The sequence below is a fragment of the Haliotis cracherodii genome, unplaced genomic scaffold, assembly GCF_022045235.1.
Source record: "Haliotis cracherodii isolate W230 unplaced genomic scaffold, xgHalCrac1.p SCAF_23, whole genome shotgun sequence".
NCBI lineage: Eukaryota > Metazoa > Mollusca > Gastropoda > Lepetellida > Haliotidae > Haliotis > Haliotis cracherodii.
The window spans coordinates 2,094,329-2,238,507 of record NW_027266279.1 but is presented as its reverse complement, the minus strand read 5'-3'; the positions used below and the strand labels follow the sequence as shown (position 1 = coordinate 2,238,507).

Genomic DNA, 144,179 nt, shown 5'->3' with positions numbered 1-144,179 from the left:
TAGTCATTTCAGTGATCGGTCAAAGTTTGTGAAAGGTCGTTCTGACGTGACCCATAATGGGATATTCTCAGATCTTTGTTTAGCTGCAGCAAGAACTTAGATCTGATTTGAATGAGATTGGACCTCACTACTTTCCTGACAACCATCAATGATGTGAGAGTGAGTGAGTGACTTTGGTTTATACCGCTTTGAACTGTATTTGGTCAGAGAAGTTTACCACTTTGGTGAAACCCACAAGCACAGGTACTGTGCTGAGAAACCCAGGAACACTCAGGGCGAACCAGGATTTGAATATTGTAATAGGTGTCTGGCACATCATAGAGTGAGTGAGTTAGGGTTAACACCGCTTTAAACAATATTCCAGATATATCATGGCGTGACCAACGTGATGCAGGTCTCAGACATTTACCACTTTGGTGTAACCCAATAGCAAGGGTATGGTGCTGACAAACCTGGAAAGATATTGGAGTGAACCGAATTTGAATATCATAGGTGTTTTGGCACGTCTGAGAGACACAAATGTGCACAACGATGTAAATAGCATTACAGACAAAATAGGCATTTACAATTTAAATAAAATGCTGCAAAAGCATACAAATCCTGCAGTGCACAGTCCTACAGTCGGACCTTGTTGTCTTGAACACCTGGTACACTCGAAATAAGTTGGCTCAACTAGAGTTCGACACATTCAACTCAACCTTATTACTGCCTGACAAGGCATTAGACAACAGAAAGCAATCGTATCACATTGTGCATATAATGTACAAATCATTTGAATAATAATGACAATCATGTGACCGCTAAAAGTTGGGGTAACGTAAATTCTTGTGGTTTTAGAAACAATTGAGTTCGACCCATAATATGTATAAAAGTCTGTTAAATTTATTTTAACCCTTGGGTAGACTCAAGGCAGACATATTCGGGTTGAAATAGTGATTTGACGCATTTGACGTAAAAAGCGCCCAGGGCGCTCTCAAAATTAGAAATAGGGGGCTCTTATTAGAATATTATTTTGGTGTAAAAAAAACAGAGTTGAAAGATAAATTTCATGGTTTATGCTGACAGCCTGAAATGTTTATGTACGACAAATTTATTTTTCCAGAATATAATTGCCCATAATTAAGGGTGCATATAACACACGAGTGCGTATAATACATGAATAAATAAGTCTTGTGTACATTGATCCATCGGAAGGGGTGCCAATTGGGATTTTTCATAAGCCAATATATCAGCAAATATTGCCGTGGGCCTTATTAAAGCGGGACGCTTATGACGTTGAATACGGTAAATACAGTTAGAGTTTAACCTGGACAGGATTCAACTCATCCGAGTTCGGGACAACAAGGTTGGACTGTAGGTCTTTGTAACAGTTCTACAAGCAAACATCCGACAGTGGGACATTGAGTAATATATCATAGGAATGTAGGCATGGTAGGAAATGTGATCACATTTTGGAGAGAGAAATGTACATACAATAATACCATGACACAAATGAGACGGCCCGAACATGCTGGTCAGGACCTGCTGACAACACAGCAATACCGAAGACACACAAGTCTTTCACCTGGGACAAACCTTGTATATTTGGGCAGATTGTCACAATCTCAGCCGCCCACATCGGGATAAATACCACCAGCTCTGGAGCGTAACTAACACTTTGTCTCTATATCTTGATAGTAAGGCCTGTTAAAACATATTCATGTTTCTCACCACCTTTTTCAAAACTGACAGGGTAGAGGGGGATGATTTTTTCTTTTTATATCAAAGTTACAAATCTACAAAAATAAACTTAATTCTTATTTACCATGTGGCCTCTTCAGGGCTTCCTGCAACTCAAAGAATGAACATGAGACAGGCTGTGACCATGGTTACCACTGCTACAATCCCCTGCAAGTCTGGCACACTAACAATGTCATGGTGTGTGCAATAGATGGAATCCTAACACGGAATTTGAGTATCACAAGTTATTTCAGTTGATAAAAGTGGTTAAAATTAATTTAAAATGGAGTCAGAGATTGTATTAGGGGTCAGCGGTAGTGATAGGGGACATGGGTCAGCGGTAGTATTAGGGGACATGGGTCAGCGGTAGTATCAGGGGTCAGCGGTAGTATTAGGGGTCAGCGGTAGTATTTGGGGTCAGGGGTCAGCGGTAGTATTAGGGGTCAGGGGTCAGCGGTAGTATTAGGGGTATGTGGAAAAGAGAAACAAGAAACTTACTTAACAAGCCTGTGATCGCGATACGAAACATGATGCCGCTCAAACCCAAAGCATCTCAATGCATAGATTCTTCAGTTTTACGTCATTAATCCTGACCTCCAGTAGGACACCTACTTCAATTATGTGATGACCTTGAAGTATGTGATGATTGATTATCGGTGAGTGAGTGAATGAAAATTTAACATTGCATCAGCATTATTTTGGCCATATAGCGACTAATCATCAAGATTAGTGCCGATCACTTAAGACATTCTACTTTGGCAAAACATTGTCCTTGCTCTGTATTTGATAAGGCCATCACTGATGTTTCCTCTGCGTGATTCAAGTGGCATTACTGAGAGACTGAGGACATACTTCAGGACATTTTTAAGAGACAATATTCACAACACAGAACAAAATGAACTTTCTATACATATCACTCGTCTTTACATCCTGGCGTTCAAATGGCTGACAGACTTCTTAAGCATCTCAAATAGATAGAGCTAACAATACTAAACTATTGTAGGTAGTGAGTATGGACTGCCTTTCTCCAGCCACTTGAAACTGTGGATTTCAATGTCCGGCTACAAGGAACATAAACTGATGTTTAGTCCTTGCTGACGCATCATATAACTACATGCCTGAGACCAGAGTGTTAGAACCACTGTAATCAAACCTGAAGTGTTGACTACACTACAATATTGCACATCTGTCAAACATTTATCAAGTTTCTTCAAATACAAATCATGAAAATGAGGAAGCACTGGCAAATAGGACAAGAATATCCATGTCCTGTAGACACAAGGGTCATACTAGGAGAAGAATATCCATGTCCTACAGACACAGGGACACAAGGGTCATACTAGGAGAAGAATATCCATGTCCTACAGACACAAGGGTCATACTAGGATTAGAATATCCATGTCCTACAGACACAAGGGTCATACTCGGATTAGAATATCCATGTCCTACAGACACAAGGGTCATACTAGGACAAGAATAGCCATGTCCTACAGACACAAGGGTCATACTAGGAGAAGAATATCCATGTCCTGTAGACACAAGGGTCATACTAGGAGAAGAATATCCATGTCCTACAGACACAAGGGTCATACTAGGAGAAGAATATCCATGTCCTGTAGACACAAGGGCACAAGGGTCACCTTAGGACTAGGACAAGGTTGTTTCTCTCCACTTCCACTACAAGCGTAACAACTGGCTGTGAAATGAAGGGAGATCTAGTAGTTCACTCTCAAAGAACACACTGCACATCTCTTGAAACAAGCATAACAACATAATCAGATAATACTTAATAATCTGAGCTTACACATATTACATTGCATTAAAGATTATGTCATGTGGATTGTCTATTAAGGAATCTGCAAACAATAGCTCAAACAAATTAATCCATCACATTTTATACATTTTATGGAATGCCAAATAAACGTTTAAGAAAGTTTCATCAATACGGTGAATTCACAGCCTAGGTAACTCGGTCTCCCTTTTTCCATGAAGAGAGATTACTTTCAAATTTCAGTGAGCCAAAAAAACACTTCTAATTTAGAAAGTTTCTTCCTTCCCTTCTGTTGAGATCTATAATATCCTTTTCATTTTCTGACTACCAGGTTACATTTGTGAATCACACTGTGCTTAAGTATGTTCATAAATTTCCTTGTGTTTGTCCAATTTAATTGTACATTTATCACTGACTTCAAGCCTTAAATATCATCACAAGCATGATTGCCAAATGTGATCTGCAGGCACCAGCTTGTCTTCACAGTGCCATTTCAATATTAACTATATTTACAATAAAAATACTTAACCCTGATCTAGAAAAAATCTGTTTATATTTTCGTCTTAAAGAGCAGAAAAAATGTTTAAAGAAATATGAAAAGGAAAATAAATGAGGTAAATAACTACTCATCTGTAATGAGCAAGTATGTGTAAATGCTTGTTCACATAAATAAATAGCATATACGAGTACACATCACAAACATCATGAGCACATCTCAGGCCAGTAATCTAGTCGAACCTTAACAGCCGAGCCATCAAATATACGATCCATCCACATGGCCAACCCACTGAGATATTTCTTACTGAAGTCCATATTGTCCTGTTCCTTGTCGGAATCGGAGTCGTCGTCAAGGAAACCGATGGCCCTTGAGAGATTATTGTGTTCCTTCATCCACTGCCGCGCCTTCTTCGGGTGGAAGATGTAGTAGTATTTGCGGTAGCCGTTGATGGCGAGGACGGTGCCGACACAGCTGTTGATGTTGATGTTGTTGAGCTTGACCTTGAAGTTGAGGCTGAGCTCCAGAAGGTGCTGGTACCAGCTGATGTAGTACTCCAGCTGAAGGTACGCGAAGGTCAGGGCACTGTACCTGCAGAACACGAGGTAGCAGTCAGTACACGGTCAGAAATGCTTTTGTGAAAGGAAGTTTCATCAACACAGTGAAGCGAACTCTAACTTCTTAAACAACATCTTTATCAATGAAGAAAAGGATGACATTCAGATTTCAGTGTGCCACTAATAAAAAGATGAGCCCTTTGGAACTTTTGTACGCTACCTGTGCCAAACAGGAAAGATATTTTGTGAGTCCTACTGTACATTTAGCATGTTCCTATGCTAATTTACTGTGTATTGTTCCAGTTTACTGATTTGCAAGTCCCCCTGTCTGTACGAGTTTTTCTTTTCTTTTAATGTGTGCCCATTAACATGATTAAACACAAGGAATTTATTTCAACTGTGTAATAAGAATTGTCAAAGTGCCATTATATCTTTAACCATTGCCACACTAATACAAGGAATCTTGAGCCCTCGAGTGAGTTCGGAGTGTTCAGTACATAGACAAATAAAACAAAGATCATCATCAGGAGGAATCTGGAGTACAACCCACTCAAATTGAATCCTGGCAATTCTAAGGGACACAACTGGCTGTGGTTCTGACAAAAGGGTTGCTTGATCCTCCAAGCTGATCATAACCACAACCTACCTGGAATATGGCTGCATGATCTGGGCAAAGCGTGTCAACATTTGCTCTTTTGATGTCTCGTTGACGAAGATTACAATGGTGAGGCCTGTGTCTGCCTCAGCCACCAGATTCTTGTAAGTCTCGAACCTCAGGTCGTACAGATGGATTGTTTGGTTGTCGGGCGTGCTTGAATAACAGATAATTGTTTGATGTACGTTTCATCCACATGACAGTAAGTAAATCTCTGTTAATAGGGCCGTGTATTGGTAAAATATTTGTACGGCACAAAATATTGTGTTACAGGTATTGGTATTATGATATAGTTATATATATTCCAGCAACATTACAGCGGATATTCTAATATGAATCAACAGAGTTATCTCCCCATTGGAGTATTTCTTCCCATATTACAGAGTGAATCCACAGAGTTGTCTCCCCATTGGAGTATATCTGTCGATACTATAGTGTGAATCCACAGAGTTGTCTCCCCATTTGAGTATTTTTGCCGATATTGCAGTGTGAATCCATGGAATATTTCTGCCTATATTCCAGTGTAAATCAACAGAGTAGTCTCCCCATTTGAGTATTACTGCCCATATACCAGTTTGAATCAACAGAGTTGTCTCCCCCTTGGAGTATTACTCCCTTTATTCCAGTGTAAATGGACAGAGTTGTCCCCCCATTGGAGTATAACTTCATTTTTCCAGTGAGAGTTATCTGCCCACCTGGAAGGCGGGCGCATGTTCCTCTTCTTGGCATCCATCTGCCTCTTGACCTTGTCGTGTTCCACACTGGCCAACTTCTGCATGGAGTAGCCGGCCAGGATGACGAACAAGACAGCGAACATGACGGTCATCAGCGTCATCCCGTCATAGCTGGAAGCACACGCGATGTCATCTAATCATACTTGGACTAAAATACTTATACACTAACAACCTTCAACATTTGTCAAAGGGATGTTTCTACTCTGTCATTTTTCATCAAACTGACAAGTCGACTTCATCATGTTTATACACTTATATTTTGTACCAGCACAGTGAGTGAGTATGGTTTTACGCCACTTTTAGCAATATTCCAGCAATATCACGGCGGGGGGGGACACCAGAAATGGGCTTCACACATTGTACCCATGTCGGGAATCGAACCCGGGTCTTCGGCGTGACGAGCGAACGCTTTAACCGCTAGGCTACCCGACCGCCCCTGTACCAGCACAGCTGTCCCATTATGTCATGATAACTAAAACTGATATCTCAGACATATTTATCTTGGCTTAGGTTGTGTACATGTACCTCACAAGACCACACCGCACTGCACTGCACCGCACAGCACCACACCAGACCGCACCACACCACACCAGAATGCCCTCTTTCACCATATTCCTACTTTGAATCTGACCAGTACTATCAGTATCTTATATCATAGTATAATATATTATCAGGTATGGAGCTGACAAACCTTGAAACATAATCAGGGGGAATCTTTGATTCAAACCCATGATCCTAGGTTCCTGGCACACTGGACAGTGACTTGCAGCACCCATGCCCCTGAATCAAGAACTTGCAGGAGATACAGGGGAATGCCTTGGATCACCAGCAGGCAGGAAACAAGCCAGAGACAAGCCGCAGTGAAGTCTGCCAGAGACAAGCTGCAGTGAAGTCTAAGTCAAGCCAGCAGTACAGGGGACACATATTGTTCCTGAGGGGGGCATGGATGGCCCAGTCGTCTAAGGCGCCGTAATTTGCTGTGCAGAGTTGCGTCCCTTGGGCATGCCAGAAACCTATGATTGTGGGTTCGAATCTCGGTTTGCCCCGATTATGTTTCTAGGTTTGTCAGGACCATACCAGTGCTCGTGGGTTTCACAGAAGTGGTAAAAGTCTGAGACCTGGATTACTTTGGGCTTTCCTCTAATATTTAGCTGACACCCCGTGATATAACTGGAATACTCTTAAAAGCGGCATTAAACCCAACTAACTCACTCACTATTGCTCCTGAACTACCAACAGGGAGAAGCATGGGAAACTTGAGATTTCTCTGTTCCGGGAATACCCAGCATGTACATCATTGTACAAGTTACCATGGTTACCAGCACTTACCTAAAAGCAAAAAAGAAGAGTCTGTCTGCCCAGTCAAAGAGCTTGTGAAATATCCTTGTCAGCAAACTCTGAAATCACAATGAAAGTGTTAAAGTTTTATGCAAGATGCTATTCTGTCAGCCCAAGACTAGTAAATCTATTCAGACTGTTGGAGACAGACCTAAAGCAGAGACTGAAGCAGAGACGGATGTCCTCACCAGTGCATGTTCGTTGTAGAGCTCTGTGAAGATAGCCTTGTAGGGTAGAAGTCGGTCTGAGGTGAGGAGGGTGTGGAGCCGCGCCTCCAGCTGTTCCCGTGATGCCCCCACACGCTCACTGTTGATGCTCCAGCCGGACTCCAGGAACTCATAGTTCAGCTTCTGGCTGTCCATCCTCCACATGATGGCCACCTGCACAGTAGATAGTAACATTATACCACATGATGGCCACCTGCACAGTAGATAGTAACATTATACCACATGATGGCCACCTGCACAGTAGATAGTAACATTATACCACATGATGGCCACCTGCACAGTAGATAGTAACATTATACCACATGACGGCCACCTGCACAGTAGATAGTAACATTATACCACATGATGGCCACCTGCACAGTATATAGTAACATTATACCATATGATGGCCACCTGCACAGTAGATAGTAACATTATACCACATGATGGTCACCTGCACAGTAGATAGTAACATTATACCACATGATGGCCACCTGCACAGTAGATAGTAACATTATACCACATGATGGCCACCTGCACAGTAGATAGTAACATTATACCACATGATGGCCACCTGCACAGTAGATAGTAACATTATACCACATGACGGCCACCTGCACAGTAGATAGTAACATTATACCACATGATGGCCACCTGCACAGTATATAGTAACATTATACCACATGATGGCCACCTGCACAGTAGATAGTAACATACCACATGATGGCCACCTGCACAGTAGATAGTAACATTATACCAAATGATGGCCACCTGCACAGTAGATAGTAACATTATACCAAATGATGGCCACCTGCACAGTAGATAGTAACATTATACCACATGATGGCCACCTGCACAGGAGATAGTAACATTATACCACATGATGGTCACCTGCACAGTAGATGGTAACATTATACCACATGATGGCCACCTGCACAGTAGATGGTAACATTATACCATAAGATGGCCACCTGCACAGTAGATAGTAACATACCACATAATGGCCACCTGCACAGTAGATAATAACATTATTCCACATGATGGCCACCTGCACAGTAGATAGTAACATACCACATAATGGCCACCTGCACAGTAGATAGTAACATTATACCACATGATGGCCACCTGCACAGTAGATAGTAACATTATACCACATGATGGCCACCTGCACAGTATATAGTAACATTATACCACATGATGGCCACCTGCACAGTAGATAGTAACATTATACCACGTGATGGCCACCTGCACAGTAGATAGTAACATTATACCACATGATGGCCACCTGCACAGTAGATAGTAACATTATACCATGTGATGGCCACCTGCACAGTTTATGGCAACATTATAGCACATAAATAATGGCCACCTGCACTGTAGATGACAACATTACACCACATGATGGCCACCTGCACTTTAGATGGCAACATTATAGCACATAATGGCCCCTCGCACAGTTTATGGCAACATTATAGCACATAAATAATGGCCACCTGCACAGTAGATAGTAACATTATACCACATGATGGCCACCTGCACAGTAGATAGTAACATTATACCACATGATGGCCACCTGCACAGTAGATAGTAACATTATACCACATGATGGCCACCTGCAGAGTAGATAGCAACATTATACCACATGATGGCCACCTGCACAGTAGATAGTAACATTATACCATACGATAGCTATCTGCATAGTATATGGCAACATTATAGCACATAAATAATGGCCACCTGCACTGTAGATGACAACATTATAGCACATAATGGCCCCTCACACAGTTTATGGCAACATTATAGCACTTAAATAATGGCCACCTGCACTGTAGATGACAACATTATAGCACATAATGGCCACTCGCACTGAATATGGCAACATTATAGCACATAAATAATAGTCACCTGAACTGCAGATGGCAACATTATAGCACATAATGGCCACTCGCACAGAATATGGCAACATTATAGCACATAAATAATGGTCACCTGCACTGTAGATAGCAACATCATAGCACATAATGGCCACTCGCACTGAACATGGCAACATTATAGCACATAAATAATGGTCACCTGCACTGTAGATAGCAACATTATAGCACATAATGGCCACTCGCACAATATATGGCAACATTATAGCACATAAATAATGGTCACCTATACTGTAGATAGCAACATTATAGCACATAATGGCCACTCGCACAATATACGGCAACATTATAGCACATAAATAATGGCCACCTGCACTGTAGATGACAACATTATAGCACATAATGGCCACTAAAATAATTGCACATAAAAGAATAATAGATGTGAAAGATATTAGAAAAGAGATGGCAGAGATTGTATGGCAGTACTTATCATGGGCTATGGAAAGTTTCAAAAGTTCATCCCATTGAAGCAGGAGATAGACTATGAGCCTGTAACTGTTGTTTGGAATACCATGTTTAAAGTTGCAAAAGTAAAAAACACTTTCCGACTGATCTGATGAAAGGTTGTTCAGACGTGACCTAATGGGATGTCCTCAAGATTTCAGTAAGACTATATGTATTCATGGGTGAGGGAGGAACATATTGTAAACAAATTACAAGTCTGTGATATGTTGACAATAGAAATCCCCGAAAGTTACCTCAACTGTGCTTTCCTTCCTGGTGACATTGCCCTTGGTGAGAGTGCTGATAAACTTGTGCTGGGTGTCCTCGTAAATGTACACAAATTTAACCTTGTCATCAGAGAACTTCTTGGACTGTGCAAAATTCCTGAAGGATACCCTATGGGGGTCATGGTCAACCGACTGTTTGGTTACCAAGACAACACAAAATCTGAAAACAGGAATAATTTCTTAAGTTGGCGTAACTTAATAAGTACATCATCATCTGAAAACATGAAGACTGAATTATTAATTTGGTACAAAATTTCTAGAATTTTTATGTTTATATCCAAATTAAAGATAAACTCGGGGGACATTTCAGATGATGTATGGATCTCAAAATGAGTTCCTGTTTGGTGACCTCAGATGGTGGTACCAAGTTCATCAGACAGGTTTATTGGAAGATAAAGTAGTTCTTACTTCCTTCTTTTCAGTTTGGGTTCTGCTGGGCAAAGCGTGTCCAGGAACTTCTGTGACGACAGTCGTGGCAGCAGCAGAAACTTGTTGGACTCGATGACTTCATCCAATGTCTTCCTCGGCAGCTGCTGCATCTGTCAGAAACAAACACATCATATAAGTATCGGAAAACAGAAACAAACACATCATATAAGTATCGGAAAACAGAAACAAACACATCACATAAGTATCGGAAAACAGAAACAAACACATCATATAAGTACTGTAAATCTGAAATTAACGCGACTGTGAATAAAATGCGAAAAATGCGAGTGGTCTTTGCTCACATTGATTAACTTCGCATTTATGTCTCCAAAATGACTATGGACAATAAGATGGCCTCACTGCACACTTGCGGAAATACCAACTTGAATAATAACACAAACACAGTATATTGAGCCGTTGTTGTAACAAGTTTATAACAATGTCATTCAAACAATAGGAACTACACAATATGCATCCAGTGAGTTATCACTGCTTGGGTCAAGAGTTCTACCCACTTGTGTCAAGCTTGTTGACACCTTCTCCGCATACCAATCAGTGAATTATTATTATTGGTTCAATTATCTTTTTGCCTTGGAACATCCTTAATGCCCGTCAACAGAGTAAACATTGGAGGAAAACATTGTTTTTTGTTTTTACGGAAGTGCTATTTCCACTGGGGGTGGGGTGGGGGGAGTCGCATTGATATCGAGTCGCATTTCCGGCAAGGGGTCAGCGGTCGTATAACTTTGGAGACACATTAATTGCAGATTTACAGTATCAGGGAAAACAGAAACAAACACATCTTTGAAATAAGCGAGCAGTACATGTGTAAAAGTGCCGTGAGCAACGTAAGGGATGTTATACATTTCAATATACAACATACTCAACTGTCAACAATATGTGATTGATAAGACAATACTGACTGAAGATACATGTTGACAAAATTAACTAGGTAGCCCGCATGAGAAATTGTGCATGACAGAAGGAGCAGCTGGCCAAGTAGACAGGTGCACACCGGTGTCCAACAATGACCATCAATATTGGGTTTTGTGGACTAACATTTAACCAACATTAAATTCACCTGCATTGACAGAATTATGGAAGTTTTACCTCAATTAAATCATAGCCATAAATTCCTGTTTTGGCGGTCATCACACTATGAAATATAAATTATATGTTTCTACAAGGGGCGATTTACCTGCTGGCTTGTTGGCCCGTGGCCAGTTTGAATTACAAAGGCCTTGCTGAATTGTAAAGAAGATGGCCCGTCTGGCTAGTCAAAAGTTCACCCCTTCTCCGTGTATACTTAATTTGTTTCATTGGATCATCTCGGTAGAAAGACAACTGGACGCCATCTTGTCATGTTGTGTGCAACAACTTCTTTATTTGCTCATAAATCCCCATGAAAAGAGGCAAATGGACGCCAAGATTTAATCTCAGAGTGCAGGAAATAACGTCGCGGAGGTGAGGAACTCTATCATTTTCAGAGTCATTTAGTTGTAGGCCAGCTAGCTTCGAAAAGGGCCAATCCCTTTCAAGAGAAGCAATCCCTGCTGGCTACATACAAATTTGTTGTTAAATCTATCCCTGTTCTACCGTAGTCTGTACAGTATCATGTTGCTACAGCTGGTTGGTTTGTTGTTTAACGCCGCACTCAGCAATATTTCAGCAATATTCCAGCTATATGACGGCGGTCTGGACCAGACAATCCAGTGATTAATATCATGAGCATCAATCAACAGAATGTGTATCCACTGTTATACATTTTTACAGCAACAATGACACCTAAAGTAATACTTACAGCAACAGAGGCCACAGGAGAAGAAACCTCCTCGTTGAACATGAGGAGTGTTTCTCGGTTGTGATTGACGCCGAACATCTTCATGATCCGAGCTGCCCCCGGTGAGTGGGTGTTGACGTAGCCACTCTTCACGTACTCCCGGTAGTAGTACGCCGGCGCCAGGAACCGGGCAGATGGCTGATCTTTCTGGGAGAAGAATATAGCTCGCACCCTGTTGTCCGCCCAGCCGCTCAGGAACTCATCGTAGTTTTTGTCATTAACCTGCACAATACAATGTTGTGATCCAGTTCTGTAGATTCAGTTTTTTTACAACAGAGCTTGTTATCACGGTTATATTCCAGCTACTTGTATATCAAAGCAACTGAGAAATAATCAAGGTGAGGTGAAATGGGGTTTAACGTTGCGTCCAAGATTATTGCACTTATATAGCGACGTGCATGTACGTGTGTGTGTGTTTGTGTGGCTGCTTGTACTAATCCAGACTGATGCTGATTTATAGTGCTAGCACACTGAGATACCATGCCGCAGTTTAACATGAATACCCCATTCAGACACAGTATACTGACTCTGAGCCGACCAGTCCTTGTTTTAGCCCCTTAATGCCGAGCGCCAGACAGGGTAACAACAAGTACCATCTTTTAACGTCTTTTGGTATGACGGGCCGGGGATCGAACTCCGGACCTTCCACTCTCCGGGCGGATGCTCTACCACTAGACCACGGAGGCGGTCAGAAATAATCAAGCCTAGGTCAGACAAACCAGTTTTGATAATGTGAGCATCATGTCAAACTGTTGGGGTACGATGATACACAATCAACCAAGTTATCCAGTATGACCATCCAATAGACCTATTCTGACACCGAATTCCCCCGTCTCCCCCCAAGCAAAAACATCCCTTCAGTTGACTGGACTACCAGTGGCACCTTTCTTTGAATGGAAATAGATGAAACACACCTGACTGAAAAATAGAACTCCTTCAGCCTCAAATGACTTACCGTATGGAGAGTGTTCTTGGGGAACCAGCCTCGGACAAACTCTCGCAGCATGTTCATGCTGATCCCGCCTTTATAGTGCACTGGTCGGCCATTGACAATGCCAAGGATGGCAGGGGCGTGGCTGATCCGGAGGTGACTGACCACACCCTGACTGTGCATGTCATGAACTGCTCCAACACACAGACCTGTGGGTGGAAGGGGAAGACGTAGAGTGAGGAGTGTAAGACGCAAAATGAGAGGGTTGAAGACGCAGAGTGAGGGGGGTGAAGACACAGAGTGAGAGGGTTGAAGACGCAGTGAGAGGGTTGAAGACGCAGTGAGAGGGTTGAAGACACAGAGTGAGGGGGTGAAGACACAGAGTGAGGGGGGTGAAGACACAGAGTGAGGATTGGAAGACGCAGAGTGAGGGGGGTGAAGACGCAGAGTGAGGGGGTGGAAGACGCAGATTCTGGGAGCGGAGGACGTAGAGTGTGGGGGTTAAACTAACATTGAACATGTTGAAACCTCTTTCTCTGTATAGTTTTGGTGATCCTTCACCCTGACCATGCTGACTGGTCATAAAGACATTTTTTCAATCAAGAAAGAACAGTGAATTTGATCGGACAATTATTTTCCGTGATGTTGGACTCAAGATAACACTATAGTGGGATCCATGTTGTTTATCATAATAGGAATGGAGATGCAGTTCACTGAAACATCAAGGATGATCAGCCGAGGGTCAGATGTGGGTCGGCATCCGGAGGAGGTCACGTGAAATTGGGTTTAACATTGCGTCCAAGATTATTGCACTTATATAGCGAGGTGCATGCATGTGTATGTGTGTGCGTGGCGGCTTGTACTAGCCTGGACTGATGCCAAATTATAGTGCCAGCTCACTGAGATACCATGCAGCAGTTTAACATGAATACTCAGACACAGTATACTGACTCCGAGACGACTATCTCTTATTTCAGCCCCTTGCCGAGCGTCAGACAGGGTAACAACAAGTACCATCTTTTAACGTCTTTTGGAATGAAGCAGTCGGGGATCGAACCCCGGACCTTCCATTCTACCACAAGACCACGGAGGCGGTCTCATCGGGAGGAGAGCCAGTTATACCAGTCTTAAATGACTACTTCTTACGTTAAACCCCAATCTGACCAAATTCAGACAGTTTACGCCAATACGACATTTGAACGTCTGACAACTCCACCTTGGAATGTCACATTAGGTGACCCGAGTGACCTTTGACCGATTAACATGATTAATATACTTTAAGAATGTGCTGAGCCAATCAGATGTCAGCTTCCTGAAATGATTGGGCAAATTTTGCACTGAAAGCGGAACATGACCCCGAGATACTCACCCACGCTCTGTAGCTCCATGATGATCTTCTCAATGTACGGCTCAATCCGCAGACAGTCGAAGCAGAAACTGGTGTAGACGTACATAAAACAGGGCCGAGTGAAACTCTCCGGCACCACCTTCGTCTCAAAGTTGCTGAAATAGAGTAAATTATCGTTACCGTGGTTACAAACTGAGGAAGACAACAATCATGACAGCGATAATCTCATTACATTTGAATGGACACTGTTGTTCATGTTATTTGCCTTCCCATTGTTTTGTTCTACACCTGGCTTGAAGACACACATGGCATCATCTCCAGCAACGCAACCGTAACTATGCCTTCCACCATGTCTACAGAAAAACCCATGCATAATCAAAAAAATATTAACATATGGTATAAGATATGGGCCAACAGATAAACCAGGGGCCTGTTCTCTACAAAGCGTAACTTCCCAACTTTAACATAGGCTTGTGATAGTCATAGCTCAAAGATGATCGTAACTCCCAAAATATAACATAGGCTTACGACAGCCAAAGGGCTTAAGATCGCTGTGTGGAACGGTGCCCTGGACATCACCAACAGCCCAGAAACTCACCGAAGTGTAATGCGATGTTTTTCAATGATGGAATCGCCACCAAAAGAAAATCGGAATCCTCCACCACCTCCTCCCCCTCCAAAGAAGTTGTCAAAGGGAGCGAACCCCTGTTGGCGGAAATTGTGGTTGCGACCCTCGTTGTTACTGGCCGAAGTATAGCCATAGTTGTCATAGGTGCTTCTCTTCTCTGGGTCACTCAAAGTCTGAAACACAATCAAAAGAAAGTATTTGTTTGTTTGTTGTTAAATGCCGCACTCAGCAATATTCCAGCTGTATGACGGCGGTCTGTCAATAATTGAGTCTGGGCCAGACAATCCAGTGATTGACAACATGAGCATTGATCCATGCAACTGGGATCGATGACATGCATCAACCAAGTCAGCGAGTCTGACCTCCCGATCCTGTTAGTCGCCTCTAACGACAAGTATTGTCGCCTTTTACAGCAAGTATGGGTTGCTGAAGACCTATTCTACCCCGGAATCTTCACAGGCCCTCATTGTTCTGCGTCACTGGGAAGACCTTGTGGACATACACTGTGATGTAGCAGGAATTGTTCAGTATTCGTAAAGCTAAGCGCATTCACGTATTGGCATAGGTCTACAAAAACTGATCATGATAAATACATGTCTCTTCAATAAAGAGGCTAACTTACCATTTCTGCAGAGTCAGATTTTTTTGTTTTAGCCCTAAGACTGCGGAATTTAATTTGAAGAGTGTCATCATGGTCATGTGAAATGAAAAGAGTAAAAACTGCAATGGTCAAACAAAGAACAAAAAGTACAACACGAAAATGGCACAAATCTAGACATGCTAGAGCCCCACTACATATACCAAATTGTATTACATTCTGAAAGAAGATAGCTGACTAATGGCCATGAGAAGTTTCAGCTTCCAGTAAACACTGTAATGCAAAGGACTAATCCACATGAGTGAGTGAGTGAGTTTGGTTTTACGCCGCTTTTAGCAATATTCCAGCAATATCACAGCGGGGGACACCAGAAATGGGCTTCACACATTGTGCCCATGTCGGGAATTGAACCCGGGTCTTCGGCGTGACGAGCAAACGCTTTAACCACTAGGCTACCCGACCAACCCAAATCCACATAAACATACCAAATTTCATTCCATTTTGAACTAATATGACCGAGTATTGGCCATAAATAGTGTTTTCAATATGGCTGTCTTGGTGGCCATATTGAAAATCAGATTCAAACCTCTTGAACAAATTAGTAGAACAGGTTGGAACAGGTCTCAACTTCATTGGTTCAATGGTTTATGAAGAGACGCCTGACATGACCTCAACTTACTTTCAGTCGGGTGAGCTAAAAAACAATGTTTTAAGTAAACAAATTGCATCAAAAGAAAACCCTGGTATCTAAAAACGTTTTCTGTAAGGACGACATGCATTCCATCAGCTGACACCTTCAAGGATGATATGTTGTAATTATCTTTGCTGATCACTTCGTCAGGAACTCACCTCATAAGCCTCATTTATCTTCGTAAATACGTCAGCAGCATTTGGGGCGTCATTCTTGTCTGGATGCCTGAAAACAGTGTGGATCAATGTGACATACATGTAAAATGTTGAAAAATATATAAAAATCACTGCCATAAATGCTAACTCTCACCATGCTGACAAACATCAATTGACAGAAATCCGAAACATAAAAACAAGTAAACAGTGTTATAACTATCCCCCGATATGGGGCACATTACAATACAGGGAGAAAGGGGTGGGGCACACCAAAGAAAAGATAACTTACGGCATCAATAGTTTCTGACACATCTTATCCCCATTTCAACCACTCTTCACTCAGTAAAACAACGAGAATTAAGGGGCCTTACTTTGCAAAAATTGTTTTACGGCATCTATCTTTTATCTCAGCATCTTTTGTAACAAAACTGCCAAACAGGTCTTAAATTCACCATAAAACCTCCTAGCACGCCTTACAATTCAAATGGAAAAAAACACACACTTGAAAGTTGTACCTTCACACAAGATTTCTATGATCAAAAGTGACGGTAAGTTCAAATAAAATATGTTATCATGGTTATCTACTGGAAGCAAAACAATGAGTCATATACACAGGAATGTTCACAGAATTGAGCAAGGACACAAATAATTTGCAATCCGAGTCCAAACAGATGGGTGTTTGAATCATTAATTAAAATTGTACATCACATGGGACAAATATCTGACATTTCCTTTCTTATTAGACATAAACTCAAACATTTCTGTTTGAGCGTTTGATTCTCTTCAATCTGCCATGGAAGTCCCCATCTTCACCATGCATACCGTAATAGACTTGAGGCTCCTGAACAAGTGCAATCACCTTACATCAACACCATGATCACTGTATCAGTCAAGTTCTTGGAGTGAGTGAGTCTGTGAGTGTGGTTTTATGCCGCTTTTAGCAATATTCCAGCAATATCAAAGCTGGGGACACCAGAAATGGGCTTGCCACATTGTACGCATGTCGGGAATCAAACCCGGGTCTTTGGCTTTACGAGCGAACGTTTTAACCACTAGGCTACCCGACAGCCCCTGAAATTCTTGGAAACCAACATGATCAAGTGAAGCCTGCCACCAGCCTGGTGGACCCCCCAAACATTATTACCCAGAGTCCCATAGACTCGAAAATAGATATACCCACGTCAATATCGGCGTACATGTTCTCCATTTTATTATGTTAATCATATTAATTCAATTTTTTTAGTTGGATTATGGGTAGGCCAGAGCAATCGAATATATTTTGCAAATTTATTTAAAAAATTATTAAAAATGCATTTTAATCTGTTGATTGAAATGAATTGATTTTTTTCAATTTCCTTTTCTTTTAAAGTTTTATTGAAACAAATATTTCAAAATTGGTTTGCGGTAATAACACGGATTGACATGATCAATGAGGACTAGGCTTGCATGGTTCAACCAGTGTACTGGTATACTCCAATACACTTACATATGTATTGTTTAAGCTTAAATGTACATCAAATTTCTGTGTACATCAGAACGGGATTTTTCTGTCAAGCGTTAACTCCCTAAAATCATTGTATATGCATGACTTCAAAATAGTCAGTGATATTTACTTAGCGTGTAGAAAAAGTACAATTAGCAGCGATTAGCGTCAATCACTGCCAAACACTTTAGCTCCCAATATTTCACAATGCGTAACACAATACACATACCTGTAGCACAATATATTGCAACACACATTTTTCGAAATACAAAACCCTAATGTCGATTAAGGAAATTAATCTTTAAAAAAGTGAAACAAAACTATTTTCCTCTTTGCAAGGACGTGTTATAACAAGGAAATATAAACCAGAACTCTGACACTGAATCAACTCCAGGTACCATGGTTACTGTATATTTCATGTGCTACACTGTTAGTGTAACTATGGTAACTGTTCTTGTTAAAGGAATTTTCATCATGTTCATGACTACAACAGTACATTAGTCATTAGTAATAATCTGATTGAACAAATAACCAGACCATGACAAGACAAGAAATAATTACTGTGGCTGATTTCCAAATTAGAGCTTGTCATGAGGCAACTATTTTCATTAATGGATACAAATGTCAATCATTCAAATTAAATAAAAAGTTTGGCAAGAGAAGCCTTTTCATACACTTTAACTGCTGGGTATCAATCTATCTAAAATTATACGACTGTACACTTCTTGCTAACATGATCAAGGAATACGACTCATTTCCACAATTAGACTCGTTCCAACATTCTGTATTCGACGTAATAAGCGCCCCGCTCTAATAAGCGCCCATGGCGATATATGCTAAGATATTGGCTTGTGAACAATCTCAATTAGCACCTCTTCCGATTGATCAAGGTACACAAGACTTATTTATTCGCGTATAATACGCACTCGTGTCTTATATGCACCCTTAATTATGGGCAGTTAAATTCTGGAAAAAATTATCTGTCGTACATAAACATTTCAGGATGTCCGCACAAACCACGAATTATCTTTCAACTTTGTTTTTCTTCACCAAAATAATATTCTAATAACAGCCCCCTATTTCTAATTTTGAGAGCGCCCTGGGCACTTATTATGTCAAATATGGTAACCGCGATACTGGTGGAGACACCCAATCCAGACAGTGTGGAAAATAGCTGCCTGCCCAATAGCCTGTGGCTTACAGTAAAGATTCTGAAATATCTTAAAATGTCCCTCGCTCGACTGGCCACTGAAATATTAACGGTGACCTTTTTACACATCTTGAAAAAATTCTCCTGTTTCTGTACATCAATACAACCATCCAAACACGAAGAAATATCAATAATCGAGGTCGTGAGATTAAATTCACCCCTTCTTCTTTTTTGAGTGATGGTAACACTGCATATAAAAAACATGTTTTGATTTGCAGTTTAACCAATCAGAAGCCGTGTTACCAACTTTTATTACCCACGTCAATATTGCGCGGACAATGAATGGTTTCACTTCTATTTTGACAATTGAACTGTGACCCTGAATCTGTAACATGTTCAAAATGTCACAACAGCACACCTTGTGACTGGTCCATATCTTAAGTGCAAACTGAGAGATGAAGAGAAACGGAAGCAAATACGGGAGCATGAACAAATAAAATGGTCAGTGCAGTTTCCACGGTTAGTGAAATTTGAAACTGGTATGTAACTTTTAAGGTTAGCTAGCCAAACTGGCCAGGAATATTTTGAGAGAATTCCAGAAACTGAATCCAGAGATGTCGATCCCAAACTGAAACAGTTAGGAATACTGTATATCGTGAAATTAATGTGACTCCAAAAGAATGCAACCGCGGCCCATAGCCTAAAATGCAACTCAATATGAATGCGACACCCCCTCCTTTCAATCATCAGTGGATTTATATCTAAACAAAATGTCTTCTGTTAGGTTTACAGGAGAATCCTCACCTTAATCCAACCTTACATTAATCCAATAACACACCAAATAACAGCACTCATTGGGACAGGCCAGAAAAAAGACACTGTGTTGTTTGGGTGGCGTCTGTCTCGACTTACAGGTGTGATCAGTGATGACATAAGTGAGTAGAACTCTTGTCTTGACCCCAGCAGTGACAATTCACAAGAAGTAACTAGTGTTTGAATGATATTGTCAATATACTTGTTAACAGTTGTGAGGAATACATAGTTGTTTGTTTTCAGCGTATGTTTAAGTTGGTATTTCTGCTATCAAAAATGTCTTATCGTTGATATGAATGCGATGTTTAATAATTTTTTTCATTTAATTCACGTTCGCGTTAATTCCAAGATTTCAAGATTTACAGTATCTGGGACGACTGCATGCTGGCCAGACTGCATGAATGGTTGCTAATGCTTATAACATGTTTAATGTCCATGTGAGAACCATCTACAGGTAACCAAAAGCATGCAGTCTTTTTAAAGCCTGGTTACTCTGATTCTTCTTAAGTCTTGGCATGGCGCTAGTATCGATACAAGAATGTTTGATCCATGTATTTGGGCACCGTTTATCAGAAAAGGCACAAGGAAACTCAAGTGAATTTTGAATTTCATGGAAAGCATTCGGGACTTTGTACCATGGTCCTTTGTACAGGTGCATTTTGACGACCCAATATATTGGTTAATCATTTGAACGATGATTTTTGCAACTCAACTGACCATTCCTCTCTTGTTGCGCTGCCACATAACATTACATAACATGTAATATATTCACCACATCAGACCTGGATTTATAACCCAATCTTAGATTTAATAACTCCCCCAGACAACAAGAAATGGCTAATGCGAACCACTGATTGCAATATATCCTTGACACCCTCAGAGGCACGGTGAACTTTTTTTGAGTTATCACGGTTATTTTGCATAGTCCTTGTCAGGTAATCTGAGTGGTTCACCCACTTATTATACCTGTAATAAATTTGTTAACTGAGCATCAAGCTTACGACGACATATACATGATATACACAGGTGTATCTTTATAACATGAAACATGGAAAGCAAGATGGGGGCAGTAATTATTGTATGGGTCCTTGCTGTTTTGAGTATATGAACTGAACATGCTGAACTTCTTTGTTGCAAAAATAATCATGATAATATGTACACGTATTTGATGTATACTAAACTACATAATTGAACATACACATCTACACCCGCAGACATATTTTGCACTGTGAAAGGTTCCAAAAAGCATCATCCAATCAAATGTGAGGACTCAAGGGATATTCCCCTTCGCTGTCAACAAGCCCCAGGGTTTCCCCTGACGCAGGATTCTTGCGTATATGACTCTCAATTAACATTATTAAGGAAAAATACGTACAGAAATAAATGACTGCGCCATGACTGTCGCAATTTCAAAATATCTATGTTGTTTACCAGCTTTGGAATGAAAATATTACAATTACTCACCTGAACTTAATTCATAAACATTATCTGAAGACAATATATGCAAACATCTTAAAATTTACGTCTAGTTTTTCATTAATCATACAATAAAACATTCGACTCTCAAAAAATATTTTTGAATCCCAAAAATTCATAGGCTGAGTCAAGGTGACTCTCAGATATTGGAGTCTAGGGGGAACCCTGAAGCCCCCTCCAGTTGCCCCCTCGCTAGTCCGAACCCCAGTTTTTTGGGTAGTTGATGCTCACTGGCATCAGGTGATTATGCGGGCTAATTAAAATGTTATCGGGGAAACGGGTACGAGCTGGAGCATTTTGACATGGGCCTAACACTTAGTATTATTAAATTTACACATATATGTTACACCGTCAATGATGTTATTCACACAGTAACATGGATACAATTTATTCAAAAGCGTAATCTAAATTGGTAGTGAATTTTTTTGCCAGTGGGATCTTGAGATGTTGCAATTAGTAGGATTATGATTAATATGAGAAAATGAATAAGATTTCAACAAAAAATACAAGGAGATTTGGATTTTTCTCGCATCACGAGAAATTCCTTGCTTTTCACCTCGCTCACGCAATCGAATGTTACATCGCGATAGGCTAATGGAAAACATTGGATAATATGACGATAATGCTATCACGAACTTACCATTCCCTGGCCATCTTTTTGTACGCTTTCCTGATTTCCTGACTGCTGGCGCCTTTTCCCACTCCAAGTGTTTCGTACAAATCATGACAATATGTAACGACAATGAAACAAGCAATCACTGATAGCACAACCACAGAATTCATCGTCACACTCTTCATTTCTGTGATAACATGCAAAATAACACCGGCACTCAGCATGCACCTGCCATAATAGTATACTTCCGGTTGTGGTTCGAAGAAAAGTTGGAATTGAATTCTGAAACGATTTTTGAATTTGTTATAAAAATAGACATCCTTCAGAGATCATTCTTGGTTCTATCAGAGACCATATGATAGATTTATTTATTATTTATAGATATTATATGGTCTCTGGTTCTATGTATTTGCACAGCTGACTCAAGATTATTTATGAATATTTAATCTTGGAAAAACAATGCCCTCTCCCTTTCACAAACACACCAGTTATCAATTACAAAATCCACTCTGAATGATTAATTAATTTCGTGTTCATACCAAGGAGCCAACGGTGGCACAGACGTCTGGTCTTATAATATTATGCCCCGATGATTGCAGGTTTTAATTACAAATTTCATGATATTTTTCTTGTTATGCATGTCTACGCCACATGTTGTTGCGTTCAGTAGAACCCTTCACAGTGAGGTGACAGACATATAAACATGTTTATTCAGTATTATGGGCCATAGTAAGTATGGTCCTCACGATGCTACAACATAATATATTGTCACGTGAATATACAGAATATAAACACATACTCAATCACTCATTCGGATACCGAGTTATGTTTATCATCCAACTGCTTTAAGAATTTATGACACATATAATATTGCTGAAAAGACTGTTATTGCATGGCGCCAGGCGCCGTGCTTTATTTGTTATGGGTTTGAGAAAATTACGTGGGCCATGAGGATGAGTAATCGTTGGAAAAATGTAAGCAAACTTTTAGAAGAACCTTATGTTTGGCTCAAATGTGTATAATGATACGCGTACATAGGAAATAAATATATAATTATGAAAATATGTGTTCCTCACTGTAAATTCCTACACTAAACATGCTGATGTTATTCGGCAACAATCAACAGGAAGCCATGATTTAAACTAATAATCTTTTGCCTTAGAGACTTGTGCAAGTCTACAAACCGCTATGCTGGAAACGTTAACCTAGTTTCCGTGCAGCGAGATATTAGCACTTTTGGACAGCGTGAATAATTGCCGTGTCAGGCAAGAGGAGTAAACATATTAGGGAGGTAACTCTCACAGAGAAGTAGGGTTCATGGTTAAAAATAACAAACGCACTCACTACGTTCTGGGTTTCAATTTTACAACATCTGCATGTCTCCACGTGCAGATCAACTTCATTACCAAATAATATTAGAACATTGTAGCTATTACTTTGGAAAGATTAATTATGGACCACATTGTCATAATAATCGTTCATGCAACGTGGGAGGTAGGCCAATGCATATCCGAGGTTCGATATTTATATATAAGTTATTGTCATGATGCATGCACATCAATAAATGCGATAATTCAGGGTGGTGTGTTTGTTTGTTTGTTTGTTCGTTGTTTAACGCCGCACTCAGGATTATTCCAGCTATATGACGGTGGTCTGTAAATAATCGAGTCTGAACCAGACAATCCAGTGATTGACACCATGAGCATCGACCCACACAATTGGGATACGACAACATGCATCAACCAAGTCAGCGAGCCTGACCACCCGTTCCCGTTAGTCGCCTCTTACAACTGCCAGGTCAACCCCGTTTGTATGTTAATGGTCTCGTTCCACAAAGCGATTTTGGTGTTAACTGTGTTAAGGATCGTCTTGGCCCCAAACTACATGGGGTATGAACTCCTTTTCTAGAAGCTGGCATAATATTCACACTTCCTAGTTGTTCCCAATGTAAATAATCGATGTGTATTTTTTCTTGGCTTTGATCTCGTTGCTTTTAACTTTTTGTTTTGGGAGACCCCAAGTGTTTCCACTCAATGGATCCTTGTTTGCTTTTGGGATCATATGGATGGATCCAGGTTTCGTCATCTGTCAGAGTGAGTGAGTTTGATTTTACGCCGCTTTTAGTAATATTATTCACACATTGTACCCATGTCGGGAATCGAACCCGGGTCTTCGGCGTGACGAGCGAACGCTTTAACCACTAGGCTACCCGACCGCCTCTCCCCTGTCAGCAGGCCTTATGTGAAAATATTCTCGATTGCTGTTATATCTGGTTAACAAGTGACAGATGGTGGCCCGCGTTAGCTTCATTTCAGCCGATAGCATTCGAGGAGCCCATCGCGCACAAACCTGTGGCACATGTAGATTTTCATGAAGGATTTTAACTAGAAATGAAAGAGGCCCGTGAAAACACCTCATCTGTTTCATATTTAGATCTGTGCATAAAGATCAAGAGTGACAACAACAAAAATTCTCCATGAAACAAAATGACATGACGGATGAGGGAGGACATTTCCAAATTGGACGCATCAGTGATAAAAATGACGTCTTATCTTATAACATATAATTGCAGACAAGGTTTTGTCGCTCTTATTCCAGTGACCCATATGATATGCCTTTGGTCTCCTCTAACTCTGTGAGTGTTATGCGTCTTCTTATCAGTACCGGGGGCCACGGGTGGCCAAGCCGTCTAAGGCGCCGCGATTCGCTGTGCAGAGTTGCGTCCCTTGGGCACGCAAGAAACCTATGATTGTGGTTCGAATCTCGGTTCGCCCCAATTATGTTTCTAGGTTTGTCAGCACCATACCCGTGCTCGTGGGTTTTACCGAAGTGGTAAACGTCTGAGACCTGCATCACTTCGGGCTTTCCTCCCACGATATAACTGAAATACTGTTAAAAGCGGCAATAAACCCAACTCACTCACTCACTCTTATCAGTACCAGGTTGTGGCAGGTATCAATGTTTTCTTTTGTGGTGCTGGTGGTGTAACTCTACCCCTCTCTCTCCCATTTCACACAACCCTCCCACTTCGTCCTACAATGAATAACCCAAGCCCAAAATGGTACATATACGTTTCACGATAAGTAGCTTCACTCAGATCAGTTCGATGTGCTTTATGTGATGTGATTGTGATTGGCTTGACAATTGTTTCTACTAGCTTCAGTATTAGAACTAACACAGAAACAACTTCAAAGTAATTAAGAAGCCAACAAACTCTGGTAATGAAAACAGGATTGACAGTGTTTCCTTTATCTTTGTTTGATCCATTTATCTTTTACTCTTAAGCTCGAGACGAAGCGGAAATACAGCATGTTCCCTTCAGTAAACGAGAGATAAAAATCAAAAGCAAAGCCTACATCGCCCTAAATCCTGGATCCACCCCTGAACAGTTTGTGAGAAGTTATCTGTGGCGGGGTACTTTTGTATAAAGGTTCTTTGATTACTGAATAAGCGTTAGTACTGTTCATATTTTGGATATAATATCACTCACTTCAGATAGTTTCAAATAGTGACGATACCAGGTTTTCGCGAAAAGGTGTGCGTATCCTGTCCCAAAGGTGGCACATATCAGAAATACATGCAAAGGCATGTCAACGGTTCATTTGAAAAAAAATAACACGGGGAGATGCAAGTCAAAATAGGTAATTGCATCGGGAATCATACAATAACAATCTAGAAATAAATCAACCCTACACAATGGAGGAGCTCCTCTACGTAATCCAAAACAGGAAAAAGGGCACAGCCCCAGGATTAGACCTAACCTCTTACCAAATAATTAAAAAACTCCCCCTAAAACTACTCCAGGCACTACTCAAACTATACAATCTCATCTACCTAAACGGACAGGTTCCTACTCCCTGGAAACAGGCCCTAGTCATACCAATCCCTAAACCTAATAAACCAGCTAATCAAGCTAACTCATATAGACCAATATCCCTAACTTCAAACTTATGTAAAGTAATGGAATCAATGGCTAAAAATAGATTACAACATTACCTAACCCAAAATAACATCATAAACCCAGATCAAAGCGGTTTCACTCCTGGCCGCTCAACCCTAGATAACCTCGCCCGACTAGAACAAGATATTAAGACAGGACAACTAAATAAACAATATACCACAGGCATCTTCTTAGACTTCTCTAAAGCTTTCGACATGGTATGGCACGATGGGCTAATACAAAAACTTAAAAAAATAGGACTCAAAGGTCAGATAATAAACTACATCCAGGACTTCTTAAACAATCATAAAATAACCGTGGGTATAGACCAAACTCTATCGGACCAATGTCCCCTAGAAAATGGCACTCCACAGGGCAGTATCCTCAGCCCCACCCTCTTCAATATAATGATAAACGATCTATTCGAGGGTCTATCCCCTAAAGTAAACACATCAAAATTCGCGGATGATGGAGCCATCTGGATCCGCACTAAAAGCATGAAAATGGCCAAAAATCTACTCCAAAAATCTCTTAATAAAATACAACAATGGGCTGACAAATGGGGCTTCTCCCTTAACTCAGAAAAAACAACAGGAATAGTATTCAAACATAAAAACATGAAACCCGCCTCCCCAATCCTCCAGCTAAACAATCAAACAATCAAATTTCAAAAACAAACCAAATTCTTAGGACTTATTTTCGATGAACATCTCACCTGGGATGCTCACATCCAAAACCTAACAACTAAATGCAGTAAAGACCTAAACACCCTAAGATGCCTAACTGGCTCTAACTGGGGAGCCTCCAAAGATACTCTCCTCTCTCTCTACATATCCCTAATTAGATCAAAACTAGACTACGGCTGCGCCATATACAACACCCTAAACAACTCTCTATCTAAAAAACTTGACTCAATACAATATCAGGCTCTCAAACTCATTACACGCACCCAACATGGCACCTCCTACACCTCACTTCAGGCCTTAACAGGAGAAATGCCACTAAGTCTACGCAGGGAACAGCTAAGCTTAAATTTCTGGGCCGCGTCCCAATCAAACCCTCTCATCCAAAACTTAATAAACCAAAACATCAGCCCTAAAAACCAAGCTCTAGCTCGTAAACACCCCTTACTTACCCCAATATCCCAAAGAATAACAAACTACCTAAATGAACACCAAATTAAAAATCTTAAACAAAACTGCAAACAATCAAATATCTTCACCCCTAAACTTAAAATACCCAAAATAGACACAACACTAGCTAGCCAAATAAATAAACAAACCGACCCAAACATAGCTAAAACTACCACACTAGCAAACATACACAAAAATTGGCCAAATTGGTGTCACATTTACACGGACGGATCCTCAGATCCGACCTCCAAACACACAGGTTTTGGAGTCCATACCACACAACCAACTAAAACCACACAATCCTTCCGACTCCCAAATAACCAATCAATATTCACGGCAGAACTAATGGGCATGGCCTCAGCCCTCCACAATCAAGAATCCAAAAACCACCAAAAAATCCTAATACTTACTGACTCCCTAAGTGGACTACAAGCCCTCCAAAACAAAAATACCAAAAACCGACCTAAATTAATAAATCAAATACTTAAAAGCTCCAACGACCTAACAAAAGCAGGCAAACAAATAACCTTCTTGTGGATACCCGCCCACGTAGGAATATACGGTAATGAAAACGCCGATAAAGCAGCTAAACTATCCCTCAAAATCCCAGAAATAAGCTTAAACTTACCCATCTCAAAATCAGAAATTAAAAGTGTAAACAAACAAAAAATCACAAAAAAATGGCATAACCTATATCTAAACTCAAATAGCCAAATCAAAAGAGTGCTCAGCAAACCACTAACCAAACCAAAAATTCTCCATCCATCAAAAAAAATCGACAGAGTAATCACTAAACTCCAAACAGGACACACCAACCTAAATAACCACCTAAAATTTTTTAAAAAACACACTACAGGTAACTGCCCACACTGCAAACAACCAGAAACCCCAGAACACGCACTCATCCACTGCACACACTACCTAACACATCGAACCGCATTACAAACCACCCTCAATCAAAACAAGGCTCTCACTCTAGAAGCAATACTAAACCCACAAAATAAACTAGAAAACTTCAAGGCCTTAGGCGTATTCTTAATAAAAACAGAACTAATAAAACGCATCTAAAACCATAATAACCTACCAAATCAAAATCACATAAACAAACAATCATCCACCATACCCAGCTCCCTTAGTTCTCCTCCCCAACCCCATCGGCATCTATTCCAAATCTCAAAATTCCCAAATTCTATATAAGCAACCCCTAAAGCCCCCACTTGGGTTGCACAGACCACCCTCGCCCCTTTCGGAAACACATTAAATGGCCTGGCCGGGCCCGTGTGCGAAATACGCATCAGTCGGAAAGCGCACGTTAAATCTCCAAAGTAAGTAAGTAAGTAAGTAAGGGAATCATACTTGTCACTGATGCATCGGATTTTGAAATTTCCTCTACATGTCTCCCACAAAACATTTTGAAAGTTTCACTGGGGCCTTGAATGCTGTAACCTTGATAAAAAAAAATAAAAGCTTCTGAAAAAGAGCTGAATGACGCTCTTTGAAATCTTGGTAGAAAGAGCAGCTCGATTGCACCTCAACGGCAGGGAAATGAAGACACCGAGGCATGGAGTTGCATTGTTTGTTTCTTGTTTAACGCTGCACTCAGCAATATTCCCGCAATATGACGGCGGTCTGTCAATAATCGAATATTGACCAGACAATCCTGTGAGCGAGTCTCGATTTATGGGGATACGATTACATACATCATTTTTGTCATGACGTTATCCCATATATCTTAATGCAGTTCCGATGGCTTCAGTAAATAAGATTCTAACGTGTATGTAATGTGTATCTATCTGTATCTTCTTCTAACATGTAGTTACAGAAGCGCAAGAGAAACGAACCGGTATACTTGATATAATACACACCTCGACTGCAAATTCGGATTTGCACCAACCTTGCCTTTTTGAAGGTTTGTCTCGTCTCTTGTCCAAAGCTAACCTGACAAAGAATATAAACAATAGTATACAGAGTGAATGTTCTTAATCCGTTGAACTTGGGTTAGAGGTCTTCCGATCAGCATCTATTACATCCATATCAAATTAAAACGAACATGAGTCATTATTTCCCATGTACCATGTCCGTGTATTCTTGTTCTGAATCAGAAAGGTTTGGTGACCAAGTTGTACCTGAAGCTGCAGTTCAGGTTATAGTGACCTTGAGGCACATAAAGGTGAAAGGCAAGTTGTATTCTCTGACTTGCATGCTCAAAGGGATACAAAGGCTAGGACTAATAATATTTTGTGAGAGTAAATGTTTGTCCGAGGGAGCACATCCTATTCGGGAGGGCACTTGTGGCTGTGTCACGTGAGCCACTGCAATTCACTGTGCAGAGCTGCATCCCTTCCAGCATGATCATTGGTTCCAATCCCGGTACCCCGATTATGTTTCAAGGTACAAAGGGTGAAAGCAACAAAGAAGAGTCATCAGAAGATGACAAATACCTAAGGCCCCCACAAATTCAAAAGAACAAATCTGACTGTTACTTGTCCAACTTGATGAGAGAATTTCTATCTAATCTGTCTGTCCATAAACAAGAGTGAGTGAGTTAAAATTTAAGTCAGCATTATTACAGTCAAAAAGCGATGATCCATATACAAAAGTAGTTATTGAGCTATCAAAATAATAGCATGGAATTGGGATTCTGAACTTTGTTTTTCCAAGTCAGGTACACACCAATATGAGCATAGTCAAAGTCAAACTTGTTGCCATGGAATAGCCAAAAATTCTAAAAATCTCTTAATAGCAAAGAGCACCAGTTGATAACCTGGTCACTGTGTGCGCACAATTTCATGAAAGAATACCAATTAGTTTTCGAGATGTGGTCTGGACAAACACACCACTATCAACAGAGTCAAAGTCAAACTTGTTGCCATAGAAACAGGAAAAATGAAATGTCTGATTTAAAAAAAATTGTTGCTTTGACAACAAAGTATGGACAGACGAATGGATGGACACACAGCCCAGACGATGACTGTATCCCCCCACATTATATGCCAGGGGAGAGATTAAAAAAATGAAACAGATGTAATTAAATTAATCTTTATTTATGTAAACTGCACATCTTGGTCAAAGTGCATAACAAACTATCACAGCATGCAGGGACAAACAGCAGATAATCAACAAACATCCATCCCAGAAAACTGGCACCTTGTTAATCAGAACTGTCCCATTTTGTGGGAAATCATCCAATAAACTAACTTCCTGACAGGCGATTCATGATCATGGAGTCATATCCCAACGTGTGTACACCTTCCTCTCCGTAAGGTGAGGTGAGATGGAGTGTCATGTCGCATTCAAGAGTTTTGTTTGCAGTTTAATGCTGCACTCAGCAATATTCCAGCAATATGACAGTATTGCACTTATTTCACTGTGCTTGCTGCTTGTACTTGTCTGGACTAATGATGGTTTTATAGTGCCATCCCATGGACAAACCATGTCACAGTTCAAAATGGATTCCCCTCTAATACAGTTTGCTGACTCTGAGCCGAACAGGCCTCGTTTTGTCTCCTTTGGGGACCGACCATCTTTAAACGTGTTTTGGTTTGACTGGCTGAGGATGGAACCACCGACATTCCGCTCGCCAGGCAGACGCTCTGTACACAAGACTCGGGGGCGGTTCCACTCAATAAGGGAACCGCCCACTGGGTGTCCTGGCTGGGTTTCTCTGTACTGGCAATACCTAGTATGATCGATATAACGATGCTTTTATCATTATTCAAGGAAACTGCAGAGCCTTAGACGACTGTGTCACCTGTGTCATGGATAGGTATGATAGTAAATAGAATGCAACCCCATTAATCTGGAAAACATGATTCCTTACTCCCAATGTAAGGGTGACCGCCTCCATGGTCTAGTGGTAGAGCGTTCGCCCGGAGAGCGGGAAGTCCGGGGTTCATTCCCCGACCGCGTCATGCCAAAATACTTGTTGTTACCCTGTCTGGCGCTTGGCATTAAGGGGCTAAAACAAGGACTGGTCGGCTCGGTGTCAGTATACTGTGTCTGAGTGGGGTATCCATGTTAAACTGCGGCATGGTGAGCTCAGTGAGCTAGCACTATAAATCGGCATCAGTCCGGACTAGTACAAGCAGCCACACAAACACACACACGTACATGCACATCGCTATATGAGTGCAATAATCTTGGACGCTATGTTAAACCCCATTTCACCTCACCTCACCTCACCTAAATGAGGGACATCACCATCGTCAACACATCACAGTTCGTCACGACCCTATTGCTAAATGTAAGAGGCGACTAAATTGGGAACCCCTTGGTTTGCAGGTTAGAACTGTTCCCAAGCAACCTATGCTGGTCATGATTGGTGGTGATTTACTGGATTTAATGGATTGGTGATTTACTAAGATTTGATTACTTACAGATCGTCAAAAGAAAAGCTGGACTATTGCTGAATTACATTCTGCCAGTGATTCAGCAACCCGAAAATGTGTTCAATTTGAGATGAATTCCCTGTAAATGTCTCTGTCGGGTATACCGGGTAACTATATTCTAGTGTCCCTGTATTCCATCTTTATACATCACACCAATACAATACCAAAACTAGTTAGAGCACTAGATGTACTAAGCTCACCTTCAATGACAGATAAAACACTGCATAAACAAGGACACATGAAACTGAGACATAATTACATTTTAAAGACATGTTGATCTATTTCATAAGTATCAGGGTACAGAACCTGGGTATTTTGAAGACAATCTCATTTGATTTGATCCCTTTAGACAAATATGACTTCATGACGACTAACTCCATCAAGCAAAAGTCCACATACTTCATTTCACTTTGTATTAATCATCTCTATGTACATAAAACCTTCACTTAGAATTATAACTTTAAGAAAATAAGACACAGAGAGTATTTAATTAAAGTTAAACCCCATATCAAGAACTGACCATTTATCATCACTAAAAAATACCATTGTTCCAGAAAAACAGGAACTCAAGTATTTCTCCTCAGTTGTTATGAAATAATTAACTGTTTGACGGACATGCTTATTGTCCTGAAAAGGAAATGTGCAAAAAAAACATAAATATTATTCTTCTCAACAGAAAATAGTCAGTGTTTTGAAGCAGTGACCAACCACTTTTCCTGTCCTAAACCTGCATCCCTGATGTCCTTGGTTGGTCCCTGTGTCCAGAACATGCTATTCCAGAAATGTCAACCTCAGAACTGATGGGATGTTCTATGTGTAATGAACAGTATATGACTGCGGATAAGCCGACCCCGTAGATAAGCCGAGGTGTTAACTTGACCATTGAAATACGAAAGTAATTGATATTACTTCACACCAATCATTTAAAGATCCAAACTTTCAGTCAGGTGAGCTAAAATCTTGGGTTTAACCTAAGTGGTAAACATCTGAGACCTGCATCACTTCGGGCTTTCCTCCCACATTAAGCTGACACGCCGTGATATAACTTGAATAGGTTAAAAGCGGCGTTAAACCCAACTCACTCACTCACTCAAATCAACTACATTTATTTTAATTTTATATATTCTACCTGCTGCAGTTTTGGATACTTTACCAAATAAATCCTCAAGACAAGACACACATTTGTCTGGTCCGAACAACATGGAGGTTATTGAAGCAAGTTTTATCTGACCATGTTTTTCAACCACTGAATCTTCACGTTCATGTTATATACAAATGAAAAAAAGCAACTAAATAAGTTGTGCAACTCAAAATGGTTCACAAAGCAAAAATATCAATTAAACAACTGTTAACAAAACTAAAAAACAACATGTCATAGTCAAACACGAATACAAAGAGGCCATTCTTGTTTTATGAGTTGGTTAACAGACATGATTTTCAAAACCTACTGTGTAGGTCAAATAAAATTAAAACTAACATAGATTCTTGAATTTCTTTCTTCTGTTTTTGTATAAGGCTTTAGTTGGATGAGAGAAATCTTAAATGCAAATGATCTATTATCCTTTTGGCATTTTTGGCAAGGTGACAGAAATGTTAATAGTGTTACACATTATTTAAAGTACCAGTGAAGGTACAAACAAAATAGGAAAAAAACAACAATTATGAATCATAATGCAGCATTCATAACAAAGCTTCAAAGTTAGATTTTTTTTTCATATTCTTGATTTTTAAGGTCAATGAATCTGTTGAGTAAATAATAATAGAGTCTCTGTCATACTTATATGTTGTCAATGGATAGAATATGATGCTAGTGTGTGCGGTACCAGTATCACATACCAACACAGCAGATAATTATTTGAAAGGTTTAACAAGTATTGCAACCTCAGAAGGAATACCATTTCCATTTAATGATTATCCGTTACATCCGAACGCCATGAACAGAATGCAATAAAAACACCTTGACCCTGTTTTTATCAACACCAGCCTCACAGCGAGACCTCTCTGTGCTAAACCATAGGCTATGTCATGTAAACCCTCAGAAAACTTTGATCACCAAACCAAATGAAGGATCCATGAGTCAAACACCATGTCAGCTTTCTAAAACAATTCTGTACCTAGATTTGGATCTTAAAATCAGAACACAAATAAATCATTGCCATTACAGCCTTGTGGGTGTAGATACCAAAGTACTCACAAATGCTTGCCGTGAAAAGCAACTATGCTTGTCGTAAGAGGCGACTAATAGTATCGGGTGGTCAGGCTCGACTTGGTTGATGCATGTCATCAATCCCAAATGTGTGGATCGATGCTCATGATATTAATCACTGGATTGTCTGGTCCAGACTCGATTAATTACCAACCACTGTTGTTAAATATCAACCATGCTATACCAGCACAGCCTTTATTATTTTGCATTTAGAGCTGCCTGTTTATGTTCATTTTGAAATACAGATAGGAGATATGCTGCTCTGAATGCTTCACTTGCTCGTAATAGGAATTGAAAAGCCTCCATGTAGAATTGGTTATTAGAATGGTCACCTGACCTGGCCTATGGAGATTGTGAAACATCTTCTTGCAGACAGGTATCATATTGAAGTAATATATCTGGTTTTCATGGGTAGTGAGTAAAACAAGTAGAACACTCCCTTGCACAGTCATCAGTTCTTCTCAATAATTCTCTATCACTGTAAATAATTAATGTCAGTTTCAATTTGTAACATTGAAATGATTGTGACATTCATGGTGACAAGAAATAATTTGTACATGTGTTACACATAATAATGTGCATCACAATTATGAAACAATTGTGAATTAAACATGAACTGGTATAAATTCACATTACCTGAGTAATTGCTCATCAGAACATCACTTAGCCATTATTGCCATATTAGTTGGATCACATATTTGTTGGATTTTCTGCAAAAGATCGATGAAAGGCTGAAAATGAAAAAAAATGTCACCAGCTTCAACCAAGATGTGTTTGATTTTCAAACTCTATAAATGTGTTTAAATGTTGTTTTTCTCGGAAGACAGTTTCATGTTTCAAGAACAAGGGGACAGAACTCTAGATCTGATACCTGGAATCAGCACTGATTGACCCATTTCATGAAATATCGATGTCAAATGTATTGAGCTTTGAAGATGTCTTTTTGATTATCACAAAATACTTGTATGATACATCAATAAAAAATATTCTCATTTTTTAAATGAAAACAGAATCAGTGGCCCTTGTTTCAACAATAAAACAACAATGGCCCTTGTCAGCAGACTCCCAACATACAGCAGGCTGTACAAGCTTGCCATTCCAAAGCAGCACAAAGTACATGTGATCCTTTCCTAAGAAGCACTTTCAGCAAAGAATATTGTAATACTGTGACGGTTAACAAGAAAAAGGTGTTGATATCTGTTAACTGCAAGAAAACCTCACTTCACAGCAGTTACCAAACACAAAACACTTTAAAGCAATTTGAGTAAACAAAACAATTTCTTTTTTTAGATTAAAAGTTTAAAAAATTTAAATCAACAAAACTGTGATACCTACTCTTGAGTAGTCATAAGGATAACATTATATTGTTCGGTCATGTGCAGTGAAGCATCCGGAACTGAACATCCAGTGATAGCACATGGCAATGGTCACACATGCAAAATGTGGAATAAACGCATCAAATTATCTTTTCAATGTTGTGTCGTGACTGGGACAAAGTCACGTAAATACCTACAATAAAACATAATTTAATGCCCCAAAAGCATAAATATCAAACAAATAAAACAACTACATTTTCAGTATCGAGAAGAAAAGTGCTACATGTAGTAATAAAACACTGGTAACATGTAAGAAAAACTCATAGTAAAAAAGACACACACACTTGTTCACACTTCATAATGAGGCATCGAAATAATCTTGCCATATATGCATTCTATATATGCAGTGATAGAATAAGATAATCATACGTCAGATCAAGTGACCTTGACAGTGATAACAACATCCGATTCAGGTCATGCCATCACATCACACCATCTACCCTGTAGCATCATCCACCCTGTATTGGGATTCTTCAAGTGTTCATTCATCTCCATATTGCTTCTATCAAGATGACACTTGGAAATGAATTGATCTATACCAGTGTTAGAAATTGGCACTAGTCCTGTAGTCCTTACCAAACTGCCCAAAAGTAAAGGTATCCTAAGGACTAGTAGAAATTGGCCCATTTTTAGGGTTTTGCTATATGTTATCATTATAAGGAATAGTGGACAAAAACTGTTAGTTTCTAACCCTATCTATACACTCAACTCTCAGCAATGAATTGATATATGCCCTCAACAATGAGGAATGATTCAGTCTATTTAAAATCAGATCTTGCTACCACTAAACAAAGATCTGAAGACATCCCATTACAGTAACAAATGTTATATTTGGGATACCGTATTTGACGTAATAAACGCCCAGGGCGCTCTCAAAATTAGAAATAGGGGCGCTTACTAGAATATTATTTTGAGTTGATCTAGACAACCAGTTGTCTGACTTTCATTTTGTGGAAGCCTCGGTGGCTGAGTGGGTTAGATTGCTGACTTTGTGTGCTGGCGATTAGGTGCCTCACTCTGGCAGGTGTGGGTTTGAATCCCGGACGGGACTCAACCTAAAAGAAATTCGAGAATCTGTACTTTACTAAGAAAGTGTTATCCCAAATATAACATTTGTTACATTTGACCACCTTCTAAATGGCATTATGTATTCATCCCATTACAGGTAATGTCAAAACATCACATCACAATCAGAAAGCCTTTAGCCAATCAGAAAGCAGCTTTCTTGACCTTTACAGAACAAGTTTCAAACAGCCAACTTCTATTGCAGTCTACACTTCAAAATATTTTGACAGAGTTCTCTATTCAAGTTATGAAAACTGAACAAAAGATATATCTGGAAAGTGTAACAGATGGCTGAAATAGTACAGTAAACATCCCATGGAGTATGGATAGTCTTCCATTTCAAATGTTTATCCCATTGAAATGTGAGACAGAACATGATTTGGATGTAAATTTCATTTGGAATACCCCAAGTTAACCTTTTCAAGGTCGCATGATTAGAAAATACATTCCGACTGTATTTTTCCCAATCTGGTTGGCGACATTCTGATTGGTGGGTTGAATAGTTGTTCTGATTGGTGGGTTGAAAGGTCGTTCTGATAGGTGGGTTGAAAGGACGTTCTGACATGAACCATAATGGGATGTCCTCAGTGTTAGCGAGAACAGCAACATTTGCTCTAATTGAGCCCTCTGTGTGTCTTTGATTGCAAAAGCTTTTAATGAGACAAGATCGATTCTATTATCTATTCTTAACCAACAACCATGCAGGGGTTGTCCTTTTGTGGAAGATCTGATTCTGTACACAGTGCAGTGTTGAATTGCTTTCCAATCAATAAAAACATTAAAAAATATTAAATCTGCAGTCATGGGAACTATCACAAATCCAATAAACTGTCTCCCCTATTCAAAACACTTGTCTCCTTTGAGTGCATAAAACTATACACATCTTTCAAGCACAGCCCTATTTTTCCTCGAAGTAGAGAACCGTCTTGTCCAGCAGTTCCACATCCTGGATCTGTACGGTCAAGCTGGAGAACACTTTCCTTGGTGCGTTACACGCCAATACGTACTGTGACAAGTTCTGTTGTGTGATGTTTTCTGCAAAATGGTGTATATCTTGCAGATAGTCCGATGGACTGAAATAGCGCTGACATCGTTTGCCAGTTGGCAGTTTGACTGCAAGCAGCAACCGCTTTTCCTGTTCCGATGGTTCTGGGGGTAATGGATGTTCTGGGGGTAATGGATGTTCTGGGGGTAATGGATCTAATCCAGAGGGGGGTTGGAATGGCACAGAGTCGGGCTCATTCTGACCTCTTTGAGTTTCTGCTTTGTCACATTTGTCTACTGTCACACTACTAGGCTGTCTGGTGGACTGGGACTTGGAGTCGCCGGTCTCACCAAGGTGAAGGCTGGCCATGTTGGAGGGGAGAGAGGTTGTATCCCCTTGTTGAAGGTTGGGATCACCAATGGAGGGCAGACGGCGGAATTTGTTAAACGATGATGGAGGTCTCATAACAGTCACATTTGGTAAATCTGTGAAAAATAAACCAAGGTGAAAAATGTATTGACCATAATTTTGCCGAATGTGCAGAAATAATTAAATTGTGAATGAAAATGTTCATGCACTGTTTCATTCATACAAAGCATGTATGTTCCAAATGCATATTCACAATAAATAGAGTGAGTGAGTGAGTAAGTGAGTGAGTTGCGTTTAACACTGCTTTTAACAGCGAACAGAGATGGAGTGAACAAACGTAGTTCAAACGTTGATGAAACAAGACCTCTTTTGCTAATAGCTACTTCGCAATTATATTTTTTTGTTTCTGAGAAATATATAAATATAATTATTGATGCAAGGCACTTAATATGGTGAATCGTCACTCTAACTAATTGAAAGACAATGGAGCCCATCTTCCCGAGGCAAGAGAGTTTACTGACTTTTAAAGTCCAGTTTCCACCCTTGCCAAACTAGGCTGTTATTATGGAGTTAGATTTTGGCTGGACTAACAAGTCTATGCATAGTCCAATCAAAATTGCGCAATGAAATCGAAATCCGGTTCGTAAACTGTCATGCAGATTTCGGTCGATTGCAGGATTTGCATAACATGTGCATCGTCAACTCATTGTCAACAGATATTTTCCAAATCTTTTCATGTTTTGAATGAAGGTGCCCACCTGATTTGGTGCACTTCACGATGTAAGACCTTTTTTATCAAAATATAGATCTTGATTACCGGTATCGATCAGATTGTCTTGACTGGGTGCCGCCATTTTGTTTGAAGCACATGCAAGTGCTATGAGAGGTGGAATCTGATTGGTCCATAGGAGAGGCTCAGAAGGGACATAACTCATAATAGCCACTGGTGGCGCTACGATTGAGCCCAGGAATTCCAGCCCAGTTCGGCAAGGGTGGAAACTTGACTTTTAAAGTCAGTTAACTCTCTTGCCTCAGGAAGATGAATGGTTAAGTGACATTAAAATATTAAAATCAGTTTGCTGTATGATGATGTCTGTTTAAAGAAAATATCATCAATGTCAACAATGTGATCAATGTTTTAGCAAACAAAGATAATTAATCATTGAAATTGCTGGAAGATCTGAAAATACCACAAACTAATCTTCATTAACAATATATTGCATAATAATTGTTGCATTTTAACACAAAGGAATAGTATCAGAGTACCTTCTTCCACCGGTGAGGGTCGAGTTCTCCGAGAGCTCGTGGGTCGTTGCCTTGATGACATGGGGCGCCCTCTTTGTGTGGATGGCGGACGAGGGGGTGGAGAAGGGACATAACCTTCATCAGAACCACTTGACATTGGTCGGGGACTCTCCATATCATCTCTGTGCATCACAATATACAAAGGGTCACACATATACCACTCAACATGTGATAGGGATAGATTTTCACTTATGTTAATGACAGGGGTGCAACAGTACGCAAGGCCATGATACAATATGTATCTCGATACACTTGTCACAATACCAGACATATCTTGATAACATCATAAAGGCCATGAGTGAGTGAGGGAGTATGGTTTTATGCCACTTTCAGCAATATTTCAGCAATATCACATTAGGGGACACCAGAAATGGGTTTCACACATTGTACTTGTGGGGAATCGAACCCCGGTCTTTGGCTTGATGAGCAAATGCTTTAACCAATAGATTACCCAACGGCCCCACAAAGATCATGATATTGGAATACTGACAGACTGTTTCTCTCATGTTAGCCATGTTAACTGTGTCCATCACAAATTGTAACAGAGACCAAAATGACTCCAACAAGATGGATGTGCATGTTCACATTCAGAAAGTTAAAAATATGTACTTTTTATTGTCATGTATCATGCATCTTCCCAAGGCAAGAGAGTTAACTGACTGTAAAAGTCCAGTTTCCACCCTTGCAGAAAGATTTGGAAAATATGTGTCCACGCCAAGTTGACGGTACACAACTGTTGCAAATCCGGCAGTCTACCGAAATCTGCATGTTGAAATCCATGTTGTTTAAGAACCGGATGTCGATTTCGTAATGAGATTTTGGTAGGACTATGCACAGACTCGTTAGTCCAGCCAGTAACTCCATAATTGCAGCCTAGTTCGGCTGGGGTGAAAACTGGACTTTTAGTCAGTAAACTCCCTTGCCTCGGGAAGATGTGTATCGTGATACAGGTCCGAATGTGTCATGGTGCATCAGAATTTTGGTGCATTTTTTCATTCTAATCACAATTAACAAATATGCATGACAACTCCAACAACTATAACCAACACTGGGTGTAATTATTCATGTAGCCTTTCCAGATTGACTGCCTGTATTTCTCCACAGATCTGCAGTGAATAATGCAACTAATGAGAATATAGCTGATGTGAACTGATGTGACACACTTTGGGCAGCACATGAACAGATGAAACTTAGATGTCAGCATTTTAAGCACCCCTACTCATTGGTTGCAAAATACTCAACAGACTCACACGGTACCAGGGGAGTAAAGCTATATTGAAAATATCCAAAAGAAAACCATCAACACTCAATGGATCCAAAACTATTTGAGCTCTGTTATCATTTGAATCAACTATTTGAGATAAATATGAAAAAAAGTCTGAATATCTGAATATCTGAAAAATACCTATATTGTGTGAAATATATCATGTGGCTGTTTGTATAGTCCAGACATATGATGGTTTTGTCGCACAAGGCCACCAAGATACCATGCCGCAGTTGAACATGGATACCCAACAGAGACGGTGAGCTGATTTTGAGCCAGTAGTCCTTGTTTTATCCCTGTAATGCCGAGCGCCAGGCAGGGTAACAACAATAACCATATTTTACCATGGTACGTTTGGCATGACACTTTTGGTACGGGGATCAAACCACCAACCGTCAGCTCTCAGCGCAGATGCTGTCCACCAGACCATGGAAGCCTTCCAGAAATTGGCTAATTCTCTAACAACAGCTAGTCAGTTTGTGTGTTACTTGAGTCCAATGCCGAACATTTAATAGTTCTTGTTGTCATTTTCTCTTTTCAAGTTACTTCAGAGTTACAATGGTGAAAGGTCTTTCAACCTTGTCATGGAGTATTACTGTCATGACTGATGTGAACTGTGTTGGCGACCTGTCGCACCATGCTCTCACAATATGAACATCAAGAATGTTCCGACAGAAATAGTTCATACGTTTGCAGAAAAACATGAACCATCTTTCATAATCTTGGACTTTCAATTCTATCCATAACTGCATTTTTTTTAAATTCCAGATTGTTTCACCTGAACCAATTTCTTTTCTTTTTTTCTCCACCTGCTTCTAAAAATTACACTTTAAACAAGTAATTAATCTGGCCTTATAGTAAACAAGAGAGCTTTGACCAGGCTCCATTTGAAAACAGCATCTCCAAAGACCAATGCCAGGGTCATACGAGAGAAGACATCTGCATCAAGACTGTTTTTTTACTAAGATGTACATCCTACTGGTGTTGCCAGGGGCACGTTGAAGATGTCACACCAGGATTTTACACAATGCAGAAATGTGTATCCAGTACTCACAAATGTAGAGAATAAACTCAGAAAAAGAATGTTACACAATGGATGTACAAAAATATTCATTGTACCACACTTAACGACACAGACCGCTGTCATAAAGCTGGAATATTGCTATGTGCAGGGTCAAACAACAAACAAACAAACAAACAAACAAACAAACAGCTGCTTTGAGATGTGTTAACCATGTAGGTGAACTTGGTGTTAGAAGTTGTATCAGAGGGAAATGCATCATGTTCGTTTATTGTTATACCTCCAACCGTATTCGATGTAACAAGCGCCTAGGGCGCTCTCAAAATTAGAAATAGATGGCTCTTATTAGAATAATATTTTGGTGGAAAAAACAGAATTGAAAGATACATTTTGTGGTTTATGCTGACAGCCGGAAATGTTTATATATGACATATATATTTTTCCAGAATTTAATTGCCCATAATTAAGGTTGCATATAACACGTGAGTGCGTATTATACGCGAAAAAGTCTTGTGTACATTGATCAATCGGAAGGGGTGCTAATTGGGATTGTTCACTAGCCAATATATTAGCAACTATTGGCATGGGCGGTTATTAGAACGGGGTGCTTATTACGCCGACAACTAAAACACACGCACATGCAAATCTCCACGCACACACACACAAGCATAAAACACGAGTGACTGACAGAATGACCAACATTTAACACATCAGATAACCATGTCACACATTCAGACAGGTCACAATGTGAGTTTGGACCGGTGAAACAAGTGGTTGATAGCATACTAACATTCATCCAGGTCACAGATTCTAACCACTCGATCCTCATTACAAGACTTTTATCAGCACTGATGACATCGTCTAATCCTACGTTGATGCAGATCAACATACGTACAGACTTGATTTGTTTATTTCTTTGTTTCTGTTTAACGCTGCACTCAGCAATATTACAGCTATATGACGGTGGTCTGTAAATACTTCAGTCTGGACCAAACAATCCAGTGATTGATATCATGAGCATCGATCCATGCAGTTGGGATACAATGACATGCATCAACCATGTCAGCGAGCCTGACCACCCGATCCTGTTAGTCACCTCTTACGACAAGCATAGTCACCTTTTACAGCAAGCATGGGTTGCTGAAGACATATTCTAAACCGGATCTTCGCGGGTATAAAGTAATTATCAAATCTTATAGTGCAGTACAGCATTTCATTTCTTTACAAAACCCTTGAAATTATTTTTTGGGGGTTCCCTGGACCTCTAGTTGTGAAGTTACATGTAAACCCTGGGATACTGATACTGTCAGTTGTCTTGGTAAACATGGTAAAGAAGAGTATGTACAGATAGATGGATGGATGGATGGGCATAAACAATTATATAAGCTTACAACCAAGTTGTCACAGATTATTTTCATTTAAGAAAGCAACTCAGAAAATAATGGGGGTGGGGTCAGGTGTCAGGTGTCAGGGGTCAGTCTCAAGCTACTTCATAAACAACATACAATGGTACACTGTTTTGTCGGACTTGCATCCTCCTCCGAGATGATGTGTGTGACCTTTCCCCCCTTTGCAGTGAGGGGTCCCCAAATGTGGGTGAGGAAGTAGGGGTATGATAGGCACCCGCTGCGCTGGAACGTCTCCCTTGTCTCCCTGCCTGTGGATGACTCATGGCTGTCTCCTCATATCTCCCTGCTGCTCCTGTAATGGAGATAATCTCATTCCATCTCCATCATCTCAACCAGAGAGGTTTTTGATGCACTGAAAGTAATGACCCTCCCCCAATCTTTGTCATATTTTCAGTTGACCCTCCCTGTGTCCTTGTACATTTTTTTCACAACCTTCCCTGAAATGATAAAATACAAAAGCACTTTATATTTTCTTTTCATCAATCCTTCCCAAAATTGTGTATTTTTTTATAACCCTCCCCTGAGGACTGTGATATTTTTTGGTGACCTTTTGATTCCCACTGACCCAATAGTAAATGACCGGTCCCTTAATCCCCCAAAAGATGTTTACTGGATATGAAGGGTTTTTTTTCGTGCCACGGGAACATATATAGTCCCTCACTATACAAGCCCTAAAGTGTGATGGGGGCATATATAGTCCCTCACTATACAACCCCTAAAGTGTGACGGGGGCATATATAGTCCCTCACTATACAACCCCTAAAGTGTGATGGGGGCATATATGGTCCCTCACTATACAACCCCTAAAGTGTGACGGAGGCATAGATGGTCCCTCACTATACAACCCCTAAAGTCTGATGGGGGCATATATAGTCCCTCACTATACAACCCCTAAAGTGTGATGGGGCCATATATAGTCCCTCACTATACAACCCCTAAAGTGTGATGGGGGCATATATAGTCCCTCACTATACAACCCCTAAAGTCTGATGGGGGCATATATAGTCCCTCACTATACAACCCCTAAAGTGTGATGGGGGCATATATAGTCTCGAGAAAACATCACTTTTTAACTGTGACCATCATCACCTCAGCTTAAACATCGTGACATTCATAAATTAAAATAAGCTACAGATAGAAAAATATACTGAGATTAGTAAAGTGGTTACCACGCTTCTCAACCATTTGCTGCCATATTTGAAATTAAAGCAAATGATGTGAATACACACATATTCTAGTATCAGGCAGCAAATTTGATCAAATGTTTCTGACCAGGGTCCCGTTCCACAAAGTGATCGTAGCACTAAGGCTATTTAAACTCCCCTACTTCAGCATAGAATTAAGACAGTCGTAGCGCTACAAACGCTTTGTGGAAAGGGGCCCAGAGAGACTTTATGTGTTAGTCCACTGTGAAATGGATTTTGTCTAGAATTGTGTATTTTTTTAGGGATGGCGACTTAGCATGGCGGTAGCGACAACCGACATTGCATATTCAATTTCATTAAGTATGATGCTGATGGACAGAAAATTTCAAATCGAAGATATGGAAAGACATCGATTTTTTAAAAAAAATTGGTGTTTTTGTTGACATGTGCTTTTTGATGAGACAAACATGATATTCCACAACAAAAATTTGCATATAGTCGGGTGCTTTAATTGTGATGTTTTAAAAATTATTGATAAGAATTTTTTAGAGGTTTTTTTCACATCAAATTCTTTTGGTTTTTTCTCACATTCTGTACCTCAAATGACACATACAGTATGGATCCTTACAGAGAACAATTGGAAGGATTCACCATATTTTCACTGTGTCAAACAAGATAAAGCATTTATCCCAGATGTTTATTCAAGGCAGGGGGTCGTTTATCTGACTTTTATTCAGGGCGGACATTTTTTCAAAGATTAACGGTACAAGACGCCAAACGGCCGGCCTCCATAAGGGTTAAGATTATAATAATGTATTTATATAAACGTCAACAATAACATTGGATATTTCTGCAATATTTCGAGGATATAGAATCTATATGAGTCACGAGTCTGTAAGCCAGCTGAAATGTCGCTGCTCTTAGTGCAGGGATATAATAAAGCGGGTAATAGCTGTTGTTCCATTGCCAAAACCACCAAAGATGGATGAATTTTGAGATTTATCTAAACAAGACTCGACAGCTGTGCGGGGGCCAAATTCTCGGCTGGATTTATTGCCATGATTCTAAGTCCTGACAGTCTACAAAGCAACAGGAGAGTGACAGTTCAGCTGCTTTACACGAAACTACAAAGCAAACCTTGTGTATGTCTGCACTTAACTGCCGAAGAATGAAAACCACTAGTATCCGCTAATGTATTACAAATCTTAGCATCATATCTACCATGGCGACTGGCAGGTCGCGCCATCTTTACAACACGGAGCAAACAATGAGTGACTGATATGATTGGTCAATTTAGTTTGCTAAATATAATTTCCTTATAATTATATACTACAACATACATACTGATACCCTTCTTTGAGGTCAAAACGTTTATAAGAATATATTTTTGATTAGGGAGTCGCGCACATTTATTTACATTTCAAAAGTAGGATTACCTAGATCGAATAAGGATTATTTTGGTGATAAATATAATCAGGTTGTAATCAACGTTTTGTGAAGGCCACATCACTTGTCTTTACGAAAAACGTGAAAAACAAATTTCACTCCAAAATTTAAATAAGCTGTGCTCCACCGCTGTGTGGAGGACAACCTTCAGTGATATTTTACGACCACTTCTATGAGATTCTCGTATAATTATTAATTATAAGTATATAATCTGCGACAGTTTCTGATACAGTAACATTTACAAACTGCAAACATTAATATCTATATCATACACAATCACTGTATGATTCCGAGTATATCACAAGCTTCTGCATATGACTCTGGATGAGCTTTAAGTTTATTTGCTGTTCTCCTACCAGGTAAGAAGTTACTAGGGGGTAGATGAAATTTGGTTTAACCCTTCCCATAAACAAAAGCAACAAAACCCTTTCCAAATATTCATAAGAAACGTATTATGAAATTAAGAAAAAAGCAGAGTCGATTGTACGATTCCGACTACATGTATATCATGAGAATGTGTTTATGAATCACTTTCAGCTCGTCAGGTTTTCGCGAAAAGGTGAGCGTGTCGTGCACAACCGGTGGTACCCGTCAAAAACACATGCAAAGGCAAGTCAAGTCAAGTGTTATCTGAACAAACAAGGGAGCATAATGGTACAAGTCAAAATAAGAAATTGCGTCGGACATAATTTTTGATCATCGAAGCGTCAAATTTGAAAATGTCCTCCACATGTCTCCAATAATTATTTTTGAAAGCCTTACTATGGTCTTGCATTTTGAGCAAACGTCGTGTAACGCTGTTTCATTGGTTGGTTGGTTTTGTTTCACGCCGCACTCGGCATTATTCCAGCTATATGACGGCGGTCTGTAAATAATCGAGTCTGGACCAGACAATCCAGTGATTAATATCATGAGCATCGATCCACTCAATTGGGATCGATGACATGCTTCAACCAAGTCAGCGAGCCTGACCACCCGATCCCATTAGTCGCCTCTTACGACAAGCATAGTCGCCTTTTACGACAAGCATGGGTTGCTGAAGACCTTTTCTATCCCGGATCTTCACGGGTCGTAACGCTGTTTAAAACTTTTGTGAAAAGAGACACCTCGATTGTTCCTCAAATGCTGTGAAATGTAGACACTAAAGGTTGGAGCTACCGGGAGGGGAAACTTGATGTCATCACTCCTGTTACACAATCTTGTTGAAGCTCTATTGTCAGTCTGAATCATTTAGTATATCACTGGTCTCTTTTATTTCTAGTTTAGGTGGGTAAATCAGTGGAATGGTGTTGGCTATTTAACAATTATTGAACAATATCGGATCACAGTTGGCCAAATTCCCGTGTTTGGATTTTGAAGAGATTCCGATACATAACTTGTGCAGAACTTGTGCCTAAATGTCTCATCCCCTTTTTTCACATAGATGTCACATCTATAAGGTTTGGTTTGGGTTTTTCTTTTGTTATTGTTGTTTTACGCCGAACTCTGCATTTTTCCAGCTATATGACGGCGGTCTGTAAATAATCGAGTCTGAACCAGACAATCCCGCCTCTTACGACAAGCATAGTCGCCTTTTAGGGCAAGCATGGGTTGCTGAAGTCCTATTCTACCCCGGATCTTCACGGGTCCATGTATAAGTCCAGCATTTCACGTAGTGTTTTCTCAGTAAAGATTTGTTTTCCTTTCATTTTTTACAAATTCTCCTGAACCTTTGAAGACAATGATGCACATATTTCTATTGTCACCACGTTTAGGAACCAGTGACCCCTGTTCCAAGGAATTACGTTTCCCCTCAAGTTTGGCGGGGGTTGCACGCAATATCAAGCAAATTCTGAGTTTTTGTGAATCCACAGGAATTAATTCTCAAATACTTTCTGTGAATACATAGAAGTTCTTCCTAAGGATTATGGTTAATCTTTGAGGCAGGGATTTGGTGGTGCATTTGCTGGACCCTGCGCTGTATGTCTCTATGTTTGAATGTGTATGGAGCTTTGGCATCCAGTACAAGAAGTCACTTACACCTTGTGCTTGTACGTTGTTTGATCAAACACTTTATATAGTGATGCCTACATATACGGTTATGATATTTGAGGCCCTGTTCGTGGGAAACTATTCACGAAGGTCAGGCATTCCTCGGATGAAAGCTAAATGGTGATGTGAGGTGAAATGGAGTTTAACGTCGCGTTCAAGATTATTGCATTAATATAGCGACGTGCCTGTGCGTGTGCTTGATCTAGTCAGGCCCACAGGCCAGTGAGTTTATCTATAAGGCTGAGCCGCCCGTGCTCCCGGCTCAAGATGACTGTACAGGTAATTAGCAGAAATTAATCACGTGTCGCGATCTCGCGTTTTAAAAAGTATTGACATACAATTGACACAAAGGCACGAGAACGCGAGATCGCGTTTTATAAATAGCTATATAATTTTATTATATAACAGTGTTGGCAATTGACACAAAAGCACGATATCGCGACATTGATCAAGTGTCGCGATCTCGCGCTTTCTTCAAAATTGTCTTTAAAGCTATTCATAAAACGCGACACTTGACCAATGTCACGATCTCGCGATCTCGCGTATTTAAAAATTGTTACATATAACTGTATAGGCAAGTGTCACAAAAGCACAAGAGTGCGACATTGGTCAAGTGTCGCGATCTCGCGCTTTCTTCCAAATCGCCTTAATAGTTATAAAAAAAACTTTTTCTAAAAATGAGTTACACTGTGGTGCGTCCTTTTCACTGAAATATATCCCTGTCAACCCCGCAGGTACAAATACATGTGCCAGTTCTGTGATGATACCACGTACAACTGTAAATACATGTGACAATGCTCTATGTAATACATGTATAAATAATATTGTCAACCCGTTTTAGGAAAAAACTATTTAACTACTGATAATATATATATGTATATATATAAGCATTCGTCGATGTATACTTAAACCACAAGAAGCGGCTGTATTGTGTTTTTATTTATTTTAGTAAGGCCTCTGATACGGTTTGGCGTTGTGGCCTATGGAACAAAATGATTCAAAGTGATATCACTGGTAAATGCTTTAATGTTATCAATAACATGTACAAACACATAAAATCATTTGTTTCTCATAATGGCAGTGTCACTGAATTATTTCCTTGTAACATTGGAGTAAGGCAAGGTGAAGACGTATCCCTATTTCTCTTTGCCCTTTATCCTAAATGATCCTGAGTCATTATTGTCAGATAATGACGTTATTGGTCTTGAAAAAGTAAATGATTGTGCTCTAACAGAAATTGGAAGTTTTATCAAGCTATTGGTAATTCTTTGTGCGGTTGATACAGTCCTAATGTCTGAGATACCTTCCGACCTGAACTATGCTTAAACGTATTTGAAAATTATTGCAATCATTGGAAACTCAAGGTGAACACTGCTTAAACAATAACTGTAGCTTTTGCTAAAATATCTGTTAAAATTGCCTGAACATTTAGACTTCAAAATAACGATTCCCCTAATTGAAAAACAATACAGCATGTCTTTCTGGGTATTTTATTTTCAAGTAACGGTCGACTTTGTAAAGCCACTAAACGGTTATCTGACCAATCTTCTTGAACAATGTTTGCTATTTTTAGAAAAATACGAGTACCAGAAGTACCAACTGACTGTCAACTTAAACCGTTTGACTATCTTGTTCAACCTTTATTGTTGTACGGATCTGAAGTCCGGGGCTTTATACTGCAACGTGTTTTTTTAAGATATTGTAAATATATTTTGAAGGTTAAGCAAACTACCCCTGATTTCATGATGTACGGAGAATTAGGGAGAAACCCATAAAACATCATGTTAATTTAAGAATGGTATCATTTTGGTGTAAATTAGTTTTAGCAGAAACCAAATTATCAGGTATAATGTGCAAACTTATGGGGAAACTCCAAATTTCCCACCCAGAGTTTAAGTTTCCGCTTGTAAATGAAATCCAACGTATTTTACACAGAACAGGTCTGAATCAAATTTGGCTGTCTCGGGAATTCTCCAGTGTAGTTCAGTGGATAAAGGCTAACGTCAAAACTGTCCTTATAGGCCAATTTTTACAAAGTTGGAGGAAAAACAAAGTTAATTCCCCAAAAGGACACTATTATAATTTGTATAAAGATATCCCCTCAATATTGTATTTACCTCATAATTTACGCATTTGGTTTACTAAAATCAGAACCACCGACTACCAATTGAAACTGGGGGATGAAATAACCCCAACAGGGAGGTTTGCTCTCTCTGTCAGTTTAAAATTGGTGATGAATTTCATTTCATACTAGAGTGCCATGAACTGGACCATTTAAGAAATAAATATCTCCCATTACATTATTGTAAATATCCAAATACTGAAAAAATTGTTTCTCTCGTGACTTGTTCTTATAAACCTCTTCTCTTACGCCTAGCCCAGTATGTAAAATATATGGACTGCGTATGCAAACTGTTGACTCATTTTTTTTGTATATATGTCTCTTTTGTCATCTTCTTTATGTCACCATGGTGATTCATGAGAAATAAACCACTTCTGCAAGCCTTTGTCTTGTCTTGCCTTCACGTTTGTTGACACCTTCTCCGCATACCAATCAGAGAACGGTTCTTGGTTTAATTAGTTTATTGTCTTTGAACGTCCTCAATGCCAGTCGGCAGAATAAACATATACCTTATTGTTTTTACGGGAGTGTTCTACTCAGCGCTAATAAGCGGTGCGAGTTGTGTTTGATTGGATTAAGTAAAGGGGCAAAGATCTAAAGCAATTCCCCGGGACTGGTTGTTGCCTTTGTTATCGGTTTTTTTTCCCGTGAGTACCCGAATGATACCCAACGCAACTGAGCGTGACAAGAGACTAGGCTACCGTCTGCAAGGACAGCAAAATGAACTTGGAGGCAATATTTGTTTTACCCATTTTTGAACACAGATTGGTTAACCCTGATCTATAAAGATTTCGACAAAGGGCGCATGTTGATTAATTTCTTCAGCCTAAACAAACAGACAAAAAGAACGGCGGAGCTCATCGGTGGCATTGCCTGGAAGTCGGGCCGGGCCGGGCCGGGCCAAGACGGGTCAAAGTATTATTGGCAAAGTACTTCATTATCTACATACCTACATATTATTGATGCAACATACACACATGACATTAATGCACAATCACCAACCAAAAACGTGAAACATAATTAGGTATTTCGAAGTAAATCGCTTGAAATCCAGAAAGTGGAGCTGTGTGTAAGCGTCGCTGATCTAGGTAACATGTAAAAGAGCAATCGTTAAACGAAATAAGATCTGAAACGTATCAAATACTTTTAGCTATCGCGATACAAATTTCCATCTGTCGGCATAACGTTTATATTTATAGGATAGTGCTATATCTATGTAAATACCACTTAATAATGTCACTGTTCATCGTGTATAAAGCAGACACGTTGGTTAAAGTAGACCTCTTCTCCCCCTACTCTCAACAGTCTCACAAGTGTTCGGTCCGACTTGGCCCGGGCTGTCAAAATCAACTTAAACCTCACAGATGTAACATGAAATGAATTCACACCTATAGATTAGTATTATATCTACCTAAATATCTGTTTATAGTGTCTCAGATCGCGTTTTTTTTAAGAAAACAAGGTGCTCAAAGTGAAGCCCTTTTCCCTCTACATTCTCAACATAGTCTCTATCAGAAGTGTTGGGCTTGTGGTGGGTCCGACTTGTCCCGGGCTGTCAAAATCAATCATACACGCAAATGTATCATCAAATGTGTTAATATCTGTAGCTTAGTATTGTATCTACCTATAAAACACTTTATAATGTCACAGTACATCGTATTTAAAGAAAACAAGGTGCTCAAAGTGAAGCCCTTTCGCCTCTACATTCTCAACATAGTCTCTATCAAAAGCATTTGGCTTGTGGTGGGTCCGACTTGGCCCGGGCTGTCAAAATCAACTTTAAACACACAAATGTATCATCAATGTAGAGGGAAAAGGGCTTCACTTTGAGCACCAAGTTTTCTTTACATACCGCGATCTGAGACACTATAAAGTGGTATACAGGTAGATATTATATCATTTTCTCTTGGAACATCTATAAGATGTACAGCTACATGTATTTACCAAAAGAAAGAATCTACGTTTTTACTTCATTAAATAAACATTCACTCATTGAACATCTCCAACAGTTTTGTCCATGTTGAGATCCTCTGAAATGGTTAGTTCACTTGTTACATTAATATAGAACAGAACGATATTTGTGATTAAATATGATTGTGGATACATTTACCTTGGCTATATTTCAAAATTCAACAATAGCTTGCGTATGGTTTGTTTGGAAGCATAAAATCAACTATTTTTTGTAAAAACCATTTGTGTGTGTTAATATATATGTTTTTTAAAGGAAGAGGTGTTCGAATAAATAATTATTTGTGTGTTCACAAACCCCTATCATGTAATCATATTTTCCTGAATAACATGTTGTTTGCATGTAAAATAAATGTCCCTGTTCACTTATGTAGAAAGTCAATAAGCGACATAAAAGTAACAGACTGTGTATTATAGATCCATAGAAATACGATTGCATTAGACGATCAATTCAGAATACAACAGGTGTAAGGTGTAACTAATTGAAATGTATCTCGATGACTAATTGAAATGTATTTCGCAGGTAATAATCAATAAACATTGTTACAGAAAAACAAGTGAAGGATTGAGTTGAATTTTAGTTTTGCGAAAAAGGTCCGTGGTTTCTGTGGATGAAACTATGTTTGACAATGTTGCAAATGATCACTTTCTTTGACTTCATTACGGATACTCAACCTGTATCGAGGAGAATTGTTTACAGTTAAGTAAAATTCTAATTAAGATTTCTTAAAGCTGTCACGGTGGCAAATTCAAGCTTCGATATCATGGTACACAGTTCTATTGTAAAGTCAGATTGGGAATTCGAGATGGCGCCATGTATTTTTATCTCGAATTTGAAATAAGCGGTTATATTTATATGTTTTTTTGTTTAACGCCACACTCAGCAATATGCCAGCTATATGATGGAGGTCACGCAAATAATCAAGTCTGGACCTGACAATCCAGTGACTGACATCACGAGCATCAATCCACACAATTGGGATAAGATGACATGTATCAAATCAACCAAGTCAGCGATCCTGACAACCAACCCGATCCCGTTAGTCGCCTCTAACGACAACCACAGTCACCTTTTAATACAAGCATTGGTTGCTGAAGATCTGTTCTAACCCTGATCTTCACAGGTCCAAATCTATATGTATTTTTATGGTTAGCCGGTCGTGATCGGAGAATAGGTTCGAGAGTTCGGTACACACATTCGTGGTAAATATCTCTCATGTTGTGGATGATAGGGATTTCGTCATGTTTTGAAGAAATGTCATCACTGTCATGCTTTTGATGGTACACAAAACGTAAGCTTTACCTCGAACATGCTAGTTCCGGTCACAAAAGATATACTTTACCTTTTACTGATTTTGGATTAATAACATTACAACGTTTCTAAAGGTTACAGACTCCAAGGATTCATTAAAGTGCATTTTGGTTTAAACATATTTTTATCACTGAAATTAGTTGGGATTGGTGAACAAGCTTTACAGCTTATGTTAACACCGCTCCCATACAACATATATTACATATTGAAATGAAGGATGTGACGTCATCGATATAGACATTATTTAAATAATATGTTTGTACATATTACATCAAATACAAATACAAAGTGAACATAAATAGAAAGTTACAGCTTGTCTGTGTCTAACAAGTCGTTTGTAACAAAAGTAATAGTCAATCATGAGGTTATTGTCCGGTTAATTTAATTATTAATTAAAAAAAGTGCATTTTAAGCACCTAAAATTGACAACTAACACCCTGATCGTAAAACTCCTAACGGTTTTTACTAAAAATAGATACGAAAACTTTTGCTGAACCCGAGATTTGAATGACTGACAAATACGTACTTTCTTGTGTTCTCATACATAAAACAGCAGTGTAAATTTCTACAACATGTCCAAACATTCCCAAACAGTCAGAATCATATGCTTTCTGAAAGTCAATCCAGCACATCATTGTTGTCGTTGTCGTTTTTGTCGTCTACGTCATCATTATCCTTCAAGGATAGTGGACGGGATGGACACTGGAATATTTCGAATATGGTTTAAACATATTTTTATTTCAAAAGAAATCTGAATCGGTAAACAAGCAAACTTTCTTATGTAAATACCTCTCCAGGTACTTTACAACAGCTGATTATATATAAGATTATATGTAAGATAGTGCTAAACATAAACATACTAAATGCACAAATGAAATATATGAAGCCAATACAAGTGGTGTCTGTGAAATAAGATATAGCAGTTTTCAATTACTACATGCATAAAATTAAGCTACTCGAATCTTTTGCTTTTGATTTGACAATGAAATCGTGAACTGATTTAAGAATAGTCATGTTTGTAGAACTGCTAACTGAACTATTGCCATGTAATATCGTTTTTAAATCATGTGTGTAGAAGTACATAGTGTTTCTGATATTATTGTATTTTTGACAGGTATAGAAAAAGTGAATTGCGTCTTCAAAGTGATACCACAAGTGCAGTCTGATATGTCTGATACATGTCGTCTAAACTTATCAGCGTTTAGGTCACTGCAGCCGAGCCTAAGGCGACAGTGGACAATTTGGCATGATCTATGACCGTATTTTAGGTCAAAATTATTAATAATTGTATCAGAACGATTAATTAAGGATTTTAATTCTTTTAATGAGCAAGAATTAGTCACTTCATATATATTTCGAATATTTGGAAATGTGTGCATTTTAATTAATATAAACACTATTTTAAGCGTCAGGAAACGGGATTTTTCTTGTCATGAATGGCGAGTATAACAACTTGGGAAGCTAGCTTGACATTTCGTTAGTACGGTCCTCATACTGTCTTTGCCTTGTTTCTCCTGAATCTCATTAGTTTCAAAAGAAACAGATAAATCGGCCATACAATGGTTTCATTGGATTTATCAAAAAGGACCATATCAGGTTTGTTCGCTTGGATACGTCTGACTCTGTGTGTGGGCGTATTCCAAAGAATTTTATATGTAATTATCATTTCCCACGACGCCCTCTGCATATTCTGGGTCGTACCATTGATGGTCTCGGAGTCAAAACCACACATTACAGTAACAAGAGGATCGAGCCATGCCAGAGATACTGTGTTTGTGTCAAGCTGGACATCAACTTTGACACAAAATCACACATTGACGTCTTCGAGTGGCAAGTGACCGGTTCTGGGTCGATTTGAGATGGCACTTCACTTGATTGACACTCATTTTTGTACCGTCCAGCATCATAAACAAAATAAACATTAACATTGATATTCAGTACTGCATCAGGGGCGGTCGGGTAGCCTTGTGGTTAAAGCGTTCGCTCGTCACGCCGAAGACCCGGGTTCGATTCCCGACATGGATACTATGTGTGAAGTCCATTTCTGGTGTCCCCCGCCGTGATATTGCTGGAATATTGCTAAAAGCGGCGTAAAACCTCACTCACTCAGTACTGCATCAATAGGTCGTTTAGGAAAATCCATTGAATGACTTGTTTTCAGTCTTGACATGCTTCACAAGAGGATCTTCAGATAAATAAATATGTGCAATAGTGCACGATTAAATTCAATAATGAAAGGCCTCCTTGTTAATCACACCATAGACGTTAAAATATGGTGATCATTCTCATCATAACACTTCCGATAGAGACTATGTTGAGAATGTAGATAGGAAAGGGCTTCACTTTGAGCACAGCGAACTGAGACACTTTAAAGTGGTGTATAGGTTGATATTATACTCGTTTATAGATGTGAATACATTTAAATATACATCTGTGAGGTTTAAGTTGATTTCGACAGCCCGGGCCAAGCCGTCCCAACCCTTCTGACAGAGATTTAATTAAGAAAATACGGTAAAAGTGTTTGACTTTAACGGACCAGTTTTCTTTACATACGATGTACTTGGATACTATAAAGTGGTATATAGGTAGATATTAAACTCGTTTATAGATGTGAACACATTTGAATATACATCTGTGAGGTTTAAGTTGATTTTGACAGCCCGGGCCAAGTCGGACCCAACACTTCTAACAGAGATTTTCTTAAGAAAATACAGGAAAAGTGTTTGACTTTAACGGACCAGTTTTGACAGCCGGGACAAAGTCGGACCCAACACAAGCCAAACACTTTTGATAGAGACTATGTTGAGAATGTAGATAGGAAAGGGCTTCACTTTGAGCACCTTGTTTTATTTAAATACAGCGAACTGAGACACTATAAAGTGGTTTATAGGTAGGTATAATGCTATTCCATAGATGTAAACACATTTGATGAAACAATTGTGTGTTTAAAATTGGTTTTGACAGCCCGGGCCAAACCGGACCCAACACTTCTGACAGAGATTATACAGTAAAAAAAAATACAGTAAAAGTGTTTGACTTTAACTTACTTACTTACTTTGGAGATTTAACATGCGCTTTCCGACTGAATGTGTTTCCGAAAGGGGCGAAAGTGGTGTGTGCAACCCAAGAGGGGGCTTTAGGGGGTGCTGGGTCTTTAACGGACCAGTTTTCTTTAAATACGATGTACTGTGACATTATAAAGTGGTATATAGGTAGATATAATACTTGCCTATGGATGTAAACACATTTGATGATGCATCTGTCTGTTTAAAGGATTGTGACATCCCGGGCCATGTCGGACCCAACACAAGCCAAACACTTTTGATAGAGACTATTTTGAGAATGTAGAGGGAAAGGCTCTTCACTTTGAGTGACTGACTAACTGATATAGAAGATTTAACGTGCGCTTTCCGACTGCAGCGTATTTCGCACACGGACCTGGCCGGACCATTTAGTGTATTCCGAGAAGGGTGAAAGCGGTGTGTGCAACCCAAGAGTGGGGTTTTAGGGGTTGCTTATATTGATTTTTTGAAATTTTTAAATGTGGAATAAATGCCGAGGTGGGTGGAGGAGGGAACTAAGGGAGCCGGGTGAGGTGGGTGTTTGTATGTTTATTGGATTTTGGATTTGTAGATTAATTAATTTTTAGATGCGCTTAATTAGGTCTGTTTTGATTAGGAATACACCTAGGGCCTTGAAGTTTTCTAGTTTATTTTGAGGGTTTAGTATTTCATCTACAGTAGGAACCTTATTTAGATTGAGGGTGGTTTGTAGTGTGGTTCTGTGTGTTTGATAGTGGGTGCAGTGGATGAGTGCGTGTTCTGTGGTTTCGGGTTGTTTGCAGTGGGGGCAGTTGCCTGTGGTGTGTCTTTTAAGTTGTTTTAGGTGGTTATTTAGGTTAGTGTGTCCTGTTTGGAGTTTTGTAATTAACCTGTCAATTTTTTTAGAGGGGTGTAGGATTTTAGGTTTGGCTAGTGGTTTCCTGAGCACTTTTTTGATTTGGCTATTTGAGTTTTGATATTGCTTATGCCATTTTTTGGTTATTTCTTGTTTGTTTACACTTTTAATTTCTGATTTTGAGATGGGTAGGTTTAGGCTTATTTCTGGTATTTTGAGAGATAATTTAGCTGCTTTGTCGGCGCTTTTGTTGCCGTAAATTCCTACGTGGGCGGGGATCCACAAGAAGGTTATTTGTTTGCCTGCTTTTGTTAGGTCGTTGGAGCTTTTAAGTATTTGGTTTATTAATTTAGGTCGTTTTTTGGTATTTTTGTTTTGGAGGGCTTGCAGTCCACTTAGGGAGTCAGTGAGGATTTTTGTTTTGTTTTTAGATTGTTGGTTATGCAGGGCTGAGGCCATGCCCATAAGTTCGGCCGTGAATATAGATTGGTTGTTAGGGAGTCGGTAAGATTGTGTGGATATAACTGGTTGTGTGGTATGGACTCCGAAGCCTGTGTGGTTGGAGATCGGGTCTGAAGATCCGTCAGTGTATATGTGACACCAAATTGGCCAATTTTCGTGTATGTATGCAAGTGTGATGGTTTTAGCTATGTTTGGGTCGGTTTGTTTATTTATTTGGTTGGCTAGCGTTGTGTCTATTTGGGGTATTTTGAGTTTAGGGGTGAAGATATTTGATTTTTTGCAGTTTTGTTTAAGATTTTGAGTTTGGTGTTCATTGAGGTAGTTAGTTATTCTTTGGGATATTGGGGTGAGTAAGGGGTGTTTACGAGCTAGAGCTTGGTTTCTTGGGCTAATAATTTGGTTAATTAGGTTTTGGATGAGAGGGTTTGTTTGGGACGCGGCCCAGAAATTAGGGCTTAGATGTTCCCTGCGTAGATTTAGTGGCATTTCCCCTGTAAGTGCCTGAAGTGAGGTGTAGGAGGTGCCATGTTGGGTGCGTGTAATTAGTTTGAGAGCCTGATATTGTATTGAGTCAAGTTTTTTAGAAAGAGAGTTGTTTAGGGTATTGTATATGGCACAGCCGTAGTCTAGTTTTGATCTAATTATCACTTTGAGCACCTTGTTTTCTTTAAATACGATGTACTATAACATTATAAAGTGGTTTACAGGTAGATATGATACTAATCTATAGCTGTAAACACATTTGATGATACATGTGTGTGTTTACAGTTGATTTTGACAGGACATGACACCCCGACACGCCAAGGTCGGTGAGAAACATTCTCATCAAAGAAAACACACAGTCAAGACACTGACTTTTCTACGAGGACTCACAGTATGTAGTCATAATTATCAGTTTATTACATTGTTGAAGATGCACTTTGATTCAAACTCAATGAAATGAGAAAAACTATACGTTTGTGGACATTTGAGATCGGCCTAGATATGCACGTTACGTTTATATTATTCTGAAATTCATTTTGAGTATTACCCGCTGGCCCGAACCGGCCCGACTTTTAGGCAATCCCAGGCAGCTGTGACGTATTAGCATTACATTCGCTGCGTTTGCAGCATATAAGATATGTAATCTGTGGAGTAACTAAAGTAATATTACGGCTGAAATCTTACTTGCATGGTTGTTTTAATTGAAAACTTACGTTTTAAAAACAATAACTGTTCTTATATAATTTTAGGTTTGGTTTATAAATACTAGAGAAGATTTTTTATACATATAAAACTGATCGAAAATACAGCTGAACAATAGAAAAAACAAAATAGGAGTTGTGAATAGTGACAAATTTTAATTACATCACTGTGTCAATAATTATTGACTGATTCCGTCAAACAACTGTCAAACCATTTATTGCCATGTACGTACATGTACACATGTACGCTGTCTGAGGCTCCAGGTAAATAAGTAGCGTGGTTTTATGACGGGAGATCAGAGAAACCGTGAACCAGGGGGGTTACAGGCCGGCAAAGCCACATTTCGAAAATAGATAGCCCAAATTGATGTGGCTCTCGCGGCAATGGTTATGGTTGCGTGATTGTATAATGTGGCTCTCGCGGCTATGCTGTCAAAACATGCTTTGTGATTCTAACAGGTTACCGTAAATAACAAAACAAGTCTTGTTTTCTCATTTATTATTCAACAAGGATAACATATTCATCAAAACTTTACATTGATGAATATGAATAGCATATGAATATCATAATGGAATTAATGTCATTACTGCAGATGAAGGAGGTTACCCACGTGGTCAGCATATTCCATCTCACTCAGGTGTGGGTTCAGGAGCTGGATCTTGATGGACGCAATACGTGCAGCGATTGCCTTGTACTTCTTTCTTCGTGAAGGTTCTGACCACTGGTGTGCAAACCCTTCCAGGTGATTGTTGGTACAGTGACCTTGGTTTTCGAAATGGTTCCAAATCTCTGGCATGAAGGCCCCTCCTTGAACCCAACTGGTTGTCACGTAGTCCATGAAGGCAGTCACTTTACCAGCAGGAGAGTCAGCAATGGCATCAAGCCACACATCATCCACTTTGTCACGAGGTACTAGAGGGAGGGCAGCAGCTCTTCTCACCAGCTTCTTCACCTCTGCACCACGCTTTGTAATTTAAATGTGGGACACTCATTTAAAGGTATCTCTAAAGAACACCAGGCTTAGTAATTTAAATGTGGGACACTCATATAAAGGTATCGGTAATCAGATTAATTAATTACCTGCTAGAATAGGTGAAATGCTCTCAGCTGAAAATGTGGCTTTACCGGGAATAGCCATTTCTGAAATGTGGCTCTCCCGGCTAGACACCACCAGGGGCATGCGACGTAATTACACCTAAAGGTGGTAGAACCAGGGTATTGTCTCTTGAACTGGCTAATTGACCGTACATATAATTGGTAAATATATTCGTTTTGACACCCGTGTTTCATGCGCATCCCGGCTCATAAGCAGAATACAGAAAAATGAGGCCCCGTGATCAGCGGAGCGTGAACAACATGGATGCCGCCTTTCGGCCGTACCGAACCGTCAAGCTGCGATCTCGGAACTGCTCGCCCGATTGAATCCAATTGCAAGCGGAGACAAGATTTACTTCCCTTACCCAAACATGATCGTTGCTCAGAAATGTTCAAATCTATCTTCAGTAAATCATGACATTTATGCGAAAAATGCGATCGTCAGTCCCTCTGATTATTGTAATATGTTTCATTTCATCATGCTAAAAAAATTAGTCACTTATAAGGTTACCACGTTGAAAGTGGAAACGATCGTTAACAAAAACAACAAAATGTATTCTCTCATCACTCAGCCTAACAGTGATATAACTGCAAATAAAACAATCAAGTGCGCTAAAGTATTACACATGGTGGGTGGAGGACCAGGGGCACTTTGAGTTTGACAGGTGTCATCAACTGGTCAAGTAACATCACGGTTTGTGTATTCACGTTGATTGGACAGTCTAGACTGGTGCCAACTAATCATGACGGCGTCTTCAGAACAGAACAGAACTTTATTTCTCCCAGGTTTAGGCTTACGAGGATAACGGAAAAATTTGTTTTAGCGATAGCACATTTTTAATTCAATCTAATATACTTTTCCTTGATTGATTTTATGACTGCAGTCGTAGATCCGGATGTATCTAAATACATGTATGCTCAGTAAATACACAGGATTTATTGTTATGCTATTAGGATTAATAGATACAATTGAGTATTTCTACCCCTGATCATAAAGTTAGTCACTACTTTTATTTTCACATGTTCGATTTGTATGATTTAGGTTATGATTGAATTGACAAAATAAGAAATCATTCCGTGTCTATGTGTATTATATATTGTACCCCAATACGTAATTAAATTGTGTATAAATAAGGACACTAGGTTAATTACTGTAATTGATTATTTGATAAATGTATTCACCTTTAGTTGCGTAATATGTCACAGAGGTAAAGCTAGTTCATAACAACTAATTGTCCCATTTATTTGGCTTCTATCTTTTATATGAAACAAATGCTATAATATGGAGTGATAAACTTCATTGGCAATAGACGTAGCATATAATTGTCCACATGAACAGTCTACTCAGTTCCAAATATGTTTATTCATTTTGTCAGCATTTAAATCGTTGCATTCCTGGCTAAATGATTCATTTGACGAAAACTTTTTCCCTGTTTTGAATTACCGTCAGATAGTTCCAGATCAGTTATAAAATGTCCAGTCCTATGTGTTGCGCATAAATCCGAGATAAATCGAAGTTCATATTCTTGTACGAACACTTATCAAAATTCATTTATACCTAGTACTATTATGTACATATGTATATTAGTTCAAATTATAATAATGAGGCTCTCTATTCTCGAAACGATCTTTGTTCTACGACAACCGTAAGTGGGTATGGGAAAACAAAATATTTGTTTAATTGTTCAAAGTTCATAGTCAATGACAAGTCGAGATTGCGAGATTTTACATCATGTCCAGATGCCGCATTGTCTCGTTTTCGACTTGCGATGTACCAAAAAGACGAGAATGCGAGATTTTGGACAAATCTCGCGTTCTCGTGTTTTTGTCACATTTAGCTCGTTTCAAAAAGTCGACATCGCGAGAATGCGAAATCGCGAGAATGTCCCTTACAGTATTCCAAAAGATAAAGACTCCGAGCCGACCAGTCCTTGTTTTAGCCCATGAATGCCGAGGGCCAGGCAGGGTAACAACAAGTACCACCTTTGGTAAGACGCGGCCGGGGATCGAACCCTCGAGCTTCCGCTCTTCGGGCAGACGCTCTGCCACTAGACCACAAAGGCAGTCGGAAGCTGAATGGGAGAGAATAGGTTTATTCCTATTAATTTTCCTCTTTTTCGGTTCGTGCATTCCACCAATGACACCAACACGCACTAACTAAATCTACTCCCAAAACAATTCAACAGGTATTCTTCGTTTTTGGGGCGACTTGGTGGCATACGCATTTACAAAAGGCAATTTACAAAACATTTTCGTTCAGTGTAAAAAACCGACCCATATCAACAAGTATACACTTATCAGAATTGAAATCATGACAACATGACAAAATCGTTTGTGATGCTCTATCTAGGATACTGGAATATGCTTTTTGGAATGTCCACTTAGTGTTTCAATCAAGTAGGTGATATTGATAAAATAACCGTTGAATCGCCTTTTCGCAGGCATAGAATCCATTAAATGCAAAGGAATAAAAGTAACATATCAAACTACTTGCGTAATGAATATCACTTAAATATACATGCAATATTTGGCTGAACAAATACATCTGACAAAATCTATCCCCGCGTCAATATTTTTGTCATATTTGTCAGATCAAAACAAGTAGAGGCTTTAAATATAGTTTATTGATTTACATTATGTAATATCTATTTACTAGTTAAGAATATATTTACCTTCTGCTTATATAGAACCCTTTTTGTCCAAAGACGAGAGGTTTCCAACGCTGGTTATGTCACGACAGTTGACAAGAGCTTATTGGGTATTGGGTATTGGCATGCGTGGGTATTGGGTATAGTCTATAGAAACCTGAGGTACTTGTCGTGAGCGCCCCCGTTGTCAAATGGTAGAGGGTCCGGCCGCGTCATACCAAAAGACGTTAAAAGATGGTACTTGTTGTTACCCAGTCTGGCGCTCGGCATTAAGGGGCTAAAACAAGGACTGGTCGGCTCGGAGTCAGTATACTGTGTCTGAGTGGGGTATTCATGTTAAACTGCGGCATGGTATCTCAGTGAGCTAGCACTATAAATCGGCATCAGTCCGGACTAGTACAAGCAGCCACACAAACACACACAGGTACAGGTCGCTATATAAGTGCGATAATCTTAATAAACCCCATTTCACCTCACCTCACCTCACTAACTACACCTACAGAAGGGGCTGAACGAAGATGCAGGCAGACACACAGATTGTTCACTTAAGTCTCATCACAATAACAATAACAAATGGTGGAGAGATTAAAACACATGGGCCACCATACGGAGTTATAGGAGACTGAAGTGAGTAAAAGTTTCACTTTCACTTTTCAGTTCTATAAAAATAAAATCCGAAAAGATGGAAACAAATTTTTTTGTTTTTATTTATAAAATGTTCGTTGGACATGATGGATGTCCTAAGACAATGCTGGGTATATTAAGAAAATGTTTGGTGCTTTGAAATCATACAGCTTGCTCCTCAACTCACATTGAGTTTTTCAATTTCCATGTGCGCGGCTCACGCCTCTTTCTCCATCGCCACAACTGGAGGCCGTTGCCGTTACATGTTTCTGTAATAAGAATCAGCTGGGTGGTGTCCACACTTAGACAGAGGCCACTGGCGGACACAACCGCACCATGTCCATCAGCAGATGGATCATAACGCCATTTTTGCTTCATCTCACCTTCGTCACATATTGCCATGGCAACAGGCCCTGTAGTCTCCTGGAAGCAATACATGAAGTTCTTGATTTCCCTGAGCTCTGTGTAGTCCCACAGTTGGTTCCCCAGCTGCCCATGGCACGTGAACAAAGCGATGGGTGACACCAACCTCTTGCTCCCATAAGTGTCGTCAATACAAAAAGTCCCTAAGCCCACATTCCGTACCTCGCCAGTATATATCCCATCTCCAACAATGTAAGACTCCGGGTTGACGTTAGCAAGGTACCACTCAAAGGAATGGCAGTGCAGATCCCGTCGTAGCTTCAACCTGTCAGAGATGTCGCCGACATCGGCCAAGGCACCGTCGTGGTTGCGGGCGAAGACGTTGTAGCTGTCCATCCAAACGTTGGCAATTCTGGCAATGTTGCGACTGAAGAAGGGAGGGTTGGAGTCGTAGTATTTATTTGGATGGTACATGTGGACAACATTGGAGCAGGGTACTAACTCCAGCCCTCCCCCACACATCCAGGTCTTGAGGGAGAGCTCCGTGTTCTCAGCACCCCACACCTCCATGCCGGGATCAAACTGACCCAGCTTCCGGAACCATCTTCGACTAATCGCAAAGGCGCATCCTACCATTGCAGGCGAACGGTAGGGGTCTGTTGGTCGTTTTCGTCTTAATTTTTCACGCTGTGGAACGTTCATCCAAGCAAATCGTAGCTCAGGGAAAGACACCCACTGTAACCGGATATCCGTTGTCATGGTAACACCAAAGTTCCAGGGGTTAACGCCGTGTATCACAGGAGTGGTAATTATTGAATCATTTTCGGCGATCCTTGTCACCAATGGTTCCAGCCAGCCAGGAAAACATTCACAATGTGCGTCCATAAACACTGCTACAGGAGCAGTAGACTGCTCAAAACCCATCATTCGTGCTCTTATCAAGCCCTGTCGGGACTCCGCGCGAACTATCTGCACTTTGCTGAATCTGGACACATACTCTTTCAATGGTTCCTTCAGAACCTCGTCTGTGGATGCATCGTCCACCAAGATGACCTCTTTGATTAGATGAGGTGGAGTGTTGTCCATGATGCTGTGGACAGTCCGTAACAGGACTGACCAATGCTCGTTGTAGAAAACAATGATCACACTGGTTTCAGGGAGGTTGGGGTCTGAGTAGAGTGTGTGACATCCCTGTAGACGGACATCAGGCAGAGATCTCTGAAGAGGTATGAGACTACTGGTATAACTGGAGTACTCCCTCTCCTCAATACTCCTCTGGAACTTCTCAGCTTCTTCTTTGGGCAACTTCTTCACATCCACTACGACAGCAGTACCATTGGCACCTGGTTGTTTTAATCCCAACACTGACTCCAAGAGCGTCATGTTCGGAATATCAGGGAAATGAATGTGGTTATAATCACTGCCAGGTTTACTGACGCAGGTCACTCGTTTCCACATTCTTCTCGCAAACCAGAAATAGTTACAGGTGAGCGTCAAAAGTAACACGAATAATAACGTAGAAATCTTCCTGTGAAAAGGTGACATGTTCAGCGCTGATATATTCAGTGTGAACTAAATCTAGAAAATGTTCAAGTGCCATGTCCTCCGGCGCAGCTGTGACCGATGTTTGTGAAGCCGGCTGTTTACAATACGCATATATTGGAATTTTGTACTGGCGGGAAAGAAATATCATATTTTATATTTATTGACATTACAATGTTTTTAAAATAATTAAAAAATAAAGTGTTCATTTGGTCCATTTTTGTCAACTCTTTAACAGATCAAATAAATATTAAAACATGAATGACTTTTGGGCCTGTAAATCCCCCAATTATAGAAAAGCATGTTTGCAAAGTTCTACTTTCCAAGAGTATACTCTTTTCATATACACTTCAAACGGAAAGAAATTAACTGATTTTTTTTCGCAGACTATCGACAGTTATTTACCCTCTACATTCAGACTTTTCTGTCGTCTACACACTTCACAACAACTGCGATGAGCGTGCACAAAGTGATTTGTAGGTCTTGTATGCAGTTGAACATTGTATGGAGTTGTTTGTGCTGTGTGCACAGGAACGACTAGATCATTAAATTATTGTAAAATACCTTCTAATAATGCTGTCTCTACATCTCTAAGTTGCACATCATCCAGACATATATGAAAATCTATCAGGTAAATAAATTTCACAACCTTACTGAAAACATGGGGAGACTCAGTTTTCTTTTCTTGTGAACAGTTATTGATTATCTGGTATGGGCGACGTCTGTCCGTGCTTCTGCAATAGATGTTGAGAGAAAAACTTAGATATATTGATTTTGTGAAACAAATGTGCAGTATCTGTCACGGCCTGCTATATAATGTGAAAACACATTTGGAACGAACAGCGACACACTTGTCTAGGCTGACATGCACAGATCACCTATGAAAATTACAGTGTGGGTGCCATTTCTGACCGCCTTGTTGGCCATTTATCACAGTTGTTGTAAATCAATGGCGTCTACATGCACAAGGCGCAGAAAACGACGAACCATCCTGTCTTGTTTATTCATAAACGTCATAGTCGTACTGATGTACAAAATAGGGACCAATCGCAACGGACTGTCTCGGGAATTGACAGATCCCCTGTTACGTCTCCACAGCCCGGGTGATCCCAATGTGAAACTCGTGTTCACCGTGATGAAGCTGATGAATCCAGGCGTCAATGGAACAGCGGTTATATTAGATTTGAAGAAACTCCCCAAAGAAGAAGCCGAGAAGCTCCAGAGGAGTTTCGAGGAGAGGGAGTACTCCAGTTATACCAGTAGTCTCATACCTCTTCAGAGATCTCTGCCTGATGTCCGTCTACAGGGATGTCACACACTCTACTCAGACCCCAACCTCCCTGAAACCAGTGTGATCATTGTTTTCTACAACGAGCATTGGTCAGTCCTGTTACGGACTGTCCACAGCATCATGGACAACACTCCACCTCATCTAATCAAAGAGGTCATCTTGGTGGACGATGCATCCACAGACGAGGTTCTGAAGGAACCATTGAAAGAGTATGTGTCCAGATTCAGCAAAGTGCAGATAGTTCGCGCGGAGTCCCGACAGGGCTTGATAAGAGCACGAATGATGGGTTTTGAGCAGTCTACTGCTCCTGTAGCAGTGTTTATGGACGCACATTGTGAATGTTTTCCTGGCTGGCTGGAACCATTGGTGACAAGGATCGCCGAAAATCAGAGCATTGTAGCTACCCCTAACATTCATGGAGTAGATCCTAAAAACTTCAAAATCAATGAATGGGGGCAGGGACGGAGACTTGGAATACCCGTTCTCACCTTCCCTAATCTTTTATTCTCCTGGTCCCTAATGTCAGAACGGGAGAGGAAAAAGAGAAGGCGTGAGACTGATCCAGTGCGGTCTCCAGCCATGGTGGGGTGTGTCATTGCCGTCAGCAGGAGTTGGTTCAAGAAACTTGGAATGTTTGATCCTGGTTTGGAAATCTGGGGTGGGGAGAATGCCGAGTTATCTATCAAGACGTGGCTATGTGGAGGTGGACTGGAGATCATTCCCTGTTCAAATGTAGCACATATGTACCACCCCCATAGACCATCAGACGAAAATAGGATCAGGTACATGAGAAATCTAGCTCGTGTGGCCAACGTGTGGTTGGACAAGTTCAAACATTTTACAGACAATTACGATGGCAGCCTTGCGGATTATGGTGACATATCTGATAGGATAGCTCTGAGAGATTCATTGAAGTGTCACCCGTTTGAGTTTTATTTGACACATGTTAATCCAGATCAAGTAATCCCAGGTGACGGTATATACACAGGGGCAGTACGTAATGCTGAGATGACTACCCTCTGCCTTGACGCGGGAGACAGAGCACAGGAGGGCTCCAACAAGGTTTTGTTGTATTCTTGTCATGGGCAGGGAAATCAACGGTGGGAGCTCACAGAACATCATGAAATTAGAGTGGGAGGAGAATGTTTAGATTCGGGATCTGAACCTGATGTTGTGTGGAAGGCTTGTCATGGTCAGAGCGGGAACCAGGAGTGGCACGTGGTCAGGTTAGACGAACATGTGTTTCTCCAGTCAAACGGATATTGTGTTGGTGTTACCAAAGATAAATCAGCACTTGTCTTGGAGAAATGTCAGAAATCTAAACTACAAATGTGGACTTGGAAGCAAAACAGGAAACCTAGGATGTCTTGACCATATTCTTTTTCTGACTTTTGAAATATTTTGTGTAATCAACCACAAAATATCTCACAATAGAAGAAGCAAAAGATAAACAAAGGAAAATAGGCAACCTAGGATTTTTTATCATGTTTAACACTGTTCTTTTGTAAATGTTGACATTCGACATATCCATCAGAAAGGGCATCTCAAATAGTTAAAAGAGCATTATAAGAGAGAAAAAAACGTTTTTCTCCACACGCTCTTTGTTTGAACAATTAAGTATATTTTGCGATATGGATCGAAATTAACTTATTTTTCTCAGTCAGTGATTTCACCCCTGTTAGATATGTTCCAAACAATTGCTTTCCCTTACGCTCATTATGAATGCTTGAATAAATGGCAATAATCAACAATATGACTGATGTCAAACCTTGAGGATCACTTCTTTGAATAACTGATTCCGTACGATATTAGTGGAAACTCCCATTGAATCATGCACCTAAATACAAGACAAAAGCCTTTACAAACTCATCAGGTATATCCACACAATATATTCGCGAAAAGGTGAGCATATCCTGACCCACTGACACTCGCCAGTAACATGGTCATGCAAGGGCAAGTCAAATGAAGGAACACGAGAACATATAGTTCAAGTCAAAATAGGGAATTGCATTGGACATAATTTTGGTCACCGAAGTGTAACATTTGGGCATAACCACTATATGTTTGCCTTACATTCTTTACAGCTTTTCTGAAGCCAATTCCTTTAGTAAGAGTCGAAAAACATCACAGAAAGAGCATGCTCCATTGTTCTCCAATTGTTGTTAAATGTAGACAGCAAAGGCTGTAGCAGATGTAACATTGCTGGCCATAAAGGGAAAGTGGAAGTTATCCCTCTTGTCATACAGACCTATGAAGAGTCTTAATGGATGGAATATCACCATATTGTCTGAATTTCTAAAATTATATCATACATTTGAAACTACAATATTGGTACGGGTCTATTATACGTTCAGGTCAATTTTACAAGCAAATAAATCTGAAGTTAACATAGAAAACAATATGTGAAATGCTGGACCCAGCTGATAACATCTATGTAATTTTTCTGGGTAAGACATTTAGGCAAGAACTAGGCACAACCATGGGCACCAATTGCCTCCCACTTCTTGCTGATCTGTTTCTTTGTGCATATGTATCAGAATGTCTGCTCGGAGTTCCGATGCAATTCCCTGTTTTGACTTGTACCATATGTTCCCGTGTTTTTTTCAGGTGACCAATTGACTTGTCTTTGCTTGTGTTTGTGACGGGTGTCACCGATGGGGCAGGATACGCTCACCTTTTTCGCGAACACCTGGTATCATCCCTATTTGATATTGATTCATAAATACGTGCTAATGATATAGTCGGAATCGTACAATCGACTATCGAATTGGCAGAGATTTCTTCTGAACATTGAAAGGTTTTGTCACTATTATTTAAGATAGGATGGTGCACCATTATTTTCTACACTGTAAAACAAACATAGCTTACGCTTTCTCCTTCGTTCTATAAACGTTTCCCGTCCTGTTAGATAATACTGATGTTTGCAGAAAGCATACTTTGGGAGCCTAGTATCTATACTGACAGCTTTTAGTTCGAGATTTTCTAATTGGGTTGATAATTTAACGTAACATCAATCCAATATTTCCCACGCATATTCGAAATGGGGTCTCATGAAAAGTGAATATGCTTTATTTGACCTTTATTTCTTTAAAATCAATTGAATTAAGTGATAATTAAACAACAAAAACACCCAACAAAAACAAAAAAACACGTGGAGGACCGGCCCGCGGCAAGTCATGACTGTTGCCCTGCTGACTGACTATTGCCGTCTCCAAAGAGATAATATTGTGTTTGTATGAGCATTAAGGATTCAAGGATTTATCTCATAAAGGACATAAGACCCAAAGTACATACATGTTTAAGGTCATGTGACTCACTGGTGGGTACAGCTAGATGGAACATTAGTAGCGGACATAGTAGGCTTGAGTATAAGCTCCCAGTTCATTTCTTATATGAAATAAACGAAAAGCATATTTTGCAATGTTCATATTTATCTACAAACATACAAACATACAAACATACTTACAATGCCACGGTTGAAACATATGTAAGAATGTTCATACTTTGAAAGGATTTACTTCCGACCTGTGAGTACAGAGAACACTGGACACCAAGTATATAATAACCAGTTCAAAATTTTAACAATGTAGTTCTAGAAATAGACATATTGATATTAACAATTTTGTTTTCACAACAGAAACTTGATTTAAATTGTGAATAAAATCCAAAAGAGGGTTTTGAGACCATTGAGGAGTGCCAGTCTAGGACATTACTATCTTTAACTCGTTGTTTGAATAACTGGATAATCAAATCTGAGTTACCAACACTTTGAGCCATCCAAATATACCCAAGAGGAGATTCTTCACATGGGTTGCCAAATGTGACTGGGTATCTTCCATCACATGGGCATGCCAGAAACCTATGATTGTGGGTTCGAATCCCGGTTCGCCCCAGTTATGTTTCTAGGTTTGTCAGCACCGTACCCGTGCTCGTGGGTTTCACCGAAGTGGTAAACGTCTTGGACCTGCATCACGTCGGGCTTTCCTCCCACATTAAGCTGACACGCCGTGATATAACTGGAATATTGTTAAAAGCGGCGTTAAACCCAACTCACTAACTCACTCACTCACTCACTCTTCTATGTATACTCAACAACAAAAGTTCCCGTGACACGAATATTTTTGTGTATTTTTCAAACAAGTAAAGTTTGGTTTTCAATATTGTAGTACATGTATGGAATCAAGTCACAAAAACGCAATTGCTACAGAAAAGAATGCATTTCATGCAAAAGTTGACTTTTATGCAAGACCAATGCATTTCACTACCCAAGAATGGGTATAAAAAACATGTGCGTTAACGGGATTCCATATGCATCGTTTAGCATCTCAAAAAAACAACAAAATTACGCAATTATTCAACATTACGAAATGCCACGCCTGTCCGAAAATGAGCGTCTGCGAACCATTGGTATGCTTGAAGCAGGATCGAGTCAACGTGATGTTGCAAGACAATTTAACGTCCATAGAAACACCATTTGGTGTTTATGGCAACGTTGGCAACAGACGAATGCAGTCAGGGACCATCCTCGGAGTGGCAGGCCACGCGTAACCAATAATCGACAAGACCACTGGGTTCAAACAACACACCTACGAAATCGATTCCAGCCAGCAACAGTGACTGCAAGAAGCATCCCTGGCCTTCGACGAATATCTTCACAAACCGTACGTCGTCGCCTCAGATGTGCAGGGATTGTCGCCAGAAGACCCGCCAGACGTCCCATTTTGACAGGAAACCACCGTCAAGCACGTCTACAGTTGTGCAGACAGCATCTACGCTGGACGGCCATGCAGTGGGGACAAGTTCTATTCACTTACGAGTCTCGTTTTCTCCTCAGCCACAGCGATGGACGGATTCGAGTGTACCGACGTCGAGGTGAACGTTACGTCAATCATTGTGTCATGGAAGAAGATCCCAGCGTTATGGTATGGGTTGGGATTACAGCAAGACAGAGGACCCGTTTGATAGTGGTAGAGGGAAATCTCAATGGACAGCTCTACCGCGACGAGATCATCGGTCCTGTTGTTCTACCGTTTTTGCGTCGTCATGGCCCAGGCATTACCTTTCAACATGACAACGCTCGGCCTCATATTTCTCGACTTGTTCAGGATTCTCTTCAACAAAACAACGTGAATGTCATCCCCTGGCCGGGTCGTTCCCCTGATCTCTCACCAATCGAGCACATGTGGAATCAGATGGATCGGCGCCTTCGACGTCAACCATGTGTTCCACAGACACTCCAGGAACTTCGAAACATGCTCCAGCAGTTATGGACAGATATTCCACAGGACTTTGTGCGACGCCTGGTCCATTCCATGAGACGAAGATGTGTTGCTTTGATCGCAACCAGAGGTCGGTACACACGCTATTGATTTGTAAATTGACATTTTGGCATGTTCATGTTGTTGTTTTATTAAATCACGCATTTTCTGAAGTCTGTATGGCAAATTAAACCATTTGAACACTTACAGGAGTCTTTTATCTGATGCAAACCGAAATTCTACCATGACCTGTATAAAACCCAACCTATTGTTTACAAACCTTTTTGTGATCGATAATCGTCGCTGTCTCCGTCAACGACCATCGTAAGGATATAACATAAGAGGATTTGAAATTCAATCACTCAGAAAACACTTGTCCATTCGAAAATCCACGAAAACCTTGTCCCTCCATCATTGAAGTCAAACTTGATGAAATTCATTTCAGAACACGCACAATTAAGAAAATCATACACGACCCACTATGGCTGGGCCACGAACAGTTGGGATAGGATTTAAACCACCAAAATATAGTCCATGATTATAATTTATATTGACTAACATTCTGAGTTTTTCACATATTAGATGGGTACGTTCAAAGGTTTTCTTTGATGTAGTTAAAAGCAATCCAGCATAAGTTACATTTTCCTTTTTAGCAAGTACTTGTGACAGATTTGTGAATATTCCCTAACAGTAGAAATGCACTAAAATGTCAAATGTTTGAAATCGGAAAGGTATAACATTAGCTATTTGTTTTCGGACATTTCATACTTTAGGGTGTGCGTTTATTTTGGAAGTGAGTAAGGATGTTTACTAATTACTTTATAACATTATGATTTAATTGTGTAATATGTAGTCTTTGAAAGAAAAGTATTTTGAAAATAAACTCAAAATGTTCTAAAAATGACTTTTTACAATTTTTGAAAGGATAAATATTCTTTTCATTCATTAATATACTACAATAAAATGTTATTGAAAATATAGAACATTATGTTGTCATTTGTCTCAGTGGCTGACAGCTCCAGCATTCCTTACAACTGTGTCTGTAAACCAGCTGTTGGACTTGCACAAGTCTCTTAGTTTTGTTTGTTTGTTGTTTAACGCCGCACTCAGCAATATTCAAGCTATATGACGGCGGTCTGTACAAACTCAACTCAGACCAGACAATACAGTGATTGATTCCATGAGCATCGGTCCACGCAACTGGGATAAGATGACATGCATCAACCAAGTCAGCAATCCTGACAACCCGATCCCGTTAGTCGCCTTTTACGACAAGCATTCGATGCACCCATCACAAACACATGCAAAGGCAAGTCAGTTGTTCACCTGACAACACGGGAACATATGGTAAATCAAAATAGGGAATTGCATCGGACATAATTTTTGTCACTGAAATGTCCTCCGCATGTCTACCATAAAACCTTTCGAAAGCTTTACTGAAGCCGTGAATGTTACAATCACTTGTGTAACCCACAATGGAGCAAGTGTTGTTGATTATATGATAGCTTCATCATCCCTGTTTGCCCCTGTAACTGACTTTGGTATTGGTACAAGAGATAATTCATGCCACTTTCCATTATACTGCAGCCTTAATCTAGACTTTAACTGTTTATATGAATCTGATTGTAAATTGCCACAAAATGATCTTCCGCAAGATGTCAGTACTGAGCCATGTAAATGGTATAGGTATGTCTGGAGTAGAGACTCTGGTAACACTTTCTTTGATAATTTTAAAGCTGGCTTTTATGATATTATATCTGCACTATGTGATATGATTGATACAAATGTAGAGAGTGCCCTAGTTCATATAGTTAATATTATTCATTGTGCTGTTGACCATGCCAAAAAGCTTTATACACAATTCCGCAAACCATTAAAATTATGTCAGCCACCATGGTGGGACCAAGATCTTGGAAACTTGAAACATGATAAGTATGCTGCTCTCAGAGCCCATAGAGACCACAATGCTGATCTAGACCGCTTTAGATATTTTAGACGCTTGTTTAAGAAAAGTTTCAATTCCAAAAAACAGCAGTATCTACAAACTCAGAGGGACAAATTAGTCGCAGCTAGAATGACCCAAGTCTTTTCTGGAAAATCATTAAAGAAAACAAATTTGGTAACACAATTTCTGAAAATATTTCATGCCAGCAATGGTTTGACCATTTTAGATCACTTTTATCCACTGACAATAGCACCCAGTATCCACTCTATGATGATTCTGCCCCCTCTGCCTCCGATAGTTTAAACCATCCCATCTCTGAACAAGAAGTATTATCCCACATAAAAAATCTACCTAACAACAAATCCCCAGGTCCAGATGGCATACCAAATGAATTTATTAAATCCTGCAGTAACCTTCTTGCACCTATTCTCACCAAGATTTTTAATCAAATATTCTCTACTGGTTCCTTCCCATCTTCATGGGGTAAGAGTATAATCTGTCCATTACATAAATCTGGTGATAAATCAAATACAAACAACTACAGAGGAGTATCTCTTATAGATACTTTATGCAAGGTTTTTACATCTATCCTAAACAGCAGATTACAGCAATGGTGTGACACCAATGACATCCTCAGTGAAGCTCAGGCTGGTTTTAGAACTGACTATTCCACTATTGACCCCATGTTTACATTACAAGCTATTACAACAAAATATTCTGGCAAAAAGAAGGGTAGATTTTACTGCCTCTTTATTGATTTTTCGAAAGCTTTCGACACTGTAAAACATGATGTTCTGTTAGATTCAATAAAGAAAGTAGGTATATCGGGTCCCATTTATAATGTCCTAGTTTCCATGTACAGTGGTTTATCAGTCTGTGTAAGATCAGCCAAAGGTTTATCTCAAGTGTTTCCATGTAATGTAGGTACTCGCCAAGGTTGTGTCTTAAGCCCACAAATGTTCTTAATTTTTATTAATAATTTGTCCACAGTATTTGAGGAATTAGGTGGTAAAGGTATTCATATTTCTCCTGATATAGATAATTCATGTGCTCTTCTTTTTGCTGATGATGTTTCTGCTCTCTCAGATAGTTGTGCCCAGCTTCAAAAGAAAATTAATGCTTTGGAAATATTTTGTAATAAAACATGCATGCAAATTAATTTTAAAAAACCAAAAGTAATTGTATTTAGGCAAGGTGGCCATCTTCGCAGTTATGAAAAGTGGTTTTATAATGGTGAACCTATTGAAACTGTTTCAAGCTATAGATATCTTGGCTTAATGTTTACACCTAAGCTTGTCTGGAGTACGGCACAAACTACTCTAGCATCCCAAGCCACCAAAGCAATTTTAGCCATTAACTCTTTTCAAAGGAAAATTGGTAATATCACTTGTACAAATCTGTTTAAGGTTTTTGACTTTATGGTCACCCCCATCTTAACCTATGGCTCTGAAATTTGGGGTACTTGCTATTGTAAAAAAAAATCAAATCTGTCCAAATCGCCTCTTGTAAGCATTATTTAAAAGTAAACAAATCAACCTGCTCAAATATGCTTTTAGGGGAATGTGGGAGGTTTCCTTTACAACTCACTTACATGACTAAAGTAAATAAATATTGGTGCAGGCTCTTACATCTTCAACCCCACAGATTACCTTCCCAATGCTATTTAATGCTTAAATCTTTAGATGATGGGCGGGAAACTTGGGCGACTACAGTTAGAAATATCTTATTCCAATTTGGGTTTGGTTTTGTATGGCTCAATCAAGAGGTGGGTGACTCTAAAGCTTTTATTCTCCATTTTAAGCAAAGGCTCAAAGATAATTTACAGCAATTCTGGAGTGCTTCTGTAAACTCTTCTCCAAAATGTGATCTTTATAAGCATTTTAAATCCATGTTAAATGTTGAAAGGTACTTGTGATGTCCACTCCCTACCCATTTAAGAATTGTTTTTACTAAATTCAGATGTTCAAATTTTAAAATAGCTTTAGAAACTGGCAGATATAGTAAAACAGACCGTTCACTCAGATTCTGTAACTATTGTAGTAGTAAGGGAGTTAATGTCATTGAGGATGAATTCCATGTACTCTTTAATTGTAATTTATATTCTGCCCTAAGACAAAAATACCTTGTTAATCTTCCTATGCCTACTCATTACAGTAATTCTCATGTAATAAATATTCTAAGTAATTATAATGAGCAAACATTATTTCTAGATTGTAAATTCTTATATTATGCTCACAAAATAATTAATGATAAATTCTGTGCCCTGTAAATGTCATGCTTACATGTCTTTATTTTGGGCCATTGGCCTTTTACTGAATAAACATGTCTGTCTGTCTGTCTGAATGTTGCAATCTTGATCATACATCTTTTGAGCAAAAGTTGTATGACGCTCTTTGAAATCTGCGTGGAAAGAGCATGGTCAATTGTACATCCAACACTGTGAGATGTGGACACAAAAGGCTGGAACTGCTAGAATATTGCTCAACATAAAGGGAAACGAAACGAACATTACTGTTATCTAGCTACAGCTGCCTAGTCAGTATAAACACATGTGCTACTTAGCTATGGTCCAAAATGGAGTTCATGCATTAAACACTACAATAATCCAAACGTCATCAACACATCAGTCAAATATTAACTTTGAACTTTTGAAGGGCATTTTAAACTTTGAGGGGAAATTAAAGTTTGCTTCACGATTCCGACATTCAAGTTAGATAGATAATGATATTCTTATTCTTATTAATCTATATTAAAATCATAAAGAATCAGTTAGTTTTCATAATATAAAGATGAAACTGTTATGAGAGGTTATTGATTTTGAATTCATTCCACTATTTCATTTAGCCAAACAGTTAAAAACCTAGTATTTAACACTTGACGTATGGGGACAGCTCTGACAGCCTGTGATAAACATCTAGCTGTATCCTACACAGCTATGTTTATATGTGCGTCACTAAGTCACGTCTTCATTCTCAGCTTCAGACAGTAAACATATGATGTGAACCCAAACAAGTTCAAGACCCCAGCCCATCACCCCAGCCCAAGACCCCTGACCCCACCCCAGGTTTTACAATATGCCAAAAATCCTGGGCCATAGAAGACTAGCAACAGCTAACATCATCTGGTGCGGGGGGGGGGGGGGGGGGGGGGGGGGGGGGGGAGCGCTTATCTCTAATTATAAACACAAACAGCCAGCACATCTAAAATGTTTATCAGTTGTTACAGATCTCCAATTAAAGGTTGGTTGGTTGGTGGATTTGCTTGTCGTAAAAGGCGACTATGCTTGTCGTAAGAGGCGACTAACAGGATCGGGTGGTCAGGCTCGCTGACTTGATTGATGCATGTCATCGATCCCAATTGCGTGTATCAATGCTCATGATGTCAATCACTGGATTGTCTGGTCCAGACTCGATTAATTGCAGACCGCAGTCTTACAGCTGGAATATTGCTTAGTGCGGCGTTAAACAACAAACAAACAAACAGCAACTGCAAGCTTTTAAAATAGACAAATGAACAAGTACGAAACACGTATCACTGCATTCCTTTTCAGAAGTTCATTATTCAGTACCCTTTACAATACGTTGTTTTTCTTTATATTTCAACCCTTTGAACATAATTTCAGTTGTATCAGAGAGTGTTTACTTTGTAAAGTGAGGTGAAATGGGGTTTAACGTCGCGTCCAAGATTATTGCACTTATATAGCGACGGGCATGTACGTGTGTGTGTGTTTGTGTGGCTGCTTGTACTGGTCCGGACTGATGCCGATTTATAGTGCTAGCTCACTGAGATACCATGCCCCAGTTTAACATGAATACCCCACTCAGACACAGTATACTGAATCCGAGCCGACCAGTCCTTGTTTTAGCCCCTTAATGCCCCGAGCGCCAGACAGGGTAACAACAAGTACCATCATTTAACGTCTTTTGGTATGACGCGGCCGGGATCGAACCCCGGACCTTCCCCTCTCCGGGCGGACGCTCTACCACTAGACCATGGAGGCGGTCTACTTTGTAAAGTAAAACAATGTGGCGCAAAATGTAGACATTAACACTTTGGTAAAATGCACGTGTTTCATGCGTCGACAGCCCAAATCATAATCGAATTGAAGCTGATATTCGAATCCGCAAGCAACGGATCCTTGCAAATGTCAGGGGTGAAAACTCTTCTCAGTGGTAAGTAAAAATACTGTGCCACATCTGTCCCCTTTGTAGGATTACATAAAGGCTGGGTATTACTAACATAGCAAGTGTACTCGTTAGTAAACTGACATTGTATACACCTAGTCGCAAGTGGGAACAAATTATTTAATATCTTCATCAATATTTTTCATAGATATGTTTTCAGATTACCTGGTCATTTGTACCGACAAGCACCTGTGACTTTCCCCGGGACACAAATCGCCCCCAGGTAAATTGTGCTTACACGGGATACATGGAGGAGACACGTGCTGCTTCACCCAAAGCTCTGTTTTCATTTGAACCTTTTTCTACAGTAATCTCTGTTTAAATAGGCCATGCAAAGCTATCGCTTCCTTTTGAAACATCGTAACCGTGCCTTTACATAAAGGACCTACATTGCATGTCGCACTCAACGTCGCATAATGTGACATATCACGTGACAGGCGACGTGACGAGATACACAGTCTGGAACAGACGTGAAAACACTTGGCATCTCGTACAAGAGAATCCCCAGTGATACCGTAGTCGTTGAAGGATGTTTATTTATTGAGAATTTATATTCGGGTCAAACAAATATTTGTTTGCCTATCAAAGCGAAGATATTTGATTGCTAGAAGTGGCCCTAAGTTTGTCTATCGCCAGTTTGACGTTAGAAGTGTTGTGGAGATCATTTGGACAATATGACAGAGAAGTACGTTGTTCCTAAGGGAGGTAATGTTCTATTTTATTTCTTTTGAAGTTCGTTATATCAGTTTTGTTTTAATGTTGCCGTAGGTTGTCCTTGTTGGAGGTAATATTTCATTTTATTTCTTTTGAAGTTTGTGATATCAGGTTTGTTTTAATGTTGCGGAAGGTTGTCCTTGTGGGAGGTAGTGTTTTATTAAATTTCTTTTGAAGTTTGTGATATCAGGTTTGTTTTATTGCTGGGGTAGGTTGTCCTTGTGGGAGGTAGTGTTTTATTAAATTTCTTTTGAAGTTTGTGATATCAGGTTTGTTTTATTGCTGGGGTAGGTTGTCCAAGTGAGAGACCATGTTTTGTTTGATTTCTTAAATTCGTGTTGTCGATTGTTGTTGTTGTTGTTGTTGTTGTTAATGTTGTGTTGTGCCGGGGTTTGTATGGAGACCAGATATTTTTTCAGCTGCATCTGCAAACCAAGATATTATTTAGAGTAAAACTATGAGCATAAATATAACAAACATTTTGTAACAATGTATTTTATGTGTCACACAATTTCCATTAAAATCCAGAAGCTCACAGATTTGGTCTGCAGTTCTGGAGTACGTTTATATACAGTTCTGGAGCAAGTTTATATACAGTTCTGGAGTAAGTTTATATACAGTTCTGGAGTAAGTTTATATACAGTTCTGGGGTAAGTTTATATACAGTTCTGGAGTACGTTTATATACAGTTCTGGAGCAAGTTTATATACAGTTCTGGAGTAAGTTTATATACAGTTCTGGAGTAAGTTTATATACAGTTTTGGAGTAGGTTTATATACAGTTCTGGAGCAAGTTTATATACAGTTCTGGAGTAAGTTTATATACAGTTCTGGAGTAAGTTTATATACAGTTCTGGAGTAAGTTTATATACAGTTCTGGAGCATGTTTATATACAGTTCTGGAGTAAGTTTATATACAGTTCTGGTGTAAGTTTATATACAAATGGACCAAATGTAACCGTGCCACATTTGAAGTGCAATAAAAATAAAGTTAAACTGAAATTAAATCATGCATCTTTCAATACATATTCACGAAGTAATCTCGATTTGAGGTCGTGATTCACAATTTGCACGAGGTGAGGAGAGGTGAAATGGGGTTTAACGTCGCGTCCAAGATTGTTGCACTTATATAGCGACGTGCATGTACCTGTGTGTGTTTGTGTGGCTGCTTGTACTAGTCCGGACTGATGCCGACTTATAGTGCTAGCTCACTGAGAAAACCATGCCGCAGTTTAAGATGAATACCCCACTCAGACACAGTATACTGAATCCGAGCAGACCAGTCCTTGTTTAAGCCCCTTAATGCCGAGCGCCAGACAGGGTAACAACAAGTACCATCATTTAACGTCTTTTGGTATGACCTGCCGGGGATCGAACTTCGGATCTTCCGCTCTCCGGGCGGACGCTCTACCACTAGACCACGGAGGTGGTCGCATGTTCATGAACGGCACAGGATTTGGATGTTAGCGTGTTTCTTGGAAGCATGATACTTACACGCGTATTTTTTAATGAGAACAGCATTCATTGATTGTTTTGCTCTCAGATAGTCAAAAACTCCAAAACCCGTCGATGAAACTTGCTATACAGAACAGTTTTGTGGTGAACTGTTGACTGTTGAATGATTATCTATTTCATCATCGAAGTAAAGGTATTCAATGACAATGAACCAAAAGTGGGGTATACGTAGCCAAACTTCATTTTCGAATTGAACTCTATTCTCCTCTTGACTCTCGTTTTTCAACAATCTGAAGCATAAAAAGAAAATTCCACGACAATCATGCAGAACACACGTGTTCGACAATGGACTAGCATGTAAAATATATTTATGTATATATAACTAAACACTCAACGCAGCGTCCTTGACACGGGCAAAACATACATGTGTGTCCCCTTCATGTTTGTTAACACAACGACACAACAGTTAGCAACATAATCAGCTCAACGAAAAAACACGAAACATGCGACAAAAAAACAATGAAAAATATTGTCGGCTTTTCAGAGTACATATGTGGTGCAACAGTTCGGTGACAATGACTACGAGACAACCGTAACTTCGATACGTCCGATTCGATACAGCAGATATTAAATAATGACGAATAAAGGAGGAATAGACAGGAACCAAGCTTGTACTTCGACACATCAAACTTTGACTGTACGTGGGTTTCTTGAATCACGGAATGTGGTTAATGTGAGGCCTGCATCACTTAGGGTTCTTCTTCTTCCTCAAACTGACACATCCTGATGCAACAGAAAGGCGGCTCAAAGCGGCGTTATACCCCAAACTCTCTCACTTACTACGAATTGGTACGTTCTTGAAACTAACTGTGAAGTTTAACCACTAATACTCGTTTCCCTCCCCCCTGATCTATGCTCATGATATCAATCACTGGATTGTCTGGTCCAGACTCGATTATTTACAGACCGCCGTCATATAGCTGGAATATTGCTGAGTGCGGCGTAAAACAACATACAAACCCTCCCTCCTGGTATCATCACTTTGCCATAATGATTTAGTTTTGGTTCTCTTCTTGTTCTTGTGAATTTTAAAAAACCCTAGCCCTTAAAGATTTTGAGGCTCACCATCTTTATTGTTCTGATTTCTAAATGATACGGAGAAAGAGGAAATCTCAACATAGCTATCGACTAAAAACAGATTAGTCAGAGTTTTGGTGATAATATACCACCAGGAGATGTCAAAGGTCTGAGTGAGTGAGTGAGTGAGTGAGTATGGTTTTACGCCGCTTTTAGCAATATTCCAGCAATATCACGGCGGGGGACACCAGAAATGGGCTTCACACATTGTACCCATGTCGGGATTCGAACCCGGGTCTTCGGCGTGACCAGCAAACGCTTTAACCACTAGGCTACCCGACCGCCCCTGTCAAAGGTCCGAGAAAAGCGCACATCTCGTAATTACTACACGTGTGACTATGTTTCTCCATCACCAATGGATACTTACGGCGAGTGAGTGTTGCGTAACAATATTCAAGCTACATCACCGCTGGTTATGGTGGCCGAGGGGGGGGGGGGGGGGGGGGGGGGGGAGGGGGGACATAGCTTTCTGGCCTTCAGTTTCAATTTAGGCTGCACATATCAAATAATGCCACATATGAGGCCAGTGTGTTAACTGAGGAAGAAATCTGCCCAAACCACAAGTCAGTACTGTCTCTAAAACCTGAAGACATATATTCATTCCTCTTTTGTACTTGATTCGAAAGCTCCATAAACATCATTGCAAAGAGAGATACATTGCTGGGTCGAGCAAATGTACCACCGAATCCCTGTCTCAGAGACTAACCGTAATCCTTAATGCAATCAAGGAAGAACGTTCTTTCTATTCATAGAAAGTATTTGAGACAAGTGGAAATAATGACATTTGGATTCTCAAAAACTAAAAGGATTTGCTTGAGTTTTTGCAGTCTCAGAAAAGAGACAAGTTCCTTTCTGTGAAAACATTTTATTTTAGTGTGCACTACTATCCCACATGACAAACTTAAGGGAAAACTTCATTCCTTGATCCAGGGGGCTTTTGTTACAAATCGTGGGGAACACAGATACAGTTGCGTATCTATATTCAGAGGTTCAGGACAATTTGTGAAAAAATGAAAGCAAATGCCATCTGAAGTTTACTGAGAAAACAATATGTCAAATGCCAGACTTCCTCATAGATAACATCTACGTAACATTTGGGCTAAGACATTTAGGCATGAAGTAGGCATCCCCATGGGCACCAGTTGTGCTCCCCTTCTTGCGGATCTGTTGCTTTATGAATATGAATCTCATATTCTGTTCTGATTGGCAAAGTAAAAACAAGATGATTTGGCCAAGAAGTTTAATTTAAGCTTCAGGTATATCGATATCGTTCAATAACAATCAAGTCACTAATCCCTTTCCAATGATTAACCTGAACTAGAAATAAAGGAGACCAGAGAGACCACCTCATCTGTTTCATATTTAGATCTATGCCGAAAGATTTAAAGACAAAACACTCGCCACAAGACTGTATGACAAGGGGGATGACTTCAACTTTCCAATAGTCAACATTCCCTTCGTGTCGAGCAATATTCCAACAGCTCCTGCCATTGGTGTTTAATAGAATATTCTGATATTTCTATTGGATTGGAAAGGGTTTTGTCGCTTTATTTACATATATACTTTTTATCGTATTGAAACACATAACACCCCTTTTGAGGCCAAGAGGGGATATTGCTTTTCCACGATAAAGCAATAAGATGGGACGAGAAAGCGATATGTGTATCGCTTTCTCGTCTCGTGGTGTCGCTTTCTAGTCTTGTGTTATCGCTTTCTCGTCTCTCGCTGCCGGAACTAAAGGCGTTAAAGCGATGTCCCCTCTCGGCCACAATACGAGCCCGGTCCTTTGATACTTAAACGCACTGCTCGATATTTCAAGTTTCTTTCAATTAATGTTTCTTGTTACAGTTCCTGTATTTACATCCAAACGATGGATTCTGGCCTACACGGCTATCTTCGGCTTCTTCTTTCTCTACTGCGTCCGCACAAACATCAGCGTAGCCATCGTGTGTATGGTGAAGTCACAGCAGATGAACATCACCGCCGGCGGCAACCTCACACAGGAGAACCTCTCAGATATGACTAAAAGCTGTGCTAATGAAGCATCTAAAACTTTTGATGTAAGTGAGTGAGTGAGTATGGTTTTACGCCGCTTTTAGCAATATTCCAGCAATATCACGGCGGGGGACACCAGAAATGGGCTTCAGACATTGTCGGGAATCGAACCCGGGTCTTCGGCTTGACGAGCGAACGCTTTAACCACTAGGCTACCCGACCGCCCCTTTGATGTAAGTGATGATAATGATGATGGTGGTGATGATGATACTGATGATGATGTAGACGCTCTCATAATCATATTAATATAATAAGTAGGGAATCCGATATTTCACGTATCTTCGTTATTCTTATTGTAGCTACTGTAAGCAAGATTATGGAGCTGTGTAGTCTTAATGATAAGCAACATCGTAATCAAAGCATTCTCCTTGTAAAATCCTCATTATTATTTTATTTTTATTCAGCATACATTTTTCCAGTATTCCTATAAGTATAATGATCATCATCATTTTTGTTAATTGGAGCATAATTTCGGCTGACAAGTGCCCTTCAACATAGTGTATTACCTCGATGAAGTCTCGCGTATTTAGAAACAAACAAGGCAACCAGGTTTGGAAAACGCCGACTGTTATTTAACCAGGGGAATCAGGTAGGGTTATAGGTCCCCAACCTTCTGCCTTTGAGCGCACATGGTGAAGGCACTGTACACAAGAGCCTGTGACAACATTGTAAATGTGTAAACATTGCAGGTCAACAGGCTGAATTACGACCTGGTCACAAGAGGGATAGAATCTCTGTACTTGGAGCTTGCTTGCCTGGCGCTATAGAGTTAGTGAGTTGGGTTTTACGCCGCTTTAAACAGTATTCAAGTGATATCATGGCATGACAGCTTGAGGCGAAAGGAAAGCCCAAAGTGATGCAAATCTTAGGTGTTAACCACTTTTGTGAAACCCACGAGCACGGGTATGGTGTTGACAAACCTAGAAACATAATCGGGACGAACAGGGATTCGAACCCATGATCGTGGTTTCTAGCGTGCACAAGGAACACATCTCTGCACAGCGAATTGCGGCGCCAAAGAAGACTGGGCACCCAGCGCCCCCCTGGCGCTTTACATCGCTCACCTACGCCGACCTGTATGAGCGGTGTGTTCCCCGTAAGCCTGCATCCCTTTCGCCAACAGCCTTAAAACATCATGTCAGGGTCTTATGGTTGTGCATTCATGATCTAGCTGCCACTCTGTTACCTCCTGTAAGAGATGGACTGGACCAAGTAGTTGAAAAACAAACCCAAAAGTTCTGATGGCATCTATACGGAAAGTCGTGCACATATACTACCAATGCTACTAGTGTATATCTCGCATTACAACGATTTTTGAACAATTGAATGACCAAGTTCTCCATTTTGACTTTGCCAATGTTTTCAGGGTGAAATAAGAAACTAAATCTTTTTGCAATATGCAAAATAATTGACCGTGTTCATGGCAGAACTATTGACACATGAAGTGATATGAACTGTGTAAAGTAGGTAAAGCCATCTAGGCACTGGCTGCATGCCAACACGAGAATACAGGCAAGAAGACAACCTGTACGTGTGTGGCGAACACAACACTGGCCCATGACAATACAACCTGTTGGCAAATCAGAAGCGTAAGCCGACCTCAAGCAAACAGTCTCGCTCTCACAACAGGATTTGACAATATAACTAGTGTGTCGTGACTTTTAGAGCTGTTGCTAATGTTTGTGTGAACAAAGGCGGTCTCTGTTACAATAAACACAATACTGCAAAGATTTAGCGCGCCACGACGGTTCAATACTCCTGGTGTCTTCAGGACACGACCAGTATAATTTCTATAGTCTCTCGTTTTCGCTTTTTCTCTTGTTTGTTCCTTTCAGGTCATGGTCAAAACGAAATTATCTTGTATGCGCTTTCAAATTAAGATCAAAACAAATTCGAAATTATCTTGTACAGTGCTTTCAATTTATGATCAAAACAAATTATTAATATCTTGTATACCACTTTCAGTTTATGATCAACGCAAAATCTTAATTATCTTGTTTGTCGCTTTCAATTTATATATTAATCAAAACAAATTCGAAATAATCTTGTACGCCGCTTTCAATTTATATATTTATCAAAACAAATTCGAAATAATCTTGTACGCCGCTTTCAATTTGTGATCAGAACATATTTTTAATTATCGTCAATACCTCTTCTATATTCAGGTCGTGCTGGAAACTACTTTTAAGGAGCAATTCAATTTTTAAAGTATTTGTATGTACAAAGAAAGTCCTGTTTCTCTCTCAATTCTTGTATTATTTTTGTCTTTCAGACAACAGAGTTTGAGTGGGACAAGTCTACACAGTCGGCGATCTTGTCTTCGTTCTTCTATGGCTACTTCATCCTGCAGATACCAGGAGGGTGGTTGGCGGGACGGTTTGGGGGTAAGAAGGTCATTGGCTCTATGTTTGTGGTCAATGCCTTGACCACCCTCCTGGTGCCAATATGTGCAAGGTTGGACTACAGACTCGTCATGGCGCTGAGAATACTACTTGGTATATCATCGGTACGTGTTATTTGAGCGAGCATTAATTGATGCTGCTTTGCATTTCTTTCAGAGTGGGTTAGGTCAGTGCGTGATGTTGGCATTGGTAGGATGCACAAACTGAAAAAAGAGGATACAGAGAAGGAACAAATCCATTCTGGCTCAGCCAGCGGTCAAAATCATGCTCCCCGACTTGAAAAAGTTTGAAGTTGTTTCCGCTGACAAGGCCTCAACTAACATAACAATTATATGTAAGCATCACTATATTAATTGTTAGGTCAAAGTACTTGGTATAAGCGAAATTTCAAATAAAAAATAATTCTCTTCACGGGTTCGTTGATACGCAGTGATAGTACTGAATTACGACAACAGCCATTAACCGCTTGGTAACAATGATGGTAACAACAGCATGGAAACAATGGTAGTAACAATGACACAGATCTGGATCACGTGTGTGATGACATCAATATTACAAATATAACAAAGGCATGTAACCTTAAACCGATTTTTTAGTTGATTAATTTATGAAGACTTCAAAGAACGTATAATAACTCAAACGTTGTTTGATCAGGGTTACAACACTCAATGCCTCGGTAACGTTTTCAAAACGTTTTGTGGTTGGCAAGTACCTGGCATCAGTTACAAGAAATAAATCTTCCCGAGGCAAGGGACTGACTATAAAAGTCGAGTTTTCACCCTTGCCAAACTAGGCTGGTATTATGGGGTTATATTTTGGCTGGACTAATGAATCTATGCATAGTCCAATCAAAATCGCGTTACGATCAACATCCGGTTCGTAAACAGATTTCTGTCGATTGCAGGATATGCAAAACATGTGTACCGTCAACTGAGCGTCAACAGATATTTCCCAAATGTTTTCGTGTTTTTTTTATCAGGGTGCTCACGTGATTTGATGCACTTCGCGCAGTTAGACCCGTTTTATTACAATATAGATCTTGATTGTTTATCAGATCGCCTTGACTAGGCGCCACCATTTTGTTTGAAGCAAATGCAAGTGATATGAGAGGTGGATCTGATTGTAACCTCCGGGGGCGCCACGATCGAGCCCAGAAATTGCAGCCTAGTTCGGCAAGGATTGAAACTGGACTTTTACAGTCAGTTAACTCCCATGCCTCGGAAGATGCAAAAAATGTGTCCGATGCAATTTCCGTAGCAACATTTAACAACATCGTTAACATGCATCAACACACGATATCTAGCCAATATTTCGTGTGTGTTTTTCAAGTGAATAATTGACTTGGCCTTGCATGTGTTTGTCACGGCTGCCACCATCTGGGCAGCATACACTCACTTGTTCGCGACATGCTTGTGATATAGTCGGAATCGTACAATGGGTTCTCCTCTTCGGAGATATTTCTCAAGCTTATGGAAACGTTATTGTGTCGCTTTATACATTATATTCAACCTCGTTCGAATGGACCCCGTTTTTATATGGAAACGTAATGGAATACACCTTTCCGCACCCGTGACATTTTTTAATCCGGACGGTTCTCTGATCATTGACTTTATGTCGTATTCCTCTAACGAGGTGTCTGTTTAGTCTGTTACATATCCAGCCATGCAGACCATGTGGGGTGTGTGGGCCCCGCCCCTTGAGAGAAGCAGACTGGCATCTTTTACCTACTCAGGTAAATATTTTACCAAATTGGCCCGATGACAAGAAAAAAGCAAAATACCTTTTTGTTATTGAACTACAAGTGTATATTGTCAAATGCGTGTTACAATATTTTAAATATACTCAGCCCGGAGTCAGTACACAATGGCTGAGTGCATTCGTGACCAACTCGTGTTATTCCGGGACAAGCCGAATAGCGACTCGTGCCCCGCTCGTGGCCGTTTTTGCGACCGGGTTCCGTCTTAGCGCAAACGGGCATACCTAAAACAATTGGCAATTCGTTGAGTAATGGTTCACATATATTTCCCCATATATCATATATATTTCAGATGCAATTTAAAGCACATCGGGACTTGCGGAATTATACAGTATGATTGAACACATTTAACTGTGTCTTGGGTATATTTTTAGATGTAAGCCATATGTAAAATCAAAAATTATTTCTGAGGGATTCTTTGACGAAGTACTTGAAATCATACGCGCATTCTGATTGGTTTGTCGTATTTTCGCACATAACATTCATCGATAGGGGGACGATTCTTCTTGCAGGTTCCGGAAAGGGACGAGTGGTGACGAATGTGGCTGAGTGGAGTATCCTTCTCAATGGGGTAGCACCTTTATAAAACCAGCTCTGTGTTCACCTACATACATGTTCTGATGAAATATGTTGGTAAATATATACTGTCTGTACTTTGCAGGTTCTCTGATCGGTAACATCTTCACTTTCTCTGCATCCGGTCTTCTTTGTGAATACGGCTTTGACAACGGTTGGGGGTCAATATTCTACATAATAGGTAAGGGGTATGATAGAAGAAGTATTACACAGTGTTAGTGTTTGTGTCAACGCCTCCAGAAAAAGTGAGTGAATGTTGCTTAACGCCGCAGACAGTGACATTAACTACATCATGACAATCAGAACCAAACAAGTCGGGGAATGATAAGCTGGCAACTTAGAAGGACGCGCTTAGCCAAGTCGGCGAACTTGACCACCTTGACAGGACAGGTAGGAAACGATGCTGGCTCAGGATGCTCAGGATGCAGGATCTCCCTGTACCCTTGTAGTAGTTGTGGTACCTCGTAGTAGTAGTAGTAGTAGTAGTAGTAGTAGTAGTAGTAGTAGTAGGAGTAGTAGTAGTTGTTGTAGTAGTAGTAGTAGTAGTAGTAGTAGTAGTAGTAGTTGTTGTAGTAGTAGTAGTAGTAGTAGGAGTAGTAGTAGTTGTTGTAGTAGTAGTAGTAGTAGTAGTAGTAGTAGGAGTAGTAGTAGTAGTTGTTGTTGTAGTAGTAGTAGTAGTAGTAGTAGTAGTAGTTGTTGTAGTAGTAGTAGTAGTAGTAGTAGTAGTAGTAGTAGTAGTAGTTGTTGTAGTAGTAGTAGTAGTAGTAGGAGTAGTAGTAGTAGTTGTTGTTGTAGTAGTAGTAGTAGTAGTAGGAGTAGTAGTAGTAGTTGTTGTTGTAGTAGTAGTAGTAGTAGTAGTAGTAGTAGTAGTAGTAGTAGTAGTAGTAGTAGTAGTAGTAGTACACGAATCAGGTGTTTAATATATGCATATAACTTGCCGCGCCCACAAAAATGTCAGAAGTCAGTTAACCAATTTAATAAATAGAGGTTTGAAATATATGCTACAAAGTAATAAAAATTACCTCCAACGTATCGTTCTGTGTATAAAAACTACCTGTCAAAAGAGCTTGTACACTTTAAAATTCATACTTCACTTTGTTCATTACTGTGTACGTGGTCTTTGAGACGTCATGTGCACGTCACCAGTTGTGAGATACTCATTGATGCATGTAATATCGCCCGTGAAACCCGTATCAAATACCATTGAATATCACCATTGAATACCATTTCTGAACTGTTTCATTTTTAACCACCATCAAATATGGGAGAATACTTTCATTGCCCGGTAGTTTGTGTTCTACATTATTCATCAATGCCATGGAATTATCGCAAAACATGTTTACTGACTGTGTGAAACTTCAAATTGAAACTGAAGGCCGTTTGAGCTGAAGACACGTTTGTTCTCTCCACTGTCTAGGTACTGGCACGTTGCTGTGGGCTGGCCTATGGATGTTCGTTGTTGCTGACACTCCGTCCGAACACCCGACTATAACCAAGCTTGAGCAGCGCTACATCATCGACAGCATAGGAGATAAGGATGGGAAGGTGAGAGATGGATACTGAACTACAAATTCAGGGATCATATTTTTTATATATTATTTTGGTAGTGAAGACTGAGTTTCTCAAAATGTGTACGGAATATGTAAATATTTAATGGCCCTTAACTCATTTTGATCAGTATATACATCAAGTGAGTACCTGCTCAAATCATGGTCTTCACAGAAACACAGGCAAACGCACATATCTGCGTGTGGCATATGAATAATGATAGACGGAAAGTTCAACTCTGCACTGTCCCTCAGTCGTGCAAAGTAGGCAACAAAACGCTGGTCTTGAGTTGTAATCCCGATTATGATCCTCGGTTTTTTGTCAGTTCCAAACCTGTGCCAGTGGGTTGCACCAAACCGAACAATGTCGTGTATAGCTTTGGATTCAAACTGACTCTGTGCGACAGGTTCTCTCTACTCCCTGGAAGAAGCTGTTTCTGTGCCGAGCCAACTGGTCCTGTTTGACAGCTCACTTCTGCAACAACTGGATGCACTACACTCTCATGACCAGCCTGCCCACGTTCATGAAGGCCGTACTCAAGTTCGACATCAAGACGGTATTTCATCCATCCATCTCAATCCACCAAACCATCATCCATCCATCCATCAACCACCAAACCATCACCCATCCATCCATCTCCATCCATTAAACCATCATACATACATCCATCATCCACCACCCACCACACCATCATAAATTTCATCAAACATCAACCACCCACCAAACCATCATACATCCATCCATCATCCACCAAACCATGAAACATCCATCCATCATCCACCATACCATCATAAATTTCATCAATCATCCACCACCCACCAAACCATCAATCATCCACCACCCACCAAACCATCATACATCCACCCATCATCCATCAAACCATGAAACATCCATCCATCATCCACCATACCATCATAAATTTCATCAATCATCCACCACCCACCAAACCATCAATCATCCATCATCCACCAAACCATCAAACATCCATCATCCACCAAACCATCAAACATCCATCATCCACAAAACCATCAAACATCCATCATCCACCAAACCATCATACATCCACCATCCACCAAACCATCATCTATCCATCCACCCATCATCCATCAAACCATGAAACATCCATCCATCATCCACCACACCATCATAAATTTCACCAATCTTCCACAACCCACCAAACCATCATACATCCATACATCATCCACCAAACCATCAAACATCCATCAGCCATCCACCAAACCATCAAACATAATTCATTCACCAAACCATTCTACATCCACCCACCAACCATTTTACATCCTTCATCCACCAAACCATTTTACATCAATCATCCGTGAAACCATCTTACATCCATCATCCACCAAACCATCATACATCCATCCACCAAACCATCATACATCCATCCATCCACCAAACCATCATACATCCATCCAAAAAAACCATCTTTCATCCATCCACCAAACCTATATCCATCCATCATACATCCATCCATCATCCATCCATCCATCATCCATCAAACCACCATACATTCATCCACTATCCACCAAACCATCATACATCCATCCATCATCCACCAAACCATGATACATCCATCCATCATCCATCAAACCACCATACATTCATCCACTATCCACCAAACCATCATACATCCATCCATCATCCACCAAACCATGATACATCCATCCATCATCCATCAAACCACCATACATTCATCCACTATCCACCAAACCAGCATACATTCATCCACTATCCACCAAACCATCATACATTCATCCATCATCCACCAAACCATCATACATCCATCCATCATCCATCAAACATCCATCCATCATCCACCAAACCATCATTCATCCATCCATCATCCATCAAACCATCATACATCCATCCATCATCCACCAAACCATCATACATCCATCAATCATCCACCAAACCATCATGCATCCATCCATCATCCACTAAACCATCATACATCCATCCATCATCCTTCAAACCATCATACATCCATCCATCATCCATCAAACCATCATCCACTATCCACCAAATCATCATACATCCATCCATCATCCACTATCCACCAAACCATCATACATCCATCCATCATCTACCAAACCATCATACATCCATCCCTGAAACCATCATGCGTCTACCATCCATCAATCTATCCATCCAGCATTCATAATGCATCACCCACCCATCCAATATTATCCATGTATGATTCCATCTACGTGGAAGCTCTGACAAAACTCAATTTTCATGTATCTCGATATATCTACTCGTATGTTATAGTCATAACTGGTTCAGTTCAGTTGGAGATAAAAATAATAATAATAATTTCTATTGGCTTTTGCTCCAGGTGCACACATATTGGAATCATTTAAACCATTGTTTATATGTGGACGTCTCCAAAGTATAACCGGTTCTCGGCGTTTGGTCCTGGTGGTCGGTAAAGAATGAACAAACATAATAATTTCCAACTTATGTTAAGTGCTTTCTGAACACGAATACCCCGAAAATAAAATATATCATTTGGTCTTAAAACACCAATAACACTACGCGGTAACTGTCTTGGTTCACCATAATAGCAATCAAAGTATGTTATAACGGCCTGATACGTCCAGCTTGTATCCCCATCTATTCAGAACGGGTTACTGTCAGCTGTTCCCTACATCGCGATGGTGGTGGTGTCTGTTGCTGGTGGCCACGTGGCAGACTGGCTCAGGAAGAACTATCTCTCTACAAGATTTGTCAGACGATCTTTCCAATCTATTTGTAAGTTATTCCTAACATTACTGTTCAATTTCCTATTGTATTTTGTTTAAAATTATTGATAATTCAAAAAAATAAAGCCATGTTAAGAAATAATTTCTATAAAGGAGGGATTTAATCTTAGATACAGAAGCGCATTGATATTCACAAGCAAAATCACAACAAACTCATGGTGTAATTAATGTACCGCAGTAACCTAGGCAGAGTTGCGTCCCTTAGTCGTGCAAGGATCTGCTCCAAACAGCATCATTCCCGTTCTGAATGTTTTCACCGGATTAGTAAAAATGTCTAATTCACTAACAAAGAAATCTACGCACAAATTCAGACCAGCACACATAAGCGAACTTAAACGGGCGTATGCACGCCAGAAAGCAAGCAAACACGTTAACGTGAACATGTTCTAAAGGTATTCACATGCGCATAATGAGCACGCACACAATTTGTCGAGAGTTTCAGTGTTTCCAAGTTTTATGTAACTAACTCATGTCTAAGATGTTTTATTTGTTAAAAAAGATTACCATTACAATTGGATAAATACTTAATTGGTTAGGGGCGATAGTGTAGCCTTGTGGTTAAAGCGTTCGTTACGCCGAAGACCCGGGCTCTATTCCCCACATGGGTACAATGTGTGAAGACAATTTCTGGTGTCCTCCGTCGTGATATTGCTGGAATATTGCTTAGAGCGGCGTAAAACTAAAGTCACCCATTAACATAATTGGTTGATCAATTGGTTTAAATTGAACTGTACTTTATTTGTACTTTTACAAAATTTGGCAAAAGCAAACTTCGTGATAAAGGTACAAAGTTCTATAGGAAAGTCGAAGTTGGGATCGTGTCCAATGTTCTAGATAATATTATGTATAATTATCTCGAATTCGAGATAAGCGGGAAAATTTGTGTATTTATGTAGTAGAGGCCGGATAAAATGTCTCAATTCGAGATAACGGAGTTTGGGATAACAAGGTCCGACTGTACAGTGCAGCTTGTCTTATTACGTGGGACCTGTCTTTGGGGCCAAACGAACGACCAGGGTTGGGCCTTGTATTATTTTACGAGAAAAAAAAGAGGGGAAAAATAATTGTTTGGCTCAGTGTCGTTGCCGCCATGTTTCAGCATTTCTGGGCAGCGCGGCTTGTCTGGTCGGTGTGGGGTTTGTGACGTGTGAGAACAGATACGTGGCCGTAGCCCTCCTCACGACGGCTGTCGGTCTGGAGGGACTGGTCAACTCAGGCTTCATGGTCAACACCATCGACTTCGCCCCGAGGTAACGTGTTCAGCACGGACATCAATACTAGCAGTGCTAACATACACTAATATTCCATACACGTCAAATCCTCAATTATCTAGGGTGTTACGTCTTTATTCTATTATAATATATTACCTGGAGCCGTTCACCAACACGTTTGTTTGAAATTATTGGTCTAACCAAACTGGCGATATCCGCAGTTTTCGATAAAATATAAAATATGTGAAATAAATATAACAATATGTTCAAAATGAACTAATAACATTCAAAATTAGAAGCAAATTTAGCATGACAAAATGTGTTTTGATATAATAAATGCATTTGATAGTGTTGAAACACAGAAATGAAAATTATTTTCATGCAAACAAGAGAATAGCATGTTTTAGTCAGCGACAACTATTATATTCTCATGAGGTCACTGACCAATGGTTATGATAGGGACTAATCCATCTTACCACTTGGGAAACAAGCATTGGATTGTGGGAAAACTCAACTGTGGCCTTTGTGATTTCAAGGTAACTGACTCATGGGGTGATACCGTACTCAACTCGCCTCGTACACCGTCTCAAACAAAAATGGGAACGTCGTGTACCCCCTTCCCCCCCACCCCCCACCCACCCCACCCCCCGAGAATGCATATTTTCAAGTAGACTGACGCGTAGTCTCTGAAAATATATAATTTTGACGGAAACAGATAACTCCATATAAATTAAAAAGTAGCCCCAGAGAGATCGGAGATGAAGAGAAAACTGAGGAAAATCTAGACTTGCTTCATTTGGGGCTTTTGTAGTATAGAAAGGGTTGGGCGGAAGGGAAAATAATATGGTTCAGGGACTGTGAGACAACTATTTTCCATCTAAACACTCATTGATAACTGTCTTCGTTTTTTGTTTGACAACTTGTATATAACGAAAGCTCGGTCATATTTATAAAGATTAAATAAAGAACTAAATCAAACTGACAGAACATGTAAATATAGTAAACATGTTTGTCTCGTACAAGCAGGACTGGCTACAAACTCAGAGGATCAGTGCAATAAAGTCTGGAATAGTCTTCTGAAAAACGAAGGTCTAAGGATGTACATGTGGATATACCCATGCATGTGTATGCACAGTCCAATCAAAATCGCGCAATGAAATCGAAATCCGGTTCGTAAACTGTCAATCAGATTTCAGGATTTGCAAAACATGTGCACCGCCAACTCGTTGTCAACAGATATTTTCCAAATCTTTTCATGTTTTTAATCAAGGTGTTCACGTGATTTGATTCACTTCGCGATGTAAGACCTGTTTTATCACAATATAGATCTTGATTATCGATCAGATCGTCTTGAATGGGCGCCGCCATTTTGTTTGAAGCAAATGCAAGTGATACGAGATGTGGAATCTGATTATTCCAGGGAGGGACATAACTCGTAATAGCCACTGGTGGCGCTACGATCGAGCCCAGGAAATGGACTTTTTAAGTCAGTTAACTCTCTTGCCTTGTGAAGATGTACCTCATCTGACGAAATTTAATATCCTGTCAAAAACTGTTATTCGCTTCCTGCTATATATGATCATTTGACTATTCTGCTGTCCTCATTATTCAAGCGTCACTTTCTACAGTGATTCGTTATGCTGCATGTGTCTGATCACTGGATCACGCCGCTAGTAGCAATATTCCAGGGAAATCTCGGGGGACGCCAGAAACGGGATTCACACGTTGTGTCCATGGGACAGCGAACCCGGGTATTCGGTGTGACAAGCAAACGCTTTACCCACTAGGTAACCTCACCACATCTTTGATCTGTGGATTCATGGGTGTTGACACCAAACATAAAGAATACCGGGGTTGAAATAATGAAAAATACCCTGGATTTCTTCTCTGCAATTGTTTCTTTACACTAAAACAGTCCTCCAATCAAATGTCACGCATGGTTGTTACTGACGGGGGGGGGGGGGGGGGGGGGGGGGGGGGGGCATGTCGTCTGAGGCGCCGCGATTCGCTGTTCAGAGTTGCGTCCCTTGGGCACGCCAGAAACCTATGATTGTGGTCTCGAATCCCGGTTCGCCCCGATTATGTTTCTAGGTTTGTCAGCACCATACCCGTGCTCGTGGGTTTCACCGAAGTGGTAAACGTCAAAGACCTGCAACACCCACCCGTGCCCCTGCTAAACCCCGAGTAACTGGGGTCGAACGCAGAAGCAATGTGATTATAACTAGATCAGACTGTAGCGCAGCGTATATTGTTCTGAGTGTGAAGACGACTGCAATTACGCTTGTTCAGTAGTTCAGTTCGTAAACAAAGCAGAAGCAACTTCAGGTGCCATGATACAATTAACATCACTGACACTCAAACGAAAGTGGCTGTATTTCAGATATGCGGGGCTTCTCTTCGGGATTAACAACACGATATCGACAATACCAGGAATGCTGGCACCCCTCGTCGCCGGTGCGTTGACCCCCAATGTAAGTACCCGGATTTCAGTGTTGAAGCCCAATGTAAGTGCCCGGATTTCAGTGTTGACGCCCAATGTAAGTGCCCGGATTTCAGTGTTGACGCCCAATGTAAATAAAGAAACGTCAACGCCAGAGAATAACCAGTCTCGATTACACGCTGAACAGGTGGACAGATTGGGCGAAATGGCAAAATAGCGGTGAAAAATATATGAATGGATCACTGAAAATCAGTGATGACACTACGTCTTAGACCCAATGTAAATACCCGTATTTCAGTGTTGACCTCTAAAGTGATTATTATTATTATTATTATTTATATTATTATTATTGCGATATAATTGCGATTGTAGGACACACCTGAAGAATGGAGGAACGTGTTCTACGTATGTGCAGGCTTGATATTCCTGGCAGCTCTGGTGTTCGGGTTTACTGCTCAGACCGACTTGGAACCGTGGGCACGTGCAGCTGACTCAGAAAGCACTGTGGCTCACCCTACACCTATCAAGAAACTCCCCGAAGAAAACGGCGTCGAACCCAAACTAAACAACTTATCTATAATTTGCAGTGAACGTCTTTGAACATACATCGTGTTGTAATCTATACATTATTTTGAATGGAGAATCGTTTTACTCGCTAACCAAAGTCAAATCAGTCTCGAACATATATCGAATTATCGATCGTTCGAGACATCTGGGATTCTAGGATTCAGATAAATGTTTGATTTTAATTATATGAAACAATTTTCCTACATTGACTTCGAATAAAGCTGACAAATAATCTGATCAATAAAGCATTATGCAAGCGGCACCATGTTACATGTTTGACGTTATAAACGATAACAAATGTTCATAATGTCGAAGATTAATTAATAGTCCATCAAAACACTCATCATCGTAACAACGTCGCTGTGTCTGAGCGATTGAGTGTATCAACTGTTCACTTTCTCACAAGGGATTCCCCGTGATATCAAACAATGTCTAAAAATAGTAAAAGGAACCAAAAAAGTTTTATCCATAAAATAATTAAACAAACTGACGTAAAAAGGAGAATATTTTATTGCGGTTCGAGCAGAGTGCACCATATGTTGTCTTTGCAGTCTTTGTATCTTGCAGATATCCTCAGAACTCGGTCAGCTCGATCATTCGTTCGTGTAAATCTGGGGGAAAAAAACGTAAAAGCGCGATCTAATAGATACGTTTACAGGAGAAACAATGATTCTTTGAAATGGCAGATGGTACGTGGAGGCTAATGATACAGAGACAAGCGTTTGTTTTCGTACCAAACACACCAGCTGCAGATATTGTTCGCCTTTTTCGTTTGCCTTTGAATCGGTTTACCTGGATCACTGACTAACATTACAGCAATATTAATTACGAAATACATTCTCCTTTGGTGTTATAAAGGCACCAAAGTAGTACGAATCGTTAATTGGCTTCTACCGTGGAATGCATTTCGAAAAATTACAGGATATTGTAAATATTTTCCTTGTCATGCAGTTGTGATAATGCCCATCGGAACGATAATGTCCATCGGAACTCATTGAATTTCAAGTAAGATGCTGCACACAAACATAAGAACAATCCTTCAGATATAATTCTGGTAAGAATATATATCCAGGTGTTTTACGATTTCGTAATTAAACATTTTACATTAAAAGGTAATTAAATACTTTACGGTTTAGACGGATAAATTACATTTTGTCGTTAATATACTCTGATGACGTCATACCAACAGACTTTCAGGAGAGAGAAATGACGTTCTGTTTTTTGTTGGGGTACAGTACTTTTCAAAACAAACGTCCCATCGATTACAACTCCGATTTATAATTTAATTTCAGCATGACAACCCAGCATCTTTGGTTTTGTAAATATATGGCATTTAAACAAACCCCCCAAACAACTTTGCAATATTTTCATGATATAAATGTCAGGTATTTTTTCCATATGTTATATGTCAAGGGGGGGGGGGGGTTAACTCCCAATGGCCCGTCGATGTCTTCTGTGAATATATTAACTTTTATCAATTATTAACAATTATCCTTTGTTTTACTTTATCCGAAAGAATGTACTCAATATTTCCCTCCCACGTGTTTGTGGCGATTTAATGCAGGTTTTAACGTGGGAACCTATTCCATCAATATGTAATTCCACAATGGATAACTTTACAAACGGACGGTTATATACCGTGTGCTTCGACAGCGCCCGGTCACAGTAATCTGGATAATGTCCATCAGCCCAGATGACGAAGATGTGGGTGAGCGGATGTTCATAATAACATCAAAACAAAATATGAGCATTAAATACTTTATTTCACACAACAATGAAAGATGAGGAATGAACATACACATATTATTTTTACATAAAGTTTAACGAGATAAACAGAACGTGCATTGCGCCGACAATCCACGAATAAGGGGATCCTTGCACACCTAAGGGACACAACACTGCACATGACGCTTTAGACGGGGTCATCCATGCCTCCATCAACACCCAAAGTCAATACTTTGTCATTCGATTTTAAATGATTAGACAATATTTTTTGTTACATTTTAGAAGGGTACAAAATATTTGACAAAACGTTACACTGAACACCAATCATATCTGTATCTGACAAACAGAAGTCGCATTACCTCCATACTCTTGTTCATGTTAACCAAACAAACACTCTTACAAACATCACAACCTTTGGATTACAGGAGTGAGTGAGTGAGTTGGGTTTGACGCCGCTTTTAACAGTATTCCAGTTATATCACGGCGTGTCTGCTTAATGTGGGAGGAAGGCCCGGATTGATGCAGGTCTCAGACGTTTACCACTTGGTGAAACCCACGAGCACGGGTATGGTGCTGACAAACCTAGAAACATAATCGGGGCGAACCGGTGATTCGAACCCACAATCATAGGTTTCTGGCGTGCCAAGGGGACACAACTCTGCACAGCGAGTCGCGGCGCCTTAGACGACTGGGCCACCCGTGCCCCCTGATCAACATTGTGTAAATAGAGGAAAGGTGTATTAATTACGCCTACAGACATGTTCATTGATTGGACGCTCCGAAACGTTGAATAAACCCACCTTTATTCATACAACAATTTAATAGACTGAGTGAGTGTGGTTTACACCGCTTTTAATAATATTCCATCAATATTACCGCGGGTGACACTAGGATTAGGTTTCACACATCGTATCAGTGAGGGTAATGGAACTCGGGCCTTCGGCACAACGACCGTACGCTTTAACCACAAGGCTACCCCACCGCCCGAATATGATAAAGGTAAAAATGATAGTCGTCAGCCATTTGAACACTTTTATCACACTGCGTTCGATTTTCATGACGTTTTCATCATCAAAGCTGTCAATAACATAAGACCAACAAGGGCCTTGTGGCTCTTACCCATTTCTCTGTCATACTGAGAAGCAAAATAAAATCAAACACAATAGGATACAACCATTTAAGAATTCGAGGATGGAATTCTTGGGCGCCATGTTACATAATTATAACTGCCTTTCCTCGTACTGGAACATCATCTGTCAAAAGATAATAATAATAATAATAATAATAATAATAATAATAATAATGACGATGATGATGATGGTAATAATAATGATGATGATAGTAATAGTAATAATGATGATAGTAATAATGATAATGACGACGATGATAATAATAATAATGAAAATGATGATGATAGTAATAATGATAATGATGATGATGATGTGCCAGTTCAACTGTTGTGACAAAAAGCAAATAAAGGCACACCATCATGAAAAGTCAGGAATAAATTACTACTGAGAAACAAAATAACACAATAAATATGTACACAGATGAAAATATAAATAAGAAAACACTGGCAAAAGTTAATGTGGCAAAGTATGTTTTCGATGTACTCAACATACCGTTGTCACCCTTTGTTACAGTAAACACAATTTTCGAAGCAAAGATTCACACAAACCAAAATTCCTGAATCATTGAAAAGTTACAGTGACGAATCCAGGTGTATACTTATTATTGCATGCTTCTAACGTACACAACGTTCAGACGCTTGGTGACGCAGACGCAGCAAGGCATCAATGCTGCTCCCACACATGTTCTTTACCTGTGGGGGATACAAATTTCAAGTATAAACATCCCATCTTGCGAAATGTATTTTTCAGTTGTTAGCATCCTGCAAAACGTTCACTGCAACTTTTCATTGACAAATGTACTCGCCCTTGTGAAAATAGATGCATTGAGAATGGCTGTGAATCGGACGCTAAGCTAACTGACAAAGGGGTGCTGATTAAGATCATACACAACAAGTTACTTAAAAATATATTTTCAGTGATCAGTGGTAGTGAACAATCACAGATGTTTTCGACAATAGTTTCAAGGAAGTACTGGAAACTGTATTATGTAACGTACACAAGAACATTGGGACTGTAGGGATTTCCGTACCTTTTCGTAGGGGAGCCTATAATGATTACTTCCAGACTGGTCTAGGATTTAATATAGCAAATACGGTATATTTACTGTGAAATGTAGATTGAACCCTCTTAAGTGAGTCCCATGTGCTCCATGTTTGTGGTAAGAACCAACAGACATTTGAATCGGATGGACAGTGTCTGTGACTGTTTGCGTTGGTCTGGTCAATATTCGATTACTTACAGGCCGATATCGCATAGTTCAAATATTGATGGCTTAAAACGACATAAAACACCATTCCGTAATGAGGGTTGTCATTAACTGTGAGATTTATCTAAATCATAACATTTGAAGTCACAGACACATAACGTAAGAATGACTTGAATCAATCTTGCCGACACAACCACTTTGCCCGAGCCCAGAGCTCCTTTCTCTGAAGACAACTCACCATCGAGGTGCATCCTTTCTTCGCTGGCACTGGACTCGGATGTCGATGCCTTTCCGACGGTGCTGGAGAGGCGATTCGGCATCCCCTCCTTACCCAGCAGCCAGTAGGTGTGAACATAGCCTTTGAAGAACATCTGCAGCTCCCGGTCTCGCTGTTAAAGTGGATGAGTGAGTGAGTACGGTTTTACGCCACTTTTAGCAATATTCGAGCAATATCACGGCGGGGGACACCATGTTCTTTCATTTAAAAAACTGAGTCAGTTAGTGCGTATGTTTTTACGCCGCATGTGTTTTGGCCGGATACGCTCAGCTTTTGACGAACACCTGGTATCATCACTATCTGATAGTGATTCATACACATGATCATTATATAGTTGGAATCGTACAATCGACTCTGCTTTAAGCAGAGATTTCTTGCGGCTGTGGAAGGGGTGTCGCTTGTATTTATTGGAAAGTCGTGCAAACAACCGGGTAAACAATGGTACACTCACGTTTGAAGGTTTCGAAAAAATAAAGAAACACTGGTGATGTATTTCATACGGTCATCAAAATTGTGAGTGAGTGAGTGAGTATGGTTTTACGCCGCTTTTAGCAATATTCCAGCAATATCACGGCGGGGGACACCAGAAATGGGCTTCACACATTGTAACCATGTCGGAATCGAACCCGGGTCTTCGGCGTGGCGAGCGAACGCTTTAACCACTAGGCTACCCGACCGCCCCATCAAAATTGTGCTTTGGATAAACTTTGCAGTGTTTCGGCGACTGTTTTCAGCCTCGTGACGTTTTTGATCATGTTTGCAATATTTTTTGGTCAAATCCAGTTTTCAAATGTATAACTTATTTTGCCCGGCCAATTAGTTGAAGAATACGAAGTCATAATATGATATGACTTGGATGATGCCTACATTGTAACATAATGGTAGATTCGGTGCTATGGATGTCAATTACTGGATTGTCTGGTCCAAACTCGATTATTTACAAATATTATTGCTGAGTGCGGCGTTAAACAAACAAACTAACAAACAAACAAAACATAAAATGATATTATCACGATGCTTGTTCACATAATCCATATGCAGGGACTATTTCGAATTAAATTTCATACATTTTATTTACATGAAGATTTTACATATGCAAAATGTTATAATTTTTATAGAGAGTTAACAAAAGAAAGCTTAAGCTAAGCATCTTTTCAGATGTTGATACGTTTTATGTCTATCAACAGAATGAAGCGAACTGTGTTCCGTAATACTGATAACACGCCTCATGCTACACCAGTGAATGTTCGATCTTAGTGACTAAAGCGGATTTTCTACACTGATGAATATCTTGGATGATGTAAATTGCTTTTTCATTATGATTTACAAGAAGGGAGAACAAATGTATCTGTATATGCTAATTTCAAACACAGATTTTGGTCACGCAGATAATACAGATAGCTTGATGAGGACGTGAAGACGCAATACTTGCCCTGGCCATGTCGTCTTCTCGTTCCTCAAGTCGGAATCCATCTCTTCCCAATAGAGCGTCATAGGTTGTCTGGCTGAGATGGATGCGACTCGCTACAATATAAACTCGTGGGTATTTTATGATATCACAACATAAGAGTGAGTGAGTATAGTTTTACCAGCGAGTGATACTAGAAATGGGCTTCACACAGTGTACCCATGTGGGGATTCGATCCTGGGTCTTCGGCGTGACGAGCAAACGCTTTAACCACTATGCTAACCCGCTGCCCCAAGAAGGTGAGGTGAGGTGAAATTGGGTTTAATTATTGCACTTATGTAGTGACGTGTGTGTGTGTGTGGCTGCTTGTACTTGTCCGGACTGATGCCGATTTATAGTGCTAGCCCACTGAGATAGCATGCCGCAGTTTAACATGAATACCCCACTCAGACACAGCATACTGACTCCGAGTCGACCAGTTCTTGTTTTAGCCCCTAAATGCCGAGCGCCAGACAGGGTAACAACAAGTACCATCTTTTAACGTCTTTTGGTATGACGCGGCCGGGGATCGAAACCCGGACCTTCCGCTCTCCGGGCGGACGCTCTACCACTAGACCACGGAGGCGGTCCGCTGCCCCAAGAAACATTAGAAGGTTAGATACATTTGTGGAGATGAATGCAAACGGTATTGTGTGAGTGATTTTGGCTCAACCGCCCCCGTGGTGTAGTGGATATAGCTCTACCCGGAGGGCGGGAGGTCGGTGGTTCGATCCCCTGGCGGCGTCAAATCAAAAAACGTTAAAAGATAGTAGTGTTGTTACCCTGCCTCGCGCTCAGCATTAGGAGGATATAAACCAAGGTTACTTACGTTTGCCCAGGGATTCCATTTTGGCGGCGATGCTGACAGTTTCCCCAAATAGACAATATCGAGGCATCTTCGTCCCCACGACGCCAGCCACCACAGAACCTGCAAGTGCCACAGCCACATTTCATGCACCAAGAAAGAGTAAAGCAAGGGTGTCTTTATTTATTTATTTTTTTAAACAAAATTGCATATAGCCTTCACTGACAACATTGGTAAAATGATCAAAAAATAATTAAATTTAAAAAATAAATAAATCTGATTTCAAATGAAATCCATGCTGAAATTAGGCCACACACAATTTGAAAAAAACCATTTACCTCTTCCTAAGCGAATAGTATAGAGACAGTTCAAGAAATGTGAGACCACAAAAATTTGAAACATATTTTTTGACATTTCAATATTTTGAGAGCAAACCCCATAAAACTGCCTCATTGAAACCTCTCCGTCCTTTCACCTTCTCGTAGTTCATTATGAGAACCAAAAGCTGTACCCGTGAAGATCCGGGGTAGAATTGGTTTTCAGCAACCCATGCTTGCTGCAAAAGGCGACTTTGCTTGTCGTGAGAGGTGACTCACGGGATCGTGTGGTCAGGCTCTCTAAATGGTTGATGCATGTCATCGTATCCCAATTGCGTTTGATCGATGCTCATGATATCAATCACTGGACTGTCTGATCGCCGTCATATAGCTGGAATATTGCTGAGTGCGGCGTTAAACAACAAACAAACAAACCAAAAGCTTCCTTGAAATGTAAGGTTTGGATTTTGTTATAGAATTATTTTATTATAAGTGGCAAACGGTCACCCCAGAAAAAAAACCCATTTTGACACAAGATCCGATGTGCGTTAATTGGGATTATTTCTAATTGATAGGGCGGATTAATCTATTCATGAAGGGAGCAGTGAACCCATGAACATCCGGTTTAGAATTGGTCTTCAGCAACACCCTTGCTCCTGGTAAGAGGCGACTAACGGGATCGTGTACACGTGGTCAGGATCGCTGACTTGGTTGATGCATGTCATCATATCCCAATTGTGTGGATCGTTGTTAGTGATATCAATCACTGGATTGTCTGGCGTTAAACAAACAAGATAACAAACAGTGCGTAGAGAGGCTTACAGGCCTGGGTTTCGAGATTACCAACAAATGTACCACAATAATACAAATCTAACAAACCTGTATGGCAGCCTATTCTCAGCTTGAACTTGGTTCCTGGAAGATGGGGTATCTCCAGGCGGTTGATGTTGCCAAGGAGATCGAGGGCCATGCTGCCTATTTCAACTGCATGACGGTGACCGTTAAGCTTTGGTATGCCTGGAAATGTTATTTGTCAATCAGGTCTTTGTTCAAGCAATATCATTTCAGGGACAATCAAAAAGGATCTTTTTGTACCCATCTGGAGTGTCGAACCCGATTCTGCTGTAACCACAAGGCTACCCCGTTGCCCTAAATGAGCATAATATGATTTTTTCTACATATATAGAGAAAAATGCATGGTAATAACAAGGTAAAACCATAAAACATTGCAAAATACGTATGTGTTGATTCCTGCACAAAACAAATACAAAATATCATATCATTAACACATATGGTCATGAAATGGTCTTATTCAAAATGGCTACCGTGGCGGCCATATTGGATGTCGGATCTGAACCACTGGAACAAATCTGGGTGTCATCATTCGTGTAACAAGTATGGGAAGTTTCAGCTACATTGGTTCAGGGATTGAGTGAGTGTGGTTTTACGCCGTTTTTTAGTAATATTCCAGCAATATCACAGCGAGGGACACCAGAAATGGGCCTCGCACATTGTACCAATGTCGGGAATCGAACCCGGGTCTTCGGCGTGACGAGCGAACGCTTTAACCACTAGGCTACACGACCACCCCCATTGGTTCAGATTTTTCGTAGGGGTTGGTATTTACAACGGACAAACAGGCCATCACATAAGCTCACATGACAGGGTTAGGGCCTGAGAAATAAAATGCATGTCTTTGAACGGGGACTGAAAAAACACAAATCCAAGGTTTAAAAAGTCGGCCTCGATGTATATCCCCATCTGACATGTACCGAAAACACATCTGACACCGTTACCAAAGTAACACACACCTGACACCACCATGTAGGCATCGCCGATTGTCTCCACCTTGTACACGTCGTACTGGGCGATCCTGTCGTCGAGGCAGGAGTAGAGGCCGTTGAGCATCTGCACCACCTGTACAGGTGAGCTGCGGGCCGAGATCTGCGTGAAGCCCTGGATGTCGGAGAAGAAGATGGTGGCCTCGGTGTAGTTCTCGGCGTTCACTTCCTCATTGCTTTTAAGCAAGTCCGCCACCGACTTGGGTAGCATCTGGTACAATAACGTGTCCGTTCTTTTCTTCTCCTTATTTAAAGCTTTGGTCCTGGGAAATGACAAAACAACAATAATATTGTGTAGCTGTAGCTGCGTGTGTGCCTACTGAATCCAGTGATTGATATTATGAACCACAATCCTTGCGTCGGTTACGTTGACACGCTATCAACCAAGTCACAAGGCCTGACAACCCAATCCATTTACGACCAGCATCGCCGTTCTAGAGCTAAATTACTGTTAAAAAACATACTGATACCCAGGGGCAAAACAAAGTATACCGAGCTTGACTTATATGTGTTTGAAAACTGAAACAAACTGTGGTTAAATTTGATAAAGTCTACTCAACCATCACTCATTCCATCAACAGTTTGTAAAATAGTAATCTGTGTTTGGGTAATTTTGTGTAAACATTGGTTGGTTCAATGAAGACTGAGTAAAAAATTGATTTGCAACCACATGCCCCCTTCCAAGTTTGACATGTAAATTTCAGCCGAAAAGGGCACATTTCTTGATTTATTGATTTCTAAAGATAAGTGAGTGAGTGAGTTAGGTTTTACGCCGCTTTTAGCAATATTCCAGCAATATCACGGCGGGGGACACCAGAAATGGGCTTCACACATTGTACCCATGTCGGGAATCGAACCCGGGTCTTCAGCGTGACGAGCGAACGCTTCAAACCACTAGGCTACCCGATGTCCCCTCTAAAGATAAGATGTCTAGGAAACCCATCAGCAAATGTGTATTAAGCGAATGGATGTTTTTATTTTAAAAACTTCAAAATCAAGTTAATCTCCGAGTGCTGACTAGGCCAATTCAGTTCATTTTAAAAATGAAAAATCTGTTTGTTGGTTGGTTTATTTTTGGCTAGCACCGCACTCAGCAATATTCCAGCTATATGACGGCGGTCTGTAAATAATCGACTCTGGACCAGACAATCCAGTGATTAATATCATGAGCATCGATCCACGCATTTGGGATCGATGACATGCATCAACCAAGTCAGCGATCCTGACCACCCGATGCTGTAAGTCGCCTTTTACGACAAGCATAGTGACCTTTTACAGCACGCATGGGCTGCTGAAGATCTATTCTACCCCGGATCTTCAGGGGTCAGATACTATGACATACATAAAAGACCAGTGATAGACGTATCTGAATTTTGTCCAAAGTGGCGCTTCGCTTACACCTTCCCTCGCACACTCCGCTACTAACCTCTCAGCAAGCGTAATGGAGTATTTCTGGATTTCGTCGGTGAGGGAGTAGACAGCGTAGATGATAATGGCTGAAACGACGAAGACACAAACGAAGACGATAGAGATGGCGACCATTTTCTGCAGGTTGGTAGCCTGCCTCTGGTCCAGCATCTGGGTGATTTCCACAGCAAGCTCCTGTTGAGTCTCCAGCAGCAGATCCATGTAGATTGTCATGTTGTTGAACCACCATTGCGCCATCTTGACAGATCCTCTTCCTTCAAGGTCGTTCCGCCTGATCTCTGCTCTCATCCGTCCCAAAACTCCCAATAGCATCTCGTTTCCCTACAACAACGTGTCAACATGTGGAACATAGACATAGAGTGGGTGAGTTGGGTTTAACGCCGCTTTTAACAGTATTCCAGTTATATCACAGCGTGTCAGTTTAATGTGGGAGGAAAGCCCGAAGTGATGCAGACCTAGAAACAACATATACATAGAGTGGGTGAACAATATTTTGTTTTTAACGCCGATTTGATCAGTATTTTAATTGTATCACGGCGTGTCAGTTTCATTAACGACAAAATACAAAATTGGGACAAGCCTGACGTTTACCACTCCATAATAACGTCTATTCCGTGATCAGCGAATGCGGATCCTAACTTAACAAAGGGTCGGAACTCTCTTCAGAGAATCAAGATCAACTGCAGTTGCTGAAAAACGTTATATATTCACATAAAGTCATATCGGTGAATCATATTTTGGTAACTCTTGGAATAGAGTTAATGCCTCACTCACAGCTATGATGTGCTGTTACGTCTGCTGGCATGAATGTGAGGCCACAATACACACCTATGGAGATGGTTTAATGACAGAACTTCCTTTTATTACCGACGGCCAAAGAAAACACCTTCCAATCTAACATCAACACCTGCTATGCATTCTGAACAAAACTAGTTGGAATCATGACATTTGGGGGATATTGCATATTGTATGGTCAGTGTTAGTCAACAAATCCCCAAAATATTCATTATCCCTAACTTATTTTGTTCAGTGTATTTACAATGTCGAAATCCTTCTTTTTCCATCAAATTAATTGAATCGTTTAACAAGAATCTGACACAGATAATAAAAGGGTGAACTGGTAATTCTTTGATTAGGATATATTCCATAATCCTTATCTTTACTTCACCCCCACCCATGTTTTCTTAGGTTCCTAAAATGGAAACCTGTTTTGTATAAAAAGGTTCCTATCCCCAAAGGTGAAAGAAATGAAGAAAAAAATAATGTAGGTGTGATGGCAATTACATGACTTACGTTCACGTTTTCGTCATATAGAGCATGGACCAAATCCGAGTATCTTCTTGCAGACAGGAAGGTTGCGTTCGTCACATCCTGGCTCTCAGAAAACCAGAGATACACATCTTGGGAAGGGAAGGTTCCGGTTGCGTAGAAAATAGTTCCCAGAGCGCGCTCAAGTCCCATGTATTCCTTCGCTATGATGACTTCCTGGTAGGCGACAAGACTCCTCCAGATGGATCCTGATTGGTCCTCCGTTACCGCATCATACAACCACGTGATGAACACACGGATGAGGGTGGTGTACATCTGCAGCTCCATGGTGACCGTCTGGTTGAGAGTGTCCAGCTCATAACGATGTCTGTTATAAAGACAGGATAGGTTTAGGTTAACTTGTAAAATGTCCATCCTTTATACAACATTTGAGATTGTCCAGTGTGATAATTTCCGTTTCATTTTGATAAATACCTTGGCCCCATTCGCCACCATAGCATTTCCTTTCGGAAAGCCGGAAGTGACGTCACCAACACCAAGTGAGTCAGTATGGCCTGATCAACTTTCCCGCAATGTGACGGCGGTGAAAACAAAGAATAAAACAAAACGTAGAATGTTTTTGTGCTCACATTTAACCTTGCTCAGTACTTACCATTCTCGTCTGAAGAGTTGCAATTCGCATTTTGTGACATAAACAGTACGTTTAGCAAACACGCGACAAGATTACTGGACAGTGAGCTGTGCTCAAGATATTTCATAATCTGCACTGGAATTGAATTAAGAATGAATCAAGTTAAGCACTAATGTTTTGCCTTGGGTCGCGTTGTGTAAGCCAGCAACTGGGATTGGCACAAGGCAGAGCTTGGAAGCAGTCCATACATCAGTGTGCCACCTCCCGCTGTACCTGCATGTGAATGTTACGAGCAGAATACCATATTTGGGTGTAATATAAATAATGCAACATGCACCTCCTGTGCTCATCAATGATGGATAATTTGCATTGTGATTCCATATGCAAATATTTTAGATGAAACAATATAACCTGGAATCGATGCATAGTAATACATGAGTAAGCCTCGCCTGCTGGAACATTTAGAGTTTTATCCTGAGAGAGACACACAGTCTAATGTTTTTGTTGTCATACCCAACGGCGTTTTCGGCCGTCATTTTTATTTTGCCTCTCGGCACTGCCAAGCATCTCCCGACGTTGCTGACTTTCGCTCTTCAGCGCTCTGCCACAGCGCAGTGTTGTAGAGCGCACCAATGGACAGCCCTGGATATTGCTGAGCCAAAGCAACGCGACCCTGATAAATGACCTCGTGTAACACAGGGACACCTCAATGCCTTAGTAATGAAAGAAAGTTAAAGTGAGGTGGGGTGAAATGTTGGTTGGTTGGTTTGTTGTTTTACGCCGCGATTAGCAATATTCCAGCTATATGACGGCAGTCTGTAAATAATCTAATCTGGACCAGACAGTCCTGTGATTATTATCATGAGCACGCAATTGGGATCGATGACATGCATCAACCAAGTCAGCAAGCCTGATCACCCGATCCCGTTAGTCGCCTTTTACGACAAGCACAGTCACCTTTTACGGCAAGTATGGGTTGCTGAAGACCTATTCTACCCCGGAATCTTCACGGTCTGAGGTGAAATGGGGTTTAACGTTAGATTATTGCACTTAAATAGCGACGTGCATGCACATGTGTGTCTGGCTGCTTGTACTAGTCCGGACTGATGACGATTTATAGTGCCAGCCCACTGAGATGCCATGCCGCAGTTTGACATGAAAACCCAACTCAGACACAGAATACTGACTCCGAGCCGACCAGTCTTTGTTTTACACCAGCGCCAGACAGGGTAACGACAAGTACCATCTTTTAACGTGTTTTGGTATGACGCGGCTGGAGTCGAACTCCGGACATTCCGCTCTCCGGGCGGACACTCTACCACAAGACGAAGAAGGTTAAGAAACCATCACATGATAATATATAAAGTAGAGAGGAACCTGTTGAGGTAGGAGAGAAACCTGTCCTTGGACTGGAACTCTGTCCTGGTGAGCGTCGGTCCTGTGGTCCAGAATGTCAGCTTCTCCAGCGACCGGTCAGTCTCGGGGTATCGCTGTAGTAGCAAACTCTTCGTCTTCTCCTCGATTGAACTCAGATAGAGGGCGCTCATGTCGCGCTCCTCCTGCAGGTAATGTATGACGCTGCCGAGCTCCACACTAGGGTAAACATAGGGTATTAAAGGTAGTCATCGAATGCTCGTTCCAAGCGCTGCTTAATCCTAGAACGAGGACTGCATTATCGTGCTATTTAACGTCATGGATTTTCCGAAACGTCAGTTATTTATGGACAGTAAAAAAAAAGGTGTCGTCTGCAGAAAAGGAATTCCATTCTTTCATCTTAAGAGACGCTACACTCAAGCCAATTATCACGTTTGATTCAAGTCGTTTAGTTAATGTATCAAGTTTTTCACACAATAAAAATCTAAAGGCCGCGAAAAGGCACCTGACCTTAAACGAATTCCCTTTGAGGTCCTGGGTGACGATCGATTAATTAACTTTAAAATGGCCACCGGCGAACAAGTTTTTTGTGATTGTTTAGTCTTTTATCACAAAAGAGCGACACTAGAGAAAATGGCAATATCTACAACCAGAAAATCTAAAAAAAACTTATTTAGAAAATTCTCCCCACTTGAAACTAAAGTGGTCTTTATCAGTGTCGAGGTTCATGTTCGGGAATACATGTATATAGTAAGAATGTTAGTAGCGTCAGTTTCGACTGCAACTGTCTGTACACAGGTACCTGTAGAGCAGTGTTGCCCGGATGTCAGACGACTGGACGTAGTTGGTGAAGGTGGCGAAGAAGGTGTTGGCGGTCAGGCCTGTCAGGACGGCCACGGGGATCATCACTATGGACACCATCTTGACCAGCTGTTTCCGCTTCCCAGAAGAGGTAATTGGGTTGCCTTTTAAACAGAGTGAGTGAGCTGGTTTTAACACCGATTTTAACAGTATTCCAGTCATATCAAGGCATGTCAGCTTAATGTGGAAGGAAAGCCCAAAGTGATGCAGGTCTCACACGTTTACCACTTTGGCAAAACCCACGCGCACAGGTATGGTGCTGACAAACCTAGAAACATTATCGGGGCGAACCGGAATTCGAAACCACGACCGTAGGTTTCTGGCGTGCACAAGGGACGCACCTCTGCACAGCGAATTGCGGTGCCTCAGACGACATGGCCACTCGTGCTCCAAACCCCTCCCCTTTTAAACAGAAAAAAGTGTGTTCAACAACAACAGTCCCAATAGCCTATGCGCTAAGGCGATCGTAACTCAAATGCTTTAACACTTATCATAAGCATAGCGCTAAGACTGCTCACTGGAACGGGTCCCTAGATAATACCAGATTAGCAAGTACAGAGTTTTTTCCCTTGGCATCTCTGAAGAAGATTTCAACAGTAACCGTAAAGAAGTCGTTGTTTCAGAGCAGGGTGAGTGAGTGAGTTGGGTGAGTTGGGTTTAACGCTGCTTTTAACAGTATTCCAGTTATATCACGGCGTGTCAGGTTAATGTGAGAGGAAAGTCCGAAGTGATGCAGGTCTCAGACGTGTACCACTTCGGTGAAACCCACGCGCACAGGTATGGTGCTGACAAAACTAGAAACATTATCGGGCGAACCGGAATTCGAAACCACGACCGTAGGTTTCTGGCGTGCCCAAGCGACGCAACTCTGCATAGTGAATCGCGGCGCTTTAGACGACTAGGCCACCCGTATCCCCTTCAGAGCAAGGATTTCATTGTGAATTTTTATTTGAATTAAATAGTGCGTCAAAATACCCTTTCATACAAAAAATACGAAATAATTCTGAATTTCTTAAATAATTTTTGCAGCATTTTCGGGAACAGGTTATTTTGGTCAGAATAATCCCATCAGCCCCCACAATATCAAAGGGTCGCCGCTAAGTGGGTGATGACTTCCAGCCTGTTTGTAACACCATCGGATGCTGCTTCCTGCGAACTGAATAGGGCCAGATACAGCCTTTGTACCTCTACAAAACTCTTCACATCTGTTCCTTGGGGGGTTCAGCTTGAGTAGGTCACGAATGGCAAGGTCAAGTTGTGAAGGGGTCAAGGACGTGTTGGATGACGCCACCGAATGTCGTTTTTCCGATGACGTCTTTGGTTCCACACGCCCACGTTTGAGTAGCCAGGACATCTTTAGTGGCAAAAGCTGAAACTGAAACAACTGTTGATTATGGTAATTTGAGAGTCTGTGATGTAGGGGCGACGGGGTAGCCTAGAGGTATTTGCTCGTCACGCCGAAGACCTGGGTTCGATTCCCCACATCGGTACAATGTGCGGAGCCTATTTCTGGTGTTTCCCTTCGTGATGTTGGTAAAATAACGGCATAAAACCATACTCAGTTGCATACTATAATTTTATAGATGCTACTTTCATTAGCTGAGCTGTCAGTGACATCGACGTCGTTTATAGGCCTATGTTACCTTCCTTTTACCTAACAGTTGGGATGTTGGGGAGGGTGTATGTGTCTGTGAACTGTAAATGTGTGTCAATGTGGTGTGTGTGTGTGTGTGTGTTGTGCATGTGGAGTATCAATGTGGTGTGTGTGGTGTGCATGTGGTGTATCAATGTGTTGTGTGGGTGATGTGCATGTGGTGTATCAATGTGGTGTGTGTAGTGTGCATGTGGAGTATCAATGTAATGTGTGTGTTGTGCATGTGGAGTATCAATGTGTTGTGTGTGGTGTGCATGTGGAGTATCAATGTGGTGTGTGTGTTGTGCATGTGGGGTATCAATGTGGTGTGTGTGGTGTGCATGTGGAGTATCAATGTGATGTTTGTGTTGTGCATGTGGAGTATCAATGTGGTGTGTGTGTTGTGCATATGAAGTATCAATGTGGTGTGTGTGGTGTGCATGTGGTGTATCAATGTGGTGTGTGTGGTGTGCATGTGGAGTATCAATGTGGTGTGTGTGTTGTGGATGTGGTGTATCAATGTGTTGTGTGTGTGATGTGCATGTGGTGTATCAATGTGTTGTGTGTGTGTTGTGCATGTGGAGTATCAATGTGTTGTGTGTGTGTTGTGCATGTGGAGTATCAATCTGGTGTGTGGTGTGCATACGGAGTATTAATGTGTTGTATGTGTTGTGCATGTGGAGTATCAATGTGGTGTGTGTGTTGTGCATGTGGAGTATCAATGTGGTGTGTGTGTTGTGCATGTGGAGTATCAATGTGTTGTGTGTGTTGTGCATGTGGAGTATCAATGTGTTGTGTGTGTTGTGCATGTGGAGTATCAATGTGTTGTGTGTGTTGTGCATGTGGAGTATCAATGTGTTGTGTGTGTTGTGCATGTGGTGTATCAATGTGGTGTGTGTGTTGTGCATGTGGAGTATCAATGTGTTGTGTGTGTTGTGCATGTGGGGTATCAATGTGTTGTGTGTGTTGTGCATGTGGGGTATCAATGTGTTGTGTGTGTTGTGCATGTGGTGTATCAATGTGGTGTGTGTGTTGTGCATGTGGTGTATCAATGTGGTGTGTGTGTTGTGCATGTGGAGTATCAATGTGATGTTTGTGTTGTGCATGTGGTGTATCAATGTGGTGTGTGTGTTGTGCATGTGGGGTATCAATGTGTTGTGTGTGTTGTGCATATGGGGTATCAATGTGTTGTGTGTGTTGTGCATGTGGAGTATCAATGTGGTGTGTGTGTTGTGCATGTGGAGTATCAATGTGATGTTTGTGTTGTGCATGTGGTGTATCAATGTGGTGTGTGTGTTGTGCATGTGGGGTATCAATGTGTTGTGTGTGTTGTGCATATGGGGTATCAATGTGTTGTGTGTGTTGTGCATGTGGAGTATCAATGTGGTGTGTGTGTTGTGCATGTGGGGTATCAATGTGGTGTGTGTGTTGTGCATGTGGGGTATCAATGTGTTGTGTGTGTTGTGCATGTGGAGTATCAATGTGATGTGTGTGTTGTGCATGTGGTGTATCAATGTGGTGTGTGTGTTGTGCATGTGGGGTATCAATGTGTTGTGTGTGTTGTGCATATGGGGTATCAATGTGTTGTGTGTGTTGTTCATGTGGAGTATCAATGTGATGTTTGTGTTGTGCATGTGGAGTATCAATGTGGTGAGTGTGTTGTGCATGTGGTGTATCAATGTGGTGTGTGTGTTGTGCATGTGGTGTATCAATGTGGTGTGTGTGTTGTGCATGTGGAGTATCAATGTGATGTTTGTGTTGTGCATGTGGTGTATCAATGTGGTGTGTGTGTTGTGCATGTGGTGTATCAATGTGGTGTGTGTGTTGTGCATGTGGAGTATCAATGTGGTGTGTGTGTTGTGCATGTGGTGTATCAATGTGGTGTGTGTGTTGTGCATGTGGAGTATCAATGTGGTGTGTGTGGTGTGCATGTGGTGTATCAATGTGGTGTGTGTGTTGTGCATGTGGTGTATCAATGTGGTGTGTGTGTTGTGCATGTGGTGTATCAATGTGGTGTGTGTGTTGTGCATGTGGTGTATCAATGTGGTGTGTGTGTTGTGCATGTGGTGTATCAATGTGGTGTGTGTGGTGTGCATGTGGTGTATCAATGTGGTGTGTGTGTTGTGCATGTGGTGTATCAATGTGGTGTGTGTGTTGTGCATGTGGAGTATCAATGTGATGTTTGTGTTGTGCATGTGGAGTATCAATGTGGTGTGTGTGTTGTGCATATGGAGTATCAATGTGATGTGTGTGTTGTGCATGTGGAGTATCAATGTGGTGTGTGTGTTGTGGATGTGGAGTATCAATGTGTTGTGCATGTGGAGTATCAATGTGTTGTGTGTGTTGTGCATATGGAGTATCAATGTGGTGTGTATGTTATGCATGTGAAGTATCAATGTGGTGTGTGTTGTGCATGTGGAGTATCAATGTGGTGTGTGTGTTGTGCATATGGAGTATCAATGTGATGTTTGTGTTGTGCATGTGGAGTATCAATGTGTTGTGTGTGTTGTGCATGTGGAGTATCAATGTGTTGTGCATGTGGAGTATCAATGTGGTGTGTATGTTATGCATGTGAAGTATCAATGTGGTGTGTGTGTTGTGCATATGGAGTATCAATGTGATGTGTGTGTTGTGCATGTGGAGTATCAATGTGGTGTGTGTGTTGTGCATGTGGAGTATCAATGTGGTGTGTGTGGTGTGCATGTGGAGTATCAATGTGTTGTATGTGTTGTGCATGTGGAGTATCAATGTGGTGTGTATGTTATGCATGTGAAGTATCAATGTGGTGTGTGTGTTGTGCATATGGAGTATCAATGTGATGTGTGTGTTGTGCATGTGGAGTATCAATGTGGTGTGTGTGTTGTGCATGTGGAGTATCAATGTGGTGTGTGTGGTGTGCATGTGGAGTATCAATGTGTTGTATGTGTTGTGCATGTGGAGTATCAATGTGATGTGTGTGTTGTGCATGTGGAGTATCAATGTGTTGTGCATGTGGAGTATCAATGTGGTGTGTGTGTTGTGCATATGGAGTAGCAATGTGATGTGTGTGTTATGCATGTGGAGCATCAATGTGGTGTGTGTGTGTTGTGCATGTGGAGTATCAATGTGTTGTGTGTGTTGTGCATGTGGTGTATCAATGTGTTGTGTGTGTTGTGCATGTGGAGTATCAATGTGTTGTGCATGTGGAGTATCAATGTGGTGTGTGTGTTGTGCATATGGAGTAGCAATGTGATGTGTGTGTTATGCATGTGGAGCATCAATGTGGTGTGTGTGTGTTGTGCATGTGGAGTATCAATGTGTTGTGTGTGTTGTGCATGTGGTGTATCAATGTGGTGTGTGCGTTGTGCATGTGGAGTATCAATGTGATGTTTGTGTTGTGCATGTGGAGTATCAATGTGGTGTGTGTGTTGTGGATATGGAGTATCAATGTGGTGTGTGTGTTGTGCATGTGGAGTATCAATGTGGTGTGTGTGTTGTGGATGTGGAGTATCAATGTGTTGTGCATGTGGAGTATCAATGTGGTGTGTGTGTTGTGGATGTGGAGTATCAATGTGTTGTGCATGTGGAGTATCAATGTGGTGTGTGTGTTGTGCATGTGGAGTATCAATGTGGTGTGTATGTTATGCATGTGAAGTATCAATGTGGTGTGTGTGTTGTGCATATGGAGTATCAATGTGATGTGTCTGTTGTGCATATGGAGTATCAATGTGGTGTGTGTGTTGTGCATGTGGAGTATCAATGTGGTGTGTATGTTATGCATGTGAAGTATCAATGTGGTGTGTGTGTTGTGCATATGGAGTATCAATGTGATGTGTGTGTTGTGCATATGGAGTATCAATGTGGTGTGTGTGTTGTGCATATGGAGTATCAATGTGGTGTGTGTGTTTTGCATATGGAGTATCAATGTGGTGTGTGTGTTGTGCATATGGAGTATCAATGTGATGTGTCTGTTGTGCATATGGAGTATCAATGTGGTGTGTGTGGTGTGCATATGGAGTATCAATGTGATGTTTGTGTTGTGCATGTGGAGTATCAATGTGTTGTGCATATGGAGTATCAATGTGGTGTGTGTTGTGGATGTGGAGTATCAATGTGTTGTACATGTGGAGTATCAATGTGGTGTATGTGTTGTGCATATGGAGTATCAATGTGGTGTGTATGTTATGCATGTGAAGTATCAATGTGGTGTGTGTTGTGCATGTGGAGTATCAATGTGGTGTGTGTGCTGTGCATATGGAGTATCAATGTGATGTTTGTGTTGTGCATGTGGAGTATCAATGTGGTGTGTGTGTGTTGTGCATATGGAGTATCAATGTGATGTTTGTGTTGTGCATGTGGAGTATCAATGTGGTGTGTGTGTTGTGCATATGGAGTATCAATGTGATGTGTGTGTTGTGCATGTGGAGTATCAATGTGATGTGTGTGTTGTGCATATGGAGTATCAATGTGGTGTGTGTGGTGTGCATATGGAGTATCAATGTGATGTTTGTGTTGTGCATGTAGAGTATCAATTTGGTGTGTGTGTTGTGCATATGGAGTATCAATGTGATGTGTGTGTTGTGCATGTGAAATGTCAGATTGTTTTTTGTGTCATCGCAGCCTCATTGAGACGTTTCACCTGTCAATGAAAAATACTTTCCTTACTTGTGCTATTGATTCGACCTGCTACTGTGATGTTGCCTTTATAAATTGGAAATGTGTTATTTATTAGTAACTATTATTGTGGTTTCGCTGAGCTTATATTCATTTTTATCAATGAAATTTATCAACAAATATGAAAACAATGACTGCCCAAATGTACCAATTATCCGAGATGGGCGGAGTGTTGATATCCGACTACGTTGTCACAAACATGTCTGCCAGGATGATAAAGTTCCATCTTAAATAATATATCGAGTTATCACAGTTCGATTTAGCGAGATTAATAACCAGTTATAATGTTACAAATGTGTCGACATTATTGCGTTGAATTACACTTATACGGCTTAAGATGCGATATATTTAAGAAAGGTTAGGGATATTTGTATTAAATTAGAGTTCATAATGTAATTTGAACTGCCGGGGAAAAGAAAGCTTACACTCACGTTTGACGGTGGCTAAAAATGAAACAGAAAATAACTAGTTATTTCATGGTAATGTATTTGATACGGGTATCATAGTGTGTTTTGGACCAAAAGTTATCCGTGTTTTGGCAACTGTTTTCAGCCTAGTAACGTTTTGATAACGTTTGTAATTTTGGGTTCAAATCCAATTTTCAGGTTTCTACTTTCGTTTGCGCGGCAGTTTATATAATATTACTGAATCATATTATTGAGTGATCTCTTAAATACATTTATAATGGAACGACGGAAGTACTTTGTGCGCCATAATTCCAATGTGTAAAATTTCAGCTGATCCGCAGAACAAGACATCAAATAGCTTATCTAGATGAATATTTTGAATACGAATGAGTACTACATTGAGAATATTGTCGCCTTTTGAATAACATTTATGTAGAATACTTTGCATTAAAATGATGGAATAAAGATGAAATAATAACTAACTTCTTTTCCGAAGATCTTGCCAAAAATATGGGTAAAAAAATCGCCTTTTCCTTCTTATTTCAGAATGGTATTTCTCTTTGAACCGAACCAAAGATTTAACTTAAATTAAAAAAACAATGCATGCCATATCTGCTTATTGAATATCGTTATATATTGAATTATCTAATGATAGTATGTATATTTCAAAGCATAAGTAAAACAACACTTACCTGATCGCAATAAGACTGTTGTATACGGACAGGCTCCTCTACCCAGAGTAAGGAATTTCAGCAGAGAGTCTCGAGACGCCGACAGTGTGAACTGTTGTCATAGTTACCGTACTTGATACTGGAAGGCTGTTGTGTTTATGACGCCCGGTGCATAGATACAGGGTCTGTTCTATTTCGGTGTGTACAACGGCCGCTGCAAGACTGTGAACCAGGCGATAAATGGAGATAACTGAGAATGGTCTCGGGTACGTGATCCTGACAAGCAACGTGAAAGAATCATAAAAAAAACCCTCCCACGTGGTACAGAATACGCCATTTTGTCCGACGTCACATCTTGGATAGTGTAGATTGTAGGGATTATTGAGGTGTTTTAAAGTATAGTTCTATACAGAGTAATTACCCACCTGTATGTACTATCTGTATGTAAAAAGTACAAAACGGAAAATATGTCGAACTTGAATAGTATACATATTATTCAGGTCAACTTTGGAAAAGTGTTTTTCGATATATTTTCTGTACAGAGAATAACCCATCACATGTACAAAACGGGAAGGATGGAAAAATAATTGATGATTATTTGTTATGTGTCTAATACTATTGCGCCACACAATGAAATCGAAATACAACTGTTTACTAACAGTACAACTTCTGTATCCCCGGGGCTCACATTTCGGAAAACCTAACCCCTGGATCCATCCCCATGGTTCTCGCGATGCCAAGTTACCCAAACTCAATACGAGCCCTGGAGATATAGAGTATGCGCTAAGTGCTGAAAACATTCCATCTTCGAAAATATAATATGTCGTGTTAGAAGTATCCATATTTTAAAAAGAGGGTCAATGTAGATGACACCCTTCTCCCCCGGGCGTGGGGCGTGGGGCGTGGGGCGTGGGGCGTGGTAAACTCAACTCTGGCCACAGCTGCATGAACATGTCGGTCACTTCAACATTCGTGACCAACTCGTGTTACTCCGGGGACAAGCCGAATTGCAGGTTACGGAAAGGGGCGAGTGGTGACGAATGTCACTTCAGGTGTTCCAAAGGGAGAGCACTGTGGGTGAAAGAATCGTATTCCTCTCCCATATACCCTGTAGCAAAATGCCACTAGTCTTGTAATTGTCACCGTTGCTTTGCATTTTACCCGAACGCGTTAACCACTAGGCTACCCCCCCCCCCCCCCCCCCCCCCCCCGCCCTGTATGTTAATGAATACAGGCACCCACTGCAATACTGTTCTTATCAATAGGTGGTGGTGGTGAGGTGAGGTGAAATGGGATTTAACTTCGCGTTGAATAATATTGCACTTATAATGCGACGTGTGTGTGTGTGTGTGTGTTAGTGTGTGTGTTAGTGTGTGTGTGTGTGTGTGTGTGTTAGTGTGTGTGTGTGTGTGTGTGTGTGTGTGTGTGTGTGTGTGTTTGTGTGTGTGTGTGTGCGCGCACTAGTCCTGACTAAAGCCGGTTTTATTGTGCTCGCCCACTGAGATATCATGTCGCTCATTCACCAGTTCCACCTCCCTCAGTACCCTACTTAGAGCCAACAGCAGGAACACAACCAAACCCTCAGTGCCTTAAGGTGTAGTTTACAAAATTTACTGCAACTGTGGACAATCTTATGTCGGTGAAACATCCCGCCCAATCAACACCAGAATCAAAGAGCACAAAACCTCCACCATTAAATCCGACAGTAAATCAGCCATCTCGGACCATATCAGCAACTGTCCAAATCACAACATCAACTGGGACAACGTCCAAATCCTCGCCAACAACCTCCATGATTTCACTGAAAGAAAACTAACAGAAGCTGTCCACATTCGCCGCCACAAGCCATCAATCAACAGAGGTCAAGGCCACTACATTTCATCCGCCTACTATGAACTCATTGAGCAAAATAATCGCTACACCTATACAACTTATCCTGTCAAATTGGCTTCATGTCCTATTGGCTTCCAGCTATGAGTTCTCTGTCCATCATGTTGTGACAGTATTATCCTTCTGTTGTTATTACTTACTCATGTTATCCCACTCTTGTATGCTATTGTTGTTACTGTTAATCCTCTACTGTTAATCCCCCACCTTCTATATATTGTTTGTACTATTACCTCATTCAGTCTTGCTTGACAACGGTATACGGATCTATACCGAAACGTCGCCTTTACAGTATTAAAGAAGTTGTTATCTATAAATTGTGTCTACTTTGTCATCCGTCAACTTCTAAGTAATGCTAATCAAATAATAAAAAATAATTGTGTTGGTTGCTGTTGGTTGTTATTTAGCGCCCCACTCGGCAATATTCCAGCTATATGACGTCAGGCTGTAAATAATCGAGTCTGGACCACACAGTGATTGATATCATGAGCATCGATCTACACAATTGGGATACGATGACATGCATCAACCAAGTCAGCGAGCCTGTCCACCCGATCCCGTTAGTCGCCTCTTACGACAAGCATTGCCGCCTTTTACAGCAAGCCTGCACGCCTTTTTATGCCCAGCATTGGTTGCTGACGGCCTATTCTGACCCAGATCCTCACGGGTTGAAAATAATTGTGAAATACCGGGTGTCACAACGAGGGTCGACGGGCCATAACTGGTAAGTACTAGTATAACCTCCGAACAAGTGTCTGAGTGAACAGTGAAATTCACGAAGTGAGTAAACTTCACTTACTACTGGTATTCCGGTGAAGAGTGGTTCCACAATGTTGTTGCCATGGCTGCAATGCATGACTGACTTTGAACAGATTAGACCAGAATTGGCACCGTCTGATCTCCACCTCTCACCAAACCTGAAGAAAGGACTGTCTGGCAAGCACGAAGCAAATGGAGATGACGTTCTACACAAGTGGGGTGAATCCCTGCACTCAAGCATCGCTGGTAGAAGTGTGTGGACCTCGGAGGTTATAATGTTGAAAAGTAAACAACAAAATCCATCGACGCAGTCCATCATAGTGTTCAGCCCCACCCCCACCGCCTGTAATGTATCTTCGCGATATATTTACATTCATGGGTTTCATAATTAGCCACCACATACGGTAAATACTTGGTATCAGGGCTATGGTGTTTCGTGCAATAAATCATTATCATCATCAATAATATCATCGTCATTTCACATTTATATACTTCGGCAACTATTTTAATGCCCGACACAAGTGCCCCGACACAAGTGCAGGTTTGTGTTACAACATATTGGTGCAGAACTTCTGTGTTCATCTGACAAGAAGGATTATATTTGAGTGAGTGAGTGAGTGAGTGAGTGAGTGAGCAATATTCCAGCAATACCGCGGTAGGGGACACCAGAAATGGGCTCCACATATTGTACCCATGTCGGGAATCGAACCCGGTCTTCGGCCTGACGAGCGAACGCTTTAAACACTAGGCTACCCGCCGCCCCGATTATATTTGAATTGCCTTGAACAATATAAGGTTAAATTATGCATGAAATACCACACAAAGTCAGGTCATAGGGTTTTTACTTTTAGCTCACCTAAGTGAAAGACGTCAGCTGAGTTCATGTCATGGTCAGCTCGGTCCGGTGTCGTCGGCGCCGCCGACGCCGTCGCCCGAAAGCATCTTCTCCTCTGCAACCATTGTCCACACTGAAATATGAAACGTTTTGTCGGCATTACTCAGACATGTCTCGTATTAATATGGTATGTTCCGTGACCTTTGAACTTTGACCATGCTCTTAAAATATCTTAACGTCTATTAATTTTCTTTAAATGTAAAGGGGGCACGGGTTGCTGTGCAGAGTTGCGTCCCTTGGGCACACCAGAACCCTATGATTGTGGGTTCGAATCCCGGTTCGCCCCGATTATGTTTCTAGGTTTGTCAGCACCATACCCGTGCTCGTGGGTTTCACCGAAGTGGTAAACATCAGAGACCTGCATCACGTCGGGCTTTCCTCCCACATTAAGCTGACACGCCGCGATATAACTGGAATATTGTTAAAAGCGGCGTTAAACCCAACTCACTCACTCACTCATTTTAAATGTAAATACCGTCTCCTAACCTGGCGATTAAAGTGTTCGCTCGTCACGCCGAAGACCCGGGTTCGATTCCCCACATGAGTAAACTGTGTGAAGTTTGTTGAAAATCTATAGTGTGAAGTTTCACTGGAAATTGATTTTTAAGCATGTGTGTACATTGTTGTTTATTCAGTCGGAATGTCAAGTAATTAACCTTCATTAAACCATGAATACATTTCGTTTTTTTCTCCGCCTCTTGATATGGTGCGTGGGGTTTCAGCGACTATTCTTTATGAGTGAGTGAGTTAAAATTTAACATCGCATCGGCATTATATTCTTTATGAATACACAATTCCTTTTATTCTGTTCTTATAACGGTTTGGTGAAATTGCGTGAACCGCAATCGTACACTTTTTTTATTTGGGTCAATGCGTTTTTGTTGCCACTGGTTACATGAATATCTCAACAAACTGTGAAATGTGTCATGTGACTTTGTCTCATTATTATTCAAACGTTTTCTATACTTGCCAGACAGATGTAGTGCTGATATACCCAAACACATTATTAGGGGAACCTAGGATTTTACGTACGATAAAAGTTTCTGTGAGTGAGTGAGTGAGTCCAAAGAGAGTGAAAGATGTGTGAGCGAAGAGTGATAGTCTTTAGCGTTTTGCTTTGTTTTAACATGTAGAGGACATTTCCAAATTTGACGCATCAGTCACCAAAATGATGGCCGATGTAATTCTCTATTTTGAATTTACCATATGTTCTCGTGTGTTTCTCAGGTGACCAATTGACTTGCCTTTGCATGTGTTTGTGACGGGGACCACCGGTTTGGCAGGATACGCTAACCTTTCCGCGAAAACCTTGTATCATCACAATGCGATAGTGATTTCTAGACATACGCTCAGTCGGAACCGAACAATGGACAGCTTTTAATAGAGTATTCCTGTCATTATGGAAGTGGCTTATTAATTGCCATCAGGTAACTCATACATACACTGAAACCCGGGCAAACAGAAAGAATAATAATAGGGACATTACTTCATACTCAAGATTCGTTTATCCGATAATGTGGTAATGCGGGCGATAGCCATGGTAACGGTACAGTCCCAATAAGAGGGGTCACATGTCAATTGTTTTTGGTTTTTTTTAAATTGAACGAAATTATTCGTCTGTCTTTAGTATTTACAAAGAAATGAACTTTAGTTTGTAGAGTTCGTATAAAACTATTATCATATATTACGGAAACATTTCCAATATTTGGGCGAATATTTAAAAATCTTACAAAATATATACTTCCTTTTCGTTTTTATATCAACTGGTGTGAACCAAAAATGCGGATCATCTAAAACAAACAAACGGAATGTTTCAAACAAATAACTTCAAACTACTCAGTTAAAAATAGAACATACAAGAAAAATACGGACATGATCGTATATCTGTGTCAACAAGGACATGAATGTACTTCTGAATGCTGACGGAAACCGTTAAACTAGCCATGATGACCGGAAACTGACCACTCGGACATTGGACGCTGCAGCTCACCCCCCGGACTTAACGAGATTAAAGCAAGGAAGCACAATGTCTCTGTGTTCATACACAAAATCTTCCGGTGTCGTTACGCGCTTAGATAAAAAGCGAAGCGAACAGAGATTATCGTCAGTGACAGCTTTCACTTTCCCAGCAACAAGCAATCAGTATTTTCCGCAGTGGGTCAAGAAGAATTATTTAGTTCCAACATGACTGGCCTTGTTTTCGTGTTTCTCCTTGTTGCTGTCTCAGTAAGTAACTATTATGTATCTTTTCTTTTTACTTGTTTTCACTGTTATAAGACTGTCCTGCGTAACATTTAACAGTGCCATATCTATCTGTAAATTATTCTTACTATCGAACCATATCGATAAAAACACAAACCAAAGCGTCCAACAAAATTCACTCTCAAACTCACCAGTGTTGTTAACTTGTTCTTTAAAAGTGTCATGAAGATAACAAATATTTTGAAAATATGTTAAGTGGATTTGTTTTTCGACTGAAAATACCTCTTGAAAATTAACTTTAAATTTCATATTTGTTTCTGTCAGTACTTCAATTTTATCAATATCATGGGCTACCATGCCTACAATTGCCTAATGTCGTGCCGTGCATTGTCAAAATCTTTCATCAGTGTAAGTGCGATGCCACGATACCATTATCTTGCGTTTAGCCGAGTATACATATGCATATGTCATTCGTTTGACCTCAAACTAATGGGTAAAGACAACTTCAGATTGAAGTTTTATCCTCCTACATAACTAAAGTGGGTTTGTGCAGTAGCCTAGGGGCTAGAGAGTTTTCTTATCATGAAGAAGACCGAGTTCGATTTGACATACGGGCAAGTGTGAAACCCATTTGAGGTGACCCCGCCGTAATAGTGGTGCTTAAATCGGGCCATGGATCTATATCAGGCAAATCTAGATAAGCGGACAGTACAGTCTTTTATAGGGACAGCTTGTTTTTATTATTTTTAATCAAGAAGTTATGAATTGTTTATATATCTAGAAATTATGATTTTTGTAATTATCATTGCCTTAGAGACTTGTACAAGTATATATGAAACTCAACTTACTTTTATGCCTGCATATAATGATACCATTCTGTCCCAAATATAATAAATATAAAAATATGTACTCTTTGATTTCTTCTGATATACTGCATATATAAATAATTACGTACATTTTATACTGCACATTGTCATGAACATGTGGCCGCAGCACACGTCTCAAGATACCACATGTACAAGGTGAGAAAATGTTTAAATGACAGTATGTGTAGAGAAATACTATTCTCCGATATACACTGACGGGCAAAAGAAAGTATGCACCATGTTTGTTTGATGGTAGCTTAAAATGAAAGAAACAAGAAAAAGTTATTCGATGGTGATGCATTTGATACGGTTATTGAAGGCGATATTTAACGCCTGCAGCAGATCAGGCTATAATTTTCAGTCAGAATATTTTTGGTCAAATCCAATCACGTATATATACTTTCTTTTGTGAAGATTTTGTTTATCAAACCCAATAAAGTATATACTTTTTTTGCCCGGCAGTTCATTAATAGTCAATGGAAAGGGCATCTGTTGAGATCAACTGCTAGCTTACCAGTCAATGTAACTTGACCCGAACGTGTCTACAGAAAGTAATCGTGAATGAAATAAAGTTTCATGAAGACCACGTTTGTTATTTACGAACGGACATTCAGTGCAGATTCATTAACACTTTCAAACAAGTGTGTCAAAAACATTCAGGGAATGGTTGTAGATATTTTTTAAATCTCATATACAACTGAAAAAAAGTGAAGGAACACCCGATTCTTTTGTCATATAACAAAAGTAATGTGAAAGAATTGGGATGTCCTTAAACTTTTTTGAGTAATATATATAACAATAACAAATTGCCTGATTCCACAGAAGACAACATTCAATTTCCGGATGATTAAACCCAAGCTAGTACTTCGATGAGAGAACTAGTGTTTTGCCATTATATATTAACACACTCGTGATATTAAGATAACCTCATGGTCTCAAACTGTGATAAGTCTATTTATAGCTTAAAGGTAAGTTTACCAACTGTAAAGTAAAGCCTTGGACCTGCATATATCCGTGCAGTCAATAACAACAGCAGTGGTTGAAGACAGCTAATATTAACATTCAAGTCACAAATAGGAACAGCTTACGTGCATTGATGTTGTGCATTGACGAGTCGACGTGGAGCATTGGCAAATACCCGGAGCATAAACTGCGCGTGCACTGTCACGCTCCATCAACACTGCAGTCCGCTGTTCAGTGGAAATCGATTCTTCCGTTGCACGGGAAAGCCAACTGTCCCAAAACAAATTTTCACGCCCTCATCTTCGTTTGGCACTTGTCCTGACAGAAATGTTTTTACTTATCAATACTACACAGACATTTAAGTAGTTTTCTACTACTCATTTGAACTCTTAAATGAAACGTAAGTTATTTCTTTTGTTAAATTGTCTTTAGATACATAATGGAAAGAAGAGCCCACGTGACCTCTTCTTTTAGGACGAGAAGAAATCTAAACTTGACACAGTATTGTAGACTTCCTTGCTTTTTCCGGATATTTTTCTTGCAGGGTTAGTTGGTTGGTTTTTTAACGCCGCACTCAGCAATATTCCTGCTATATGACAGCGGTCTGTAAAAAAAATCGAGTCTGGACCAGACAATCCAGTGATTAATATCATGAGCATCGATCCATGCTATTGGGATCGATGAAATGCATCAACCAAGACAGCGGGCCTGACCACCCATCCGTTAGTCGCCTCTTACAACAAGCATAGTCGCCTGTTACCGCAAGCCTGGGTTGCTGAAGGCCTGCTCTTACCCGGATCTTCACGGGTCTGCAGGGTTGGAGCGATGACCTGCTCGGTGATGTCTTAACAGTAACAGTAATTCATTATTTCCAGGCTCAATTCCTCCCCATCCATCAGGGAGACTACGAGACGACCGTCAGCGGCTATAGGTTTCAGTATCATGATGAATTTGTAAGTATTACCAGAAAGACGAATACGCGAAGGTTTGAAAATATGTAATATGACCTTAAATGACCCGTCGAGTCCAACCGTATATTATGCATAATGTGGTGTTCGTTTCATGACGCCGCTTTTAACAGTATTCCAGTTATATCACGGCGTGTCAGCTTAATGTGGGAGGAAAGCCCGAAGTGATGCAGGTCTTAGACGTTTACCACTTCGGTGAAACCCACGAGCACGGGTATGGTGCTGACAAACCTAGAAACATAATCGGGGCGAACCGGGATTCGTGTATCTGGTGTGCCCAAGGGCCGCAACTCTGCACAGCGAATCGCGGCGCCAATGACGACTGGGCCACCCGTGCCCCCTTTTATTTAAAGAACTGAAAATATGCCAAGGCCATTGTCGTAACTGCTTTTGTATTTTGTCAAGTTAGTTGTACCGTTAGTTATATATTGGGAATAATAAAACTTAGTAATATTCCTCACAGTTGATAAGGCTGCACCTACTGATTTCCACGAGACTAATCTAATAAATGAAGTGAAACATAAATCTTAAGTCGGTATTCGTGTTAATGTCATGAGACTGGCATCTGCTTTCATTGCCATTGATATAAATTTCATCTTTCATTCATTTCAACAATTAACCACCCGGAACACAGTATACGAATTATATCACTGCGTTTCTCACTGGGAGAAAAGCCCGAATTGATGCAGGTCTCATTTATCTGAATCCCATGAGCACGGCTATGGTGGCGAAAATCCTAGAAATATAATCAGGGCGATTAAAGAACCCGTGTGGTTTCTGAATGTTTACCTGTGCGTTGCAGCACCTTCTGATGATCATGCGCAGTCTGGACTGTTATATCGCTGATGTCCCAGCCGGTTCCGACCTTGAGAAGACGCTCAGTAACGCCATCTCCCGGAAAGCCTTCTATGTAAGTGTTCACTTCGATGGCATGCAGCGTCTAGGCGTGTCACCGTCGAGCTATCCGCTGTTGGAAGTAAGCGCATGCGTGTCGGCCCATAGTTTCAAAGTTGCATGGGTCCTTATGGCCTGCGGTAAATTTACATGTTGATTTATTTGACACAGAAATCTGCAAGTTTTATAATAAGGTCCAGAAGAGTAAAGCCAGGGCCTGAAGCTTCTGAAGTCTGTGGGTCCTGATGCCAAAGTTCCATTTCAAAACCTTGGCAAAATAACAATGTTGTTATGCTCTAGTATGTCCCAGCATCCCTGGTATGAGAATGTGAATACTTCCATACAGAAGTTAACCCCTTTTCCCATGTTTAAAGGCTAATGTTATCCCCGTTTTCCCTGTATCGAGGCTTTAGTTATCATGTTTACCTTTTTCAAGGCTAACGTTAACCAAAATGTCCCGGTTAAACAGGCTAAAGTTACCCATACACTCTTCGGTTTTCAAGATTACCTATCCCGATATTGCCTTCTGTTCACAGGCTCAAGGTAACCTGCTTCCCATCTTTTACGGGCTAAATGTATCCCATAGTCCTCTCTGTTCATAGGCGAAATATCATCCCCAGACATCCGTTTGTTCAGGGGCTAATGGTATCCTTAAATGCCCTTAGTTTCTGAGCTGAACTTCTCTTTAATGTCCCTGAGTTTCCAAGCTGAAGTTCTCTCTCATGCCAATGTGTTTCCAGGCTAAAGTCATCCCTGTGATCGAGGCCGGGAAGGACATGACACTCACAGCGCTGGACAAGGTGCACTCCAAGTATGGCGACATGCTACTGAGGGCGCTCTGCTTTAGGAGCGAAATCTATAACCTTGACGTGGGAAGCATTGCCTGAACTGTCCACAACATAATAGTCACTATGTCTCCCTTTGTTACAAGTTTTGATAAAATAATTTAATTATTAAAACACCTTGTTCTTTTGTCATCAAATTTCAAATGCATGTTTTGGGCACGAGTGGCCCAGTCGTCTAAGGCGCCGCGATTAGCTGTGCAGAGTTATGATTGTGGGTTTGAATCCCGGTTCGCCCCGATTATGTTTCTAGGTTTGTCAGCACCATACCCGTGCTCGTGGGTTTCATCGAAGTGGTAAACGTCTGAAACCTGCATCACTTCGGGCTTTCCTCACACATAAAGCTGACACGCCGCGATTTGATTGGAATACTGTTAAAAGCGGCGTTAAACCCAACTCACTCACTCATATGCATGTTAGTGAAAATCTAAAACTTGGTTATCGCTTTTGAACATCAATTTTAAGGTGAAACGGTCCCATCCTTATTTAATTGAATGATAAGGTTATAGAGCTTTTGTTCCTGCAGCGAGAGTGAGTGAGTGAATAATGTCTGTAATAAACAAGTCTGGGCCACACAATTCAGTGATTGACATGAGCATCGACCTACGCAACTGGGACACAATGGCATGCATCAACGGCAAGTCAGCAAGCCTGGCCACGCGCTCCAGTTCGTCGCCTCTGACAAGCATAGTCGCATTTTACGGCAAGCATGAGTTGCTGAATCCCTCTTCTACCCCGGAAGTTCACGGTTGACTGATATTGTGAGCAGCGTCCTCTGACACATTTGGGAACAAAAGCGTGCAATCAACAGAGCTATTTCGTCACTTCTGAAGATAAGCATAACCCAGAATTCTAGTCGTCAAGGCAACAAGCGTTGTCAACTTGAGCAACAATTCATGCTGCTGATGCACGATGAGTGAGTGGATGGGTTGGTTTAACGCCACTATGAACAGTCTCTGTGTCGGGTTGATGTGAGAAAAAGGCCGGAAGTGACGAAGGTCTCGGGCCTGCAGGACAACACATCACAAATGTGACGACCAGGGCCCCGTTCCTCAAAGCGGTCTCAGCACTTCGACGATCGTCAGCCTATGTTAAAGTATGGGCCTTTACGATAGCCTTAGTGCTAAGATCGCTTTGAGGAACGGGGAACTGATCCTTATTAGTATAACAGACATAAAAAAATGCAAGCATATTTCCAGATTTTAGTTTTTATTTCTTTTGGAATAGCCATATATTTCGGTTGTTCTCAATTGTACACAAACAATGGTAAGGGATTAATGAAGGGAAGTAACCTTTATCTTAGCTGGAGTATCTCTTTAAGAAAATTGAGGAGTTCAGTTCATCGCTTTTCGTAATAGTCTGAATTTATTTTTGTCTTCTTTTTTGTGTACACATTGCATTGGGGAATACAATAGATTATTGTGGTAATCATTTTAAGGTCCATCTTTGATCCCAAACAGTTTTCAAATTGACAAAAACAGTGAAAAACTTAATAATAAATTGATAATGAAAAGGAAACTAAGTTATCTACACCTGAAGTCTTGTTACGATCTACTCCAAGCTGTAACTGCTGTATGGCGGAGGCTTGCATCAAAACTGGACACAAAACAGAAACATGCCATTTATCATGCCATAATGTGAAGTTTCTTGCATAGATCATCAAATTGAGCATCTATGAATATCAACTAGAAAACACTGAAACTTCAAAAAAAAAGTGACTGCCTGGATGATCACAGTGTTTTGGTAATGTACTACCTCAAAGAGTTGGAAGACCATCCAAGGCCCCAGATATTTACTTTCACTATGCAACACAACCGCATGCCACGAATAAGAAGCCCACAAAGTCTGATGGTGTGCCTAGATACCTCAGAAGAAAGCATTGGTCCCAGCAGACAAGGGTCAGACAAGACACAGTAATCTGCAGACATGAGCATCTCTTCCCACTTTGAATTTGTGCTTCTTCCAGCATGTGTTCAGTGGTATCTGATCAGGAGTCTTTGCTTTTTCACCAGTGGCAATCTGTGCAACCAAACTTCACAACTGTGTGGGGTACATAAAACTGTTACTTTTGTATTTTTACATTACTGCATCACTTACAATGACAGTATATGCAAAATATACCAAAGAAAGGAAAAACCTTGCTTGACCAATAATGTCCGAATACAGTTGGATTTTCTCCACATCTCATCGACCCACTGGGCAGAACCAGGATAGGGGTCAATGTGGTGAACGAAAGAGTAAGTCTAGTGTTACGCGGCTTTAGCAATATTCCCGCAATAACGAGGCTGGCGACTCCAGAAAGGAACTTCACACATTGTTTTCATGTGGGGAATTGAACCTGGGACTTCAGCATGACAAGCAAATGCCTTAACCACTAGGCTACCCCGTTGCCTCTAAATCACAGACTCTCAAATTACCATAATCAGCAGTTGTCATGTCACAAGGTTTGCTTTCTTACACCATAGTTAGCACCATTCCAGCTCTATCACACTGGCCTTTAAGTAACCAGTAACCAGTAACCTAACCCTAACCTAACCCATGCTGTCCATTACAAGGACACCCAATCAACCACCACACTGAGTCTGACCACCCAACCCTAACAGTTATATCTTGCAACAAACAAGTCACACAACTTTACAACATATTCATACCATTGATGCTGTAATGTGTATACTTGCTTTGCCACATGCAATACATGGAAATACAAATAGAATTTTTGAAAATTGTTCCCAACCTCTTTGTGCATTGACAAAAGTAGTTAAGGCATGATCAAGTCAATCTCGAACAGATGAGAAATAAACTTTTTAACAAATGACAGTGCAGCTGTCACAGAGGGTTGTAAATAAACAATCTGGGCCGACAAACCGGTGGTTGACAGTGTGAGCATCATCATCGCTGTCCTGGTTCAGTGGCCAATGATCAACTATTTCACATTGTCATTTGGCTCTGCACCAAGTATGGGTGCAGTGGACCAATTCTGCCTGTTTGTCAGGTGTATTTGGCAGAATTGTTACTCCATTCATAAAATCTATTTCATGTCAATAAAATCCATACATATAAAAAATTCAATGAACACTTTTCTAGGAGTAAATCTTAATGACAAGATTAGACTACTGTTGATGAGCATTGATGAAATTTTTTGGAATGATGTGATAGAATGTTTTTTTGTTTTTTTTCAGTCTGTTGTTAAACACTTCAGTCAGCACTATTCTCACTATATGACCAGTCATTGGTTTTACGAGCAAAGTCGATCATAAGACACACAATCACCAAGCGTCTATTAACTAACTTTTCTAAGCCTGAATGCCCACAAGGATAAGCTTAAGAATTAAAACCTCACTCTCGCGATCCCTGCCACAAAACTAGGCTTAACACATGCTAAACAGTGATCAAAATTAAACATAGAAATCAAAGTGTCTCTTTTCTCACCCTAAAGAGGATTGAGGGGGTCCTTAGCTTGATGCATGAATATTACTAGACATCGGCAGATAGTTCAGCGCATTAAACATTAAACATTAAACCAGGTAAAACAGTACATATTCAATAATCCTGTTCTAATTGAAAAATGTTGAACATTTTGCAACTGCAAACATAGAGTGAAACCTGTATTCCCTCTCCAAAATCCTGATAATCTTAGCGCAAAGTATAATAAGCTCATTTTAGACAATTACGAATTTTGAAAGTGAAAACGTATTAAAAAAATGCATACACTCAGCTACAAAAGAAACACGAACACCATGCAGGTTGGTTAATACATGAAGAATTGCTCATATTGAAGAGACATTAGATTGGTTCTACACACAAACAAACATACTGGTATGTTGTGTGAAGTGACGCCCATGAAAGCATCACATGTGACGTCATAGGTCCATGAGTGGAGATGCCCCACTTGTCTCTTGCATGATTTGTGTGTAAAGTTTGGAAATGAGCGAGTATGGTTTTACTTCAGTTTTAGCAATATTCCAGCAATATCATGGCAGGGGACACCAGAAATGAGCTTCACACATTGTACCCATGTCGGTAATCGAACCCGGATCTTTGGCGTGACGAGTGAACACTTTAACCACTAGGCTACCCGACCACCCGGTAAAGTTTGTAAATCATGGAAGCATTTCATGATAAGAATAAAGACACATTGAGGTAACACTTGACTGATTGTTACTTTTATCATTCACATTCACTTCTCCATATGTTTCTATTGGTCAAGTTTCTTTTGATGTTGAGTATATCTTAAAAATTCATTGTGCAGGATTATTTAAATGATCTTAAAACAGAATCTCAGATTTGGGTCCTTATAAATATTACAAGCCTAATCGGCTGCTGGCATTTCATGGTCATTTTTATTGTCATATTCATTTTCATTTACTTCATTTTTCTTTTTTTCATAATTAAGGTCAGTGGATTCAGCAACTAAGCAAACTGAATGAGTGCATGTACACAAGGCTCCCCTGAACAGGAATATGCAATGAAAAGCACCACATTAACTCTGAAAAAACAAAGGAAGCACAAAACTGCCACCAACAAAGCAAATCTTTGAACATGGCAAAGCATTGGAAACAGAACTGTGATGATGGTCAACATGAATGAAACTATGAAGTATCAACACTTTGTCCACAAGAAACATCCTGGTCTACACACTCGCAGACGAGGCCTGAGATGACTCCACACCGCTGGCATCAGACTCAATACCGGAATCACTGGTCTCAGGGGCCTTCTTCACAGCATCGTCTTCCGCAGTGCCAAGGTTGTTATTTTCATCTTGCGATATTTTTTCTTCAGGGATCAGGGATTTTAATGTGTCTGCCATTTCTTTGGTTGATTTCAGTGAAGATTCTATATTTTCTGTCATTTCTTCTTCTTTAGATGATTCCGTCGTATGTTCTTTCTCTTGCACAGATATTTCTTTCTCTTGCACAGTTTCCTTTGTGTGTTTCTCCTGCATAGATGTTTTAGACTTTTCTTTCTCCTCTGTCGATTCTATGACCTCTTCTTTCTTTTCGGTCGATTCTATCGCTTCTTCTATTTGTGAAGATTCATTCTGTTCATTATTTTCAATGTCTTTATTGTCATCGCTTTTATGGCTTGGCGAATCTTCACTGGCGTTATCTCCCTTAGCACTGTCTGTAGTAGGACTGACTGTTTTGTTTTTCTTTGGAGAATCTTCTTTCTGAAAGGTGAAATGTCATCATGATCAAAACAAAAATACATCTGTACAGCGTTGAAATCACTTTGCTAAAAAAGGTATAATAATATACATTATACTTCAGAATTTCTGCATAATAGCGTTTTCTGTTGCAAAACTGAAGATGTTGTCTTGAATCTCTTTAACAAAAGAACATATGAAATAACTTTGCAGGATACCTCAATCAGTTTTAACCCTGGAAGCACACTAATTAATGAAACAGGCTTGTACAATTTGCTTCACCCATATCCAACTTAACATGACATAAATATATTTCAAGCAAAACAGGCTGAAATACTTATTCTTAGTCTCTTATTATAAATAATCAGTCAAGTGCCCGAGTTATTCACTGAACGTTTAGATATTATATGTGTTTTGTATTATACACCAGTTTGCAGGTCCTACCTGAATAACATCCCAGGGCGGCGGTGCCTGATCTTTGCAGCGTCGCAGCGCAAACTTCCAGACTCCGAACCCCGACAATCCAGTGGTGAACCAGAACTTCTCCACTGTGTAGATTCCTGGAGGAGAGTGGGCGAGTGAGTGAGTGAGTGTGTTTGGTTGGTTTGTCTGATTATGACCAGTTGGTTTGTTGTTTAACGCCACACTCAGTAATATTCCAAATATAACACAGCGGTCTGTAAATTATCAAGTCTGGGCCAGACAATCCAGAGACTGACATCATGAGCATTGATCCAGACAAATGGGATTGATGACATGCTTCAACCAAGCCAGCGAGCCTAACCGACGGATCCCGTTAGTCGCCTCTTATGACAAGCAAAGTCGCCTTTTACGGCAAGCATGGGTTCCTGAAGACCTATTCTACCCTGGATCTTCAGGCGAGCGAGTGGGAGGTGAGTCGGCGAGACAGAGAGAAAGATGAATCTTTTTATCTGGGATGAGCCATCTTTCAGCTTTATATAAATATATGGCCATTATGAATGAATAGATTTCATCCTCATCAGATTAACCCACTTCATTCTATTGCCATTTACCTACAGAGGAGGAAAATCACAGCATTCCTAGTTTTATCGAGATGATGAAATACACCATACATTGATACCAAACATTCATGGTGCTTTGTTGGAAGTCAATATACATCATGGTAAACAGGGTATTCCGAACGAGAGTTACGAGCTCTACGACAGATTCCGTCAAAATCCTTGTCTATATCACGCTTCAATGGGATAAACATTTGAAACAGAGGAGACTTTCCATAGCTCATGGGAAATACTGCCATAAAATCTTGGTTATCTATTAGACATTCCAGAATTTGAGTTTCGAATTTGAAATACATATCTTATAAAAGCAGTCTGGATGGAAATCACAAGTTTGAAAAAAATGCCATAAATTTTGAGAAAGCTGCTTTCTGATTGGCTAATGTCAACTTCTTTTTTTCTCATTGCTTAGGCAAATTTTTGCAAAAAGGACGTTCTGACTTGACCTGTAATGGGATGTCCTCAGACCTTTGATTAGCAGTAGCAAGAACTAGGATCTGATTTCAAGGAGATCGATGAAGGAGGAAATCAAAGCTATGTCCTAGCAACCAGAAGATAGTAAAAGTGAGCTGTACATCGGTAGGATTTCCCAGGTACTACTCACCATCGTATCTGTAGCCTTCTTCGGGTGCAAATGGACTGTCCAGTTTATAGCCTCTGATGACCCGGACTGGGTTTCCGTTCTCACAACTCTTGGACAGAGCCAAGTTACCATTGGTCAGGGTCTGGTCCTTTGACTGGGGAGCTGTACGGAGATTCTGTGAACAAATGAGACACTTCTCAATCCTAACTTCATCAAGCCTGATTTCAAATTTAAGCAAAAAATTCTCTACTTTTCGTTTCAGTATTTTTGTGAAATGTGACAGAATCAATCAATCTCATAAAAATCAGACCTTAGTTCTCGCTACTGCTAAACAAAGATCTGAAGACATCCCATTAGGGGTCACGTCAGAACGATCATTCATCTGACCAATCAGAGTGTCGCATACCAGATCATACAACCTCGAAAACTTTAACACGGGGTATACGATACGATAGTTCGGGTTTAACGACCCGGTTTAATCTAGACCATCTATTTGCCATTCCAGAATGTTCTTTTGTTTAGATTTCAAATTTGTAATTGAGAATTTGTCAAAATATGAAATTAGTGCTGTAAAGCACAAGAAAGCTGCCTTCTGATTGGTCATACCATTGGTGAGTCAAAGATTGCGCAAGGTCGGTCAGACGTGACCCGAAAGTGAAGTGAGAACTAAGATCTGATTTTAACGAGATTGTTTTCAAATAACATTTACGAGGGAATAAAACCACAGACTGCTTCAAGTACCAGTGAACTATATAGTACTGCTTGTGGCTATATCTCAATATTATAGCAAACATGTACAGGTCCCTGAGCAAGCATGGGAAACAATTTTGAGATTTGGTGAAAGGCTCAACAATTATAAACAAACCCCTTTAAACTGGAATAAAGACTGATCTCACCACCATCAACTTGTGAAACGGGGTAAAAGCTGGACAACATACACACCTTGGGATTTGATGCTGTTCCTTTTAGATCCCTGCCTCCTGAAATAATTCATTTCATAATTAGTAAAAATCCTTCAACATGATCAAATTTGTTTAAAGTAGCAAAACGTTACAGAACTGTAAATATTGAAATTAACACTAGTGTGAATTAAATGCGAAAAATGTGAGTGGTGTTTGCTCACATTAATAAACTTCACATTCATGTCTCAAAAGTAACTATGGACAATAACGGCCTCACTGCACACTTTGGATAGCGGACATACCAACTTGAATATAAACACAAACATGGTTTTATTGAACAGCAGTTGTAACAAGTATATAACAATGTCATTCAAAGAATAGGAATTACACAGTGGGCATCAGGTGAGTTATCACTGCTGGCATCAAGAGATCTACCTACTCATGTCAAGCCTGTTGACACCTTCTCCACACACCAATCAGTGAACTGTTGGTTCAGTTATTTTATTGCCTTTGAACTTCCTTAATGCCAGTAAACCGAGCAAACATATAAACTGTGTTGTTTTTAAGAAAGTTTTTATGGAAGTGCTTTACTCAGTGCTAATAAGCGGCGTTATTTGCTGTTTGATTGGATTAAGGTAAGGATATGTATCATTCCACTGGGGATGGTGTGGAGGGAGTCGCATTGATATTAAGTTGCATTTTTGGAGTCAGCAGTCGCATTAATTTGGAGATGCATTTAATTCCAGATTTACAGTATTTATATCTACAACCCAACTTAATAATTATTTTTTAGGGTTACAACAAGGACCCAATCTTTCAGAAATGATCGGAAACAATACATTGCTCAGATATACAACGGCAACATTTATCAAATGGTGAAATTATACAGAATAACAAAAATAAAGTACATTATTTATATTAGATTGTGGGTAACAGTCTCATCCAAATAAGGATGTCGGCTTGTTTTTCAACATCACAGTCAGATTTAACTTGCACCAAGTGCATATTGGCATGAAAACAGAGTATTGACGTGTTGCTGTAAAAATCTTGAAGTACACACAGTTTGATGACATCAAGCCCAAAAAAGCATGACATAATGCTACGTAACACAGGAATTGGTGATGTCGTATGGTAAATTAACATTAAAGGTATTGAGTGTGTACAAAGATTGATTTTGTGTTGACAAGTAAAGGTAAGTGAGACAATTTATTTTACATTTATGTAGACATAAATATCAGGTTGCTTTTTTCAACAGCTGACATGTATGATGACATTTGTTTGTTTGTTTGTTTGTTGTTGTTGAGTGCCATGCTCTAGGGACCTATTGTAACCCAGACTCCCCACAGGGGGTGATAAAGAAGGAAGAAGTACATGCAGCTGGGGTGTACCTTCTCCAGTGTAGGTGAAACACTCGCCAAGGTCAATATTGTCGTCATATCCCCCAGACAGGGCTACGGAATACGCCCCCTCTTCCCCTCGGTGGATGCCTGCAACCGTCGGTCTGGACACACAACGTTAGGATTAGGATAAAGAAAATGCTGATATAGAGAATCTCACCCGAGTGTCTTTTGATATCATATATATCAACACGAGTTGATAAAAGTGCAAAAATTCCAAGTCTTGCCGAGGATTTTTGCCACTTTTATCAACGAGCGTTGATATATTTGATATCAAAAGACACTCGGGTGAGATTTTATTTATCATCCAACATCATTCTTTCAACTTTTTCAATTTGTAGACAGTAATTAGCAGTGTTTTCAGTGTAAAAATTACTGAAAACAGCTTCAGTAGCAGAGCCATTAGTGATGTCATTTGATTGTGACGTCATGGTAACCAGTGACGTCACAATGGTCTGCAAACCATTGTGATGTAATTTCATTGCAGCGATATCTACAGTGTAGATATCACTTGATCTCATCCAAGCGATATTTCCTGTGGGAGCCAGTTTTGGATGATAAAAAACAATGTCAAACAAAATATTGATGACCTTGATGATGATGAAAGGACTGAGACTGAATATAAATGACAATATGATTACAACATGCCTCATGGTTGCAATGAAATTACAAATGCAAGGAATGTAATCATGATAAAGACAATATTGATATGGTTAAAAGAATGTCCATCTCATTAAAATCAGATCTTAGTTCTCGCTATCACTAAAACAAAGGTCTTTGTTTAGCGACAGCGAGAACTTAGATCTGATTTGAATGAGATTGAAAGAATGTCAACGAGGGTTGTAACAAATTCACAATGACAACAGGATCGTTCACTGTAACTTACAGGAAATAAATAACAATGTATACATGACCTTTATAATTTAATGTGTGTGATAATCTTGGTAGGTGCAGGGTGAGAGTTTTATTTACTGGCCAATGTTTTTTATTTCATGTAAGTAATACTATTTTTTTCAATTCTTTAAAAACGTGAAAAAAAGAAAGGTTGATTCCGCCCACACACACCTGTGGATGCCGTCTCTACTGCAGTCAATCCTGTAGTTCCAGACAGTGCCGATTTCCACACCTACAGCAACCAGAAGGAATAAACGCATAAAAACAAAATCTCTCCTTTCACTATCTTAACAGTGCTTTACATTTCATTTGGTGTTTTCCATTTAGTCACAATACAAAAATAACAAAGAAACAAATAGTTACCATGGTTAAGGATGTATTTGGGTGTGATAAACCAGACAAAGCTGATTGTGTTACAAATAAAGAACTTCTGGCCCTTGGCTTCAATCATCTTGAAACACAGCAACAAATAGTGTGGAATCTGAGGCTGGCCATATTTGTTTCTGTGTTTCCCATCACCTGACCGCCCAGAATTTTCATTCCGAAACGAAATGATAAAAAAGTTTTTGTTTTCCCCACAACTTTGAAACACATGCCCCAATGTGATTAAAAAATACTTCTACCATTGCACACTCATTAAAAGCTCAGGTTGGCTTGATGATCTTTCTTCTGCTATGTTTATTACAACAGTCTGGTTAGTTTGAAGTTAATGTTGGACCTTATTGAAATACATCACTATTGGACAATATGTCTGGCTTGAATATGAAACATGTCACACCTTTGCATTTTTCACGGTAAATGTCCGATGACTTTTGCCAAGTCTGCCTCTACCACCTTCTTACCTGGCACTGCCCCATAGAACTTGGGTCTGTTCGCAGGTATTCTCTTGGGCTTGTACTCGTCATCTTCTTCCTCTACACTTCTCCATTCTTCCTCCGTGCCCACCGGCTTAAATACAAAAATGAAGGGATAGAAAAGAGACACACTTCGTTTATCCCCAGTCAAAATTGTTGGTGTCCACATGCTCCAAACACAATTACTAATGACAGACTGAAGCTGGAAGTGTGCCCTCAAACAAAAAAACTCCCTGAATGATGACTCCTGGAGAATATTTCCAACCAAATATGGTTGATACCTATCTCTTAGTTCCATTTGGGCCTGCCCCTCAGCCTCTTGGGGGTTAGCCCCACCATTTGTACAATTTAGAATCCCCAACACCTGGGGATGCTTCTAGTCAAATTTCATTAATTTCTAATTAGTGATTCAGAAGAAGAAGTCGTTTGAATAAATTGTTGACAGACGACGCCGCGGTATGGCATAAGCTCACCTCGGTCCTTCAGATGTGTATTTAGCCCGAGTTACCCGTCCCAGCCATAATAGGATGTGTATTTAGCCCGAGTTACCCGTCCCAGCCCTAACAGGATGTGTATTTAGCCCGAGTTACCCGTCCCAGGCCTAATAGAATGTGTATTTAGTCCGAGTTACCCGTCCCAGCCCTAACAGGATGTGTATTTAGCCCGAGTTACCCGTCCCAGCCCTAATAGGATGTGTATTTAGCCCGAGTTACCCGTCCCAGCCCTAACAGGATGTGTATTTAGCCCGAGTAACCCGTCCTAGCCCTAACAGGATGTGTATTTAGCCCGAGTAACCCGTCCCAGCCCTAACAGGATGTGTATTTAGCCCGAGTAACCCGTCCTAGCCCTAACAGGATGTGTATTTAGCCCGAGTAACCCGTCCTAGCCCTAACAGGATGTGTATTTAGCCCGAGTAACCCGTCCCAGCCCTAACAGGATGTGTATTTAGCCCGAGTAACCCGTCCCAGCCCTAACAGGATGTGTATATAGCCCGAGTAACCCGTCCTAGCCCTAACAGGATGTGTATTTAGCCCGAGTTACCCGTCCCAGCCCTAACAGGATGTGTATTTAGCCCGAGTAACCCGTCCCAGCCCTAACAGGATGTGTATTTAGCCCGAGTAACCCGTCCTAGCCCTAACAGGATGTGTATTTAGCCCGAGTAACCCGTCCCAGCCCTAACAGGATGTGTATTTAGCCCGAGTAACCCGTCCCAGCCCTAACAGGATGTGTATTTAGCCCGAGTAACCCGTCCTAGCCCTAACAGGATGTGTATTTAGCCCGAGTAACCCGTCCCAGCCCTAACAGGATGTGTATTTAGCCCGAGTAACCCGTCCCAGCCCTAACAGGATGTGTATTTAGCCCGAGTAACCCGTCCTAGCCCTAACAGGATGTGTATTTAGCCCGAGTAACCCGTCCCAGCCCTAACAGGATGTGTATTTAGCCCGAGTAACCCGTCCCAGCCCTAACAGGATGTGTATTTAGCCCGAGTTACCCGTCCCAGCCCTAACAGGATGTGTATTTAGCCCGAGTAACCCGTCCCAGCCCTAACAGGATGTGTATTTAGCCCGAGTAACCCGTCCTAGCCCTAACAGGATGTGTATTTAGCCCGAGTAACCCGTCCCAGCCCTAACAGGATGTGTATTTAGCCCGAGTAACCCGTCCCAGCCCTAACAGGATGTGTATTTAGCCCGAGTAACCCGTCCCAGCCCTAACAGGATGTGTATTTAGCCCGAGTAACCCGTCCTAGCCCTAACAGGATGTGTATTTAGCCCGAGTTACCCGTCCCAGCCCTAACAGGATGTGTATTTAGCAGGGTGATGATGGATGAGAACAAACACACAAAGAGATGGTAATTACAAATTGGTCTACCTTGCCCTGGATTCGAGCTGACTTTCTCCTTGTGCCATGTATAGAGCCACAATTTGATAAGTCCTCTTCAACCACGATTTTCTTTCTTGGTTTGATGTCAATGGGAGCCTTCCGTTTGATTCCTTTCTTGACAACACGTCCAAGTGGCTTAAACTGAAATTGAAGGCAAACTATGCAAATCGTAGTCCTTGCAGTTATCTTTTGCTGCTTAAGGCAAGTTATACTACAAACATATCAAGATTAGCATTCTCGATTATGCAGTGGATTTCCTTTCTGTAACACATAGTGCAGACAATTATTAAACCATGTGAAAACAGTACTGGTCATTATCGACCCGTGAAGATCCAGGGTAGAATAGGTCTTCAGCAACCCATGCTTACCGTAAAAGTCGACTAAGCTTGTCACAAGAGGCGACTAACGGTAGGGGTGACCAATGGTCTGAAAAAACTATTGCGATAACTATTGATATTTAAAGGAACTATTGCAATAACTATTGATATTGCAATAAATATCGATAGTTTTCGTTGAAATAAACCTTTGAATGTGATAACCATAAGACTTCCAAACACTTGAAGTTTGTCACAAACTCCACTTGACTGGTTTCTAAGCATCAAGAGCAGAGTTAACTCTTATCCTCACTCGGATGCGTTCGCGAGCATGTTTCGGTGACTCAATCGCATGATATGGTAAATATATTAGAAACTATTCCTCACTGAAATGGATACTTTTGATCGGAAAATGATTTATTGACTTTAAGTGCTTACCAACAGCAATATATCGATATTTCTATTTATCACGACACCCCTAACTAAGGGAGATCAGGTGGTCAGGCTCACTGACTTGGTTGATGCATGTCATCGACCCCATTAGTGTGGATCGATGCTCATGATATCAATCACTGGATTGACTGATCCAGACTCAATTATTTACAGACCGCCATCATATAGCTTGATATTGCTGAGTGTGGCGCTAAACATCAAACCAGCTGGTCATTATCAGAATGCACTTCGTGAGGTAAGACCTGTTTTAGTACAACATAGATCTTGACTTCGTTTGAAGCAAATGCTACAATCAAGCCACGAAATTCCAGCTAGTTTGACAAGGGTGGAAATCCAGCTCATGATGTCAGTTAACTCCCTTTCCTCAGGAGGATGTCATTTTCATTTAACAATTCTGGGTAAAATGCTGTATTAGATTTTTTCAAAAGACTTCTAACCTATCTGTCCATGTGCTGCCCCAAGTGTCAAATAAGTTCACAACAGTACATGTGACAACCATAGCACACTTTATTATTTTCACTGTTATTTTTAGGCTGCAGCTGATAATCTTAAAATGAATGAGCCTGACTATTTTTTTTTTAAAGAAAAACACCTTGCAATATATAGTAGCATATACGTTTCTAAATTGTGTCATGTAGTTTAACTTAGATAAAATGTGCAAGTTGTTCATATTGTCCTCAAAAAGTTTAAAGATGCATGCCAGTGCCTCATGGTCATACAAATGTTGATCTGCCACTGTCAGTGACGTCTTGATCAACTGTTCAGAAATCTAAAATATCCTCTAATTATTACTTCAGACGCCGCCCAGTGTGCGAAGCTTCCGACACTCCAACTACACAGAAGCAGCCCCTGTCGGAAATGGTGCGGTGGGGGTCGAAAAGTCAACAATCACGTGACGCCGACCACCCTCCCGAAAAGCCGAGCGTCTTCTGTAATTTTGTTGCATGCGACTTTTTAAACGACGAAACAACAAAGATTGTGAAGAGGACGTTAATTCACTAATACCGCATTTGAAAATTTGTATTAAAACTAATTGAACATCATTTCAATACATGCAATCTACCCTAAGGAGGAGTTTGCCGCATACTCGAGTGAGCGATGAAGAGAGTTCTCCATGAATTGTTAAAAGATAAACACTGATCGATTGTATTTTTCAACTTACCGGATTGACAAGACCTAATTCTGCCAAAATACGCCGGTTATCTGCTAAATTCTTTTGCCTCAACTGCTCGTAGCTTGACATTATGGCGAATCTCTCGCGTTAACAACCACGCGAATGTTTACCACGCTGGAGTATTTCCCGCGGTTGCAATCACGTGACTGTCACATGACCAGTCACATGGGACACATCCGGTCTCCCCTTTCATTTGCTGAGCTTTCACAGCCCGGTTCGAAGGAGGCACTACGTATTGACCTCTTCTCGACAAAGCTATAAAATGGTTCACATCGTTGCGTATATATTGCAATATATAGATAGAGATAGATATAAATTTAGGATTTATAGTGTATTGTGAAAATAAAAGGATGTCCGTGTAAATTCGTATCCCTGGAATAAAGGGGTATTAATGTAGATGTATGTACATCTTTGCTTGAGATAAGAACTTTCGTACCCAAATACTGTTAGCAATGAAATATGAAATATTAACTTAGATTTGGATCGAAACAACTGATGATGTAAACGCATAGGGGCAGTAACAATACATAGGGCATCCGTTGACCGATGTTGATCTTTCAAAATATATGCTGTTAAATCACATACCGTATTAGACGTAATATAAGCGCCAAGGGCGCTCTCAAAATTAGAAATAGGGGGCTCTTATTACAATTTTATTTTGGTGAAAAATCGTAAAATTCCTGGTTTATGCTGACAGCCTGAAATGTTTATATACGACAGATGTATTTTTCCGAGAAATTAATTGTCCACAAGGGTGCATATAACACACGAGTGCGTATTATACAAGAATTAATAAGTGTTGTGTACATTGATCACTCGGAAGGGGTGCTAATTGGGATTGTTCACTAGCCAATATATTAGCAAATATCGCCGTGGGTGCTTAATAGAACGGGGCGCTTATTACGTCGAATACGGTAACTGGTTTTTTTTCATAACAGGGAAATTCATGCGTGAATTTCGCTGCAAGTCCTGGGATTTAAAACATTTTTGTTGTTGTTGTTGTTGTTGTTGTTAAACGTCGCACGTATCAATATTATTCCACCTGTCAGGGCGGGCGGTCAAAGAAAACAAAAAGGGGGGGGGGGGGGGGGGGGGAGTTCCTTATTTGCACATTTTGCAGAATACCTGTTCAAGGCTTCAACGAGTAAACATATGTCTCGTCGTCTTTGGAGACGAACCCGAAAACCGATATGTAAACACATTGTGGAAAAGGACATGTAAAAAAATAAGAAACCATCACTAAAAAGACACTGTAATAAAAAACATTACCACTGACCTAATTCAAGTCATACACGTAACACACAGGTTCGAATAAATCACACAATGTATCTTCTGACATGCAGTCTCGGGCTAAATCAAGCCGCGTACTATATTGCAAATTTACGAACAAGGGAAAATCTTTATACACAGGTTTAGATGTAGGTAGTTTCAAAAATATGTTGTTTTTAATTATTAAATTAGATGGACAGATTTATGAACTTGTTCGTTGGACATAACGTGCGCGTAACAAAGTTTTTGTCATGGTCAAAGGGAGACAATTCAATCAATTTTGTTCAAACGAGAAAAGTTTGCGGTCAAAGGGAAGTAATTCAGCTTGTCATTACATTGTGTTCCTGTCTGGGTAACAGCGTTAAACTTGCGGCGCGTACGAACAGTGGAACTAGTACAGACGGTAGTTTCCTT

The 144,179-nt window shown here is 40.4% G+C and overlaps 8 protein-coding genes across 8 annotated transcripts; 3 read left to right on the top strand and 5 right to left on the bottom strand.

Annotated features, from left to right (window-relative positions):
• Positions 1-3,611: 3,611 nt before the first annotated feature.
• Positions 3,612-22,502, bottom strand: LOC139471739 (dnaJ homolog subfamily C member 16-like). The gene is made up of 13 exons (XM_071254220.1): positions 22,321-22,502; positions 16,762-16,828; positions 15,285-15,487; positions 14,708-14,841; positions 13,363-13,547; positions 12,369-12,629; positions 10,547-10,677; positions 10,106-10,298; positions 7,459-7,650; positions 7,262-7,329; positions 5,894-6,043; positions 5,190-5,354; positions 3,612-4,577 (listed from the first exon to the last, which is right to left on the bottom strand). Exons 1-13 carry the CDS (start codon positions 22,476-22,478, stop codon positions 4,193-4,195), a joined length of 2,292 nt encoding a protein of 763 aa, XP_071110321.1. The 5' UTR covers positions 22,479-22,502; the 3' UTR covers positions 3,612-4,192.
• Positions 22,503-37,036: 14,534 nt separating this feature from the next.
• Positions 37,037-45,115, bottom strand: LOC139471845 (UBX domain-containing protein 10-like). Its single transcript, XM_071254343.1, has 4 exons — positions 45,037-45,115; positions 42,851-43,046; positions 39,022-39,182; positions 37,037-37,871 (listed from the first exon to the last, which is right to left on the bottom strand). Exons 2-4 carry the CDS (start codon positions 43,015-43,017, stop codon positions 37,300-37,302), a joined length of 900 nt encoding a protein of 299 aa, XP_071110444.1. The 5' UTR covers positions 43,018-43,046; positions 45,037-45,115; the 3' UTR covers positions 37,037-37,299.
• A 17,757-nt stretch (positions 45,116-62,872) lies between these two features.
• On the bottom strand, positions 62,873-64,597 carry LOC139471877 (polypeptide N-acetylgalactosaminyltransferase 5-like). The gene has a single exon (XM_071254390.1). The coding sequence runs from the start codon at positions 64,595-64,597 to the stop codon at positions 62,873-62,875; it is 1,725 nt and encodes a 574-aa protein (XP_071110491.1).
• Positions 64,598-65,621: 1,024 nt separating this feature from the next.
• On the top strand, positions 65,622-67,256 carry LOC139471909 (polypeptide N-acetylgalactosaminyltransferase 5-like). Its single transcript, XM_071254419.1, has one exon. The coding sequence runs from the start codon at positions 65,622-65,624 to the stop codon at positions 67,254-67,256; it is 1,635 nt and encodes a 544-aa protein (XP_071110520.1).
• Positions 67,257-77,927: 10,671 nt separating this feature from the next.
• Positions 77,928-96,132, top strand: LOC139471737 (uncharacterized transporter slc-17.2-like). The gene is made up of 11 exons (XM_071254217.1): positions 77,928-77,977; positions 82,426-82,637; positions 84,905-85,138; positions 86,679-86,766; positions 87,452-87,547; positions 88,784-88,911; positions 89,321-89,470; positions 91,554-91,683; positions 92,794-92,944; positions 95,286-95,376; positions 95,718-96,132. The coding sequence occupies exons 1-11, from the start codon at positions 77,947-77,949 to the stop codon at positions 95,943-95,945; spliced, it is 1,539 nt and encodes a 512-aa protein (XP_071110318.1). The 5' UTR covers positions 77,928-77,946; the 3' UTR covers positions 95,946-96,132.
• Positions 96,133-98,849: 2,717 nt separating this feature from the next.
• Positions 98,850-111,578, bottom strand: LOC139471867 (uncharacterized). Its single transcript, XM_071254369.1, has 11 exons — positions 111,410-111,578; positions 110,166-110,328; positions 109,367-109,582; positions 107,383-107,725; positions 106,088-106,410; positions 104,632-104,924; positions 103,700-103,837; positions 102,528-102,626; positions 101,684-101,775; positions 100,213-100,363; positions 98,850-98,890 (listed from the first exon to the last, which is right to left on the bottom strand). The coding sequence occupies exons 1-11, from the start codon at positions 111,576-111,578 to the stop codon at positions 98,850-98,852; spliced, it is 2,028 nt and encodes a 675-aa protein (XP_071110470.1).
• An 11,651-nt stretch (positions 111,579-123,229) lies between these two features.
• Positions 123,230-127,981, top strand: LOC139471832 (uncharacterized). Its single transcript, XM_071254333.1, has 4 exons — positions 123,230-123,355; positions 126,036-126,113; positions 126,931-127,038; positions 127,763-127,981. Exons 1-4 carry the CDS (start codon positions 123,314-123,316, stop codon positions 127,907-127,909), a joined length of 375 nt encoding a protein of 124 aa, XP_071110434.1. The 5' UTR covers positions 123,230-123,313; the 3' UTR covers positions 127,910-127,981.
• Positions 127,982-130,870: 2,889 nt separating this feature from the next.
• On the bottom strand, positions 130,871-142,616 carry LOC139471669 (uncharacterized). The gene is made up of 9 exons (XM_071254115.1): positions 142,485-142,616; positions 140,544-140,696; positions 138,663-138,768; positions 137,992-138,052; positions 136,918-137,030; positions 135,570-135,607; positions 134,649-134,802; positions 133,452-133,567; positions 130,871-133,031 (listed from the first exon to the last, which is right to left on the bottom strand). Exons 1-9 carry the CDS (start codon positions 142,563-142,565, stop codon positions 132,495-132,497), a joined length of 1,359 nt encoding a protein of 452 aa, XP_071110216.1. The 5' UTR covers positions 142,566-142,616; the 3' UTR covers positions 130,871-132,494.
• Between the last annotated feature and the right edge of the window lie 1,563 nt (positions 142,617-144,179).

Excerpts from the sequence above, each read along its gene's own strand:
- LOC139471739 (XM_071254220.1), bottom strand. The coding sequence starts at position 22,478 with ATGAAGAGTGTGACGATGAATTCTGTGGTTGTGCTATCAGTGATTGCT. Across the intron at positions 13,548-14,707 it reads CATGGAGCTACAGAGCGTGG|GTCTGTGTGTTGGAGCAGTT; the intron begins GTGAGTATCTCG and ends TTCCACCCACAG. Across the intron at positions 7,330-7,458 it reads TCTACAACGAACATGCACTG|AGTTTGCTGACAAGGATATT; the intron begins GTGAGGACATCC and ends TTGTGATTTCAG.
- LOC139471845 (XM_071254343.1), bottom strand. The coding sequence starts at position 43,017 with ATGAGTCATCCACAGGCAGGGAGACAAGGGAGACGTTCCAGCGCAGCG. Across the intron at positions 39,183-42,850 it reads CGACAAAACAGTGTACCATT|AGATGATATGGAGAGTCCCC; the intron begins GTATGTTGTTTA and ends TGTGATGCACAG. Across the intron at positions 37,872-39,021 it reads ACCCTCACCGGTGGAAGAAG|ATTTACCAAATGTGACTGTT; the intron begins GTACTCTGATAC and ends TATTTTTCACAG.
- LOC139471877 (XM_071254390.1), bottom strand. The coding sequence starts at position 64,597 with ATGTCACCTTTTCACAGGAAGATTTCTACGTTATTATTCGTGTTACTT.
- LOC139471909 (XM_071254419.1), top strand. The coding sequence starts at position 65,622 with ATGTACAAAATAGGGACCAATCGCAACGGACTGTCTCGGGAATTGACA.
- LOC139471737 (XM_071254217.1), top strand. The coding sequence starts at position 77,947 with ATGACAGAGAAGTACGTTGTTCCTAAGGGAG. Across the intron at positions 86,767-87,451 it reads GGCATCTTTTACCTACTCAG|GTTCTCTGATCGGTAACATC; the intron begins GTAAATATTTTA and ends TGTACTTTGCAG. Across the intron at positions 88,912-89,320 it reads TAGGAGATAAGGATGGGAAG|GTTCTCTCTACTCCCTGGAA; the intron begins GTGAGAGATGGA and ends TCTGTGCGACAG.
- LOC139471867 (XM_071254369.1), bottom strand. The coding sequence starts at position 111,578 with ATGTCCTGGCTACTCAAACGTGGGCGTGTGGAACCAAAGACGTCATCG. Across the intron at positions 109,583-110,165 it reads CGGGCAACACTGCTCTACAG|TGTGGAGCTCGGCAGCGTCA; the intron begins GTACCTGTGTAC and ends TGTTTACCCTAG. Across the intron at positions 100,364-101,683 it reads GAGAAGACGACATGGCCAGG|CGAGACCGGGAGCTGCAGAT; the intron begins GCAAGTATTGCG and ends CCACTTTAACAG.
- LOC139471832 (XM_071254333.1), top strand. The coding sequence starts at position 123,314 with ATGACTGGCCTTGTTTTCGTGTTTCTCCTTGTTGCTGTCTCA. Across the intron at positions 126,114-126,930 it reads TTCAGTATCATGATGAATTT|CACCTTCTGATGATCATGCG; the intron begins GTAAGTATTACC and ends TGTGCGTTGCAG. Across the intron at positions 127,039-127,762 it reads TCTCCCGGAAAGCCTTCTAT|GCTAAAGTCATCCCTGTGAT; the intron begins GTAAGTGTTCAC and ends ATGTGTTTCCAG.
- LOC139471669 (XM_071254115.1), bottom strand. The coding sequence starts at position 142,565 with ATGTCAAGCTACGAGCAGTTGAGGCAAAAGAATTTAGCAGATAACCGG. Across the intron at positions 138,053-138,662 it reads GTTCTATGGGGCAGTGCCAG|GTGTGGAAATCGGCACTGTC; the intron begins GTAAGAAGGTGG and ends TGGTTGCTGTAG. Across the intron at positions 134,803-135,569 it reads GAACAGCATCAAATCCCAAG|AATCTCCGTACAGCTCCCCA; the intron begins GTGTGTATGTTG and ends ATTTGTTCACAG.